This window comes from Dermacentor variabilis, chromosome 3 (assembly GCF_050947875.1).
Source record: "Dermacentor variabilis isolate Ectoservices chromosome 3, ASM5094787v1, whole genome shotgun sequence".
Taxonomy (NCBI): Eukaryota; Metazoa; Arthropoda; class Arachnida; order Ixodida; family Ixodidae; genus Dermacentor; species Dermacentor variabilis.
The window spans coordinates 178,718,324-178,862,502 of record NC_134570.1 but is presented as its reverse complement, the minus strand read 5'-3'; the positions used below and the strand labels follow the sequence as shown (position 1 = coordinate 178,862,502).

At 47.3% G+C, this 144,179-nt stretch overlaps 1 protein-coding gene and 1 non-coding gene across 2 annotated transcripts; both read left to right on the top strand.

Moving 5' to 3' along the window:
- The first annotated feature begins 68,132 nt into the window (after window positions 1–68,132).
- Window positions 68,133–128,438, top strand: LOC142574925 (uncharacterized). The gene is made up of 4 exons (XM_075683917.1): window positions 68,133–68,273; window positions 99,820–100,108; window positions 113,028–113,171; window positions 128,263–128,438. Exons 1-4 carry the CDS (start codon window positions 68,133–68,135, stop codon window positions 128,421–128,423), a joined length of 735 nt encoding a protein of 244 aa, XP_075540032.1. The 3' UTR covers window positions 128,424–128,438.
- TRNAL-UAA (transfer RNA leucine (anticodon UAA)) lies at window positions 119,629–119,701 on the top strand. The gene has a single exon. It is a non-coding gene; the product is annotated as a tRNA-Leu (tRNA).
- Window positions 128,439–144,179: the final 15,741 nt, after the last annotated feature.

The window sequence follows — 144,179 nt, the reverse complement described above, 5'->3', positions numbered from 1 at the left end:
GTCAAATCGTACCTTCCGGGTAAAAGTCGGCAATGCACTCTCACGTCCTTTTACGCAAGAAACGGGTGTACCCCAAGGAGGCGTGCTCAGCTGCACGCTATTTATCGTGAAGATGAACACACTTCGTGCTTCACTACCACCCGCCATCTTTTACTCTGTCTACGTGGACGACATTCAAATAGCTTTCAAATCTTGTAACCTCGCAGTCTGCGAGAGACAGGTACAGCATGGCCTGAACAAAGTGTCAATGTGGGCAGACAAGAATGGGTTTAAGATCAATCCTAACAAAAGCTCTTGTGTTCTTTTTACAAGAAAGAGAGGACTTATCCCAGATCCTTGCATAGAACTGCGTGGACAACAGATACCTGTAAACAAAGAACACAAATTTCTAGGTGTCATACTTGACTACAGACTCACTTTCGTCCCCCACATTAAACATCTTAAAGGAAAATGTCTGAAAACAATGAACATAATGAAACTTCTGTCCCAGACTACGTGGGGTAGTGACAGAAAGTGTTTAATGAATCTATATAAAAGCCTCATTCGATCGCGACTAGACTATGGTGCCGTGATTTATCACTCTGCCGCCCCGAGCGCACTAAAGATGCTAGACCCAGTCCACCATCTAGGAATCCGACTGGCCACTGGAGCTTTCAGAACGAGTCCCATACAAAGTTTATATGTAGAATCAAATGAGTGGTCACTTCATCTGCAGAGAACATACATCAGCCATACATATTTTCTGAAAGTCCACTCAAACCCCCAACATCCCTGTTTTAGTACCATTAATGACATGACATGTGCTACACTCTTTCGCAATCGTCCGTCCGTAAGACAGCCTTTCTCGCTGCGTGTGAGGGAGCTTAGCGAAGAAATGCACGTTCCACTCCTCGAGCTTCGCCTAATGCATCCAGCCAAGCTGCTACCTCCTTGGGAGTGGCAGCTCATACAATGTGATATATCGTTCATGGAAGTCACAAAGCATGCCCCAGAGATTGAAATCAAGATGCATTTCCGGGAACTCCAGCACAAATACTCCTGCACGGAGTTCTACACAGACGCATCAAAGTCACACAACGGGGTATCCTATGCAGCCGTCGGTCCATCCTTCTCGGAATCCGACGTACTGCACCCGGAAACTAGTATCTTTACGGCTGAGGCCTACGCACTTTTGTCGGCTGTGAAGCATATCAGGAAATCAAAACTCCAGAAATCAGTCATATATACGGACTCCCTTAGTGTTGTAAAGGCCTTGATATCATTCTCTAACCACAAAAATCCGGTAATTAACGAACTCTATTCTGCTCTGTGTAAAGCCCATATAGGTAATCAACATGTCACCATATGCTGGGTGCCAGGTCATGGGGCATCGAGGGAAACGTTCTAGTCGACCAGATGGCCACATCAATTTCATTGCATGCAGTTAATCCTACTGCTTTGGTCCCTGTCACAGACCTGAAGCCCTTCTTACGGAGGAAACTACGGAACCACTGGCAACGCCTATGGGACGCGGAAACAAATAATAAGCTCCACGGGATAAAGCCACAGTTAGGATTCTGGCCTTCCGTAACAAAATCACGCCGGACAGATGTCCTATTCTGTCGTCTAAGAATAGGACACACATTTGGCACACATAACTTTTTACTCACCGGAAACGAGCCTCCAACCTGCGGTAGATGCGGGGAGAGGCTGACCGTCCTCCACGTCCTTCTGGAGTGTCCGAAAGCCGAATACGAAAGAAAGAAACATTTTCCCATAGCATACCGGCAGCAGATCCCCCTTCATCCAGTAATGTTACTCGGCCCAGAACCGCTATTTGACACGAACGCGGTCCTAAGTTATCTGAAAGATGTTGTGTTTCATGTTTTTAGCCCCACATGTTCGTAGCGTCTCCTCTCTTCAGAGGTTGGCGCTGTGATAACTATTTTGAATAGCACATGCCTCTAGGCCCTTGTGGTTCAAGGGCTCTGGCGAGGCAGCAGTGCTCCAAGAAATTTTATCATCTTATATATTTTATATTTTGCATCATCCTTCTACGATGGATTTTAATGTTCATAGTACTCGTCATTAATCATCGCCATAATTTTATAGCACATAGATTTTACGCACTTTACAGCGACTGTTTTTAGGCCACTATACAGCCAAGTCACATCTTCGTCACAGAACTCATCATTCCACCGCGAAATCACTAACACTGTCTTGGCGCTCTTTGGCCATATCTGGCCCTTGCGCCACTAAACCACATACATTCATTCATTCATACACTGCAACGTTACAGGATTTAAAACCTATTGGTATGTCATCTACGTAGACGAAATAAAACATAGCTGGTGGTTGTGAAGCGCGGAGTGTGTTCATCTTAACTATAGAGAGGGTGCAGCTGAGCACACCTCCTTGGCGTACACCAGTTTCTTGTATAAATGGACGTGAAAGTACACTCCCGACTTTCACGCGGAATGTACGGTTGGACAAATAGCTTTCTATTAGGGCGAGCATATTGCCACGGATGCCCACTCCGGATAAGTCTCTCAAAATTCCGTAGGGCCACGTTGTGTCGTACGCCTTCTCCATATCCAGGAATACGGATAGGAAATATTATTTATGTAGAAAGGCGTCGCGAATGTTTCCCTCAATGCGCACAACGTGATCGGTTGTGGACCGCCCTTCTCTAAAGCCACACTGAAAGGGATCAAGCATTTGGTTCAATTCCAGGAAATGTATGAGTCGCCGATTAATCATTTCCTCAAACAGGTTACAAATGCAACTTGCGAGGGCTATTGGGCGGTAACTTGACGCCGCTGAAGGATCTTTACCTTGCTTCAGAATGGGAATCACAATCGCTTCTCTCCATGCAAGTGGAAGATATCCAGCAGCCCAAATAGTGTTGAAAAGTGCAAGTAAAGTCAGTTGTGTATCAGTGTGTACGTTCTTAATTATGTCGTACATAATTCTATCAGGTCCTGGTGCGGAGCTCTTGCACGTGATCAAGGCAGCTCTCAGCTCGGCAATACTAAAGGGACGGTTGTAAGGCTCATTCTCTCGACTTTTTCTTGTGAATGGCTTACGTTCTTCTGTTTGCTTATATTTAAGAAAAGATTGTGAATAATTGGTTGAACTTGACACGCTCTCAAAATGCTCCCCAAGTGAATATGCGTGGTCTTGCAGGGTTTCGCCTTGTGTGTTTACCAAAGCGAGGGAGTATGTTTGTCGCCCTCTTATCCTATTAACCCTGTTCCAGACTTTGGCCTCATCTGTATACGAGTTGATACCTGATAAAAACTGCCAACTCTCTCTTCTGGCCTGTCGGAGGATTCGCCTGCCTTGGGATTTTATTTTTTAAAGTTGATAAGATTGTACGCAGTGGGGGAGGCGTGTAGCAACCCCCACGCATTGTTTTGTTTCTTACGAGCGATCGTACAATCATCGCTCCACCACGGGAGACGCCTTTTAACGCGATAGCGTTAAGGAGCTCGTGTCGCAGAAAAGCCGGTGTCGTCGGCGTCGGTGTCGGTGTCGGCGTCCGCGGCGTTGGCCGTGAGCGATAAATCACGGCAGGCACTTCATAAATAAAAAGCAACTTCCAAGATGGGCTGGGTGGGAATCGAACCAGGGTCTCCGGAGTGTGAGACGGAAACGTTACCACTGAGCCATGAGTTCGATGCTTCGAAGCGGTACAAAAGCGCCTCTAGTGAACGCGGTGTTGCCTTAGAAACGAGCTCTTTCTAAGGCTCAGGCGTGCGTCGCTTGCTCAGGCGCACATTTCGTTGTCGCGCCGAACGCTGCGTTGCTCGACGCTCACCGCGTCCCATGCGGGGCGCGTAGTCGCTGCGCCGTAGCCCATTGTCTTACACCCCTTGGCGGGTCGACGGAAACGCTGTCGCGTTCCACTCTTGAAGGCGAAGCTTAAGCGTCCTCCAATTTTTACATGCCAAGCCATTTACTTTTGATATGCATTTAGATGCAGCATCTATAACGAAGGCTGTAAAATACTGCACAGCAGCATAAATTCCCAAAGAAGACACGTCATTGCATGAGATACTAGCGAGAGTTCGGAACTTCTCCCAGTCGGCTGTATCGATCTTTTACTTCGGAGGCTGTGGTAGATATTCGTTTTCTTTATATGTTCTCAGCAGTATGGGGAAGTGGTCTCTCCCGTAAAGATTGTTCATAACTTCCCATACGAGTTCAGGCAGTGTAGAGGGGGAGACTATGCTTAGGTAAATTGAGGAAGAAGTTTTGGGTTCCTTCTTATTCAGAAGGCCAGAAGAAAAAAGGAACTGATCAAGAAGACGACCTCGCGCATCTATACGAGAGTCGCCCAACAGGGAGCTGTGCGCATTGAAATCGCCAAGAACAACATAAGGTTCTGGCAATTGATCTATAAAGGACTGGAATTCATGTTTCGTTAATTTGTAATGGGGAGGGGGGGGTGCATGTAAAGAGAGCTAATGGTGATGAGTTTGTTTAGGAGAACAGCTCGAACCTCCACTGCTTCAAAAGGAGTTTGTAGCTGTAAAAGTTGACACGCAATGCTCTTATGGATAACAACGGCGACACCGCCCGATGGTGGGACAGCATCATCGCGATCTTTGCGAAAAGTTATATACTGTCGGAGAAAGTTTGTGTGTTTCTATTTTAAGTGTGTTTCCTGTAAACACAACACTTTTCCATTGCGTTTTTGGATGAGTTCCTGCACATCATTAAGGTTTCTAAGAAGACCTGTGACGTTCCATTGAATTATTTGTGTATCCATATTGGAAGTCAATAGGTGCTGTGTGTACGGAAACGGAAGTTATGCCTTAGATTACCGAGCTCTTTCGAGGCCCTGTAATCGGGGTGTTAGCCTTTCTGAAGCGTTCGAGGGAGCCTCGCCACTGCTTAGGCGCTTGGTGCGCCTTGAGGATAGGTGTAGTGTCCATTGCCTCTTGTGAGGCGCTGGGCACGTGCTCTTGCGAGCGAGAAGTTACCAGCGAGGGTCCCGCCTTGGAGGGCAAAACCCCTGCACCGACCAGCGGGGAGGTCGATGGGGCTCTCTGGGGGATGTGGCTGCGTCAGCTGTTGCCAGCGCTGGAAGGGGCCGGGGAGGTTGCCGCAGCCTCGGCTGCACCCACCTTCGGGGTCGGTGGCCCCTTCTTTTGGGTTGACGGAGCAGCGCAAGCTGCAACCGCCGCCGGGCCAGATGGCGTAACTGCCGACTCGCTGGTTGTGGGTCGGACAGCCGCCGGTGGCCGTTGTGACGCTGCCCCCTGACGCGTCACATCGGCAAAACTTTTCTTGGGCAGGTATGAAACCCGCCTGCGTGCCTCCTTGAATGAGATATTCTCTCTTACTTTGATCGTTACGATTTCTTTTTCTTTCTTCCAGGATGGACACGACCGCGAGTACGCGGCGTGCTCGCCATCACAGTTTACACAGTGGAGAGAATTCTCACAAGCTTCAGAGGTGTGTTCATGCGCGCTGCATTTCGCTCAAGTTTGGCGGCCTCGGCAGCTCTGCGAACTGTGGCCAAAACGCTGGCACTTGAAACATCGGAGGGGATTAGGCAGGTACGACCTAACACGCTGCTTTATGTACCCGGCCTCGATTGACTCGGGCAGGACACTCGAACCGAAGGTGATTATCAAGTGTTTGGTTTGGATTTCTTTGCCATCTCGCCTCATCTTAATCCTTTTGACATTTATAGCATTCTGTTCACTGAAGCCCTCCAAGAGCTCAGCCTCAGTGAGCTCCAGGAAATCATCGTCCGAGGCAACGCCGCCGGAGGTATTCATCGTGCGGTGCGGGGTTACTACTACTTGGGTCTCCACAAATGATACTAGTTTAGGCAGTTTCACAAATTGCTTCTGATTGCGGAGCTCCAAGAGGAGGTCACCGCTGGCCATCCTCGACGCCTTATATCCTGGACCAAAAACTTCGGTAAGAGACTTCGATACAAGGAACAGTGAGATTGTTCGCACTGGTTTAACTTGTTTTTCTGAGTGGATTACGTTGAAAACGAAGAAAATAGTGGACTTGGCGTCCGAAAAACTGAAAGACCTCTTCGGTGCGCCCTGGTTTCTGAGGGCGATGAGGGAGTTAAGGAAAAGCGTTTCCCATAAGTACAGTTGTGTTTTCGGCAGCGATGCGGACTACCCACCATGGCGCCCAACAGGGGGACGTGACAGAAGCTCCTGCTAGAGAAACCCTGCGAACGCCAGCCGTACATCGCTGCTATAACCAAATACAGCATAACCAAGGCTGGCTAGCCACACAAGGTTAACCCTTGCCGCCGGGAAACAAGGAAGTGAGGAGAAGTGATGAGAAGACAGGAAACATGAAAAAGGCGAGAGAGAAAGACGAAGATTAGAGAGGAGGACAGGAAAAGGCGACTGCCGATTTCCCCCGGGTGGGTCCAAAGAGGTGTGTTGCCTCCGCCGGGGGGTCTTAAAGGTCCGAACACCCGGAATCGGCTGAACCCCCAAGATCCCCCTTTCCCCGGACACGGCTAAGCCGCGCACGGCTACACGCGGGAGTGTCCAACCCTCGTGTGCTCCGGTACGTAGTGTCGGTCGTGGATGTGGGGGCTCTGGGACGGAAGATTAAGTTGAGTTTTATCTACATGTTTGCTGGCATTAGGCTAAGAGCCAAATAGAAAAGGAAACATGAATTGGTTTTGAGGGAGCTACGCCAGGCCGCAAGATGAGCACTGCACTCGAAATCCCGAGAATGGTCTCGGACATCTAGACAGCTGCTTCTAAGCACTTTTTCTACCACAAAGGGAAAAGGGGCTCGAAAAGGGTCCTCCCCGCATTTTGTCCACATCCACGCACGTCACAACCAGTTTTCCTTGTGGTCCTCAAACGATGAATTGTTCAGAGATTATTCAACATCTATGGAATGGAATCGATGAAATCACTCAAAATGACAGCGGTGTGGTGTCAACGTTCGGGCCCTTTATCAAACGGCACGCACACTTCCGGGGACGATAAGCTTCACTTTCTCTTTCAATTTTTTGCCCATGTGCACAGGTTGCTTGAAGCTCAAAACACGCAGTGCAACCTCGCTAGGTCAACAATTCCGCCATGTAGCACAAAACATTTGGATGTGTATGCGATGGCGAGTGATTTGTTTTATGTGACCCGCCGCAGCAGGCGCTTGGCAGTCCCTACCTAACAACGACACACACATGCACATAAAAACACAGACGCGCACACGCTCGTACGCGCACGTGACACGCTCTTCGGACCGGCGGTACGAAGTCCGGGTTGGTGCGCTTGATGAAAGGTGGTTACCTTCCCACTGAGCTTCTATGAAAGCGTTGTATTAGCCACGCGCGCGCCTTTAGTCACGTAATATTTGTTAAATTCTTCACAGGCTGTCTTCTATACTCAGAAAAAGAAAAGATCCACGCAGAAATCAACGCACTGGAAACAATTGGAATTGATGTTATCGAAGGCACTGTGGCAGCTATTGTGGACATATATGCCGTGATATTACTAAGAGATTTATTTATTTATTCATTAGAAACTAAGTAGGGAGGAAGAACACAAGATGTACGAGACGCTTCTGCTGGTTTCTGCTAAGAAGATACAATTGGTTTCAATACTATAGGAGGTGTAGGTAAGGGTGAAGCGAAGTAAACGCGGCCAGATAGTGTAGGTGAAGAAAAGAAAGACGAAAGAAAAGAACAGAAAAACAGCATCAAGCTAGAAATTCAGGGCGCCAAGGTATATACTGTGGTTTTTACCTGTGTAACAACGCGAGCTTTGCATCAACAAAAGAAAAGGAGGACGTCGGTATACGTAAGTCCTACGCAGTGGCTCCCGGTTACATTTTTCTAATCCGTTACCGTCTAAGCATTTATATTTGGTGCCGAAACTCCTTCGTGAGGACCTGAGTTCGTCCTAAGTGCGCCTGACCGTACTCTGCTCTTGACCGATCTTGGATGTGAAGACCGGCGCTGGTGCAAGGACATCAGCCAACGTCGATGTTATCCAGATGGATCGACTTACAGGTGATCTGCATGACGGGCTCGGAGCACTAAGGTCATTCAGGAAGCTTGATCCTCGCTCCAGCGCCTACGTGGCGAAACTCTCAGCTGTTCATGATCGTCTGTCCGCGGACAACGATGAGCCTTCGCGGATTAAGGCGCTGTTTGAGGAATATATTCCCAACGAACAGCTCGAACAGGAGTTTTCTGCCGCAGCGGAATACAGCGATCAAGCATTTAGCATACTTGTTGAGCTTCGTTGCCGAATCACCCAGGTATATCTAGCACAATGCATGCAATCCCAAGATTAGAGTGAAGAAGCCATTGCCGTATCGCCCACAAGAAAGGAGACTGCACCCAGTTTTTCGGGACCCCGATTGCCACAGCTGCATATCTCAACGTTCAAGGGGGACCTGAATAAGTGTACTGGCTTCTGGGAACAATTTCGACAGTGCATTAACTTCAACGATTTGACGCGTTCGACTAAATTTTTTACTTGAAAAGTTTCCTGGCTTGTGATGCAGCAGCAGTAATCGCTGGTTTGCCAACGTGAGACTCATGTGGGGCACAAGCATTTGCGCTCTTGAAGGATGCATTCGGCGATCGAACAAGGATCATTCAGATGCATTCGACGGCGCTGCGACAGCATCCGAACGTAAAATCCGCCGAAACTGCTTTTTGAAGGTTATATGACGTGACACATGTAAACATTCGCTTTCTGGCTGCACTTAACGTGCCATCTGTAACATTCGCAGCGATGCTTATCGACAGGCATCAACGAGCTCTATCGCACGACTGCATTCTCAGTTTTACACGGTAAAAATGGAGCCGCCTTTTAGGTCACAGTCATCTGACAGTCCCTTTGCATTAGCCTCTAAGTCACCTTCACCGGTAGTTACATCAGACACTGAACTAAACGAGCTGCTATAGTTTATGCGAGTGGAACTGGAAAGCAGAGAGCAATGCGCGTAACCCTCTCAGCGACCCGTAGTAGATGAATGTCATAAGAGGCCACTTAGCGGTACCCTTAGGCATACGTTTCGAACGCTACATGTGCTGCAAGACTGGAATGTTTCTTCTGTCAATCTCATCAACAATGGAACGTGCAGCGGCAACGCAGATATACCGCTTGCTGTCAATAAAGAGCAGCTACCAAAAGACAACCGATACTTCTGCTGCACGTCAACACGTCATGAAGTGAGCGGCTGCCGACTCCAGTTTACTTGTTATACTTGACGCGGAAGACATGAGTCAACTTTGTGTGATACCAATTACAAGAGGACAACAGCGGCTACAACGGCAACAGAAAGCTGCACGATGTGTGCTTGTTCTACCGCTTATCTTCCTGCCAAGATGTATGCCCCACCAACCAAAGTACGGCGGAGAACGCGGTGTATCCCCAGACGTTCTTCGCACTGATTGTAGACAACGACAAAATAGATGTAGGTAGCCAAATGTCTTTAAGAAGACGTGGCCTGGAAGCTCAAACTAAAGTAAGTTAGAAAGACACTGCCAGGCTTAAACACATTCCAAAGTACTTGCCCATCAGTAGCGGAAGAGCGCGAAGTGGTAGAAGTGCTGTTTGGAAATGGGTATATAAAAACCATTTTCAGCATAGAAGCTGTTATTCCTGCCATCTGCCATGATGTAGTTGTGCCGTCGGTGGAAAACAAATTTATGCAAGCTTTGAGATCGCAAGGGAAGCTACTGGCGAACGATAACTTAATTTTTGAAGATATCTCGGACTTTATGATTGACTTACTAATAGGTTCTGACTACCTATGGCAAGTCATCAAAAGTGAGGTCATCCGCTGCCGGATGTATCAGGCCTCGTCGCGACTGACACTAGAATCGGCTGGACAATTCAAGAACCTGTCTCTCAAAAAGTTATTTCGAACTGTGGCACCCATCTCATAATGAACATTTTACGATTGGATGCTACAAAAGAAGAATCTGCAGCAGAAATTATGCAGTCTTTCGGGATGATTGAGTATATGGTCATAAGTCATCAGAGCGAATTGCCTATAAAAGGAACCTCGTACGGTTCAGCTAGACGATCAAAGAGTCTAGCGGCAGACGTACGGTTGCACTGCCGTGGAAAGACGACCAGAAACCTCTTTTGGAAGATAAGCTTGATACAGCTGTCAACCGTCTTCAAAAGCTCGTCAAAAGAATTGCTCACCATGATGGTCTACTAAAGAAGTATGACAGCATGGTAAGGTAATACATACAGTGGGGAGGCGCTGACGTTTTGCCCAAAGTGGCGTGTGAGGATAACAGAGTATATTATACGCCCCATATCAAGTTTACACGAGCAGACTGTTGACAACGAAGCTGCGAGTTGTGTTCGATTCGTCATCGCACCCTAAAGTATACATGTCATTCATCGAATGTTTGAAAAGGAGACGAACCTTATTCCAAATTTTAATTGTTTTTTTTCGTCATGTTTTGCTTCGTTTGCGAGGGTGCCGAATATTCATAAATGCCAACATCGAGGAGGCGTCCCTGCGGAATCGGATCGCGATGCATTTCGTTTTCTGTAGCTTGATATTATGCACTGTGGTGAAAACAACATCGTGGGATGGCGAATGACACGCGTGCCATTTGGATCAACATAAGCCCTTTCCTCCTGATGGAAACACGTCACCACCATTTGGATAACGTAGGCGTGGAAAACAGAACGCTCGCCGGAAAATAAATAAAGAGGGTTGCTATGTGGATGATTTGCTGATAGGAGCCGAAAGTGTTGACGAAGGCTTGGATGTGTACAACATGTCAAAGTTAATTATAATTAAAGCCGCAATGAACCTTCGCAAGTGGAAGACAAACGAGAGTCAGCTGCAGGGCTTTTTTGAGGAAACTGAAATTTCTAGACGGATTTGACAGCAGCTCAATAGCAGTCCTGGGTATCCGTTAGGACACCAAAGACGACTACTTCTTCTCCTCTACAAAGTTAATCACATAGTTTTTACCTTCGGTCAACGTAGACACCAAGCGCACATTGTTAGTAACAGCGTCCAGGTTATTCGATCCCCTTGGTATTCTCTCACCCTTCTCTGTAACTTTCAAGCCGCTATTCTAAAGGTTATGATGCTTGAAAATGGAATCGATTGCTGAACTACCGAATGAAATTGAAGCAACATAGAAAAAGTGGAAGATCCCAAATTCGTCAGGAGTCAGCTAAAAGATACGCCAGGAGTGAACTGAAAGGAAAAATCACAATAGCGCAAGTTGATATATTCGTCGATGCGAGTCCCAGAAATTACGGAACATGCACGTACCTCAGAACAGTTGATTTTCGTAGCTGTTTTAACGCGACAGCGTTTAGGAGCTCATGTAGCAGAAAATCCGGTGTCTTCGGTGGCGTTGGCCATGAGCGAAAAATGACGGAAAGGAATTCACAAATAAAAACATCTTGCAAAATGGGAATCGAACCAGGGTCTCCGGAGTGTGAGACGGAGACGCTACTACTCAGCCATGAATTTTTTGTTTATTACATAAAAAAGAAAACTGAAGGTGTATTACATTGTGGACACAACTACACACTTAAAACTCAGGCAAACACACATGCATCCAACAAGTGCATCCAGTCTGCCGGAGGTTCCTGCGCAGCGTGAACACTTCCTACATAAGCAGCACTTTCGCGAAAGAAGGACTTTGTAGATCGCGGGCTTTCGGCATGGCGATCAAACAGTCTACTTCTCCATAGGCTATATGAAACAAGTACTATGAACCTGTCATAGGGAGGACCACCCGTAACCTTAAACGGTAGAAACCTAATTGTATATGGAGTCATGTCAATGTCCTTCTTAAGCGGCCGTTGTAGAATGTCCCAAAAATATACAGCGTCCCTACAGTCTATGAAGCAGTGATCTATGGTTTCGGCACGTGGAGAGAACCGACATTGTTGACCGCGGCACAAAGCAACCCCTCGAATTCAACCAAGTTTTAACACGGAGTGTTTCCGAATGTAATTTATAGAAAAATGTTTTTACTCCAGGAGGTACACACATTTTTCGGACGCGCTTAAGCACATCCTCATAAGGTCGGCTTAAGTAAGGTGCACGATACAAAGGATCTGGGAAAATAGAGTCCACCAGTGCCGCAGAAATTGCTTTTCGACTCGCAGTGAACACATACTCCCAGGCTGAATCTAACTTTCATAAAATAAATGCGTCAACGACGTCCTTGCGAAAGCCCCAGGGACACTGTCGGACATCTTTGGCTTTTGATGACACTACTATATTAGGAACATAATGAACTAAACGGAGCTGCAACATTTCACGCAAAAATGGATGGTAATTGTCTCGAAAGAAAAACAGGAGTGATCAATTTGCGTGACGAAGAGGTGGACTAATCCTAGACCACCACGTTCAAGGGGGAAAAACAGATTGTCGTGCCGCATCGATTCACAACTCGAACTCCAAATAAATGTAGCACATACGCGATGCATTGGCTGAAGGCGAAGTCGTGAGCAGTGCAGTACTTGGAGCACATACATAAGACAGGAAGCTAACGAAACGTTACACACTTCAGCACGACAGAACATTAATAAATTCCGCCCCCGCCATGAATTCACTACGCGTTGAATGTTGCCAACTTCCCCGACCAATGAGCGTTGCTATTTCTATACTGTGAGAGAGGCACACCTAAATAACGCAGTTCTTCTTTCCATTGAATGCCTGAGTAATGTGATGGCATTGTGGCCCATAATCCAAACCACAAATCTGAACTTTTTTCAAAGTTAACGTTTGCACCAGAAGCCGCACAAAATTCTTCTGTAATTGCAAGAACAGTCTTTACAATCTTTTTATCCGTATAAAAAAAGGCCACGTCGCCTGCATACGCAAGAACCCGAACCTCATTAGTCAGTAATTTAAACGCTTGGAAATTTTGTTCTTTAAGAACGCTCATGCAAAGTGGCTCTAAATACAAGCAGAACATAAGCGGTGACAAAGGGCATCCTTGTCGAACTGATGATGAAAGCCTAATCGGATCGGAGAGAGGGCCATTCATTATCAGTCTCGTTGAGCCATTAGCATAACATATCCTGACACCTCTAAGGAGCAGATATCCTATATTTATATGCTGTAGTACAGTAAACATGAATGAGTGATTCACCCTGTTAAACGCCTTAGCCAGATCTAGCTGTACCATTGCCACCTGTCCAATCCCCTCAGCTTCACACTCTAGCACCGATCTCGCAACACAAATGTTCGTCTGAATGGAGCAGCCCATGATGCCACGTTTGATGATCACCGACCACAGATCTTATTACAACTTGCCAACGGTTAGCTAATACCTTAGCAAAAATTTCATAATCAACATTGCGTAAGGAGATAGGTCGATATCCGTCAACTTTTTGCAATTTAGTCTCATCATCGCTTTTGGCTATAAGGACGTTGTGCCCTTCGTACATTGTGGCGGTTAGGTACCCTACTTCGAAGGCCTCACGGTACACCTGAAGTAATACAGGCGATAAGAGGGAACGAAAACACTGATAAAATCTGATAAAATTCGACAGTAATGCCATCCGCGCCGGGTGGCTTGCCCTTCGCTAACAACTCGATGCATGCGGTTAACTCATTAATATCAATGTTTTCATTTGTACAATCGTAATCATACTGATTTAACCTGGGCCGCAACGATAAAATTTTTTGGTAGCATCTGTATCCAATGGCTTATGGTCTCGAAATAGTTTTTGATAATGCTCGAAAAACTCCTTAGTTATTAGAGTAGGCTCATTAACAATGATTCCACCGTTCCCTATATCTAGTATTTCTTTCGATAGCGCGTGTCGGCGTTCATCGCCAAGGGTCCTACTCCAAGGCTGTTCGTCCAGGAAACGCTGCTCTCGCGCGTGCACTAGTGCACCTCTGTATTTTTCTGCGTTCAAAGTTTGTAGCTGTGCCTTGACCTTACAAATGTAATAAAAATATGGACCCGGATGTAGGCATTCAAGCTTATGCAATTCACTCAGAAGTCTATATATTGCTTTGTAATTATTCTTTTTTTCAAAGGCCAATATTGATTCTTCTATAGCTATCATTTTAACTTCCTTTTTGAATAATTCCCACACAGCGAAGATTGGCAAGTCCTTGCGGCATGACACATGAGCTATAAGCTCAGTAACACGATTTAAGAAACGCTCACGCGAAAGTAATTGGTTACTAAACTTCCACAGCTCGCAGCACATACGCCGACATTGATACCGACGGCTGCCAAACGATGATGAGACTAGTCACTAAAGAATGTAGGGTGCACAGTGTAACGATATGTAAGAGGTAGCGCGCTAAGTGAAACGTAAATTCGATCAAGCCTTGCATGCGAGGTACCTTGGAAGTGCGTATATCGACATCCGGCCTTTTCATTTCCCCCCAATATCCACAAGCTGATAATCACATATCAGGCGTTGCATTGCATGACTACTTGGATCATGTCTCAGCTTCAGTGACGTACGATCTTGCGCATTACATACACAATTAAAGTCTCCAAAGAGGAATAATGCACGATCAGTACAGAAATGATGTTCTAGAGATAAGAAGAAAAACTCGCGTTCACGTAACTTGTTCATAGCATAAACACGCGCAAATCTAAAGCTCATACCACTGATACCAATGTCGCAACAGAGTAAGCGCCCTTCCCTATCGGTAAACAAATGTAGCAAATCACATGGTAAATATTTTCTAACAAATACCATATAACATGCGGAAACACCTACTGCATGGCTGACACAAACATTATAGTCAGATAGGAATGGAGTTAGAGCTACTTCTGTGTTTTCGTCGGATTCAATCTTTTTTTCTTGGATAGCAGCAATACCTAATTTTCTATTGCGTAACAACTGAAGAATCTGTACTTGCCGTCACTTACTTCGTAAGCCACGTACATTGAAAGTGCCAAAATGGAATGGAAGAGCTCAATCCATGATTAGCTCTGTAGGTGCAGCGTCTAAACGCTGCTCCACAGGTACTCCGCTCCCTTCTTGATGAGGTGATGCACTGTGGACCTTTTGGTGCACGTTAACACAAGGGACATCTGCAGGAGTAGGTGTTCCCCGGAGCGGTTTTGTCAACTTTGACACTTTGGGAACGCGAGCCTCCTTTCCCGAGGGCGATGGATTGTCAGATGGCGCTGGACGCTTCTTAGCGGCCATAGCGCTCTTGTCCCGCTTTGAATCATCGAATTCATGGCTGAGATCCAGGCTGGCTGCTCTGGATCTCAGCCATGAATTCGATGATTCAAAGCGGGAGAAAAGCGCGTCTAGTGAATGCGGTGTTGCCTTCAAAACGTGCCGAAGAATCTTATACAGCGGTGCATATCGGTAATTATGAGCATGTAAATTACAGAAGTCGCAGTTAAACGCGTAGCGAAGTACGTTTCCGCTACATTTCTGCACTTGGCGCACACGCAGAGTCATCTTGCGGGAAATACAGAAGACCCCCTTCTCGCAATGTACGGTGCTGCCCCGACAGGTGGCGCGCCACTCGCCCTCTTCTTCCCTTTGTCTCGTTTGAGCGCATTGGGCCGTGTGGGGACCCGTGCGAGGATGCGCGAATACCTTTGCGTCTAATAAATTTTCTTGCTCTCTCCCCTTACAACTTCCAGCATGCGTCACTCGAACCCTCGTGTTCATTCGACGCGGCTCCTCTTTCCGCTCACAGCGCGATTCCTACGTGTAGCGTCCGATGCGGGACGCCTCTGACGTGATCGCTGTGCCGTAGTGCATCTGGTGTAAAAGCGTCCCATGCGATGTGCGCCGTGCTGCTGGCGAGGAGTCATGCATCTGCGTGGTGCTCCCAAGCGAGGTAGAGGACGATCCCATCGAGGCGTCAGCCCCCTGATCGCGTCCGCCATCATGGCGCGTCGCGGCCCGGCTGTCCGTGCGAATGACGACGTTTGGCACGCGTAGATCGTTTTCCCCTCCGAGTCGCCGAGTTCTTCCGTCCGTTCCGCTTGCTCAGGCGCACGTTTCATCTTTGTGTGACTCAGGAGCTCGCTAAGCGAATGAGTGGGTGGTGCGAGCGGGGTGCGATAACGCTATTGCGTTCCACTCTTGAAGGCGAAGCTTAAGTGTCCTCCAAGTTTTCTTACGGCACTCATATCGCGCTGCACCTACAAACGCCTTGACACTGCCGAAGGTGCCACTCATGGGTGCTATTGTAAAAGCGCGACTACAGAAGTACTTAAAAATATCACGGGACGCCGTGCATTACTAACCTGTCATGTAGTCGGACTCTAGAAGTGTGCTGAGTTGGATTCACGGGCAACGCGACAAACTGAGTCCTTTCTTCAGGAACAGGGCGACTGAGATAGCGGAAGGTACCGAGACTGATACGTGGCGTTATTCTATTGAGGAAAACAGATCTGACTTCATCACACGGGGATTATCTGCAACATCGCTGTGACAGAAACGCAGTTGGTGGCTCGGCCAGACTGGCCGCAGTCTGAAAGATGTGGCCGGTCGAACCAATTACCGTTTGCGTCGCTGAAGTTGAATGCGAAATTGAACTACAAATTGCATCAGAGAAAGTTCTGCAGATACAAGAACACCGCCCGCAGGCGTTCAACACACCGAACACCTGTTCGGTGTGTTGCGACACCACGTACATAAGGGTTGAACCCTCGCGCGTGTAGCCGCGCGCGCCATAGCCGTGTCCAGGGAAAGAGCGATCCCGGAGGTTGAGCCGATGACGGGCGTTTCTATTTTAAGGTCCCGCGCCGTGGAGGCAAGACACCTCTTTTGCCTCTGCTTCACATAGACGACACCTCGAGACTGACGCACCTGGAGAAAATCGGCAGTTGCTTTTTCCTATCCTAAACTTCGATCTTCATCTTTCTCTGCATCTTTCAGTCTTTCCTGTCTTCTCTTTATCTCTTCTTTTTTTCGAGCTTCGTAAACGTGTGTAATGTAACCAATCTAGTTTAAACCAAATTGGAATATAGCAGTTACGTACAACTGGCGTTTAGAGGGCTTGTTTTGCAGGTTTTTCGACGTCCCCTTCTTTGGCTTTCTCCATGGTGGGTGGCTGGTGTTATTGAGGAAAAGCGCACACTCACACATGGCTAGCAATTTTCCACCGCTCCTTGATCGCCCCCACAAGAGGGGGCGCATGGAAGAAGTTTTCAAATTTTTTTTTCTGACCAAAAAGAGATTTTCTCTTGCTATCATTAAATCCACAGTGAGAAATGGGAAAAGAACAGTCAGGGTTTTGCACCATTTCTTCAGGCGGAATGTCTCGCAGACGTCATTGGTCCAGATCATAAAGTTACAACACTGGCCACCGGTGACCTCCTCTTGGAACTCCGCGATAAGACGGAAGACGAAAAACTGCCAAATCTGGTCTCCTTTGGATACATTCCATTGACTACTACCGCTCACCGCACACTGACGACTACTCGTGGTTTAATTTCGAAGGATAACTTACTGGAACTCACCGAGGCGTAACTTCTAGAGGGTTGGAGAGACTAGGACCTAAGCAATGTCAAGAGAATCGAATTGAGGCTGAATGGCGAATAAATTGCAACAAACCGCCTTATACTAGCCTTAGGTTCAAGTGTATGTTCTGGAAGTATCGAAACAGGTTACATGAAGATACCTGTGAGGCCTTACGTGCCCAATCCCCGAGATACTTCAAATGTCAAAGATTTGGCCATAGTTCCACAACTGCCAAGGTCGAATGACGTGTGTTTAATGCAGCGCACATGAACATGCATCTAAAACTTGCAAAAATGATCTACAGTGCATAAACTGTGATGGAGAGCACGCGGCGTACTCACGGTCGTACCCTACCCGGAAAAGATAACATGAAACAGCAACAGTGAAGGTAAAAGGGAACATATCGTTCAAGGAAGCACGTAGGCGGCTATCATACTTACCCAAGAATAGCTTTGCCGAAGTGACTCAGGGAGTAGCGACACAACGGTTTACGGTGGCTGTCCGACTCGCACGCACTGAGCCGCCAGCGATGCCATCCGGCCCCTTGGGGGCTGCAGCTAAAATATGCAATAAATATACTGGATCCCGTCCACCATCTGGGTATTCACCTCCTTGCTGGTGGCCATAAAGGTCTCGTCTGACGTGTCGAGGCCTACAAGACAAACACAGCACTCATCAAAACAGCAAGTTAGGCCAGTTGGTTGGGATTTGTAGTGGTTCCTTACAGCGCAAAACAAAAATACAGCACTCACAAGAGCACGTCGCCAGCGCCGCACTTAGGCAATGGACGTAAGACCGATTCAGACACCGCAGCTAGCGCCTAAGGAGCGGCGGGATTCTCTCCAGCGCTCTACGAAAGACAAAGTTGGCGTGGTGGCATCTGGAAAGGGCCCGTCAGCCAATTATAGGCTCTTAAACACACAGCACAAAAACTTTTGTCATCATGGATACGCAAATACTACAATAGAATGTTGGAGGACTTCTTCGCAACGTAGATGACGTTACAGAACTCCTACAGAGTATAATCCGATGTTGCTGTGTGTTCAAGAGACACATCTGAAACTCATACGCAAGCTTTCTTCCTCAGTACACCATCTATCGTAACGACTGTGATGAGGGGAACGCCTCGTATGGCCGGGTTGCAATAGTTGTCGACAAATCTGTAGCTTATCAAGATGTCGCCCTTCAGACACCCGTTGAGGCTATGCCAGTTCGGGCAGTTATTTTTAATAAATTGATCACTGTATATTTCATATACAAATCCCGAAATTATTGTCTCGGAAAAAGCGATTTTATAGCCTTACTGATCAGTTTTCGGACACATACATACACTAAGATGATTTTAATGCCCACAGCACGATGTGGGGAGATTCGTGATGCAACGCGAGAGGTCGGTTCATTGAAAATTTCCTTGGTATTTACCCATGAAATCCCTTCCCATGGCACTGTTAAGTTTTTATATCTGTCTTTAGTTTTTGACAAAGAACTCGTATGTTCGCAATATAGCCCACGTGCCCAGATGGAATTGCTAACGTATGATTCGGCACACACGAAACTCGTTAAAGAGGAATATCCACTTTTTGCCTTGAATCTGCTCACATGAAGTCGTGCCACCACGCGATGCAGATTAGCTGTGATAGGCAATTGGCGAGGCTACACACAGCCGGCTGAGCTCGGTCGTTGGGGCGGTGCCTAAAACATTGCTCCGGAAGGTGAAGGGAAAAAGGCATAAGCCTAGGCCCGACCAAAAACGAGGCAAACCCGCAGTGTTGCCATACGTCTACAAGCTTTCCGACAACTTGAAGGAAGTCGCCGCTAGGTTTGGTGTGCCAGTTGTTTTGTCGGCACCACGCCATTTGGCTGGACTGTGTCCGCGCATAAGCCGCGTTGACAAAAAGTTAGGATGCCAGAAAAAGTACACCAGACAGTATGTGAAATGTGTTATATACGAAATACCGCTAATTTGTAGGAAATCCTACGTTGGACAAACGGGGAGATGTGTTAATGACCGGGACCGGGAGCATGAATGCTCTGTAATCAACAAAGGCCATGCGCATTTACCTGCGCATTGCACGCTTTGCCTGGAATGAACATGCCAGCCACTACTTCGTGAGATAAAGATACTTGGCAGGAGTGGTGATACGTTAGCAAGAGAACTTTTGGAGGCATATCAGATAAAGGAGAGGGGCAAGAGTTGTGTGAGTGACACGTCTGTTTTTCTGTTTGAAAAAGAGTTGCAACTGTTAAAAAGGCCAGTGTAATCGCTCTAGGCAACACTGATGTACGCATGTGCATTTGTTCATTCTCCCTGCCCTGCAGTAAGAATAACATCCGTTGAACTTCAGCGCTCAGTCTGTCGTTTCGTACTCTTCCTTCCCAAGTCTTTATTTTCCTTTTTTGGCACAACAATGTATTCATTACTTATCACATCTTATCACTGATGTTAGTACAGACGACCAGTAGCATATTTTACTGCTTTTATCATCAACGAAGAGACAAATTCTTTCAACAATCAAGCGGTACCTCATCGAAAAGACGAGTTCCGTGGTGGAAAAATTAGTGCAGAAAGGCTGATCGAATTCAAAAACATTAAATCACAGGGAAGGCGGACGCGACGGCAAGCTAGGAGGGTAAGCTGGGACATGCTCCTCTCCCGCATTAATTCCCACGCGAGGCAAAAGTATGGAACGGATGAAAGGGGCTTGAGGGGCAACAAATCTATCGTTTGCCCCTAAAGGATGAAGAAGGGAGCAAATTGGAAGACCAGGCTAATGCTCTTGGTGAATACTTCTTGCGCGTGCATAGCTCCACCTACTACTCAGGGAACTTTCTGAAATATAAAGGAATAACAGAGCTTAAGAGGAAGCTTTAGCTCGGGTGCTCCTATCTAAATACATGTAAAAAGAGAATTCGATTTTCTCGGCAACCACTGCACCAAATTTGACGAGGTTTGTTGCATTTAAAAAAAAAAAACTTAAAATCTAGTGACTGTTGGTTTCGAATTATTCAGTTCGGTCGTCAATTTTTTATTAAAAATTGGCAAAAACCCTAAATTTTCACAAAACGAAACTATCGAGTTTACAACTCTGTAACTCAACCACTAAAAATGATAATACAATTCTGTGAATTGCATCTAATAGTATATCCAAAGCGGACAAAATTGATATGTTAAATATGAATATTAAAAAAATTTAATCATAGGGAAATACAACTTTTGTAAAACCGTTGTAGCCAACGTAACAAATTCACGTAAGATGTAAAATGACATACTGAATTTGTCCGCTTTGAATGATCTAATGGATGCCGTTTACAGAACCGCGCTATCAGTCCTTGATGCAGAGCTATGAATTTGTAAACTTCGTGCTTCTATTTCTTTCAAACGGTCAAATATTTGAAAATTGTTTTAAGAAAATCCAAGTCCTAAATCGAAATTCCGCTTCCAACAGTCACTAGAATTTAACTTTCTCTTTCAAATGCAATCAATTTCATCAAAATCGGTCCAGGGGTTATCTCATAAAAACGTTTTTGCGTTTTACATGTATTTGAATAGGCCGCGTCGGAGTTGGGCCCGAGCTAAAGCTTCCTCTTAAGCCACTATACTGGTTATCCCCGCAGGGGCGTCTGCGTCAGCAGGCGTTTGGTGTGTGGCGACACCACGTACCCGAGCACACGAGGGTTGGACCCTCCCGCGTGTCGCCGTGCGCGGCTTAGCCGTGTCTGGGGAAAGGGGGATCCTGGAGGTTGAGCCGATGCCGGGTGTTTGGACCTTTAAGGCCCCCCGGCGGAGGCAACACGCCTCTTTGGCCTCTGCTTCACATAGACGGCACCTCCAGGCTGACCCACCTGGAGGAAATCGGCAGTCGCCTCTTCCTATCTCTTCCTCTCGAATCTTCGTCTTTATCTCCTACTTTTACATCTTTCCTGTCTTATCTTCACTTCTAATTACTTCCGTATTTCCTGGCGGCAAGGGTTAACCGTGTGTAATATATCCTGCCTTGGGTATATATATATTAGGTTATAGCGGTGATGCACGGCTGGCGTCTGCAGGTTCTCTTCTAACCTTGTAGCGTCCCCTTGTTGGGCTCGGTGGTGGGTGGCCACCATCGCCGCCGAATTTTCCAGTGTTTACATGGCAAACGCTTTTCCCCCCCTCCAAGGTCGCCCTCCAAAACGAGGGCGCACCGAAGCAACATTTCAGTTCCTATTAAAACCAAACTATGACACCTTCCCAAAGTTCCATGTCCTTCACAGTGAAGGCGACACAACTATTAGAAAACTATCACCTTTCATAGTATCCAAATGCCTATCAAACGCGATCGGATCAGGCTACAAAGCATCAAAGATAGCACGTGGAGACCTCCTCCTCGAACTGGCAAAGAAAGAACAAGTCGAAAAAATCAGTGAACTCAAAAGCATCGGTGACACTAATGTCACAATTTCCCCACATCGCTCGCTCAACACCAGCATAGGAGTAATATCAGAAGATTTCATGAACCTCAGTGACGAAGAGCTCCTTGAGGGATTCCAGGAGCAACATGTAATCAAGGTACAAAGGATAACACTTCGACGAAACGACCAACAGATCCCCACAAAATACGTAATACTTACATTTGGCTCCAGTACTGTGCCAAGTACACTCGACGCAGGGTACCTGAAAATCAACGTCCGACCATACATACCGAACCCGAGGCGGTGCTTCAAGTGCCAAAGTTTCGGACATGCATCACAATCATGCAGAGGAAAGGAGACATGTGCAAAGTGTAGCGCCAAGGACCATCCATCTGACGACTGCAATGCTCCCGCACAATGTGTCAATTGCAAGGGCGACCATCCAGCTTACTCGCGGAGCTGCCCTTGCTGGAAAAGAGAAAAAGAAATAATTGCAATAACTGTAAAAGAAAAGATTTCATTTTATGAAGCGAGGAAAAGGTTAGCGCACTTACCTCAAGTAAGCTATGCCAGTGTGACGCGGCAGGGGGCAGCGCCACACCGGTCTCAGGAATCTACAGGGTCCACTTCCGGTACCCCTGTAGAAACTCCAACCGCCCCCTTGGTGGCTGCAGCCAGTACTGCTCCACCAGCAACGAATACGGGCCCGCAGACAACAGTGCCGCAGGGCCCGAAGTTGAAGCGTACCCCACGGCCCGAGACGCGCGTCTCGGCGCCTGGCTCTCGATCGTCCAGTGCCTCGGAAAAGGCGATGGACGTCGATCCAAAAATCCCGGCGTCATTGACGCCGAAAGACCCGCCAAAAGACCCGCGCTCCTTGGAGCGCACACAGAAGGAGAAACATATTTTAACTTCTGTGAGAAAGGGAAAGGTAACCTGAGCGGTTACCGCCCTTCATAAGAGTAACCAGGTTTTAAATAGATGCCACCTACAATTTGTAAGCTCACACACATAAGTATTTTTTTTCCCGATTCCAATAAGATGGCTTTTATCATTCATTGGAACTGCAGAGGCCTAAATCACAATCTAGGTGACATCAAAGATATCATAAATAAGTTATCACCAGTGGCATACTGCCTTCAAGAAACGTATCTATTACCAAAGCATACAAATTTCCTTAAAGGCTTTACAGTTATAAGAAAGGACCGCGAACACTCCAGTCGGCTATCAGGAGGTGTCGCTATTGTCGTTCAAGGCGGCATCCCTACACGGAACGTTTCATTAAATACTCCGCACGAGGCAGTAGCTGTCACCGTTTTGTCATTTAAGACTGTAACCATCTGTTCATTATACATTCCTCCCCATAGCCATTTCACAACTCGAGATTTGGAAGATTTAATTGACCAGCTGCCGGAGCCTTTTGTTTTAGTTGGTGATTTTAATGCTCACTGCACTCTTTGGGGTAGCGATAAGAATGACCAAAGAGGACAACTTATCGAACATTTTATTTTGACTAATAACATCTGTCTTTTAAATTCAGGTGCGCCAACTCATTTTTCACCCAGTTCACGTAGTTTTAGCTACATTGATTTAGCATTCTGCTCTCCCGACATTTTTACCGATTTTAAATGGGATGTACTGAAGAAATCATATGGCAGTGATCATCTACCTGCTATAATCAACCTCACATCAACACTACCCATTATATCTCACAAACCGCGCCGTTGGAAACTACAAATGGCAGACTGGTCTGTTTTCACAGAAAGTGCCAGGCTGGAGGAGCTTACTTTAACAGATTTAAGCATTGACGAAATTAATGAACAATTTACTAACTGTATTATTTCTGCAGCCGAAAAGGCCATTCCGCAATCTTCTGGCGTTGTTCCGAAAAAGCTTAATCCTTGGTGGACACATGAATGCACCATAGCAAAAAAGCAGCAAAATAAGGCCTGGGGAATCTTACGCAGGTACCCAACACATAACAACCTTCTAAATTTTAAACAAGCCAAAGCGAAAGCTCGATATATCCGGAGACAGGCAGAAAAATGTTCTTGGAAAAAATATGTATCTACAATTAATAGCACCGTTACATCCAAAAGGATGTGGGACCAGGTCAGAAAGTTTAAGGGGGACTACTCACCATACACGATACCCATACTTACACCTTCAGGCACTCAGACAACACTAAAAGAACAAGCGAATATACTTGGGGAACATTTCTATAACATCTCTAGCTCGGCTAATTATTCAAACAGGTTCTTAAAATACAAACTGTCGGCAGAAAAAGAGAAGCTACCAACTGCGTGTATGTCAAGGGACGAAAACAACGCGCCATATACGCTACAAGAGCTTAACAGGGTTCTCTCTGCTGGCAAGAAAACTGCAGTAGGTCCTGACCGGATTCATTATTCCATGCTTGCACACCTGTCCCCAGCATCCGTAAATGCTCTCCTTAAACTTTTTAACAGAGTATTTGAATCGGGAAGCATGCCAACAAGTTGGAAAAACGCAATAGTTGTGCCTTTTTTAAAAAAAAATTACCGACGATTACGTTACTTCCTAATGCGAAATTTGAGCGCAGCAAATAAGCTGTTTCACCTTTTCGATAGATTGAGGCAAAGAAATCGAGCAACACATGTATGCGCTATCACAGAATTTTTTTTTTATTTTTCACACGTATTCCTTTAACAAAGACTCCACTAACAGTTCTTGACAGTCATGAAGGAAGCTTTGTGGTCGGAGAAATAGACTGATATATGTTCGACTTGGTGCACCAATGCTTGATTCTCAAAGACGAGATCTATACAAGTGCCTCGCGAGGTTGTCACAGCCGTGGGACGCGTTACGAGCGAGAGGAACGGGATGTTCTCCCGCATAAGTGTTAGGAAATTGCTGTTTGTCTTTATGTCAAGCCGCCACCGATCTGGCTCTCTGATTGCCACCGCACAGGGCGAACGGCAGCGGCAATTTCGGCTCGGGCGGTGCACATATACAGATCCGCCGCCACCGATCTGGCTCTCTGATTGCCACCGCACAGGGGTTGCATTGGAGGAGGAGCGAAGAAAGGAATTAAGTTCGAGCCGGCGCTTTGACAACCGGAGACTCGCAGGAAGAGGGGGGAGGGGGGCGGCGTGTACACCCAGCGGCAAACGATGGGGGCAGAAGCGCGCGCAGCAAGCGGACAACACGATAAAGGGAGGAGGGAAGAGATAGCAGCGACTGACTGATGCCGCTGACGCCGATAGTGAGTCAACCCCAGCTGCGGAGTTGGTTTCAGGGACAACGAATAACCGGCGCGTCGGCAACTGAAGAGCACCCTATCCGCCACACAAGAACAGGGGGGGGGGGACCCTTTCCTCCTCTTTCTGCATGGCGGCGACGGTGTTCTATGCAGTCACGTTATCTTGACTCTCTAGCGGCGTCAGCGGCATCCAGCGGTATCAGTCGGTCGCTGCTAGCGCTGGGGGGATGAAAGGGGGGCGGAGCTGGTTACGAGGCCGACGACGACGCGAAACCCAGGAACGGACGCCAAAGAGCTGCGCTCTAAAACAGGTAAATCCCCCACAGCCCCAAGCAGCTTTCGACCCATTGCCCTCACAAGCTGTTTGGCGAAATCATACGAAAGTGTCGTAAATGCGAGATTAACTTTTACGCTTGATACACGTAACTCCATCGATTTTCACCAGTGCGGCTATAAAAAAGGGTGTTCAACGACAGACCACCTCGTCCGACTTGAACACGAAATACGTGAAGCATTTCTACAAAAACAGCACTGCCTGGCAGTGTTCTTCGACCTTGAAAAAGCGTACGACACCACGTGGAGATTTGGTATCTTACGTGATCTCGCCGCGTTAGGAATCCGTGGCAAAATGCTAAACTGTCTCGCTGATTTTATGTCCAACAGAACTTTCCAAATCCGTCTAGGCACTGTGCTCTCGCGCACATTTATCCAAGAAAACGGCGTGCCACAAGGTTGCGTACTGAGCACAACACTCTTTATAGTAAAAATGAACTCTGTCAACAAAGTTATTCCCACCTCCGTTATGCACTCCATATATGTCGATGATCTGCAAATAGTATGCCGCGCCTCAAACTTACGAACATGTGAAAGACAGCTCCAGATAACAATAAATAAACTAATGGAATGGGCTGAGCAAAATGGCTTCCGCTTCTCTACTCAGAAAACTGTTACAGTGCTTTTTTCGCAAATATGAGGGTTGTACTTAGACCCGGATGTAAAATTGAATGATGTCGCGCTGCCGGTAAAACAAGAATATAAGCTCTTGGGAGTAATTTTTGACAAAAAACTAAACTTCCTATCCCACATTAAAACACTAAAGATTAAGGCTAATAAAGCATTGAATATCCTGAAAGTTTTATCTCATAAGCACTGGGGTTCCGACCGAACGTGTCTTTTACGTATTTACCGCTCTCTTGTTCGCAGCCTTTTAGACTACGGCTCTATTGTTTACGGCTCAGCCAGACAGTCCTACGTCCAACGACTTGATCCAGTACATAACCTTGGATTGCGACTGGCAAGTGGTGCCTACAAAACTTCACCTATTCAAAGTTTATATGTTGAGTGTAATGAACCCTCCTTACACCAGCGCAGAGCATTACTCACTTTTTCCTACGTACTAAGAATTCAGTCGTCACCACAACACATATGCTACAACATCCTCACACAATGCAACTCACGCCTACACTATACAAATAAACCGAACATGATCAAACCGCTTGTCCTGCAATATGAGGAATATGTCCGGGATTATGACATTCCTTGCGAAGTCCTCGAGGTTGCCAGAAAGCCACAGCGTTTGCCCCCATGGTACGATTTTGAACCGTTATGTGACTGGACATTGACACATTTAAAGAAGAAAGACACCCCACGCGAACACATTACACAAGAATTCCGTGAACTTCAGGACAAATATCAAAATAACGTGCAATATTACACTGATGGCTCCAAAACGAAAGAACACGTGGGTGTGGGGGTCATAACGGAAAATTGGGAAAAAAGTATCCGATTGCCACAACACGCCTCTGTTTTCACGGCCGAAGTTTTCGCTATATGGGTTGTTGTGAAAAAAATTATCGCTGATAAACACAAAAATGCAGTCATATACACAGATTCTTTAAGCACACTGAAGACACTACATCTGAAATCTGAGTGTGAACCCCTTATTGGAGACATTTTAAACATGGTGGCTTTTAACGAATACGGGAGGACAATTAGTTTCTGCTGGGTCCCAAGCCATGTTGGGATACCGGGTAACGAAGCAGCTGATACATATGCATTGATGGCAGCACACAAAGACATTACAAACACAACACTCCCATATAAAGATAGCATCCGCGCAATTAGAAAAGCCTTAACGGTAAAATGGCAACGCGAATGGGACCGCTGTTCCGACAACAAGCTACATCTCACGAAACCCATAGTTGGGGAGTGGAAGTCATGCTATCATCAGGAGCGGTTCATCGAAGTAGTTTTATGCCGACTACGCATTGGACACACACACATCACACACAATTACTTACTTAGGAAAGAAGACACACCAACATGCGAGAAATGTCAACAGCCACTAACAGTTATACACATATTACTCACATGTACGCAGATTGAAACACACAGACGAGCACTTTTGCACAAATTATATCAACTACACATACCGTTACACCCTGCTCTAATTTTAGGCGATGATCCACTAGTCCCATTAGGTGACGTGCGTAAATTTTTAGACGACACTGGATTTTTACATAAAATATAGATTATTAACATAGTCTTTCACTTTATAAACTGTTTTTAGAACACCTCGTGTTTGGCGCAGCATAGCCTTAGCCGCTTTTGCGCCATAAAACCCACATTTAACTAACTATACTGGTTATGTAGCCCAAATGATCCTTATAACCATCCTCCTAGCATTGCCGAACTGAAAGATTCCTTGACTGTATGTTAGAGCTCAGCACCAGGCCCGGATGGACTCATGTAAGATAGGATTCAGCACCTTCACTTCGACACCAAAATCACACTACTCACGCTTTTCAATACTATGTGGGCTACTGGGCTTCTTCAGTCTGAAAGGAATGAGGCTATTCTTATCCCAGTTTCAAAGCATGGTACGGATTCTTCATTGTTGTGTGTTCGGGAGTGCATGTGTTCGGAGCACCGGAGAGCAGCTACCATGTGGTCGCTCCTCAGATCTCGTTTCTGCTTTTTTGTGCAGCTTGTTGCTGTCGGCTCATGGTTGTCTCTTTCTGACACGTGTGCTACGTCTACATCTACATCGGATTTCCTGCTGGATCAACCACTGCCAGCAGCTGACTACTGCCTTTGTTATCGAGCATGGAAGACGTCATCATCTTCACGTCGATAACAAGTGAGACATCGACACTGCCGCCAGCGGCAGCACTGCACCGCTCAGATTGAAGCAATTGGCATCGGCAAGGCGCTTCCAGCGGGCATGGGACAGCAGCTACTATGCGATCGCTGCTAAGATCTTTCTGCTTTCTTGTGCAGGCTAGTCAGTCCGAATCACTATAGAATGTTTGCTTGCTGGTCTTCTCTTGCCCACAAGTGCTGTCTGCCACTCTGAGTGATTGTGTCTGTACCGATATGTTCGTGTTAATATCCTGGGCGACATACTGAACCTGACCATCAGCGCAATCAAGTTATAGCCACTAGAGCTGCTTTGTTGTCTAAATTTCTCACGCGACATGCCGAGATGATGAATGGCATAGCGGAGCTAAAGGCTAACCAAGAAAACCTTACTGAAACTGTTTCAGACCTTTCCGACAGAGTGACATGTAAGCTGCGGTTGAGTTTTTTGAAAATGCGCTTTCAGGAAGTAATATTGCTACAACAGTCCACGAAGCAGTTTCAAATGAAAGTGCTGCACTTGCGTCAAGACTACACGTTCTGGAGGACCAATCAAGACCAGACAACTTGATCTACTATGGAATTTTAGATAACTTATTACAAATACGTCCTCAATCAGAAGCCCAGATCCATCGCTTTCTTTCCAGATGTCTCAATCTGAATTCCTCGGCAGTCGCAATTCATAGGGCTCTAGGTTAAGCACATTCTTTGTCGGCAGAACACGGACTGGTATTGCTAAGTTTGTGTCTTCTAAGAGGACAGACTATATATTTTCGCAAAACAAAAACAAAGTTTAAAGCCGACGGTATTTCAATCGCCGACGATCTTTTGCAAAGCCATCTGTAAATCGCGGAAAGCACTGCATGAGTAAAAGTGAGAAAGGGGGGGAGCTTCTATGGAAACATGACTAAATTCATAGCGCGAACTACTGCGACACAAGTTAACGAACAAGAAAAGAAAGGACACTGCGTTTCTTGTTCCTTAGCTTGTGCCCCAGTAGTTCGCGCTCGGAATTTAGCCATGTTTCCATACCAAGTCCTCCATTTTGCACCTCTTGGTCAATTCAATCCCTACTTCTAGGGGCTCTGTTCCGTGTACTAAATGATTTCGGCAGGGCCAGCAGTCAGTCCTTTACGATAGAACAAACTATTCAAAAGTAAAAAGTGCTACGTGCATTGCGCAGCTACCAGGTGAAGTATGCGCGATCGCACCAGATAGGAGCGCGATCACCTCAAAAAAAAAAAAAGAACACAACAGGCCACCACGTTCACAATATTTACGTTTAAGTGCAGTATAGCTTTTTCATCTTCGAAAGCAAACTGATATGGCTCCTTTTCTCAAACATTCGAAGTATCAGCAACAATTGCACATCACTGTCTCCCATATCGACGCATGCTCACCTGATAGAGTTGTGCTGCCCTAAACAAGGCTTTCAGCAAAAATGAAAAGAATATTGAAATACTAGACTCTGAAAAAACATAACTTCTCCAGATACGATTGCGATTTCCCGACAGGCGGAGGTGTACTCATTGCCGGGAACTTTGCTATCAGTTCCTTCGCAATCGCGCTTGATTCACCACTGGAAATACTTTGCACTCTTGCAGCTTTTTCCACTGGCGACCGTATCTTTTGCACCTGTTCTAAGTCCCCATCCTCACGTATTCTTTTCTGCGCTTATCTCCATGATGTCCTTAACCAAGTAATTGCAGGATACCGAAATTCATATTTATTTTTACTAGGTGATTTCAATTTTCCAAACATAGTATGTCAAAACGGTGTTCCCTCTCTTAAGCACTGATCTTCCGGGTGCGCCGATTTTTTATACATCTGCGCCGATTTCAATCTAACCCAGCTGATTCACGAACCCGCACGCACTACCATCAAGTCGTCTAACACTTCAGATATATTTTTTACGATAGCTACCGGTTTCGTATCTCCTCCAACATACCCTAAATGAATCCATGACAACTTGCTCCTCCACTTGACACTTAAGAAGAAAGTTCACTCCAAGAAAGTCGGTAACAGAATATGTGATTATAATGACGCCGATACCACATTCATTACATCTGAACTAGAATAATTCATTACTGACTAGACACTAAACTTTTCGGAACGTACGGCTCAAGAGGTCTGATTATTGTACAAGAATAAACTGCTAACACTAACAGAACGCTATGTGCCTAAAGAAAAGAGTGTTTTCAGTGCTGCGTCACCATGGTTTACTGGAATTCTATGCCACCTACACAATAAAAACAAGTGTATTTTTCATGCCGCCAAAGTAACTAACTGTTCCGAACGCTGGGCAGCATATCATCGCATTCACGCTGAATACGTTATCGCTATTATAAATGCAACGAAGAATTTTTTTTCGATCACACCCTCATATCAATTCTGCAATCTCATCCGCTTATATTCTGGAATGTTATTGGTGGGAAACAAACCAGGGTAATCCAACTGGCAGGTTCTGACGATATCACGATCCCTCCGAGCTAGTGCAGTTCCGTTTTAAATGATATATTTGCTTCCGCTTTCCACAAAAGTGCTTCGACTACTCTACCTTCTGTATTTAATTTATCTTATTTTCCACTGAATTTCATTACTGTAGATTGGGTCGGCGTACAAAAGCTGATCGGAAACCTGAAAATATCTTCATCAGGTGAAGATTCAATGAAATCTAAAATGCAAAAAAGTACTGCAACCATAGTATTCCATCATACTTCCAATGCTCTCTTCCAAGTCCCTAGGTTCATCGGTACTTCTAAGCGATTGGAGGGTTGGCAAAGTTGTTCCGGTCCCGTAAATCAGGTAACACTCATTCCCCGATAACTACCGTCTTATATCACTCACAAGTATACCACGTAAAATATCGGAGCATATTACACCTATTCATCTGATCGATTTCCTTTTGTCTAATTTCTTCTTTTCAGCTAAACAACACGGTTTGAGGAAAACATTTTCGTGTGAAACACCACGGATATGTTTTACTAACGACCTATTTACCCGTACTGACATGGGCTTCGATGTAGACTACGTTTTCTTAGACTTTACGAAAGCTTTTGACACTGTTTCACATGATGTCCTCATTCTTAAACTTAGTATGCTTAACATTGACCCTAATGGTCTAAACTGGGTTAAAAGCTTTAGAACCCAGTGCGTTTCTGTTAACGACTGTTCATCCTCTCACACTTCCGTAACATAGGGTGTACCCCAGGGATTGGTACTGGGACCTCTCCTCTTCCTGATTTACATTAACGACTTTCCGAAATGCATTTAGCATTCAGCCAGCAGGCTTTTCGCAGATGACTGCGTCATTTATCACAAAATAACTAGCCACACTGAGTCGGATAAGCTTGAAGACTATCTCACAAGCATATCCCTTTTGTGTGGTAACTGGTTCATGCGACTAAACGTCAATAAATGTAAAACAATGCATGTGTCGCGTCGCAGAAACAACACTGACAACATGCAAGTATACGTACAGTATATGTATGCATATGCATGCATATGCGTACTGCATGCATGCATATGTACTTCACGACACTTCCCCTGAATCCGAGAACTCGTACAAAAAGCAAGGTGCTCATATTTCACGTCAACTTATGATGGCATCCGTATATCGAACACACCCGCCGTGGTTGCTCAGTGGCTATGGTGTTGGGCTGCTGAGCACGAGATCGCGGGATCGAATCCCGGCCACGGCGGCGGCATTTCGATGTTGGCGAAATGCGAAAACATCCGTGTGCTTAGATTTATGTGCACGTTAAAGAACCCCAGGTGGTCAAAATTTCCGGAGTCCTCCACTACGGCGTGCCTCATAATCAGAAAGTGGTTTTGGCACGTAAAACCCTAAATATTATTATTATATCGAACACGTCACTAAAAAGGCTAACTGGGTTCTTGGTTACTTGCGTCAAGATTTCTCTGCTGTGCCTCTGCCGATAAAACTAACCCTCCACAAAAGATTAGTGTGGCCAAAGCTAGAACATGCACCCACGCTGTGGGATCTTTATCAAGTCACACCAACACACTATAGTCCATCTAACATAGCGTAGCTCGTTTCATATTATCTAACTATCTTCGTTAGACCAGCATTACTTCCATGAAAAACACCCTTACCTTGCCGGACCTTTCAATGCGCCGTAAACGTTTCAGATTGTGCCTTTTCTGCAAAATGTATAACCATAACCCACTATTAAAGGATCATCTTATTGCTCGCCCTTCGTACACTTCATCCTGCTCCAATCGCAAGCTTAAAGTTGGTGTTCCATTTTTTAGAACGAAAACGAAAATGTGTCATCAATATTTCATTTCCAGGACCAGTGCGAATTGGAATGACCTTCCTCCCTCCATCGCTGCCAACTTTGACGTTAACAGCTTGAAGACTACTGTATTTTCGGCCATTTCTTTAAACCTTATTTTTGTATAATTGCGTAGTCTTTCTTTTTGTACTCAGCACTCCTTCCTGTGCTGCCTTCGGGCCAGGAAAGTATTCCAAATAAATAACTAAATAAATAAGTGATCAGTCGCAGTCTTGTACATTTCCTAGAGTCACTCAACGGGCTTGAGCCATTTCAACGTTGCATTACGGAAGGCCTATCTACGGTCGACTATCTCGTGCGCATTGAAGCAAACATCCGCAAACAAGCAGTACTTATTTGTATATCTAAATATGGCAGAAGCATAAGATACCAGATCGCGCTACGGGATATTGCGAGACCTGTTTGAGATGGGCATACGAGGAAATATGCTGAACATTATAGAAAGTTACCTGTCCAACCGTACTTACCATGTCAGAATTAGCAATATATTGTCCCGTTCATTTACACAAGATACTGTTGTGCCTCAAAGAGGCGTCCTCAGCTGCACACTCTTTATTGTTAAGATGACCTCGCTCCTTGCTTTGCTACCTCAAACAATTATCTTGTCAATGTAGACGATGTGCAATTAGCCTTCACATCTTGTAAATTTGCAGTTTGTGAGGGACAAGTACAGCAAGGTGTAAACAAAGTGTCCAGAGGGACAGAAAACGGATTCAAGCTTAAACATCAGAAAAGTTCCTGTATACGTTTTTCAAGAAACAGAGGGCTGGTTCCAGATCCCAGTATAGTACAGTGTGGGCAACAAATACCCGTCAACAAGGCGCACACGTTTTTAGACCTCTTTCTTGATGCAAAATTGACGTTCGTCCCACGCGTCACATATCTGAAGGCAAAACGCTTCAAAACAACGAACTTATTGAAAATTCTCTCATACAACATGGGAATGAGAAAGGAAGTGGCAGCTGAACCTCTACGAGAGCCTTGTTCGATCACGTTTGGACTATGGTGCTGTGCCGTATCACATCTGCCGCGCCTTCCGCGCTAAACATACTGGATCCCGTCCGCCATCTGCGCATCCCTCTGGCCACAGGCGCCTTCAGAACAAGCCTTATTGGGAGTCTGTACGTTGAATCGAATTACTGGTTTCTTAACCTACAGAGAACATACAGTAGTTTCATATATTTCCACAAGGTACAGTCTAACCCTCGACACTCTTCCTACACATCCGTTAACGATATGACATATGCTTCACTATTTCGTATTCGTCCCTTAATGAGGCAGCCTTTTTCATTGCGGGTCGGAAAACGCGGTGAGAAAATGGGTGTCTCAATCGTTGAACATTGCCTGATGGCTCCAGTGAAGCTGATGCCACCATGGCAATGGCAGCTTGTTGAATGTGACACATCACTTATCGAGGTAACAAAACACACTCCATAGTGCACATACAGGTGCCCTTTCTGGAGCTTCAGTCGAAGTACACCTGCCCTGAGTTTTACACAGATACTTCAAAGTCACAAGCGGGCGTCTCTTACGTGGCTGTCGGCCCATCGTTTTCGGAATCGTATGCTCTACACCCTGAAACAATCACGGCAGAGGTCAATGCAATACTGTCGGCGACTAAACACATGAAGAAAGCTAAGCTCCCTAACGTCATTACGTTCACAGATTCCTTAAGTGTCATCAAAGTTATAGCGACCTCTATTCGTGGGCTGCAAAACGTACGCATCCAACCAGCAAGTTGTAATATGTTAGGTGCCCGGACCAAGGTATACAGAGGGTAAAAAGCTGGGTCAGAATCGTTAAGTCACGAGTCTTGCGATTATGGAGGCACACTGCCGTTTTATATGTGGAAGATTATCGAGTATACTTTAGTAATGAGCGACATCAATGCAAAAGTGGGGAAAAAGTAAACTGGTGAACAAGCAATTGGGAACTACGGCGTCCATTCTAGGAACGGTAGCGGAGTGATGCTAGGCCCGCCGTGGTTTCTTACTGGCTATGATGCTGGGCTGCTAAGTACGAGGTCACGGGATTGAATCCTGGCCACCGCGGCCGCATTTCGATGAGGGCGATATGCAAAAACACATCTGTACTTAGCTTTAGGTGCACGTTAAAGATCCCCTAGGGGGTCACAAGTTCAGGAGTGCCCCACTACGCCGTGCCTCATAATCAGCAAGTGATTTCGGCACGTAAAACCCCAGAATTAAATTTTAGGAGTGGTGCTGGTAGAACTCGCGCAAAGGAATAAGCTGCGAATAATGAACACCTTCTTCAGGAAGAATAGCAACAAAGTGGACCTGGAAAATCCCTAATGGTGAAAAAAGAAATCAACTAGATTTCATACTTACTGCCGATACCATTGTAGTGAAGGATGTTCAACTGTTATGCACAGTAAAGCGCAGTTATAATAGGCTGGGGAAGTCTAGGATCCACCTCAATTTCCAGAGAGAAAGAGTAAAATTTGCGAGGAAGAAGCAGCCAACCTACACGCACTAAGCAGACCAATTCAGACTGCTACTTGCAAACTAATATGCAGCTTTAGAACAGAGAGATGGAGATGACATAGAGGTTATGAATGAAGTCGTAACTACGCTGGCTTCGGAGGTAGCACTTGAAGTGGGAGCAGGGGGTGGCAGAAAGTTAGGTGGGCGGATGAGATTAATGAGTTTGCATTGACTACATGTCCACAATTAGTACATGACCGGGGTTGTTGGAGAAGCATGGGAGAGGCCTTTGCCCTGCAGTGGGCGTAACCAAACTGATGATGATGATACATAACGATAAAAGACTTTTTGATTGTTGCCCCGCTAACGACTGGTAGTCTTTTTCTATCTGAAAGCGGACACCGCTCAGCATACGTAGAAGCGACGATTGTTAACAGACTAAAGATATCCAGACTCTCGAGCGATCCCAGCACGGGCGTGAAGTACTCACTATGAGGGGGTTGCGTGTTTTTCAAAGAACACTACAGTGGAGAGGATATCACTGATAACGGGAGCGGTTCAGAATATTTCGTCATATTGTTGTTACACAGTCGCGCATTTACTTCCGAACCGGTTGAATCCGCACTGCGCATACCAAGCCACGCGTGCTCAAATCGCCAGAGCTTTCGGCCTCGATAAGACGACTCCGTTGTGTCGTTTCGAACGGCAAGTGGAAGATCATCGCTTAGCGGAGAAGTACGAGTCTCTGTTACTGAATATCTGAATCGTGCCCAGACTTGGTTCGGGCGCTACCGAAAGAGGCGAAGAGATGAGAGTCGCGCCGATGAAACAGGAGATGCCCAGTATCTGCTTACGCTTACGTGTTCGAGAGAGGGAGCTTCCCACCAGACGGAGGGTCGGGAGGGGGATACAACTGCACGATGCGGAGAGCATGGAATGAGGCAGCAAGGCAGCTTGTCAGTCAAACTGTGATCGCCTCTACTCTGTGCAGTGCAGAAACACACGGGACGGCTGACGCAGGAACCTTCAAGAATGCGGACGAAAAGTTGGACTCTGGTAAGTGTCTCGCACTCACCGCATTCCTTTTGGCGTTGGCTTTCTCCAAGCACATTCTTGAATCAGGATGGCCGCGCTGTAGCTGAAAAGATTCCTGGTAGACTGGAAAATTATTATTAGGAAACTAATCCCACTTCCACATAAAATATTTCTGCAAAAGGCGTCGCCAAAGGAGCTGTGATGGAAGAGAGACATGTTTTCGTTTATGTACGGCAGTTTTTGTGAGAATGTAACATGCTACATATTTCCCTCATACGGCGTTTGGTTTCAGTATGAGTTTTAATATTCAAACATGTCTCTTTTGTTTTGGAATCCAGACATATTATACTCTTTGACAATGCAGGCACACAACAAAAGCGAGATTCACGCTTAGAAATATTCTAACAAAATCTCTATTCACAAAAATATACTTGTTTTACAACAGTTCCTTTTTCAGCAAAGGCAGTTGACCACTGGCGAACAACTCCTAGAACTGTAAAAAAAAAAGAAAATGTGTTATTAGTATCAGCATTTTGACCAGTTTGTGTGTTTTCTGTTCAACCGGTTCCAAATTCATTGACATTGGTTTTGGATACAGACCACTAAGGCGATGTTGTGCTCATTACATTTTGCATATTTCTTTGTCAATCTTATTTTGCTTCCTGGAATATTCATAGATAAAAAAAGCTTCAAAGAAATTGGCACAGTTAAAGAAGATTTAGGTTTTATCCGCTTCTGCCTGGCAAAGCTTCAGACACATTCTGCTTTTATGAATTTGTATCGATCGTATTACGGAAAGAAATTCTTGTCGCCGTACTCGTATATTCTTATGGTCAATTCGGTGATTCAAAGTTATCGCGGTTATTGCGCGAAACAGGCAGAAATCAGGCCAATGAATCACTTTATCTCTCAGCTGCGGAAAATTTCACAACCTTTTCTTTTTAACAGTTACTTCATGGAAATGTGTAAAGTGAATTTCGGTGTCGCCATCATTCAAAGCATTCTGGCATGGGACGCAGTTAGTACTCAGACAACTCTTCAATTTCCTATATGGCAGTGACAACTTACGAACAAATGGTTATCTGTATGCTGTGACACTGAAGAACAATTTGCATAGATGCGCCATTCAACTAGCGTTGCTTGCTTCCGTGACGTCAAGTGGTTTCTTCCGTTTAAATCTCGTCATTTCTCCAGGAAGATCTGCTTTGTGGCACTCGTTTTCGGATGAAACCTGAACATTTGAGCAAATGCGTTTTTCTAACGTAGCTTTGTGGCTTTGAATAACGAGGTTTCAGCTTCCAATCCGCCCAGCGTTTACATTAGCAGAGCAAAGTCATTAAGCTGTGAGCGAACTCCAGCTGGCTCGGCTCTCTTTCGGAAGGGAAGGTGCACAGGGTAGAAGGCTGAGCTCGTACTGCATTCTTAGGTTGTCACCGACTACATATCAACGCATCGCCATGACGGTGAGGAATAAAAACTGTGGAGATCCAACGCACAGGGTCCAATCGATGCGAAGCGAAGCTTTCATGAATGGGCAATTAAATGGCGTAAAAGTAAAAGCGACGCCTACAATTGTCTTTACTCGCATCCTATAGGGTATTTAATTTTGGGCAATGTTTACATTTATGCACCACGATTGCGCAGCTTTAATGTCATGCAGTGTTTATTTATACCGCGTGCTTGCAAGAAAAGTTTAACGAATATTTGAAAAATGAAACTTCAGAAAGCACGGTTGCAATACAGCTGTGGTGTGAGTGCTGGGAACCGTCGGTTGACGGGTGATACGAGGGGAATTGGTCGCGCATTAACAAAATAAAGTAATTTACTTTCGAACTTTTACTTTCGGCAGAGTCATCGTAAGAGCCATACATAAATTTTTGGATCTGAAAAATGCGACCGCCCGCGGAACTGTGGCAGGACGAACTTCGAATAACAGAACACCCGAAAGAGAAACTGCACAGTTGCAGCGCCCTCTTAGAACTCCACCCAGCGGCGAGAAGCCAGCGCTCTGCGACAGCGTGGAGCACGGAACCGGAACGTGCTCGCTGCCCGCCGCTGGGTGACGTAAGCAGAAAGTCGACTCGACGATAATGGCGAGGAACTCTATTAGACGTGCAGCGATTGGGCTTTTTGCGTCAGAGAAGTGGTGGGTACCTGCTAGCTATATTAAGGAATGCTCCTTTTTCGAGGCGATATGGTTAGATAAAGGTTGGATTCAACTTCTATAAGGTTTGCTTATGAAACGCGTTAAGGCACTGAAAAGGCAAGGAGGGCAAGAATATCAGTATTAGAGTGCTTTGTGAATACGTGCATAAGAAGACTGTGTCTTTAAAATGCATTTCTCGCGTTCACAACACATTCAGTAATAACCCAACTTAAAAAACGCTTATGTACATTAGCTTTCTTTATGCGTCAGCAAGATGACTTGCTCGACAACCGACGCAGCAATGTGAATACGAACAGAAGTGTACCGACTATACTGGGATTCGAACAAATGACCCTTGGGCACACGGCACTTGAGAGGTTGACGCGCTGGCCGCGGCAATATCGCGCAGATACGGTACCTGATAATTTATTTATTTATTTCTTTATTGCAGATACCCTCATGGCCCACAGGGCATTATTGAGGCGAGTGGTACACACATTGCAATAAATTTGTACAAAAGGAGACAACGCATATATATAAAACATATATATATGGGAACAAATATATAATTCACAACCCGGAACATGAAGCGAGTTCAAAATTATACAATTTCTAAGAAACGCTAAATCACGCACAATAAAGTTGAAAATTGCAAAACGCCACCATTAGCACAAACATGAACACAGCAAATCTGGGGGGAAAATACAGAAGGATGAGCATGATAACGAGAAAAATGGAAATCGAACCATAGCTATGGCAAGCAATAATGTGTTGATAATTTCTTCTTCAATTCATCAAAATCTTTTGAAAGTGCAATATCCCATGGTAGCTGGTTCCAGTCCAACGATGTTTTTGGAATGAAATAATTCCTGCAGGATGTTGTACGGCACTGTGAAACACCAACTTTGCATGGATGATCTAAGCGGGATGAAACATATGTTGGCGGCGTGAGTAATGTATCTTTAAGGGTGAAATTCATGTGGTAAATTTTAAAAAACAGACACAGGCGTTAAAAAACAGACACAGGCGGTATTGTGACGGTATTACCTGCAACTAATACAGTTCTAGTGGAGGCGTCTGTAAATGAACTTGAGGTGCCACAGCAAGAAATACTGTAGCGTAGAAGCATGACTGTGTGCGTATCCCACAGAGATGTTCGTGAGAAGATGGTGGTGCTGGCAGTCAGTCATTTGTATCGACTAAGCGGTAATTGTCGCTGAAGTCATCTGATCGCTTCTATTTTTTCCTTTCTCATGACACATGGCGTTCGATGCTTATGGTCGTTTCGCAAATAAACAGCCGGAAGCAGAGCGATGACCGTCGCTTTCAACCTGTAAACTTAACGAGGAGGGAATACTTGGAGGATGCCGTCCTTCAGTATTGCGTGATGTGTATGTACACTTCTTAGCCATCTAACACTGAAAACGCCGGTGCTTGAGTTCAAGTGAATCTGCTCATTCCAGGCCTGCATACAGTGAACTCCGGCTTAATGCGAAATACTTCTTTGTAATGAGGTAAATGTACAATTACGGGACCGTAGGGATGTGTGAGCATTCAAACTGACAATGTTTGCTAATAACGCACCTTAGGTAACGATGGCGCTATGACTTATCCCCAGAAAGACGCTCCAAGTATACACTTGTACTGAATGAACGTTGTAGCTGTGCCGCGTTTTTTCCCTCGTAGCGGGAACGCGTTGGTGCGATCAGCTGCGAGTAGTATAGCGCCTGAAAACACTGCTTACTAGAAGATAGAAGAAACACTGCTTACTAGAAGCATTGTGATCGAAAGGCTGGGAAGCTCGTGTCGTACCACCACTGCCTTCTTACCACTGCGGTTCCGGTACCGGCCGTCGCAGGTGAATGGCCGCCGCACGAACAAGTGATGTTATATGCACGTGATGTCACATCCATGCTATCTATGGCGGGTCAGAACTTTGATTCAAGCGCACCACCCAGTTGTTTTAACGCGATAGCGTTAAGGAGCTCGTGTCGCAGAAAACCCAGTGTCGGTTGCGTTGGTCGGGAGCGAAAAATGACGGAAGGCAATTTATAAATAAAAACAACTTGCAAGATGGGCTGGGTGGGAATCGAACCAGGGTCTCCGGAGTGTGCGACGGAGAGGTTACCACTCAGCTTTTTCTTTCATTTCCTTTGTTTCCTTACATACCAGGCACCATGCACTGAAGCGTTCTTTCTTTGCAGCTTTTCTAACACACACATAGGCACAGAGAATTCCACATCTATATAAGTATTCCTCCTTGCTGCAGACGCTTCCGCCACGCCTGCCATCGCTTGCAAAACTCATCTTCACCGACCAGCAGCGAACTTGTATGCGCAAAAGGATTACAAAAGTGCGTCCACGCAAATTTTGCGTTTTCTAGAGCTAGGACGTAATCAGTTCGTGATATCCAAATTGTGTACAAACCTAGCAATAATATGGTTTCAACACTGTTGTTATTTTTGTCATCTTCCAGTGTCAGAAATTTTACGTTATCCCAATTTGGGTATATCTGCACGTCAAACACAATTCGTATGTTCTGCCAAAATAGTACTGCGTTTGCACAAAACAAAAATACGTGCTGCAATGATTCTGGATAGGGTCAGAGCGGGCAGTCCGTTGACCACGGCACGAAAACACCCTTGTCATGTAGCCATGTTTTTACAGGTAGAACTTCGACATGTAACCTAACAAAGAAATCCTTCATCACAGTTTTTACAGGATATTTTGGTAGACGCGTGACAACGTCAGATTCCAGCTGGCTTCCAACTCGAGACCGATATAGTGGTGGTGGGAATAGCATATCTATAGTGTTCCAGTACAGACTGTTACGTTTTACAGTTTTTAGGTACTCTTGAGAAAAAGGCTGCTCGAAGAAGCGAGCTGTCTGCTCCACCTCCCTGTATAATTTTAGGGTGCGGGCTCGTGGGACTCCTTGGGCACCTTCGATCCACTCGCCTAGGTACCCCCCTCCTAATTGTTTGAAAGAATGACGTATAATATGTTGGGTTTGGTTTTTGAAAAAAAAGGTACCTGTGAACTTTGAGTTTTACCTCTACGTTTACCAGCCCTAAGCCTCTTTTTGCCTTACTTAAGAATAAATTACTGCGCCTTATGCGCTCAAACCGTGACTCCCAAATATATGTCGCGCAAAATCTATGCACTCGATTCACCTGAGCCGGCAAACAGGGCATCACCTGCGCTGAGTATCATATAGCTGGAAAGAACAAAGGCTCTGTTCATAAGCGGGACCGTTCTCCCGTGCCACTGTTGCACTTTTGCCGCGAGGGTAACACTTCGAATTGTATTTTGTCCATTCTGTAGGTTGGCACTATCAAAACACACACCGACGTAGCTGATGATTTCAGACGTCCACTTCATCTCTAGGAAGGTTGCTGGTTTTAAGTCCCATGCACCTAACCATGCACCGCGCACTTTTCTCGATTGACTTTAGCCCCAGAAACTTTACAGAAAGTCCATGACATGCTGCACTCCTTGGCGGATTTCCTCTCTAGAGGCACCCACAAGCGTTAGGTCGCCGGCGTAGGCGAGGACTTTCAGAGGAGTATCTGCGAAACTGAAGCCTGTTATGTCGCTGTCGTTCAGAATTGTTCGGCACAGGGGTTCTAAGTACAGAGCAAAAACAACTGGTGACATGGGGCATCCTTGCCTAACGGATCTGTAGAGCTGGATGGTGGGAGTTGTTTGCCCGTTGACTACCAGTCGCGTCGTCACTTGTCTGTAGCAGACACCTATACATTTTAGAAGTCGGTCCCCAATGTCGCAGGCCTTAAGCAAGTTGAAGAGAAAGTCATGTGTTACTCTATCGAAAGCCTTGCTCAGATCCACTTGCAAAACCGCTGCCCTGGATCCATCAACGGAGGTAGCTTCGCACAATCTGATGCGACGTCCTTCGATGCCATAACATTCATGGTTGCCTATAACTGATCCCCCGGCAAAGTCCAGCCGTCTAGCTATAATTTTGGCAAGTATTTTGTAATCGGTCATAAAAAGACTAATGGGGCGGAAATCGCTCACTGTCGTCACTTGCCTTGATTGCTTCTTTGGCAGTAAAACAGTAAGAACTCGTCGCATAGATGGCGGCAGCACTCCTCGTTTCAAAATGTCATCGTACACGTCGCGTAATATTGGGACTAATTCCGGTGAAAATTTCTTGTAAAAGGCAGTGCTGAGTCCATCTACTCCTGGCGACTTTCTTGGTTTTAGCTTTTGTATGGCCCATTCTATTTTGCTCTCTGATCTACACTCATCCGTTTGCTGTTTTGTCCCGTCATCTATGCAGTTTAACGTTGAAGCATACTTTTCCAAGAGTTCACGGTCGCATGTGTTACTTCCGTATTCGAAGAGGTCCTTGTATGCTTGAGTGAAAGCAGCCTCGATGTCATTTTGTGATTTGAGAGTACTGTCTCCGCTCTGTATTGCTTCTATTCTGTTTTTCATGCCGGGCTGTCTTTCTTTTGTCTTGAAAATCTTGAGCGGTTCCTCATTCTCTGCTGTGATTCCGTCCTAGACCGGATCATAGCGCCTTTATATTCCTTCTCCAAGATTGACAGCAGCTGGCCTTTGCACTCTTTGATATCTTCTGTGAGGGTATTCGGGTGACAGTTTTCGGCTTCAATTAGATTTTTGAGAGTTCGTATCAAGCTAAGCTTTTCGCTATTCTCCACTGCTGCTTTTTCCTGTCCTTTTGCAAGTAGAAACACTTTACATTCTTCCTTTATCTCTTCCCACAATATCGTGTCTACCTTTCGTCCTTTCATTTTTTCCTTGATTAGATTCCTAATGCTGCCGAACATTTCTTTGTCATCCAACAGACTCTCATTCAGCTTCCACAACTGCCACTCTTTGTGCCTCTTGTTGTTTCCTTTTCTTCAAATATGGCTTAGACAAATGCATGATCTGAGAATGCAACAGGTTGCACCTTATAACGCACCTTGTACGATGAGAGGTCACTAGACACGTAAAACCAATCGAGCCTTGAATGAGAGTCACCTTGCCAATGTGTAAAACCGTCCTTATCTCCTGGCGCAAGTTCGGTAACATCTTGAAAGTCATAGTCTCTCAAAAGCTTCCTGAGCTCTGCTAGGCTGGTATCTGGAGATCGCTTTTTCGAACAGTCAGAAGCACGTAAAACACAATTAAAATCTCCGGCAAATATGGTACGGCATGGTGAGTCATGATATTGCCTCAGGCCTGAAAAGAATGCTGTTCGTAGCGATGCGTCATTCGGAGCATGTATGGAAATAAGCTTGTATGGTTCATTCTGGTACACCAAATACACACTACATACACATCCCTGTCGGTCCTTGCCCACTCGGGGTACACCAGTACCGCTGAGTGTTTCTTTAGCAAAACTACCGTCCCTCCATTGTAACCACAAGCAGGAGAAAAATGAAACGAGTAATGGTTGCGAACAAAATGGTCCATCTCTTCCAGCTGCACACTCGATGAAAGTTTTGTCTCCTGAATAAACGCAATCTCAACATTTTCTTGCAGTAGCAGATTTAGAAACCACTGCTTTCTCCTGCGTGCGACCAAGCTAACGCAGTTAAAGGTTGCTATATTTAAGTGAGCCATAGTGATAAAACTGCCGATACACCGCCCAATGATGCATACCTTTGAGGCGTGATCTTTACAGGTCACAAGGAGCGCTTGTGACGTTTTTCCACGGGCGGTATCTGAGGAGCCGTGGTAACACGGTTCCTCTTCATGGCCGCTTTCGATTTTACTTGTTGCACCATGCTTCTCATATCTGTAATGCTCCCAGACGTGCCTTCATCTTCGTCCGAACCGAGCTCAGGCATACTTGTAGCCCTATTGCTTGCGTCCTCCTGCTAGAACTCCAGAGAATGGTACGCCTCTGGCGTCTCCGCTTCCATAGGAAGGTTCGGGGCTTCAGACGCCGCTGGCGTCTTGGGACGTTCTGCTCCTAAGTCCACAATCTCTGCTTCTATCGCAGATATTTCGTCGTCAGACGCCACGGGCGCCTCCGTGTGTTCTAGTTCTGCTGGGTAGATCACTTCAGACGCCGTCGGTGATGGTGGTGGTGGTGGTGAAAAGCATTTATTGGGCTATATATACTGGGAGGTGCTCGGGGAGAGACCTCTAGTTGGTCGCGCCCCTTGCAATACTGGGCGGAGTCTCTCATTCCGGGACCCCGTTGGTCTTGACCGCTACGCAGGTCCGCCGAACTAGGGCTTGTTGGGCCGATAGTTCCTGGCAGACGAGTAGGGCCGCCTCCCAGTCCTCTCGGGCAGGACAAGGGGTGATAGGGGGGAGAGAAGGATTTTGCATTTGCATACATGCCCAAACCATGTGGAAGGTGTCGGCCACCTCCGCACAGAATGAGCAGCGGCCGTCAAAAGAAGGGTCAAAGTGCTTGGCAACCGCCGGGCACAGCAAGGTGTTTGTAAAGAGCCTAAGAAGAATTCGTTCGGCAGCTTTACCCAGTCCCTTCATACGAACCGCGTAACGGCGGTGTTCGGCACGATAGTGCTCAGTAATGTCTTTAAAAGAAAGAAGAGGGCTGTGTTCTGGGTCAAGGTCCTCCCAAGTGATGCCTGGTGCCCCCCGGTAAGTGAGTGTGCGGGCTGCCTCATGGGCGGCTTCGTTACCTGGCATGCCTTGGTGGCCGGGCACCCATATTATTGCGCGATGAGTTGGATCGCAGTCGCGAATACAGCGGCGAAGAATTTTGTCAGCGAGAGGAGTGATCCATCCCAATTGAAAGTTACGACAGGCTCCACGGGAATCTGTGAGGATCAATTTAGAGTAGGGATGGGAGGCTGCGAGGGCGATCGCGACCTCCTCCGCATGCGTTGAGCTGGGTGCTTTGAACAAGAGGCCGTCCACTTGTCTTTCCTCGTGCACGGTTGCAGCCGTGTACCACCCCCCCCCCCCCCTGGAGTGGTTGGGGCCTGCAATATCGACGTAGAAGACGTGTTTCCTAGAGCCATAGTGGCGGTGCAGGGCATCCGCCCACGCCTGGCGCCTTCCATTATGGTCCTCCTTGTTCATCTTAGTTGGAAGGGGTCGAACGTAGAGGGCGCGTCTCCACAGTTCGGGCACTCGAACCCTTTCCATCGTATGGTGGTCATGTTTAATATGTAACCGGTCTAAGAGGCGCCGACCGGACACAATCTGGGCGAGACGCGTGTATTGGTTAACGAGATGCGCCTCGCGATGTTCCCGATAGGTGTTTACCATCCCCAACGCGAGAAGACGCGTGTTGAAAGCGGAGATCGGGAGGTCGAGGGCTCTCTTGAACATTTTGCGGAATACTACCTCCAAGCAATCTTCGTCATGTTTCCGTAAGCGTAGGTATGGGGTCTAGTACAGTACCCTACTAGTTACGAAGGCATGTGCGAGCCGCACCGCATCCTTATTTCGCGACCCTCCTCGCTTGTTGGAAACGCGGCGAACCATCCGGCCCACCTGGTCGCCGACCTTGAGGAGTTTGGCAAGAGTTGTGCCTGCCTTGTGGTGTTGATTAATGAAGAGACCGAGTATTCGAATCTCCTCCACTTCTTGGATGGGGCCACTGGCGAGAGAAAGCTGAACTGAGATTTTGCGTTTCGGGGAAGTTCGAATATGCACAAATTGAGACTTGGACGGGGAGTATTGGACTCCGCAGTACGTGGCATAGTGGTCTACTATGGTCGCCGCTGCTTGCAGACATTCCTCCATCTCTCGTATGCTTCCCGTAGTGTGCGACTCCATAGGCACTGAAGGGAACAGAACTTGAAACACTACAGTGCAATCTTCTTCGGGCTCCCCTGAGATTTTATCCGTTGTTACAGAGACAACAGGTGATACAACTACCACAGCCTTGACAGGAGAGTCGGCCTCCTTGGTTTCTTTTTGCGTGGTTGGTGTTGCAGGCTCAGTTACCCACGAGGAAAGATTAATGTTACGAGGCTGGAATGTTTCTGCAGCTTCATCATCGTCCATGAGCGCATCTGTGTCGTCGTTCTTGCCGTCTTCCCGCGTCGTGGTAGCGTACGTTTTCCTGCAGTCGTCAGCTTCATGACCAAATTTGTGGCATGCAGAACACCGCGGGATACGACAATCCTTTCTTATATGGCCCGATTTCTTACATCTCAGACACAGGGGTGGTCGTCCAGGCACAATTACAGGAGTGTTGCTGCCCTGAATACGAATCTGATGCGGGAGCGATTCGACAGTAAATCCGTGTTTCAGTGTCAAATTCACCGACCTAGATGAGGTTTGCGCTCCCTTGAATTTTCCGGTCAGCCACGTTTCTCTACTCAGTTCTTCAATTTTCCCATATGGTTCCAGCGCTTTGCGTACGGCGTCGTCACTGATATGGTAAGGAAGCCAATGAAGTTTGACTCTCACCTGACTGTCGTTGGGATCGATGACACGACATCTTTTACCTTTGATGCGCAGTTCCTGTGCATCTACGAGCACTTGTTTTGCGGCCATGGAATATGTCGTTAGCGCCGAGACATGATTCATCTGGTAGGCACCGATCGACACCACATCCTTGACTACTTGTAGGCGCTCAATTTCTTCTTCGAAATCGTTGATTCGGCAGGGCCTGGCAGACACATCACAATGAAGAAATGCAGTGTTCAGGGAAGCGTTTCAAGTTGGCAGGTGGGGCAGAATAACCTTGTAATCCTCAGCAGATACAGTAGAACCACGGCCTGAAGCCGCTGACACCGCTCGGAGAGAGCACATGACCCCAGCAACCGACGCGCACGAGAGCCGACGAAAGAATGAGACGCTACAACTCAGCCATGAGTTCGATGCTTCAAAGCGGGACAAAAACGCCTCTAGTGAATGCGGTGTTGCCTTAAAAACGTTCCGCAGAAAGTTATGCTGCCCCACAGGGGCGTCTGCGTCAGCAGGCGTTTGGTGTGTTGCGACACCACGTACCCGAGCACACGAGGGTTGGACCCTCCCGCGTGTAGCCGTGCGCGGCTTAGCCGTGTCCGGGGAAAGGGGGATCCTGGAGGTTGTGCCGATGCCGGGTGTTCGGACCTTTAAGGCCCCCCGGCGGAGGCAACACACCTCTTTGGCCTCTGCTTCATGTAGACGGCACCTCCAGGCTGACCCACCTGGTGGAAATCGGCAGTCGCCTTTTCCTGTCCCCCTCTCCATCTATAATCTTTCTTCTGCACCTTTCCTTCTCTCCACTTCCTTTCTTATCTTTTTTTTCCACTCTTAATTTCCTGGCGGCTAGGGTTAACCTTGTGTGGCTAACCAGCCTTGGTTACACCATGTACGGTTATAGTGGTGGCGTACAGCTGGCGTGCGCAAGTCTTGAAATACAGGCCTTGTGGCGTCCCCATGTTGGGCTCGGTGGTGGGCGGCTGACGCTGCTGCCGAAGACAAATACATTTTATGGCTACTCCTTCCATTTCCCAAACTGATAGTCCTCTAAAAAGGGGGCGCAACGGAGCAACCACTCGATTTTTCTTCAAGAGCTATGACAACTTTACAAAGTACCATGTGATCCACAGTGACGGCGATATAACAGCCAGAAAACTATCTCCTTTCAAAGTTTCGAAGTGCCTAAGAGACACATTAGGCCCAGGTTTCAAAGCTACAAAGATGGCTAGTGGCGACATCCTTCTGGAACTGAAAGACAAAGAGCAACTTAAAAAGCTTTCAGACCTGAAATTCATTGGTGACATAGCAGTAACTGTCATGGCGCACCGTTCGCCCGAGTGTGGGGAAATGGCGCTGCCGTGGTCCGGTTGCTGCACGTGGCTGCTGGCTGCCGTGTGCTGCTCCGGGCTGGGGGGAGAGCTCGACGGCTGCTTACGTCGCCCGGTTGGCTCCTCGTCCTCGCTCTCCGTCTCGCGGGCGCGTTTCCGGGAGCTGGACATATCCATGTCCTCGTCGTCGGAGGGGGGGAGCGGGACCGAAGCATGGGGCTCTTGTACTGGGTGGCCGTCCTGGAGAGGCTTCGAAGCGGTAGTAGGCAGGGGGGGGATCCACAGGGAGATCGAGGGTGGCGGCCCGTTGACTGAGCCACTGGCCCAGCATACGAGTGGCACGAAGTTCCAGGTCCTCCCTTGCCCGGAGTTCGTCGAGGGATGCAGGTCCGAGTGTCACCAGGCTCAAACTGGCATGGCGACGGTGGCGAACGCGTGGCGGGTGCTCTCCGGGCGAAGCGAAAACCAACCAGCCGCCACCTCCTCTCCGCCTGCCGCACAAGACCGAGGCCCTCCAAGAAGGGCAATCGCCACCTCTCGACATCCCGCCGAGTCTACAGCCGCCGCCTCCGCGCCCCCTCCGAGCAAGGGCGCGCCCGGAACCATCCTCGACGCGCCGTCTGCTCCTGATGGCGGCGCGTCCCCTGCAGCGTCTGCTAGCGAACCAGCTACAAACGAAAGCGCTGCCGACGAGATGGAGGTGACGGACGCAACACCCACTGTTTCGTCACATCAGGGCCCTGATCACCCCGGGGCGCGGTTCCTGAAGGACCCACCCTGCCAGCCTGCTTCGCGGCCGAAGCCAAAGGGGCAGAAGAAGAAGCAGAACAAGAGGAAGGAGCCTGCCCATGTTTCCCGTTCGTCTCCTGGGGCAACGGACGACTCGCGGCGCCCACCCGCTACCCTGGTCACCCCCAGTGTGCCTACAGCCGCAGTACAGAGAGTGACACCATCCGCCCGCGAGTCCACCACGTACGACTTCACGCTGGTGCAGTCAAAGAGGGACCGGCGCCGTGCACGAGCCCTGGAGACCGCTGCACTCCCGGTTGACCCCGCGGTCGTCGGTACGGTGCTCTTCCGTCCCGCGGCGCCTGGCGGAACCTTCCGAGGAGCACCGCGCCTCTCACTCGCTGCAACCCTCTCTTCGCGGCCCGGTGTTGCATTGGTTCGCGTTAACCATAAGCGCAACATCGTGGCCGCCGATACTACCACCCGGGAGTGCCTGGAGGAGCTGCTGGCAGTCACTGAGCTGCACGGAATTCCAGTGACTGCCCGACTACCAGCCGAGCGCGGCAAGAGCACCGGCTTCCTGCACGGGGTGGTCGGGTTACCCGCGGACGCAGACCTGCTGGGAGCCATCGAGTCGAGCGTTCCCGTGCTGTCCCCCGCAGGGGCGTCTGCGTCAGCAGGCGTTTGGTGTGTTGCGACACCACGTACCCGAGCACACGAGGGTTGGACCCTCCCGCGTGTAGCCGTGCGCGTGTTAGCCGTGTCCGGGGAAACGGGGATCCTGGAGGTTGAGCCGATGCCGGGTGTTCGGACCTTTAAGGCCCCCCGGCGGAGGCAACACACCTCTTTGGCCTCTGCTTCACGTAGACGGCACCCCCGGACTGACCCACCCGGGGGAAATCGGCAGTCGCCTTTTCCTGTCTCTCTCTCCTGAAACCTTCGTCTTTCCCTTCCACTTTTAGTACTTTCCTGTCTCCTTCTCTCTTCTATTTACTTCCTTCTTCTTGGTGGCAAGGGTTAACCCTGTGTGGCTATCCAACCTTGGGTACACCATATTTGGTTATAGTGACGGCGTACGACTGGCGTCGTGCAGACTTGTATGCAAGCTATGCCGCGTCCCCGCGTTGGGCTCCGTGGTGGGCGGTCGGCGCTGTTGCCGAATTTTTATATATCTCCATGGAAACTGGTTTCCCCAAAATTCCTGATCGCCCTCAGAAACGAGGGCGCACCGAAGATGTCTAAGTTTTTTGGCAATCATACACAGAACTTTCCCCGCTTTCATGTCATCCACTCCGATAAGCCTGAGAAGACTGTAAGAATGACCTCAACTTTCATTGTCTCGAAATCTCTGACAGAAGTTTTTGGTCCCGGATACAAAGCATCGAAAATGGCTGGCGGTGATCTTCTCCTAGAGCTCCGCGATCAGAAACAATTTGAAAAACTGTCCAAACTTGTATCTTTTGGGGGTGTTCCAGTCACAGTGACCCCACACCGTACCATGAATACTACCCGTGGCGTTGTATCGGATGCTGATCTGCTTGAATTGTCTGAAGCTGAACTTCTAGAGGGTTGGAATGATCAGAACGTGATCAATGTTAAGAGAATTAAAATAAGACGTGACGGAAAAGAAATCAATACCATGCACCTAATACTTACATTTGGCTCAAGCAACCTACCCGACACTATCGAGACAGGTTATGTGAAAATCCGAGTGAGACCGTACATTCCAAATCCCCTACGATGCTTTAAGTGCCAGCGATTCGGCCACAGCTCACAGAACTGCCGAGGCCGCCAGACATGTGCAAAATGTAGTTCCCGTGACCATGCCTCTGAAACGTGCGAAAACGCTCCACACTGCGTGAATTGTGATGGCGAGCATGCCGCATACTCGCGGTCATGCCCGTCTTGGAAAAAAGAAAAAGAAATAGTCACTATCAAAGTAAAAGAAAACATATCATTCAAAGAGGCACGCAGGCGGGTTGCATACCTTCCTAAGGCCAGCTTTGCCGAAGTGGCGCGTCAGGGGGCAGCGTCACAACGGCCTCCGGCGGCTGTCCGACCCACAAGCAGTGAGTCGGCAGTCACGCCATCTGCCCCCGCGGCGGTTGCAGCTAGCGCTGCTCCGTCAACCGAGGAGAAGGGACCATCCACCCCGAAGGTGGGTGCAGCCGAGGCTGCCCCAGCCTTCGAGGCCCCTTCCAGCGCTGGCAACGGCCAGCGCAGCCAAATCCCTCAGGGAGCCCCATCGACCTCCGGGCTGGTGGGCGCAGGGGTCTTGCCCTCCAAGGCGGGACTCCCTCTGAAAACCTCTCGCTCACAAGAGCTCTTGTCCGGCGTCTCACACGAGGCAATGGACACTACACCTGTCCCCAAGGCGCACCAAACGCCTAAGGAGCGTCGAGAATCGCTTGAACGCTTCAAAAAGAACAAAACACCTATTACAGGGCCTCGAAAGGGCTCTTTAATCTAAGGCATCTTTCCGTTTCCGTACACACAGCACTAATTTACATTAAATATGGATACACAAATCATACAATGGAACATCAGAGGTCTCGTTAGAAACCTTGATGATTTGCAAGAACTCATCCACACACATAATCCAAAAGTGCTGTGTTTACAGGAAACACACTTAAAATCAAAATACACAAACTTTCTTCGACAATATGTTACTTTTCGGAAAGATCGCGATGATGCTGTCGCATCATCGGGCGGTGTCGCAATTATAATTCAAAAAAGCGTAGCGTGCCAACGTATACAGCTACGAACGGCCCTTGAGGCAGTGGCGGTTCGAGCTGTTTTCCTTAATAAACTCGTCACCATTTGTTCGCTTTACGTACCCCCACACTACAAATTAAACAAACATGAATTTCAGTCACTTATAGACGAATTGCCAGAACCTTATGTTGTTCTTGGCGATTTCAATGCGCACAGCTGCCTGTGGGGCGACTCTCGTACAGATGCGCGAGGTCGTCTCGTTGAACAGTTCCTTTTTTCTTCCGGAGCGTGCCTTCTCAATAAGAAAGAACCCACATATTACTCTCTTGCAAACCGATCCTTTTCGTCAATAGATCTTACTATAGTCTCCCCGTCTGTACTGCCTGTACTTGAATGGGAAGTTACCGACAACCCTTACGGTAGCGACCACTTCCCTATACTGCTAAGATCACATAAAGAAAACGAATATCCACCACACGCTCCTAGGTGGAAGATTGAGACAGCTGATTGGGAGAAATTTCGATCTCTAACTAGTATCCCATGGGCTGACCTGTCTTCGTTAGGAATTCACGCTGCAGTCGAGGTTTTTACAGCATTCATAATAGATGTCGCATTTAAATGCATACCAGAAGTAAAAGGCTTGGCCTGCAAACGGCGTGTCCCATGGTGGAACGACGATTGTAGGATCGCTCGTAAAAAACAGAACAGGGCGTGGGGGTTGCTACGCGCTTCTCCCACTGCAGAGAATCTAGTTAACTTTAAAAAAGTAAAATCCGAAGGCAGGCGAACCCGCCGACAGGCCAGACCAGAAAGTTGGCAGAAGTTTCTATCGAGTATTAACTCGTTCAGAGATGAGGCGAAAGCCTGGAACAGAGTTAATAGGATTAGAGGGCGGCAAACACATTCACTCCCCCTGGTAAACACACAGGGTGATACACTACAAGACCAGGCAGACTCACTTGGGCAGTATTTTGAGAACGTGTCAAGTTCATCAAATTATTCACAATCCTTCCTCAAATACAAACAAATAGAAGAACGAAAGCCTTTCAACAGAAAATGTCGTCAAAATCAACCATACAACCGTCCTTTTAGTATTACAGAGTTCAGAGCTGCCTTGAGCGCATGCAAGAGCTCTGCACCGGGATCTGACAGAATCATGTATGAAATGCTGAAAAACTTACACAATGACACGCAAGTTACACTACTTACACTTTTCAACACTATCTGGGACGCAGGGTACCTTCCGACTGCATGGAAAGAAGCCATTGTGGTCCCTGTTTTAAAACAAGGCAAAGATCCTTCCTCAGTGGCAAGCAACCGCCCGATAGCCCTCACAAGTTGCATGTGTAAGGTATTTGAAAAAATGATAAATCGGCGCCTCATCCATTTCCTTGAACAGAACAAAATACTTGATCCTTATCAGTGTGGCTTCAGGGAAGGGCGCTCCACAACTGATCACCTTGTACGTATTGAAGCAAACATCCGTGACGCATTTGTACACAAACAGTTTTTCCTATCCATATTCCTCGATATGGAGAAGGCATACGACACAACGTGGCGATACGGAATCTTAAGAGACCTGTCAGAAATGGGCATTCATGGTAATATGCTAAACCTCGTAGAAAGCTATTTGTCCAATCGCACATTCCGTGTAAAAGTCGGCAATGTACTGTCACGTCCTTTTACACAAGAAACTGGTGTACCCCAGGGAGGCGTCCTTAGCTGCACGCTCTTTATAGTGAAGATGAACACGCTCCGTGCTTCATTACCTCCGGCCATTTTTTACTCTATCTATGTGGACGACATTCAAATAGCTTTTAAATCCTGTAACCTCGCAGTGTGCGAGAGACAGGTACAGCTTGGTTTAAACAAAGTATCAAAATGGGCAGGGAAAAACGGATTTAAAATCAATCCTCAGAAAAGTTCTTGTGTACTTTTTAAACGAAAGAGAGGCCTGGTCCCGGATCCTTGCTTAGAACTGTGTGGACAACAAATTCCTATCAACAAAGAGCACAAATTCCTAGGTATTATACTTGACGATAGACTCACTTTCATTCCACACATCAAATATCTCAAAGAAAAATGTCTAAAAACAATGAACATAATAAAACTTCTATCCAAGACTGCGTGGGGTAGTGACAGAAAGTGTCTAATGAATCTCTACAAGAGCCTAATACGGTCACGATTGGATTATGGGGCCGTGGTGTATAACTCTGCCGCCCCGAGCGCGCTAAGGATGCTGGATCCTGTCCATCATCTAGGTATCCGCCTAGCCACTGGTGCTTTCAGAACAAGCCCGATCGAAAGCCTATATGCCGAATCGAATGAGTGGCCGCTCCACTTACAGAGATCATACGTCAGCTTTACCTATTTCCTTAAAGTGCATTCCATTCCTGAACACCCATGTCTTAATACCATTACCGATATGACGTATGCTACACTTTTCCGCAACCGCCCGTCTATAAGACAGCCTTTCTCGCTGCGTGTGAAGGAGCTTAGCGATGAAATGCATGTCCCACTCCTGGAGCACCGCTTAATGCGCCCAACCAAGCTATTACCTCCTTGGGACTGGCAGGTCACAGAATGTGACGTATCCTTTCTAAAAGTTTCAAAGCATGCTCCAGATGTAGAAATTCGAATGCATTTCCTAGAACTTCAGTACAAACACTCGTGCACAGAGTTCTACACAGACGCTTCCAAGTCACATGCCGGAGTATCCTATGCAGCCGTCGGTCCTTCTTTTTCGGATTGCGATGTACTACATCCAGAAACAAGTATCTTTACGGCAGAGGCCTACGCTATATGGTCGGCTGTAAAGCATATAAAGAAAGCAAAACTTCAAAAAGCCGTAATATATACAGACTCCCTAAGTGTAGTGAAGGCCTTAATGTCACCCTACAAACATAAAAATCCTGTACTTATTGAGGTCTATTCCGACATGTGCAAAGCTTATCTAGCTAACCAGCAAATCATCATATGCTGGGTACCCGGCCACAGGGGAATCGAGGGTAACGTCTTGGCAGACCAGATGGCTACGTCAATTGCACTCCCTGCTGGTAATAATACTAATTTGGTGCCTCTCACAGATCTGAAACCTTACATACGAAAGAAACTGCGAAACCACTGGCAACGCATGTGGGACGCAGAGATAAATAATAAACTGCACGTTATAAAGCCGCAGTTAGGTTTTTGGCCCTCCCCAACAAAATCTCGGCGAACAGATGTCCTATTCTGTCGCCTCAGAATAGGACACACATTTGGCACCCATAATTATCTGCTTACTGGAAGTGAACCTCCAATCTGTGGTAGATGCGGTGAGATGCTTACTGTCCTCCACGTGCTCCTGGAGTGTCGGGAAGCCGAAACGGAGAGAAAGAAACATTTTTCGCTTGTTTACAAACATCACATCCCTCTACACCCGGTTATGTTTCTTGGTAAGGAACCGCTTTTTGACACCAAGACAGTCCTGAGCTTCTTAAATGATGTCGTACTACACGTTATATGCCCAAGAAATTCGTAGAGCATCCTCGCCCCAGAGGATGCCGCTGCGATAACAGTTTTGCCTAGCACAGGCCTCCAGGCCCTTGTTTTTTCAAGGGTTCTAAGGAGGCAGTAGTGCTCGAGCATATCTTATAACCTTAGATATTTTTACGCATCGTATCATTCTATTTAAATGCATCTTAATGTTCATAGTACACGTCATAAGCCATCGCCATAATCTTATTATACAGATTTTGCGCACTTTAGCGCGACCGTTTTTAAGGCCCCTCTACAGCCACGTCACACCAACTTCATCGAACTCATGATTTCATTGCAAACTCATTAACATGGACATGGCGCTCTTTGGCCATAACTGGCCCTTGCGCCATTAAAAACCACATATCATCATCATCATCATCATCGTTCCCGTGCTGTCGGCAACGAGGGAGGAGAGCACCATCACCATCCGATTCGCGGGACCGGTCCCCCCTGAACACGTGCGCCTTTTCAAGCTCGGATTCAGGGTGAGACCTGCCAGGCCCCGTCCAGTGCAATGTCAGCAGTGCGGTCGCTTCGGGCACGTGCTGGAGTCCTGCAGATGGCCGACCGACTGCATCTCCTGCGGCAAAAGCCACGTGGAGAGCGCCTCCTGCCAGAAAGTCCGCTGCAGGAACTGCGGGGGGCCCCATAGGGCCGACACTCCCGCCTGCCCCAAATGGCAGGAAGAACGGGAGGTGGCCACCATCATGGCTTCCTCCACCTCGGCATTGTCGAGGCGTGCTGTCAGTGCAGCAGTCCGGGAGGAGAAGCAGCCACAGCAGTCCTTCTCATCTCCGGCGCGGTCCTATGCGAGCGTGCTGAAGGGCCCCAGTCCTGCACCCAGGCGTCCGGTACCAGCCCCTCGTGCCTCTCAACGCCAGCAGACACAGGATACTGCTGCTCAACCCGCCCAAACTACTATGGATCAGCTGGTAGAAAACCTGCTGCTCACCATGCAAGCAGTCAGCACCATGCTTCCAGCTGACCATCCGCTCCGGGCCGTCTGCCTGCAGGCAGTGGCATGTCAACAGCAATATAATCACCATGGCTAGTCGCACAGCAAAACGTCGGCCGCGCATCCTGCAGTGGAACGTGCGCTCGCTGCGCCGACGACACGCCGAACTTTCCGAACACCTACTTCTGCACGAGTACGACGTGCTCGCGTTGCAAGAGACATACACGCGCGACGGGGAGTGCAACCTTTCGGGATTCGTGGGATACCACAGTGCGACCACCTGCGAGTTACGGACTTGCGCCAACGTGCAGTGCTGTGATCCGCTCCATCCACCCGGTCGCTCCCGCGCGTCTATTTACGTCCGTGCGCGTCTTGCCCAAGCCGTCGTTCGTGTGGCCGACATTGTTCCCACCTCCGTAGAGTGTGTGGCTGTGACCGTGCGCGTTGGGGGGGCTGACACTTGTGTTGCCAGCATGTACGTGCAACCCGTACGACGGTGGGACCTTCATCGAGAGCCTCACCGCGCGCATCGGTGGTGACTGTGTCGTGTGCGGTGATTTCAACTCCCACCACACGGCGTGGGGCAGCGCCCACAGTGAGCCGAACGGCAGGGACCTGCTAAGTTCCATCCATGCTTCGGGCCTGCTAATCATCAACACCGGAAGTCCCACTTTTGTGCGTCGGAGGGTACACGGGAGTGCGATAGACTTGTCGCTCGCGAGTGAGCGATGCCACTACGAGTGGGTTCGCAGCCCTGACACGCAGGGGTCGGATCACTATCCGATCTCTCTCGACCCGCTCGGCCGGAACCGCACGAGGACATGTACGTACCGCGTCACGGACTGGTCCCATTTTCGGTCCCTCTGTGCCATACCCCCTCCGGCAAATACAAACTTTCTTACGCATCTTACGAGGTGTTTGGATGCCGCTACAAAATCGTGCGCGGTGCCTGCTGGAACGCCGGTCCCCGATATCAAGCTTCTCAATCTGCGCGCTGTCCGTCGTCGCGCCGAACGCCGTGCCATCAAGAGCGACAAGGTGGAGCATTGGACTTTATACAACCGCCTGGACGCTGCGTGTCGCCGTCACGCCAGGCAGCGCCGCAATCAGAGCTGGCAAAGTCTCTGCGTGTCATTGGAGGACACTCGCGACAAGTCGCGCCCTTGGCGCATTCTCGCTTCCCTCCTCCGTCCCAAGATCCCTCGCCATCCTGCACTCTCCATCGCGGTGGCTACGGGATTGAGCACAGAGCAACTGGCCGAACTCTTCGCCGATGCCTTCGCTCCACCGCCACCGTCTGTGCGCCCAGTCAGTGCACCCTGCGAACTACCGCCGCACAACAAGGCTGAACTCCTCGCTCCCCTGCGCTACTTTCCTACGAGGGCAATCTTGGAGCACGTTGAGGTGCTTTGCTCGGCCGAGTTTACCCTTAGTGAGTTGCGCATTGTTTTGAACACGCGTAAACGACGCTCAGCGCCTGGTGCCGACGGACTAACTCATCAGGTCCTCAGGAACGTCGATGCCGCGCAGCTCCCTTGCCTACTCGAGGCCTTCAACGGCGTCTGGCGCAGTGGCATTATTCCTGCTGACTGGAAAGAGGCGATAGTCGTCCCTATTCTCAAGCGCGGCAAAGCTGCCACGAGCGTCAGCTCCTATCGCCCAGTGTCGCTTACTTCGGTAGCCGGCAAAACTCTGGAGGCCATGGCTTTGCGCCGCCTTGAGTGGATTGCCTCCGCCCTCGACGCTTTCGCCCCTGAACAGAGTGGTTTCCGGCGACTGCGCTCAGCAGCTGACTCGCTCGCGGACGTCGTGGCTACGCTCGAGCACGCAGCAAGTCGCCAAGAAGCCGGATATCTCGTGCTGCTCGATGTGCAACGCGCATTTGATGGTCTCCCTCACACCACCATCATTCAAGCCCTCCGTGAGCTACGTGTCACCGGCCGCCTCTTTGACTACATCGCGGCCTTCCTCAGTGACCGCACGCTCAGAGTGCGAGTTGGCGACACGCTCAGTGCCCCTCGCAGCGTGACCTCCGGGGTTCCCCAGGGCAGCGTGATCAGCCCATTTCTTTTTAACTTGGCTCTGGCAAGACTACCTGACTACATCCCCAAGATGACAGCCCACGAAGTGCGCGTGGCGATCTACGCCGATGACATTGCACTGTTTGCGTGCGGGCCCACGGACCTCGGCTTCCAAGTGCGAGAATCCCTGCAGTCGGCGATCAACGCCGTCGATGAATATCTCGCCAGCATAGGGCTCCAGCTCTCGGCGTCAAAAACTGAGGCGTTGTTAGTACACCCCCGTGCTCGTGCGCGCTTCGAAATGCCTTGTCTCACGCTGCGCGGAAGCCCCCTCCCGTGGCAGAAAAAAGTGCGCTATCTCGGACTTGACATCGACTGCCGGGTCAACTTTAACGCCGCCGTCTCCCAGCTCTGCAAGAATTCTAAGAAGGTGGCTGGCGCCGCACGCTCCCTGCTCGCCCGTGGTCGTGGTTGTACACCGCAACTTGCGCTTCGAGTTTAGAACTCGGTCGCAACAACGCGAGCACTCTATGCGATTCCCCTCACGAACGCCAGAGCCACCAACTGGAACGCCATCGACATGGAGCACCGTACTGTAATTCGCCAACTTTACGGGCTTCCTCGCAACTCGCAAGTAGGAGCAACTCTCGCCGAAGCGGGAGACTGGCCGCCCTCACTTCGCGCACGGAAGCAAGCGATGAACCACATCGAGCGCCTTCAACGTTCGCCACAGGGACAACGCCTCGTTTGTCGCCTCCACACCCTCGAGGGCTCGGGCATGGGCCAGCGTGCCAGCGAGTTCAGCGCACTCGTCGCGTCGACGCCGCAACTCCTACCTCTGCCGGTATCGCCGCACGCCTCCGCGCTACTCGATGTAAACACCACGGTGCCAGGCGTCAAGTCCAAGCATCAAACAGCTGTTTGTGCTATGCAGCAGGAAACGGCCGCACTGCTACACGAGCGCCTAGGGGGCCGGCTGCTCGTTTACACCGACGGCTCCGTGGCGAGTGATGGTTCCGGTGCTGCAGCGTGCACGGCGCCGGATATTTGCGCTGCACGGCAGTGCCGCCCTCGTGTTGTGTGGTCGTCGACGGTGGCCGAGCTTGCTGCGATCGACCTAGCAGCTGATCTCCTGCTTCAACAGCGCAGTGTTGTTTCTGCCGCGATCCTTTCGGACTCGCGCGCGGCACTGTGTATGCTGGCGAAGGATTACCTTGGACCACCGTTGGTGCAGCGCGTCGGCTCAAAGCTCCGCCATCTCGTCAGCCAGGGCTGCGATTTGGCGTTGCAATGGGTTCCAGCGCACATCGGCCTGCAAGGGAACGAAGCCGCCGACGCTCTCGCAAAGCAGGCTCACTCCCTGCGCTTCCCCCTCGCCACCTCGGTCACCGGCTTCGACGTGGCCAAAACAACCATTCTGCGAACGCTCCGTGCGCAGCACCCGGGCCAGCGCGTCGCCGCAGGTACGTCACTTCGACACCTCCCCCGCGTGGGCTTCTCCCGGGCGGACCGCTCTTTCCTGCTTCGCCTGCGCGTCGGCTGCTACAAGACGGCTGCTAGAACACACAGGCTGCAGGGAATTGGCGACTCCGCGTGCAGCAACTGCGCCGATTTGGAGACGCTCGACCACTTGCTACTTCGCTGCCCTGCCTTGTGTACGGACTTGTGTACAGTCTATCGGCGACTGGGACTGACTTGCGATACGGCGACCGCGCTGCTATTCCCTGCAGCCCACTCGTCCATCGTGAAGCACGCTTTTTCGGCACTGCTAGACTACTGCAATGCGACGCACTTGAGAGCGCGGCTCTGAGCCCCGCACTCACTTTTTTTCCCCTTGCCACGTTCGTCCCGTCTTTCTCTCCTTCATCTTTTTCTTCCAATTCGCCCCTTCCCCGTGCAGTGCTGTTGAGGTGTCCTCCTGTGAGAGACAGTTACGGCGCTGCACTTATCTCTTCCGTTTCCTTTTCTAAAATCACTTCACACATACGCACCGTTCGATGAACAGTGTTCTTGGGGTAATCTCTGATGAAGACATGCTTGATCTTAGTGAGGAAGAGTTGCTTGAAGGTTTTGCAGAACAGAATGTGACCAAAGTTCAAAGAATCATGATCCATCGTAATGACACCGAAATTCCCACAAAACATGTAATCCTAACATTTGGCTCCACCACACTACCAGACTCAGTCGAAGCAGGCTATGTGAAAATCCGTGTGAGGCCTTATATCCCCCATCCTAGACGTTGTTTCAAATGCCAGAGGTTCGGGCACAGCTCTCAGACATGCAGAGGAAAATTAACGTGTGCCAAATGCAGTTCTAACGATCATCCATCTGATAATTGCAATGCTGTATCACACTGCACGAACTGTGAAGGGGATCATCCTGCATTCTCATGGTCATGCCCAATCTGGAAAAAAGAGAAAGAAATTATTGCCCTGAAGATCAATGAAAACATTACCTTCTCTGAAGCGCGAAAGCGACTTACATTTCCTCGCAACGAAAGTTTTGCCGCTGTGACGAGGCAGGGGGCCCTCTTACAACGGCCTAAAGAGCCCGCCCTGGTCACACGCAGTGAACCACGGGGGACATCTTCTGCCCCCACAGATGCAGCACCCAGTACTGCCAAATCCAACAACTCGCAGACCTTGCTCTCGCAGGGCTGCATTAGTATGCAAAAACCGAGGCCCGAGACACGTCTCCCAGAGCCTCGTGACCCCGCCTCCACCGCCTCTGAGAAGGAGATGGAGGTTGACGCAAGTACATCGGTGCCAGCGGCACCAAAAGACAAGCGCAGCTAGCTTGAGGGTCGTAAAAAAGAAAAAAAAAACCTCGAATAATTCCACCAAAACCAAAATAATATTATCACTCTACACAGAACACTCCCAAAAACACCTTTGTCATAATGGGTGTTCAGATATTGCAATGGAATGCCAGAGGGCTTTTGCATAACCTAGATGACATCAAAGAATTGTTATCTACGTATAAGCCTATAGTGTTCTGTGTTCAGGAGACACACTTAAAATCAAGTGACTCGAACTTTCTAACTCAGTTTGGAATTTTTCGTAAAGATCGTGATGATGGACATGCTGCATCAGGTGGCGTGGCAATAATAATATCAAAGACTGTTGCATGCCAAAATCTCCAACTTAACACGCCTTATGAGGCAGTAGCCATACGAGCTATTTTGCTTAATAGTCTTGTTACTGTATGCTCTTTGTACATTCCACCAGACAAGCGGATCGACATTAATGAGTTTGAAAAACTAGTAGACCAGCTTCCTGAGCCGTATATTGTGGTTGGTGATTTTAATGCTCATAGTGGACTCTGGGGGGACTCACACTGTGATGCAAGAGGCCGCGTAATTGAAGAATTCCTTCTATCCTCTGCAGCAACCCTGTTCAACAAAAAGTACCCGATTTATTATAGCATTGCACATAACACCTACTCATCAATAGATCTGGCGGTTGGTTCTGCAACACTTCTGCCATTGTTTGAATGGAGAGCTCTCACAGACTCCTTTGGAAGCGACCATTTTCCAGTTCTCTTGGAGGCGATACATACGTATAACCCACCTGTCAATCCAAAAAAAATGGAAACTAAATGCTGCAAACTGGGCAGAATTCAAAGAGCTCGCATGTATATCCCTTGAATCCGTAAGGCAGCTTGACATTGAAGAAATGACCGCCTATATAACTGAACACATTATTCATGCCGCGAAACAATCGATACCACAAACCTCTGGTAAAATAGTGGACCCTAAGCTCTGGTGGAATGAAGAGTGCAAGCAAGCACGAAAAGAACAAAACAAAGCCTGGCGTGCATTTTCCAAATATCCAACAGAAGAAAACCTTATAAATTTCAAACTTGCAAAAGCAAACGGAAGACGTATTTGTTGGGAAGCCAAGAGAAATAGTTGGAGAAATTATATCGGCTCAATAAACTCATACAAAGATAGCCAGAAAGTGTACAGTAGGGTTCGAAGGCTGAAGGGGAATACCACACTACCCTTGCCCGTGGTAAATGACAGTGCTACTACATTAGAAGGGCAAGCAGATGGTTTGGGCAAACACTTTGAGCACATATCGAGTTGCGCGAACTACACAAAAGCATTCCTAATATATAAAAAATTAGATGAGTCAATACCCTTCTCCTTCCGAAAATTCCATAGCGATGGGTACAATTGCCCATTCACGATGCAAGAATTAAAATTAGCTTTGCGCAACTGCAAAAACACTGCGCCCGGGTTAGACAGTATTAATTATGAGATGGTAAAGCACCTACCCGAGAGAACACTTGAATGCCTCTTATACCTGTTCAATAAAATTTTCTGCAGTGGTCGATTGCCGTCCTGCTGGAAGGAAGCTATAGTAATGCCAATATTAAAGCATGGAAAAGACCCCTCCTATTTACAGAGCTACAGACCTATCGCTCTAACGAGCTGTGTATGTAAGGTGTTTGAAAAAACGACAAACCGCCGACTAATGTTCTTTTTGGATTACAATGGAATTCTGGATCCCCACCAAGCCGGTTTTAGGCCAGGAAGGTGTACAACAGATAGCCTAGTTCTACTTGAGTGTTATATACGAGACGCATTTGTTCATAATCAATACTGTCTATCAGTATTTTTTGATCTCGAAAAAGCTTATGACACTACCTGGAGGTATGGCATATTGCAAGACCTCGCGTCGTATGGCGTGTCAGGCAACATGTTTAATATAATGAAAAGCTACCTGTCCGAACGAAAGTACAGAGTAAGGGTGGGAACTGCAGTGTCGAGAGTCTTTGTGCAAGAAAACGGTGTACCACAAGGAGGAGTGCTCAGCTGCACACTATTCTTAGTTAAAATGAACACGCTACAAAAAACACTCCCGCCATTTATATCCTACTCAGTCTATGTAGATGATATACAGATAAGTTTTAAATCATGCAATCTGTCCATATGCGAGAGGCAGATTCAGCTGGGAGTGAACAGGCTTTCAATATGGGCCGACAAGAATGGCTTTCGCTTTAATGAAGAAAAGACGACATGCGTGTTATTTTCTCGGAAAGGAGGCATACATCCTGAACCGAATATTACGATGAACGGGTATGTGCTTAGTGTAAAAAAGGAGCAGAAATTTCTTGGCGTTTTATTGGATGATAAGCTCTTCTCGTTTGTGCAACATATAAAGAACATAAAAATGAAGTGCTTAAAAACTATGAATATCCTCAAAATTCTTTCGCACCAGTCGTGGGGAACTGACAAGAAATGCTTGCTCTCGCTGTATAACAGTTTGATTAGAACACTTATCGATTACGGGAACATTGTTTACCAATCAGCTTCACGTTCTGTTTTAAAAATTCTGGATCCTGTACATAACCTTGGCATGCGACTAGCCCTAGGTGCATTCCGTACTAGCCCTGTTTCAAGTTTGCACGTAGAAGCTAATCAGTGGAACCTAGACCGACAACGTAAGTATTGTAGTTTTGTGTACGCACTTAAGATTAGTTCCAACCGGGAACACCCGTGTTACAAAATGTTGAAGAGCACAGAAACGCAAACCCTCTTTGCAAAGCGGCCATCATTAGCAAAGCCATTTCCATTGAAAGCACTGTCGCTATGTCAAGAAAACAACATATTGCTGTCGGACGTTCACCTGCATAACACTAACGAGTTAGTAGCACCATGGGAATCAGTCACCATACATTGTGACTTCTCGTTCACAGAAACAAACAAATAAAAGCATACACCCCAAGAAGCTGTAAAACAACACTTCTTATCACTACAGAGTGAGTACAGGTGTCCAGAATTTTACACTGATGCTTCAAAAACTTCTGAAACAACATCATGTGCTGCAATTGGTCCAGATTTTGTAGCCCATTTAAGATTAAACAAATACACAAGTATCTTCACTGCTGAAGCTCACGCTATACTCCTCGCAGTTAAAGAAATAACAACAAAACAGATCAATCAATCGATAATATACACAGACGCCTTAAGTGTGGTCCGGTCAATACACCTTGAAAAACAAAGAAAGAGCCCGGTGATAAACACTCTCATCAGCAGCTTAACCTTAGCCTACAAGATAGGGCTACATATTATAATCTGCTGGGTACCTGGCCATACTAGTATATCTGGTAATGAAGCGGCAGACGCAAATGCGGCCTTAGCAGGTCTAAGGCCCCAAATAGACGTAAGTTATGTTCCATATACAGATATGAAACCTGTCGTTCGAGGAATACTGCGTCGCGCATGGCAAGAAGCATGGGGCACAGAAAATAATAACAAACTTCACATCATCCAACCCTACATTACCCAAACACCTGTACACCGGCATAGACAGGAGGAAGTAATCATGTCGAGACTGAGGATAGGGCACACACATGCAACACACTCATACTTGCTAACCGGTACTGATCCACCGGTCTGCACTAGATGCGGAAATCAACTCACAGTCATCCATGTTCTTATACAATGCCCTGGCATGGAAGCCACGCGAAAAAAATACTTTCCTGAACTTTACCGCACCAATTTACCTATGCATCCTGCATTTTTCCTATCAGCTGAGCCGATGTTCCCCCTCGACCGGCTGTTAACTTATCTTAATGATGTGAATTTTTTGAAGAATATATCTTACCGCTTTTAAACTCATCTTCCCTACGCTACCCGAAATCCGAATTAATCATCTTAAATTCTCCCAAGAAATGCAAGCCTTATGATTTTAATTCCTAGGCCTTTACAGTCACCGCAGTACATCACAGGCATTGCAACCTATTATACCCACTGACATGTTTATAACATTCTACCGCACTACTAAACACCGTTGCTGGCGCTCTTTGGCCGTTGTAGCCCTCGCGCCATAAAACACTAATTAATAATAGGCTGTTGCTGCTGATGATGATATCACGCTTGGACCAGTAGGGGGTCCAAACGTGAGATGTGCATTGATATTGCCCACTGTCTCACCAGAGGTACAGAAGTGTTAATGCATTCATTTATGTGCTGTATTTCACTCGGTCGTACACCTATCCTTACCTTTCTTCATTTGGCAAACGTCGAACGCCGCTTTCGTCACCGTGACATCGCTGCGCGGAAGTCTTGCAGCCTCCATCCGAATGAAGGGCTGTTCGCCTTTCGGCATAGCATGTGAACGATGCAGTGCATAAACATACACGCTGCGTTACAGTATTATTGTGGACTATGCGGTGCTAAACATAAACATCGCATGTGATTGCACGCTATATAACACCAAATAAAGGGAATGTACGTATCGCTTTTAGTGCTATATTACTCACAAAAGCCTCGCTTCTCGTACTCTGCGACATGCGTGTTGAATGTGGGTACTTTTGCTTTCTTCTCTGTATATTACCAACGTGTCCAGCGTTAATTGCATCGATGCACTCGACGCGCTCAAGGAAAACATCTGGTACACGCGCAATTATACGACGTGCATCGCGCTGTACATTCGAAGGCGTTTGGACGCTGCGGTTAGGAACTTTGCCAAATGGATCCGAATGCCATCACTCTCCCGTTGCGTATTAAACCATTAGAGCTTTCATGGCTTTTCTCCGCTATGGCGATTGAAAGCGTCACAAAGTGTCACAGAAGTCACTCCGTGGCCAACAAATATCAAGAAAAGCAGTAGTGATTACTTTTCCTCTCTTACTTTTTCGGGTGCTGCGAGTGTCCTTGAAAGCTTCAGAATCCGCGCATGCTGCAAGGAAGGTCAGCCGGCAAGTGTCTTTTTCCTAGCTTATCTGGCAGGCAGGCCTCCCTATACGGTAGCATGTAAACAGAAACGCGATCTAGTCGTGGTCCGCAACGGCCGGAACTTGAATAAGCCGTGTCGGCGCACACGGGCTTGGTGCTACGGAGTGGAAGATTTGTGGACGGTCATGCCCAGTGTGTGGGTGAGTGCCAACTGTTGTTGCATAGCGTTGTATATTAGGATTAGAAAACGAAATTTTGGGGCTACTGCCTTTGTGAGATATGCCCATGGCGGTTAAGGTAGCAGCGAACGATGAACGGTACAAGTTTTTGTATAAACTTTATGCTCATGACTACAAACACCCTCTTACAACATTAACCTTCAACTTTACTATATGAAAATAGTGAGCCTTCTTTTGAGCACAGCGGCTACAACTGGACATCATTTCGAATGTCACAAACAAAAAAGATCTCGGGAATGCTTCACACAGGGTGGGCGTCCACTGAAGTATTTATTTGCTCAGAGGGAACGGCATGACAATATGTATCAGATGCCAAAGTTCACGTCCCTAAAGAAAAGTCGCCAGCCAAGCGCACGATGTAGATGAGTTATTTGTTTATTTATTTTATTTATTTATTTTCAGTCTCAGGACCCGATTGCCGCAAACGAAGAAAGAAAGAATGTATCTGCAGTACATATATTGTGGCTGACCTTTGCCGGCACATTAATACCACTATGCCCGAAACTCAAAAGACAAAGAATGTCCTGAAAGGCATAGAGGATGACGCCTTAAAATGCTCTTGGCGAAAAATCCTCAAACGCTTGACAACGTCATTTTCTTAGACCTAGCTGCGTCGAATCGCACTACGAATAATTTCCCTGGTGTTGGAACAATTGCAGCACCGGAATTTTCAGGGAGGAAGTGTGTGGGTTGCGGGCAATAAGTTACTTGGAAGGCTGACTGTGCTGCACCTCCCTTGTGTCTCAAGGGCTCTAAGGAGGCAGTGGTGCTCTAGCATTTCTTATAATCTGATATATTTTACCTATCGTATCGTTCTTTTTAAATGCATCCAAATATTCATAGTACAAGTCATACGTCATCGCCATAATTTTATTATACAGATTTTACGCACTTTAGAGAGTATATTTTAAGGCCCCTTTACAGCCACGTCACACCAACTTCATAGTAATCATAATTACACTGCAAACTCATTACCACAGACATGGCGCTCTTTGGCCATACCTGGCCCTTGCGCCATAAAACCCCATACATCATCATGTGCTGCACCTCTATTAGCTCGATGCGTCCGCACTTTTCAGCCCGTATTATGGCTCAGAACGTGTTCGTTACTTTTGCACATGTTTGGATTAGTATGTTCGGCAGAGAGAGGGTGTATGAGCGGGGAATGCTTCGGACTGGGATATAAGTAGTAGTAGTTGCAGAAAACTTTATTTTTTTATTTTGTAATGAAGTCTCAGAGGGTGGAACACTCAGTCCAGAGCCCCATTTGCTGCTGATGTACGACTGGCCCGGTCAATCAGGTATCGCCGGTCGTTCAAGGCTGTGCTTGAAAGAGCGGCTTTCCACTTTGATGGCGAGGCGTTGGGTATTCTAGGAAGGCCGGGTCGTTTGGAGCATTGCCATGTAAAATGGTAGTAGTTTGGGTGTCCTCCACAGAAAGGACACATGTCAGGATACTGGGTAGGGTAAAAATTTCGGCGGTGAGCAAGGCTGGGGTACGTATTAGTTAGGAGCTGGCACCGAGTGGCTGCATCTGCACGGTTTAGTTTAATGGGACACTAAAGGCAAATATTTAGGCAAGCAAAAGTGATAGACTAATGCTCGATCATCACGAAGGCATTGATAATAAAGCGAATAGAGCCTTAATAAACGAGAAATTGAGGTAAGTGCAGGACAAGAATAGAGACTCCCCAGGGTCATTCAAGTACTTGCCCGATGATGAAAGCACTCCTCAGTTGAAATCTGTTTCTAGTACTCAACCACTCGTTGCAAAAAGCATCCTTGTATTGTATTATCAGACGAAATAAAGTACTAGTTGTCTAGTTCTATTTTATTTTCAGAAAAGTGAACTCATTGAAATTACCCTTGGTAACGACGCGAGCGGTAGAAAGTAGAAAGTAATAGTAGAAAGGTTTTGGGGGTTTTCACGCGATTCAGCGCCGCCCACGATTACGTGGGTGAGTAGTTTCGCTGTCGCGTAGGGCTGCGCTGGTTTTGCTGGCTCACTAAACTCGCAGAAACTGCAAGTAGCAGAGAATTCAACTTTCACGTGATGTGGCGGGATGCCCGAACGGTCCACGCCAATTGACCAAAAAGCAGCTGCAGCCGCGGTGAGTCCACCGCTCTGTCTTGGCTCGGTATCGCCGTGTGTCGGAGGCCGTTTCACATTCTAGTTTTACTCACCGACGGCAGCAAAGGTTGGTGATGGCGAATGCAACGTCACCACTCCCCCGGCTGGGTGGCGGGAGATTGAATTTCGAAAAAGGTATTCGCACCCTTCAGATGAAATTTTCTCGTAAACTAAGTCTCTGCTTGGCACGAAGCAAGCGTTGCATGGTTGCTGGAATGGTATTAAAACAGTAAACGTCGACTTAGTATTTGCCTTTAGTGTCCCTTTAACGTGTGGTGGAGAGAACGTTCTATTGGTGGTTCTCTAGTCATGTATTATATGCGTGTACGTAAGTGGTATCTTTTGCACCTCATCTGGGTTGGACTGGCCTTCCACCGGCGCCCAGAGGATGAAGCCTCGGGCTGTAGCATGAACGCGATCATGGCCCAGGTCTCCAAACTAGGTGAACTGGTGGGGATATGTTAATTATTGTCTAGCAAGTTATGAACCGTCGGAGAAATCCCGTCTTTCGCGTAGTTTCGACATGCTTGCTGCGAATCTGTAAGGATATATATTATGTGGTGGTTGAGCGCTGATGGCGAGAACTATGGCACATTCTTACGCTTGCGTGCAGTTGTCGCTGCGTATTCTGGCAGATAATACTGTTCCGCCCCTCTAGTCAGCCACCAGTACCACTGTAGCTGTAATTCCGAGGCAGCAGGCGGCGTCTGTCGCCTGGTATCGCGGTTTTTGCCGTATGCTCGTTGCAGTGCCATTACACGTGCAGCGCGCCTGACTTTATGGTCTTGGGCGACCAAATTGCGAGGTATGGGGGCCACTGTAATGTTTTCTCTTATGTTTGGTGCGATTGACAGGGGCATGCGTGGGGCAAACTGTGATGTTAGGTATCGCAATTGTCTGTACGTTTCTCTCGTTCGATCTGATTGACTTTCTGAGCTTCCATTAATTCGGCCATGGTGTTGTTCAAACTAAGCTGTTATAGTCTGACTGTTGAGGTGTAGATAGGCCATTCTGCGCCCTTATTGCCGCAGTGTGCGACCTAGCCAGTGGTATTGAAAGTAATCCGAACGTTCTTTTATCGATCTTACGTCGAGGTTTTTTAAAAGCCGGTAGTGTATTACGTCTGCCCCCGGGGTGGTGTTACGTACTATTTGGTGCAGTGCTGCTATAACTTCATGTTGTGTGATGTCGTTGTCTCATTACGAAGGCTGCGCATGCGGATGATCTATGTAAGTTGGTGTGGGGCATGTACCTTGTAAGTGTCTTTTAGCTATTCTATTTTGGCCGCATCGTCCCCAGGTGTCTGTCTCAAGATTTTTTTAAGGGTTTCGCTTCTCGTTGCTTTGGCTCGATTGGGGTCGATGAGATTTCTAAGCAGTACCCACGTTTTCGCGGTGCCTAAGTTACTCTGCATTGGATTGCATAGGTTCGTCCAATTATTTCGCGTTAGTTCGGCTGCGTGACTTTCCGCCTGGGTTGTTAAGGCGGCTATCAGTTGCCTGAGCTTGCCGATTATGTTTCTGCTTTTTCCACCTTTTTTGCAGGCAATGGCGAGCTTCCCAACTGTGTAATAGGTGTCTGTCGTCATTGGGATATTCTGGTGACAGGTCGATGATTTTCGCTGTCGCACCGAAGTCTGTCTGAAATAGTTGGATCCATCCCTGCAGAGTTTTTGGTTTCGAGTCGCCTTCGTTGGTTTCGTTGGTGCTCAGTTGCTTGCGCCGCTTTTGTAACTTGTCCCAATCAGTCATTCGTGTTTCACATTCTTCGATTGTTGCTCGCGGTGTTATAAGATACGTTTTTATTGTAGTCACTACCGAGGGTCTCATCAAGGTTGTGACATCCCTGGTACCTAATGTATTTGATCAGCGTAAGGTACGGGCAAGTGCCTCGAATGACACGGTTGCCTATTGTGGGGAGGGCGGCGCGTGTCAGAATTGTTAAGCCCATTTGTGCTATCGTCAGCGCTGGCTGTCGACCCTGCGGATTAATTGTCTCGTAACACCACGTTGGGTGTGCCGCAATAAAGTCCCCTACGATAGGTAACGGTCGCTTCCCTTCCTTTAGTGCGTGCTTGAAGAGTTCATCGAAGCAGTCTGCCCGCTCTTTAGGGGTGCGTAGATGTTGAGTACAAGGAAACTGGGCTCACTCCTGTCTACGGGAATGATTTCGGTGAGTACGTGCGGTGTGTGTTCGGAGCTGAGTGTATGGTTGATTGCGGCTAATCTCTTCGACACTAATGGTGCAGTTTTAATTAGCCCATTCTGGTGTTCTTTGTCCGTAAAATATGTTGTATCCAGTCGCTTTATGTTCAGTGTATGTTTCTTGTAATGCCAATATGTATGGTGCGTGTGTATGTCCGTGTATTAACTGTGCCAGATTTCCCCGTTTACGCCTGAAACTGCGGCAGTTCTATTGCTAAATTTTGATCGGTTGTGCTTGCGCTACATTTTGTTGTCTAGCCATGATTTATTGTGAGTTGGCCTGAAATGAAGGGCGTGGGTGTGGATGTGTCCGGATATCGTTTCTTGCCTCAGCGGGCTAACACGGCTGCGTTTGGTGGTGGCGTTGTGGGTGACCGTTTGAGTAACTTCGTGGCGAATTTGTTGTCAAATTTACGGTTTATGTCAATGAACATGTGTTGCAGGCTGGTTTTGATTTCTTCCTTCAGTTCCTGCCTACCTTGCGCGAAACTTTCCTTGAGTTCCTGTCTGTCCCGTTGCATTTCGTTGCTCAGGCGCTCTCTATCTTGTTGTAGCTCGTGCTTTAACTGGTGAAATTCCTGTCGAAGGCTGTAGCCATTTCGTTTACTAATGTTCGCACATCTTGCCAAAGCGTTCGGGCTATGTCATTATTAGTTTCCTGCACCTTGGCGTTGGTTGAGAAGTTATTTGTGAGAGGTACCTGCCCTCCATGAGTACTGCGTGTGAATGTTGTAAAGGGTAAAAAGTTGGTGGTACTAGAAGGTAAGGGGGAAGGAGCTTGAAGGCCGCTCAGCCCAGCTCACCTTTGTTGGATTTGTTCCAGGGCCCTTCGTGACCGCTTTCCTCTCGATCCTCTCAGTCGATGGTTGACTGTGATTCCGCCCCTTGGTCGTTTGCAGCTGCTTCATGCCGTTCATGTCGGGGTGTTCTTGCGCGCCGTAGGCTTTGTGATCTGGGTATGGACGTCTGCCTGGATTTATCCCGTTTCTTTGAGCCTGTTGATCATCGGGGTGATCGGCCTCTGTCTACGTTCATCTCCGTGGAAGCTGGCGGGTATTTTGACCCATGAGATTGCGGCTAGTTGGTGCTATAGTGCCAGGGTTGCTGGTGGCGGGAATGTTGTTGGCGCCATTGGTGCAGCCGGCTTTAAGTAGGAAGTGTAATTTGTCGAAGGACTTGCGCTACCTGGATGGGCAGCTTGGGTCCCTAAAGGGGTGATCGCATTCCCGCAGCACGCACTTCGGTTGGCATTGGTGGTCCTCCGATGCGTTTTTGTGTCCACAGGTCTTGCACCGGGCGCCCTCCGGCGTGGGACAAATGTCCGCCCTGTGCCCGGTTTTGAGGCGTATGCTGCATATTTGAGATAGCGGTCGGTAGGGTCGACATAGAAGTTCTCCTGTATAATAATAAATTATTCTTGGCATTTCCAGCCAGTCGAAGGTGCTGAGAGCAGCCGTCGACTTTCCGAGTATGCGTGCAAGGAGAATCGGTGCTTGTGGGCAGCGTAAATTTGCCATTAGTTCGTCCGGGTGAGTTTCACTGTTGATCCCAGTGGCATGTTGGGGGCGACCAGGTATGCGTATACTTGGTACTCCTTCCCTCCAAGTTTGAAGGAAGTGATCTGTCTAAAGCGTTCCGCCAGCTCCTCCTTTGTCATACTGGCCACTTCCAGGTTCTGTTGGTTGCGTATTCTCACTGTGTGTCAGATTGGGTTGCACTGATGTGGGCAGCCTGACCCACCGCTCAGGCGAGACGATGAGATTGCCATTTGCTGAAGTCGAAGCCGTCTCGTGGAGGGAAGACGATCTTGTAATCGGACGGTGGAAGTGGCGGGAGTCGTGGTTTCTGGTTTTGTGCCTGGTTCGCCGTGCGGTCTGGTTTGGGTTCTCCAGTGGTAGTGGTCGGAAGGCTGGCGTCGCGTCGCCGTTTACGGGCCCCAGTAACCTCCGTTGTCGTCGGTATCGTTGTTTTCACCTTCTGAGGTGCCTGCAGCGTCGATTTCTGTTTTATCGGAGGTTCGGATGCCTTCGAGGTCCGCGTCGCCCATTGCGGCTTTGTCGGAGTCCATTTTAGCCTTGCCAATGATTATCTTCCAAAAGATATCTCTCGACTGTAGCTGGTGGCCAGCCGCCGACGCCGTAGTATACCTCTCGTTCGATTAGGCTTTGCTGGGCAGCCTTCACCTTGGATCTTCAAGAGGCGGTAGTCTAGCGTATAATCGTAACACTGATGTTTCGGAGTTCTTGCTGAGATCCTTCGCAAGCGTAATGGGACAGTATGATACGAATATCTCTGCTGTCTTTGGATTGTGCAGTGTACTTGCTGCACGTGCTCATGACATGTGCAGACGGATGTCCAGGCATCATCTGTTACGTAGTGACTTCAAATCACAGACATGGCTATTATCTTACGATCAACTTCCGCACTCATATGCGATATGAGTTAACAAATGTCGCTTACAGGCGTCTTAACTGTTGTCACCAATTACAAATTATCAGCTGGCTACGCCAGAGCCGTGTAGAGTGTTTCTTGACTGCGACTCTGCAGGCTTAAGCAGCCACATTTACACGCAAAAATATGCTTGAGCATGTTTCCTTATATGACACCCACTTTCTGTTTAATTAACGTGTCCAATGCAACTTCATTAACCCTACATGAGGCATCAGGATTCGTTTTAATCTTGGTTGCTGTTAGCCTTAACTACTGAAAGAAAGTGATTCAACTCAAAAAGATCGTGCAGTTAGACTCATTTCTGCCCGTGAAAAAACAAAGTCGCTGTGTAGCACTACATGCTGGAAAATCCAATGTTATTTTTCGTGTATGTACAAAGCTTGTTTAGTAGGACGATATCACCCCATCCAAGACGAACTATACTGAGCAGGAGGTGAAACTATGGAGGCTACTGGGTCACATTCATAAGTTACTTCAAAATGTAGTGCTGATGTTATCCGTCCACGGACAGCGAAATAGCATATACATAGAAATAAAATGACGTCACCCGTCACTTGATTATGGCACAAAGTGACATACATGTTTTCACACTATGGGACACGGAGTTTAACCATGTCGCATTTCCTCAAGATTGTAAAACAACCTTTGAGTTTATGAAGTAGTGTTTAGCTTCTATTCGCATCCTTAGGGTTGCGTTTTCCCTTATCTTCACGTCATATTCACTGCATGGGCTGCAGTTAGACACGGAACAGAATAGAGCAAAGAACATAAATGATTTCTGATACTATCAATGGAAATACGCCGGCAAAATAAAAAAATAAAATAAAGTGAAGCTGCCTGACTTGCAAAGGAGACGTAGAGATGCCGTAAAAGTATAGCGCAGCATCCTTTTAAGAAGTGAGTCGTTAATTGTGTGTTGTCAATAATAGCCGTAGCAAGCAGCTTCCTTCACAACGGTATCAAGGTCCACCTAGAAGCCACTGAGAAAAAAGGGTCATATGAGACGCAAAGATTTATTACAGGTGTAAGACGAGATAAATAGCTCTTCCTGGGGAAATTGTTAAATTGAATTGTATTCCTAATGTACCGGACTCCCTGTGTCATCTACATGATCATTCATTGCCTGAGCTCATCATTATTCTTAGGGAGCATATGAATTAGGTGCAGGGAATTTACGCGCCAAAACCACGATCTGGTTAAGTGGCAGGCCGTAGTGGGGACCCCGTAATAATTTTCCCCACCTGGGGTTCCTTAACGTGCGCCCGAAGCACTGCACACGGGAGTTTCTGCACACCTTTCCTGCTTCGAAAGGGAGAATTTAAGAAAGCGCTTATGAAAGCCGTCTTGAGGCATTGCTTATCGGCAAGTAATTGTAAGTTGCAGTAAACACGGCATAAAAGAAAAGAAAGGCGACGAGACAGTCTGGACGAATGGCACTCACAATTCTCAATGTATATTCAAAAACTATCGTCCACGACAGGACATAGCACGCAATCAGCCGAGATTTCTCGATAAACGAAAAACGCAGATAGCACATGGGCAACGCTACCACGAAAATTCATGATCAAGCAGCGTATGTCCACCGTCAACAACGCACTACCGGAACTGATATGCTTGATGGCATACAACCGTCAAGATATGATTGACAAAACTCCTGTGACAGCAGCGACAACGAAACACTAAAGACCCTTAGCAGAGCGTTGCTTACCCTTCGCTTAGATTTCACGCGCTAAGGCACTGCAGGAAACAGCTGATTTCGAGTTTTCGTAAGCACGTATGCTCGAAACTCGAGTGACGTGCTATCAGTTTTGCTGCGAAACAACCCAGAAGCCTAGTGAAGCCACCGACACGCTCTGCTCAATCAGCTCTCCGTCTACATTCTTGCCACACAACGATAATCGTCATCTGTCTTGCTTGCGTGTCCTTCCTCGAAAACGCTGCGCTCCCTACTTTCCTGTCGGGAATGCTCTGTCATACTGATAACCGGCATTCCGTTCGTGACCTGGAAGTGCCGGGCTCGCTGCGTTAAAGCAAGGAAATACGGACAAGACAGATGACGATTATAGTTGTGTGGCAAAAGGGTGTAACTTTGCTTAAAAGTGTAGTCGAGCAAGGAAAGCGTACTGCGTTACACTGCCAGCATGAGCGTTGAGCTCATACACACTAGCGTTTGCGCTAACCGGCCCAGTGCTAACAGCTCAAATACACCTGTGGAGCTCAAATAGCAGCTGTGTGCATAGCGCGCCATAGACGCTTAGATTAGGTTCTCAGTTATTTCAGAATGCCACCATTCGCAAAATCTCGCCCAAACTCGATGCATTCATATAGCCTGGCGGCTTCAGTGGCCCACTAAAACAATCACCGCCACCTGCTCTGTCACCACACCTTGGACACTGCGTTGGGTGTTCAGTTTTATATCGAACTGAATTTCCACCAGCGCCACTGCAGCGTCGAAAATGTGATTCTAGTTGCGTGTGCCCGCAGAGCTCGCCCAAAGGTCTGCACATGCTTTGCGTGCACGTTGTGCAGTGGTTTTAGCTCCAGGATGTTTCGCACCACTACTTTTTTTTTCAAGACTTCCCTGCTACCTCTGAAAGCAAGCGATCTGTCCGCGCTGTCAAGCTATCAGTCATCGCGTAGTGGACCAGCACTGCCCCCCGTTGGTCTGCTCCATACGCTACAATCGCGGGCACTACTGCAAGCTTAGCATTCATATTTTCCGCGAAAGTATAGGTCTCATTGTTTCGTGCTGCTGCAGATTTACTGTGCGTCGACAAAATAAACGGAACTCAGTCAGACTAAGTCACAAAATATATTTTTTGCTCATGGCTCACTCGGGCTCGCTTTTGCCAAAATTCTACTCTGCCGGGCTCATCGGGGCTCACTCACCAGAATCATACTCAGGCAGGTGAACAGGGTCTATTGACTTACAGACTCGGCCGCTCTCGTGAATCGAACACATCGCCGACGAAAATAGCTTCATACCAGGCTACTACCGGGTGTCTCAGTGAACGGTTTCACAATTTTTAAGAAGCTGCTCTGTGGCAGGTAGCACAATTCTGGCACATGAGGGGGTCTACTCGACGTGGCGGACACTACTTGCATAAAAATTGAAATTCATAATTGAAAAAATAAAAAAATTAACTCATTCACTCTTTAACTAATTACCTTATGGTCCATAGTGCAATTTACAAATTATAGCCATGGAGCTCACAAGGTGAATCCAGTTGGAACGAATTCTAAGGATAACACCACTTTCGAGATATTAATTCGCGAACGTTGCGGAGAAATGCATTGGCATGCCAGATACTTTCTTAAGAAAACGGCGTTTTATGCATTAAAAAACAAAAGTAACTGGAACGCCAATGCATTTCCCCGCAAATTTCGGGTATTAATGTCTCGAAAGTGGTGTCATTTTGAGAATTCGTTCCAAGTGGATCGGCCCTGCGAACATCACGGCTAGAAATTGTAAATTGCTATATGGCCCATAAAGTAATGAGTTAGAAACTTAATGTTTCTTGCTAATTAGTCGATTCTGCGTTTCAGTTTTTGTGCAACTAGTGTCTGGTGCTTCGAGTAGACCAGCTCATGAACTAGATTTGTGCTGTCTGCCACAGGAAACCTTTATTAATTTGTTAATTAATAAACAAACCCTGTATACGGCCCTGTAATTAATAAACCCTGTATATCGCAATTACAGAGGGATCACAAACGCTAAACATTTAGGAAAAAAATGCGCACAAAGCGGTATTGACGGCGGCGTAGCAGCAGATGGGAATGGACTGGCATGCTTACCGGGAAATTGTGCCTGATTTTCTCATATGTGTAAATGTACGAGAAAGTTACTTATGTCCATTACGTTACAATGTCTCATAAGAAAACAAATATGTATGATGTGCGATGTTGGCAATGACGGAAGTGTTTCTCCTAAGGATGAATTGTGCTAAAGGGGCTCTTAAAACTCTAAAATTCCTCATTTGTGTGTTTATTCATGCGTGCAGCGCGCGCGTTTTTGGCAGCTCAGGGTAATAATCGGTCCTTTGTTTCGAACAAGGTCCGGCATGAAAGCCTGCCTCGTAAACAACAGTGGGCACTTGTAAAACTGTGTGAAAACATCTTGGTTTTAGGTAACGCCACTTTTTAACTGTCGCCCACGAAGACACCACAGGAAGTCCGGCTCATTGTTTTGCTTTTTGAGTCATCAGAAATGGCGCTATGCGCTGACCATTCCGTAAGTCGTGGCCCGTCCATAGAATCAACTGTAATTTTGTCTAGGACATTGAGCCGTCATAGTTGTACATGCAGATGCGCATCTAGTACAGTGACTCTGCAGACATGCACATTTACTCTGAACCGCGCTGAACGCCAGCACTAAAGACGGAAACATGGAAAAGGACTAGGAGCGCACCTCACGCGACCGCGTTGAAGTGTAGTCATCAAATATGAAAGAAACACTCATGGGAAATAGGCCCTCGCCAGGTGATGCGTAGCTGGTAATTTCAAGCCACTGAGCGCGCAGAGTGTTCATGAGAGAAAAAAACCGGAGAGCGGTGTGACGAGGGCCGATTGTGACGAGGGCCCCACTGAGCGCTAACGCGTGCGAAACAATGCCTTTAATAGGTCAGGCAGCCATGGAGAGTCTCCTCCCCAAGAGTTATGCCAGAGTGGTGCGCGCTGTCAGAGGAGGCTGCATTGTTTAGGCCAGCTACTGGGAGTCGCGCTCGAGTCCCTCTAAGCTCTTTCTTTCCGTCCTTCATTTTTTCCGTCCTACATTGCAGACGTTCAGTCGAACTATGACTTTCGCAGGCACTGCTGAAAATCTAGCTCGCCTCGTTGTTCTCCAAGGTTGCGCTGGACACTAAGCACTTAGAACGTCCGGTCGCTCCACAGAAGCAGCAAGAGTATCACTCACTATAGAAATTGGCGCGCCACAAGCGTAGATGTGCGGCACGACCAGCTCTTGGCACTGATAGGATGAGTCGTCGCGAAACGATTAGAGCCACGCCGGCGCTACGGTCTCTGCTAAAGAAATTGGAAGAACTGCCAGGAGCCATTATAAATAACGGCACAGTTCACTGCAGGAGTCCGGCCATTGAACCCATGGTTATTGTCCCGCTAACCGCTGTGCGAAAGTGTCGCCGGCTCTAAATGAGCACTAGTGGTCTGACCTGGTGTTTGAGTACTTTCACATGCAGTTCTGACGTGACAGATATGACGAAGTGCCTCAACGGTCCGTCTCCCAACTCGCTCATCAGTCTGACTTCTACGTGTCTGCACATTTCTACCCTTCCAGGATTACAACCACATATCTTGCGCGCCGCGGTACAAATGAAGAAGCCTCGTCTTCCAAGGTTATAAAACAACTAGCCAACTACTCCTGAGGTGTAGGAAAGGAGGTTACGCTCGCCGTCGTCACGCAATGCCTGCTGCTTTACCATCATTCGCGGCAACGCCAAACAACTTAGAGGTCTCGATAGGGACGTACATCATTCCTCGTCGCCAGCTGGATGTTCCCGGACGACTAGTCGCGTTTGCAATGTCACGATAAGTGGTTTTCCCCCATTTAGCTGCTGGTCTGCTTGCCCACGTTGCCATGTGATGTCGCCGCCGGTTCAGCAATGGTGGTATTCACCGCTGGTTCTCCCGCAGTCGGCGACGCTTTACTTGGAATCAGACTGGTGTCACGTTAAAGGAAAAAGAAAGCAAGCGGTTGCGCTTACAGTTATTTCTTGCGCAAATATATTTGACTAGTTACAAATTTATACTCCGCGGGTAGTAATGAATCACTGACTAAAAATAATCGAATACTTTCACATTACTTTGGTCCCACCATTTATTAACATTGGACAACCACATAAATCAAGCGAGCTGGCCTGGCCCTTTCAGTGCGTCCTCTGCAGCCCTTCATACGTTGTTTACCTTTACCTACAATTTCTTTTCGAGTTTTTATTCGGTCATCTTCCCTCGTTTCAAATCTAATAGCTTTATTTGGATATCTTGCTCTTTTCCGTAACACTCAAACTTTCACTACACATAGAAAGGCGTCGCATAGGGAACGGGCTCGCACGAGACCAGGTTGAAAGATAATTTACTTTCCCGCAGGCACACGTTCAGTACTGTTACGCATCTATGCAGGTGCTTACAATGACTACAAGGTATCGTGCACGCATTGCAACAGAGTCGATATAAGCAAAGCGGATTGAACAAACAGAACAATCAATGGGATTTAGTGAACACTGGCAACTGCTACTTCAGGAAAGCTATTATAGGGTACGTGCGAAAAAAAAAATTGCTTCTTTGCTCAAATTCATTGACGTCCAGGATGCACACGAGTACGAAATCGTTACTAAGACAGACGTTTGGCGGCATCACTCCGGGGCATGCCTCCGGCCATAGAACTTTGCCTCGAGCAGACTCGCACACGTTACAAAAAAAAAAAAAAAAAAAAGAAAGAAAAAAGTAACCGATTACAATCACTTCTTTCAACAATGTAATGAATTGCTATTGTTGATTACTGCCCCAACCGATTAATTGTCCAATCAATAAAAAAGTAAACGATTACATTAGCCTTACTTTCGTCTCTGCATTGATTAGCATTATACAAATAGATTAAGTAGAACGAAGTGTCCGGGCTCTTTCGAAGCATCATCTGCAGCCCTTCAGACGTTTATCTTCACAATTGCCTTTTGAGCATTCCATTCGGTAATCATCCCTCGTTCTCTTGGGAGCACATCTGGCAGTGGTGACACAGGAGACTGGTTCGATTTGTGAGCTGGAAAGAAGGGCTGCGTAATAACGTACGAACTTCTTCCTCAAAAGATTGTGGTACACTCAATGCGGCTATGCTAGGGTCTGGGTTCTGGGTGAGGCGCGGCGATTATCTGTAAGGGAAGCCGCTCCAGAAAGGGCCAGTGCAAAACGGAATTATTGAATTAGGCGATTTCCTCGCGTCAACGTCCAGAGCGGCTATTGCTATGGGGCCATAGAATTACCGTTTCAATTTGTCGGCCAAAATCCGGTGGCCATCCTCTCGGGGCCTTCGCTGGTTAGCCGTTTAGACTTAAAATACTAAATGTAATAGACAGCAACAAGCGTTCGCGTTCCTCGAAATGGTCGCCATATGTGCAGTGCAATAGCCTTAATAGCTGTATAATATTAAGCTCATGGAATACTGTTTGTGTGTTACAACCCAAAGTACATGTGCATTTGAGTCATGTAATATACTAATAATAATGTTTATTTTTCATCATCACACTAATGAAGGGAAGCCGTAGGTAAAAAATGGTCTTCGAAAAGGTGGGAAGATATGCGTTTAACGGTAAAAAAATTGTATATATCGGAGAAGTCACACACTACAGCAAGCGAAGAATAATTGAGCAGCAGCTCCCGTCGCCTACGATGGCCGCCTATAACACTTTCAGGATGGAAGGAGCCAACTTTATTATTTGAGAAAAGCTCAGAGGTCGAGCTTCCAAGAGAAATGTGCTAATCTGCAAGACTGCCATGTATAGGTGATCGAGGAGTAGCCACGCCACAGTGTTTGGGGATAGGAGGTAACTCTTGGATATGCTTTGGCCCTTTTCGACCCTGTCGTTCCAGCGGAGTGTTTGTTCTAAGCTGTGTCACCTGTCAGCACTTGTTTCGTCAAAAGTGTAACTGGTTACACGCAATAGGTTACCGAAATTTAAAAAAAAAATTGCAGTCAGCGTTACGGAGGAATCAAAGTAATTGCTAAATTACAAAGTTGCCAAAAAGAATAGCTGATTATATGTAATTAATCACATGCAATTCGCTGCGTACAAGTCGCCTCAAGAGGCGTTAGGTACGGCATTTTGGCAGTCCCTCGCGTAAAAATGAAATGAAAAATAAATGAGAGTAAAAGTTTACGCCACCAAGGCATCGCAGGCGTAAAGCCAATTAAAAATAATATAATAAGTGGGGTAAACATCCAAAAGTATTTTTTTCAGACATAACAGTGGATTACAAAAAGAAAGAAGGAAATGTTAGGGAAAGTATCAAAGTAGGTCTAATATGAGCGGTAATAAATTTTGAGCAAACTTTGTCATATTAGCATGCGTTTATATGTCTGCGAGGTAGCTGACATGTCCGCACGCTCTCTTACTCTATTGATACACATAACGAAAAAAAGAACGGTGTGTTCCATAATGTCTGGGCGGGAAAATATCGCCGTCCCTTGCAGTCAGTGAAGATGGCAGAAAAGCGAAAGCGTGCTAGTTACACCGAGTGTTACACCACGCATGTCAAACTTCGCAAGCAGTCTATAGCGTAAATCTTTTCTATAGCGTAAATCTTTTTTTCAGCAATCTTTCACCTCATTTTTGCTTTCGCGGTAGGCAGCTTCTTCCTCAGGAGTACGCACTACTCGTCATCTTCAAATAGTTTCAGCTGGGTTTCAATATGCGCAACCACTAATACAAAGCTCCGTATATTGGGCTCAAGGCCCACCACTAGAGATGCAGGCGCTGCCATCGTTTTGAGGATTGGTTGGATTGGTTTGACGATTGACGTGGCTGCCGGCACTTCTTGATACTAATGCCGGCAGCCACGCGCTCCTACACTCCGTTTCACAAGCTGTTTGCAGCGCTGTGGAAGGTAGGGGCCTCTTAGCCAATCGGGGCTGCAGGAGCACAGCAAATAGTCCCTCAGATATTTGAGCAGATGAGGACTAGATTTAAAACATTAAACACAAAAATTTAAAACAATATGGAGGGACGATCCTAAACTATAGACAGCGCTTTCAATCAGTCGCGAAACTGATAGCAATGACCCGCAGGAACACAGCTGCTCGGAGGCCTGTTACAAGGTGGTGATGCGCAGTCTTTGGGCAACATGGTGTCGCCTGATTCGGTTGTGACCCCTGTGTGCCGTCCGTCTAATTTGCTCTGTTTCCCCAAGCTGGCAGAGGAGATAGCTTTAAACGTTCTTGAAGGGCTTCGCGTCGAGTGCGGAGGCAGTTCGAGCTTGAGTTCGCTTATCAAGAGGACTGCAAAACTCACCCAGATCAGTGAGCGAACGCTCTACCAGTCGACAACGGAGACGGAGAAGGTGGGCAGAGTGTTGTCATCGAAGAAGCGTTGTGGTGGAAAAGGAGGTGAGCGGACGAGGAAGCTGGACGATTTTGACTTGAGCGTGTTGCGAATGGTGGTGCAGGACTGCTTTCAGAGAGGGGAGATTCCGACTCTCGCCAAAGTGGTGCAGCGTTTCAAAAAGGACGACACGCTACCAACTGTGTCCACAGCAACGATGCAAACGATGCTGAAGAAGTTCGGCTTCCGATACAAGAAACGGTCTCGGAATGTACTGCTGATCGAAGCGACGCACATCGTGCAGTGTCGCCGCCGGTACCTGCGCCACAACCCGCTGGGGTTGATCAGTGGCTATGGTGTTGGGCTGCTGAGCACGAGGTCGTGGGATTGAATCCCGGCGGCCGCTTTTCGATGGGGGCGAAATGCGAAAACACCGGTGTACGTTAGATTTAGGTGCACCTTAAAGAACCGCAGGTGGTCGAAATTTCTGGAGTCCCCTCTTCGGCGTGCCTCATAATTAGACAGTGGTTATGGCACGTAAAACCCCATAATTTGTTTTTTTTTACCTGCGCCAGATAGCGGAGCTGCGACGCCAGGGTAGGTCAATTTTTTTTAACCGATGAAACGTGAGTCAACACCGGCCACACACGTAGTCGTGTGTGGATTTACGGTACCATCCAGTCTGCGCACGAAGCACGTCGATTCTGACTCTCGACTGGTCTTCAGAAACCCAGTGCCAAAGGCGGCAGACTGATTGTGACGCAGTGCGGCAACTAACGCCGTTTTGTCGAAGGAGCTGCGGAAGTCTTCCGAGCTAAGAACAGCTCGGGCGATTGCCACGAAGAAATGAACGGTGTGACCACTACGAAAAGTGGTTCACACAGAAACTGCTTCCACAACCGCCACCACGTAGAGTTATCGTCATGGTTAAGACGCCATATAAAAAAAAAGAAAAAGAAATGTAGAAATATAGAAAAAGAAGTGGGGGCCAGTGCCTTTGGAATAGGCCTCGCCCATCCGAAATGAAAAAAAAATTATATGAAAAAGACACCAGCGCCACTTGCTGCAAAAAGAAATAACCTAAACATTTTTACACTTCTTTAAACATAGCTGGAGGCACCTGTCATTATTATCACGGGGCGACAGGCGCGTAAGAACCCAATCTTCTGATGCGCTCTATCCTGATTGGCCAACCAGCCCCTACCTTCCACAGCGCTGCAAACAGCTTGTGAAGCGTAGTATCGCGTTTCAATCACTGGGCACTGTCCGTTTGTGGCAAACCGCCAGCATAATTTTAGTTCGTTTTTTTTTTCGCGGCAGGGTGGAATCAATCGTCGCTAAATTAGATGCCAATCTAGCTCGATCACCGAAAATGCACCGCGCGACAACCGTGTAAGATTAGCGTATAAGGTAGCATTTTCACAGGGGGAAAGGGTGATTTAAACCTCTTTCCCCTTGTTTAGCTCTTCCCTTCCTCTCCTGCTAGGTCACGTGGCCCCCTTTTTGAGCGAAATCAGACAACGACGGCACAGGGTCCGCATCAACAGCTTCGATGTAAAACAGACGTGAGAAGAAACTCCGGCTTCATCCACTACGAACAGCTTTTCATCAAGGTGACCCGGTACTGTCACCTATAGTTTGCGTAGTTTGCACATCGCTTTATTTTGTTGCTGATGCCGCTCTGGGGGTGTTGTGTAAGCACCACTAAACGTTTCTCCATCGCACAAACTGGCTGCAGTACTGGCGAAGGTACGAGGCGCACACAGGCAATATCCCTGCCCAGCGGTATATAGTTCAGCGCGTAACTGGCTCATTATTGGCTGCACTAGACTCTTTTATTTTTGCGAACTACGTGACACGGTACAACGATACGTGAGATGTTACGACCTTTGCGCATGCTCGTCGTATACCGAGAATTACTGTGGCAGTTACCGGCGGCACCTGTAATAGTCACCCTAACCGTGGCAACACGGCAGCGCCCATACAGCGCTGGCCAACCGCTTCGATCCGAATTAGCGCTTGTTACTGGCTTTCCACCCTGTGAGCAAGAAACAAGAAGCGAAATTCATCATTGTTAGAAGCTGAAGGTAAATCATTAGGTATGTTTTGTCGCATTTATTCAGGTCGGCTGTATGATTTCACATTGCTACGACTACAAAGACGGCACCGAGCAGTAAAACCGGTTTGATTTCTAGTTAGCAGATGGCGCCACAGCATTAGCATTGGGGTTGCGTTGACGATGCCGAAAGCTACAAAAGCCTAATTGTTCACTGCATCAAATATTTGTTACCACGCTCTAGCATGATACGTGATGACGGTAGCGAGCAAACGCCAAGTATACGCCGAGGAGATGTTGTGGCGCAGGTGAACATTTGTAAGGGCATTCGCTCGTACTACTTGCTACGGAGGCTGCAAGGTAGCTGCAGGGAAAGCGCACAGGTGAAGCGAATCCCTCCTGTCGCACGCATGTAAACGCAGCTTATGGTTACGGAATCCAATCATGCTTTGCCCCAATCTACCAGTCATGGAGAACGTAACGAGGTGGCAAGCAGACGCTAAACAGACGACGTCGCGTGGATAAGCACATCTCTAGGGGCCTTCGGCCTTCCTATTGGCCAAGAATTTGTGTAGATTCCACAGTGCTGCAACCATCTTTTGAGATGGAGTATAGCGCTGTAGTACACGAGAAACGCAAAGCGATTTCGTCGCGGTGGTGGGCGCACGATGGATATTCGAAACACTCTTGCAACCAGCGTCCAGAATGTGCGTGCTACAAAGCACTCCCTTACTACATCCTTGTTGGTTTCTTGTCGGAACCCATGCGTCACCAACCTGCGGAACGCCAACTTGAGACGCACCTATATTGCCGACAGAGATATGGTGGTTGAAGGGTCTGCTGTCTATGCGGAATTACTCAATCATACAACAAACGCTTCCCAAGTATTCTCATTGGAACCAGCGTACGCCTCCTAGCGAATCACTCCTTTAATAATGCGAATAGCTTTGAAAATGTGTTCGGCTATTCCTTTACATTCACAGTCGTTGTCAATGGTTTCTGTGCAATTGTGCCTACGTAGATATCTGCTGCGACAGAAAACTCGCGCGATGGTACGCTGGCGAGTAAGACGGTGCTACTTACAAACACCTTGCGCACAAGGCTGTGGTTACCCAGTGCTGCGATGCTCGCGTCTTTGTCCTCATTGAAGCTCTGCGCTTCAAAGAGCGGATGGGGGCTCGTATAAGGTGCTCCCCATGGAGCCACCACAAAGCAAAAACTTCGACAATAATTTAACTGGTTATATGTAATTCGTTAATTAATAAACAATTCAATTAAGCGAGCACTACTGAGTAAGAAAAAGTAGTCAATTTGAAATGCACCATACAATGTAATTGATTACAAGTCATAGTACCTTGCTGGTGAAGCAGCGCACAAACACGGACACAGTGGAGACAAGCAGGAATAGACGACACTCGCTGCGAGTGTCGTCTATTCCTGCTTGTCTCCACTGTGTCCGTGTTTGTGCGCTGCTTCACCAGCAAGGTACTATGATCACTCACCAACTAGCCCAACTTTCCACGTTACTGATTACAAGTCGTTAACCAAAAAAAATTATGGGGTCTTACGCGCCAAAAACACGTTCTCATTATGAGGCACGCTGTCGTGAGGGACTCCGGAAATTTCGACTACCTGGGGTTCTTTGACATGCACCCAAATCTAAGTACACGGGTGTTTTCACATTTCGCCCCCATAGAAATGCTGCCGCCGTGGCCGGGATTCGACCCCGCTACCTCGTGCTTAGCAGCCCAACGGCGAGTAAGTCGTTAACTCCATGTAATTCATTACGCATAAGTCTGCCTGGAATGTAGGGCGTTCCCCGTTGTTGGCTGTTCAAATGCTTCTTGACTGCCCAGCAGAAGTTTCATGTTTGTTAACTTTCCACTAGCCTCTACAATCTGACATCCTTGGTGAAACACTGCTCCATGGAAGGGGCCTACAATTTTTTTCGCATCCGCCGTTCCCTCTTTCCATCAGAAATGCGGTGCCAGAGTGGCCTTTATCCTAAAGATAACGAACCTTTGAGTATAGATAACTGTAGGCGATTATGCAAAGGTATCATATTATGAATCCTATCCGACGTACTCGACGCAGCCGAATGTGCTGCTGAGGAACCTACTCACGTCCAGAACACCCCCGTCACTCCTCCGAAACCACCTGGCAACAGATATCAAGCGAATAGTCTGATTAGGTACATTGCGATCTCACATGTACGTACGTGTTTCTCTCTCCACATTATCAAGAACCGTGCCACAAAAAAAAAAGAAAAAAAATCAAAACGCGAGAGACGTCTGCAAAAGAAGGCTTCCCCCCCCCCCCCCCCACCACCCACTCCGGTCTTCGCTTTCTCGAACTTTTTAAGGCGTACGAACTTATGAACAAAGAACCTAAAAACGCGTCCAGTTTCCGCTACTCACGATCGTCCGCCGAAACGTCCATAGGCAAAGTGGCAAGCAGCGCCGGGCAATCGGAACTTTTATAAGCAGTTTCATTGATACGACGATTAAGGAATTTGCGTAACCGGCGTCTGAGTGACGCTCGGGCTACTTGACCCGTACTGGGTGACATTATTGAGCGCCAAGGAAAATGGCTGCGCAGCATTCCGGCGAGAGCTCCTCCTCTTTGTCTGATGTTGCGAAACCCGTGGAATCTCGTGTAGACGACACGACAGGCGACGATTCCTTTAACTACGGGGAGGTAACGGCTTCAACGCGCACCCTCGAGACCGTTCCCTGGATCAAAGGTAGTCGGTTCGTGGATCAAAGAGACTCGTCATGCCTGTAAGCAAATCAGCGCGCAAAAGAACAAAAGAACAAAACTGGTAATTTACAAGGCAGGCGTTGAAGATAGCATATAAATCAGAGGACAGATATATACTAATTTTTGTTGCAATGTTCTGGCAGTGAAATAAATTGGAAAAATGTGTAAAAAAATTTTTGTTGTATTTTTCAGCAAAGAGAGCGGGAAAAAACATTAAAGCTTTCACATACAGTAATTCTTTCTATTATGTGCTCTGTAGGATAGAATATAAGTACCACTACGATGACATCAAAATCACAGCACAGTTTGGAAACGTCTTTAGCAGATACCTTAAGTTTCGTTTCGAAAAGGGAGCGCAGCTATCAAACGTAGCGGAATACAGGACACCCTCGAGGTTTTGGTCCAGGACTAGGGTTTTGGACTCCGCCAAGCACGTGAACCCATCAGCCCAAGTGGCGTAGAAACACGACACAACGCCTACCAGAAAGCACATCCCATCTAAGCACAGAGTTTCGTACATTGAGTACTAGAGGGAACTCCATCGCGCAACAATCATTCAGCCACAAAGGGAATGATAGGGTAGTACATGGATTTGTCTGATCCTTGTAATTTTGGATTGAGACGTTCTTGTGCCTTTAATCTGCGTTCGTTGTCCAAATCTCAGAACAGTCTATCTTTTGATAAGCGAAGACTCTGCCAATACGCACAATAGCTTTAATAATTGCAGCGGTTCAGCTTGTCGAGGTGGCACAATGTAAACGCGGCAAGCGTCTCAAGGTACTGGCTTTCCCATAAGCAATTCGAAAGAGGATGGAAAACTAGACGAGTTGGTACTGACCCATACCATAGAAGCGAGAGCGCTCTGAACAAAGTTTGTTTATTTAGTTGATCTTTTAGCATCGCCTGTTTCTAACCACGAATGGATGTCACCAATTATTCACTGTCTTGCAGGCACATGCGCAGTTCAAGTGCATATTAACTCGTTAATTCAATAAATTTTCCAGTTGAAAGTGAGCGCTTGTGTTCTGTCTGCGACTTCCTCTGCCTTCGTTTTCAGTACGCTGTTGCTTATTTGGCTTTGAAGCACATTGGTATTCTGTGCCGCTGGTCGGTGCATGCGTGCGTAGCGTAAGGGTTTCACTATCGCGGATGGCTTTTGTGCTGGAGGCGTCGTGTTCAAATCCTGCTGTCGGAAGATTTGATCAGTGCTTACTTAATTACTCATTACACAGTACTGTGTCGAAAATGACGAGTTTACGAAGTCATGCAGCCGCTTGAAGCCAGAAGGTGCTCATCTCCTGCACATCCTTTCCATGCTGGCCGAACCACCCCGCTTGAAGCTGCCGTAGGTGCTGGCGCCAGGGTTCTCTCTAGTAAATATTCCGCGAAACTCTGCGCATCCAAGCCACAAAACTTTCTCACGACAACGCGTGCGCATAAAAGAGCTGGGGCGCAGTCGGCGATGAATGGCGATGAACGCGCCCTCGAACTCGATTGCGCGAGGTGAAGTGCCCTTAGCGGAGAAAGTCAGAGTACGGAAATGGTGATAGAGCGAAGGAAAACTAATAATCGCTTTAAAACTAGTGAAATGGTCAAATAAACCAATTAGGTTTAGTAGAAGAATTATGCGCGCTTGACGGCGTACGTTTGTCGCAGTGAGGCTATTTTGCGACCGTTTGCTCCTTCGTTGCCCAATTTCGCAGAGAAAACAACAATGAACTCGCGCGTGTGGAGTGGGTAGCACGTATAAGTCGACACGTTATGCGCGTGCTGTGCTGATTTGAGCCACGTCGGGCGATGACGTAGTTTTCTTCAAACATAGGTCTTGTGGAGGCCAAGAAAAACTGCTTGTGCGGTGCAAAAAATCCGCTGTGACCTTGTCCTAGGGGGGAGGGGGTGGGGGTGGGAGGAGTCTCACATCTTTAGCACGACTCTGCGAATGCCGACGGCCGCTCAAGGGTGCGTGCGAAGGGTGAGCAGCACTGCCTATCTTTCCTTCGTGCAATTGAGCCTAACGAAGGCGGCCAAGGGTTATCAGGCCGTACTAAGCGCACATGGAAGTGAGAAAATGGCGAAAAGATAACGGGGCTATTGCACGCGGCGTTGGGCTCCCGCTTCGAGGCGTGCAACTCCAGCAGATGTCCGATGAGCATAGCCGATGGTAGTATTTGTTCTCTTGTCACTTAGAAAGAACTCCTTTACCAGCCTGGCGAGAGTATTAAGAAATAGGACATTTCAAAGGCTGTTTTCGAGTAGGCGTTCTCAAAATATATTCGTAGAGACCGCATTCGTAATAATTTTTTGCTTAGGATGGAAGGTTCAGTGATACTGTGCGATGTACGCTAATTCATAACATTTGTCGCAGAAGCATGAATTATGCTTTGAGAGTAGGAGATCATCGATGAGTAGATTTTATAACCGTCTGCCAGTCTGCGTCTTCCCATAAAACAAAAGCGTGTTATTCCGAATCGCATATCTTCCTTACTTTCGCTCGGTTGTTTATTTTTGAAGTAAATATTTGGCCACTATAGTTTGAATATGTGTGTGCATCGTTAAATATAATGTTAAGCATGCACTTATAAAGTGTAAGCTCGCCTCAGGCGTTTGTCTTTTTTCGTTTCTGTATGAGTTTCCGTGGATGCTTTGTGATTATATCCATCGAGACGTTCACCCGAGAACAAAAGTACGCGGACTTCGGTAGCGCGTGGGAAACTACATCTACGCATTTTGTGGCGGCGCGGCGCCTACTGTCGAGAACCTGGCCAAACCAGTGGCATTTCCTGCTTTGGGGAAACATGCGCCTGCCACATGTAAGCGCCTGTTTGCACGTGTGGATCTAGTTTCCGTTTTTCTCAGCCCTGCTGTAAATGGAGAGCAAAATCGCCTATCTGCTGCCTCCCTGTAACACCAAACACCGCGCCACCTCTCCTATTGTTTTTATTCCTGCCGTATTTGTTAGAAATATTTTTTGAAGCGATAGTGATTATATGGGCACTGCAAGCGCATAGTGTTTGAGCACTTGAGTGCTCAGAGTATTAAACATGGAGTTAGCGTCCCCCCTCCTCCCATCTCCCTCATCGTGCACGCTGCCCTGTATCCGCCTCTGACTGCAGTGCCCTAAAGTTAGAAGGGCACAGCGCAGGCGCTCAAGAACATCAGTTCACTTTTGCTTTATGCTCCAATTTTACCTAAAACAACTAGAATTTTATTGAAGTGACAGTCGTGAATGTAGCAGGCTGCACACTGCGAAGGGGGGGGGGGGTTCACAAATCACCTCATTGAATTATTTAGAGCCCACCAGCACCATCGCAAGGAAATATGCTGGTACTGCTCCGTTCATACAGTGGGCCGTTATCGTGTTTGTCTACGCTAGTGCAACTACGATAGTTAACTTCGGCGATACAATACTTCTTCACCCTTAGGCGAGCGGAGGCAGAGACCACGGTGGAATACTCGGCACCTTTTACCGCTATTATTCTACAGTGCCGCACAGATAAGTGCCGCAAGGTACCGTTGGTCGTCGGCGCTGGTGGCTCTTGTCAGCAAGCCGACATTGGGTTTAAGCGAAATGTTTTGGGAGGATTCTTTAAGGGGTGCCGATGAAGGAATGTAGCTTCAACCAATAGGTTTAAAAAGAAACCTCCTTTGCCAGTTTCATTGAGATTTGCCGTGGGTCGTAAGTTTTTTCGCACAATAAGCACGCTAGTCACGCTTTAAGACCGGCACTGAAATGGCAGTGAGCTCACCATTATTCTGCGTGTAATATGAGGATTTATTACAACATATATAGGGAGAGTCTAGTTGCACCGGCAGTACACGAACGCTGATAGCGCGCACAGTCGACACAAGAGGGTCTTCTTCGTCCTCCTCTTCACTACAATGGCCCCCGCGAGAGAAGAGGAGCCATCTTGGCGACTTGCGGCGTAGGTAGGATGAGGGGGTCATAGTACGGCTTAAGTCGGTTTACATGAACCGTATCCCGCCCGCGATGCCTAAGGTCGGGTGATGGCGTCAGAGGTTCTACAACGTAGGTGACAGCGGCGGTACGGTTAATGATGCGGTAGGGGCCATCATAGCGTGAAAGGAGTTTGGTTGAAAGGCCAGGGCTGTGAGGCGGGATCCACAACCAAACAAGGGAACCAGTCGGGAAAAGTGGTGTAAGCGCGCCACTGTCACGCTGCGGCTTTTGACGACCTTCAGCAGCGGTCGTAAGGGTTCGCGCGAGCTGCCTAGAGTCCTCGGCGTATTTGGCGGCTTCAGACACAGGCGTGCATTTGGAAGCGCAGGGTCGGTATTGGAGCAGTGTGTCCATAGTACACGAGGGCTCTCGTCCATAAAGCAGAAAAAAGGGCGAAAAGCCAGTGGTAGCTTGTGTGGCCGTATTATAGGCATACGTGACGAACGGCAAAACAGTGTCCCAGTTACTGTTGTCCGAGGCTACGTACATAGTCGACATGTCACCGAGTGTGCGGTTGAACCTCTCTGTCAAGCCGTTTGTTTGTGGGTGGTAGGCTGTAGATTTGCGGTGAGCGATGCTGCATGCAACGAGAAGGGCTTGGATTACTTCGGACGCGAAGACACGTCCCCTGTCTCTGAGCAGTTCACGTGGCCCGCCATGTCGAAGAACTAAGTTTCGCAAGATGAAAAACGCAAGTTCGCGCGCAGAGGCTGCCGAGAGTGCGGCAGTCTCGGCGTAGCGCGTGCAGTGGTCGACACCTACAATTTTCCATCGATTAACCGAGGAGCTGCAGGGACGTGGCCCTCGGTAGGTCTACACCGACGCGATCGAAAGACCGAGCCGGACAGGGCAGCGGGTGTAGCTCACCAGGAGGGCGCTGTGGAATTTTACGCCGTTGGCACGCCGTGCAAGCGCGTACGTAACTGGCGCACGAAGTGATACATGCCGTGCCAGTAGAATTGCTGCCTTAGTCGAGTATACGTTTTCAGAACGCCAGCGCCACCATTATGAGGAGCAGCATGAAAAAATCTTGGAGGACGCTTAAGCTTCGCCTTCAAGAGTGGAACGCGATAGCGTTATCGCACCTCGTTCGCACCACCCATTCATTCGCTCGGCATGCTCTTGAGTTACACAAAGACGATACGTGCGCCTGAGCAAGCGGAACGAACCAAAGAACTCGGTGTCTCGGAGGGAGAAACGATCTACGCGAGCCAAGCGTCGTGATCGCCACGTACAGCCGGGCCGCGACGCGCCATGAAGGCGGACGCGATCATGGGGCTGATGCCTCGATGGGACCGTCCTCTATCTCGCTTGGGAGCACCACGCAGATGCATGACTCCTCGGCAGCAGCACGGCACACATCGCAGGGGACGCTTTCCCGCCAGATGCGCTACGGTACAGCGATCACGTCAGAGTGTCCTGCATCGGACGCTGCACCTAGGAATCGCGCTGTGAGCGGAAAGAGGAGCCGCATCGCCTAAACACGAAGGTTCGAGTGACGCACTCTGGAAGTTGGAAGGGGAGAGAGCGAGAAAACGTATTAAACGCAAAGGTATTGGGGCATACTCGCACCGGTCCCCGCACGGCCCCAATGCGCTGAAGCGAGACGAAGGGGATTAGCGGGCGAGTGGTGCGCCACCTGTCGGGGCAGCGCCGTACGTTGCGAGGAGGGGGTCTTATGTGTTCGCAGCAAGATGTCTCCGCGTGTGCGCCAAGCGCAGAAGAAATGTAGCGGAAACTGCGACTTCTGTAATTTAGATGCTCATAATTACCGATATACAGTGCAATATAACTTTCTACGGCACGTTTCTAAGGCAACACCGCATTCACTAGAGGAGCTTTTGTCCCGCTTTGAACCATCGAACTCATGGCTGAGGGGTAGCGTCTCCGTCTCGCACTCCAGAGACCCTGGTTCGATTCCCACCCAGCCCACCTTGCAAGTTGTTTTTAGTTATTAATTGCCTCCCGCCATCTTTCGCTCACGGCCAACGCCGCCGACGCTGACGACACTGGCTTTCTGCAACACGAGCTCCTTAACGCTGTCGCGTTAATATGCGCATATGTCAGAACGCATGTGTCGTGGTATCACAAGGACCCATTTGCAACAATCAGACAACTAATTTATGCGGTAAAGCACGTTGTCGCGTACAGCAAAGTGAGCGGTTTGGCGACGAACTGTTGGAGAAGAGGGTGTGACGGATGGGTCATAAAGGAAATTCAGCATAGTTGAAAGCAGGGGATCCTTACGCTGCTCGTCGGGCATATCAGCGACGTTTGAAGGCTGAAATGTATGCGAAGAGCGGAGACACTGAGGCCACATCAGAAGGTAGCGGTGATCGGGGCAAGCGCATCGGCGTCAGAGTGCTTTCTGCCCGATCAGTAGACAACGCGGATGTCATATTCTTGTTAGCGAAGTGCCCATCGGCCTAGGCGACCTCACGGATCCTTCCACGAGGACAGCCAGCAAAGGGAATGGTGGTCGGTGACAATGTCAAAAGGGCGAACATGTAGGTATGGACGAAATTTGATGAGAGCCCAAATAATGTCCAAGCACTCCTTTTCTGTTACAGACTACTTGGGTTCTGCCTTCTTTAAGTTGCTGTTCACATACGCGACGAGGTACTGAGGATTGTGAGCAAGTGCGAGGACTTGCTGGGGATGCGGAGGCGGCAGATCGGCGTCTGCGACAGATTAAAGAACGTCTGACGACGACTGTGATTATGATGATGTGCATAGCACGGGAGAAGTGAGGGCGTGGAGCTCATAACAAGACGTGTCGTCGGAAGCATCGAGAATGTGAAGCGGGTGAAGGGGCTGAATACGACCTAGTGACAGGGTAGTCAGACGGGTATGCACAAGCATAGAGGATAATCCAGATACAGTGGTGAGGAGAGCAAAACGGGAGAGGTAGGGCCTTGCGACGCAGTAAAATAGGCGACGGTGTAAAAATTAGTGTAGCGTTTGGCGCGGTAGAGGAGGAGATGGGCACAAGTACAGACATTTCGGGTGGTATGTCCGTATCGGACACAACGGGTGAGTTGGAGGCTTTGTCTTCACAAGAGTCAGTCAGCGGGACATGGGTAAGCAGGGAAAGCGCCACTTCGGCCCTCGCACAGTCGATGATGGCAGGATGGTGAGACAAGAAGTCCCAGCCGAGAATGATGTCATGTGAATATGAAGGCAACACGAAAAATTCAACGACATAGAAAGTGCCGTTGATGACCACCCTTGGAGTACATTAAGCAAGCGGGGCTATATGTTGCGCAGTCGTGGCGCGTAGAAGTATACCAGACAACGGCGTTGTGACCTTGTGGAGGCTACGACAAAGCTTTTCGTCGATAACACAAACTGCAGCCCCAGTATCAATAAGCGTAATCACGGTGGTTCCTTCGACCAAAACGTCCAATAATTTGCGTGGCGACTGTGCAGGCCTTGTAGAAGTCGCGAAGCTTGCAGTTCGTGCCTGCGGAACTGCAGCAACCGGTCTCCCTCGCTAGGTGACTGGCGGCGACGTAAGGGGGAAAGCGAGCGACGACGCGGTGATGGCGAACGATGGGTGCCGACAGGGCGTCGAGGAGGTGGCGAGAACTCCGGGTCGGGAAGCATCGCATGCCCGGTAGTATCGTGGGAATAGCCCTATCCAGGCGTTGCGACAGCAGCGTTAGCAAGTGGCATGCGACGATGGCACTAGCGCGCGAAATGGCCGGCAACACCGCAAGCGAAGCATATGGGCCGGTTGTCAAGTGTGTGCCACGGGGTCTGAAGTAGGCGTCGAGAGGGAATAGGAGGTGACGCGGGAGGAAGTGCAGCTTGAAGTCGCACTGGCGCAGGAAACGCGAACGTCGGCGGAGCAGGTCGCACGGCGACTTCGTCATAAGTCAAAGGAGCGGCCACGGGAGGGCAGGGTTGAACTAAAGGTACCGACCCAGCAAGTTCCTCGCGAATGGCCAGCCTAACGGGAGCAGCCAGAGATGTGTCAGGCTGGGGAGGTCGATCGTTGAGAGGCAACAGTTGGTGCGCCACCTCCTCACGAATGAAATCCTTAATCTCAACAGACAGCGATGATGCTGGCGTGGAGTTGCAGCGAAGCGTGAGGCCCGAGAGAGAGTCGCCAGGTGCAACATCGCTACGCGCAAGTACCCTCTGTCTACGCAGCTCATCGAAGCAGCGACAGGTTTCGCGCCAGGAGCAATTGAACTGCGTCGTCCTCGATGCCCTTGAAGATGTGCTTCACCTTGTCCTCTTCACTCATGGTTGAATCGCCAGGCCAGATGGTCGCCAGGCTGCTGAGCGCGCTGGCGTAGCTGCACGGAGTTTTCGCAAGGCCAGGTGATCGAAGACTTCCACGAATGCTGTTTTGAATGCGGACCAGGTTTGTAGTTCCCGTTCATGATTATAGAACCAGAGGTTCGCAAGGTCAGCAAGATAGAAGATGATCGTACGCAACTTCGTCGGGTCATCCCACTTGTGATCACTGACGCGCTCGTAGGTAGAGAGCCAATCTTCAACGTCAGTCTCACCTGATCCGCTGAAAACAGGAGGGTCCGGCTGCCGAGGAGAGGCGGATGCTCCAAGTGGATTGTTAGCAGCCCAGTTCATGGTAGCGGCTGAAGCAGCTGTCAAAGTTCGCCTGCGAAGTTCCAGTACCTTCCACCAAATGTAATATGGGGATTTATTATAATACACTAGGCAGAATCTAGTTGCACCGGCAGTAGACAAACGCTCATCACGCGTACAGCCGACACCAGAGCGTCTTCTTCATCCTCCTCTTCACTACATACGTAATAAAAGAAGAGTCTCGGTGTAAGATCTATACGTAACATTCCTGCACATAGGTATCTCTATGCAGACGGACCTCTTAATGGAATAGTGCATGATATTAAACAGCCTCATTTGATATTATTACATTTATCATGGGCTGCTACTATTTAGTATGGCTACTTAATTTCGAAATTCTGTAGCAGTTGAATATCGTCGTATTCTGCGTCCAATACAGCACCGAGCTTTTACCGATAAAATAGGGCCAGCGAGCCACAGACCCGGTGTGCCGTACGGGTCGTACATCACGACATAAAACTTGTAGACGTTGTGTTTCCTTAGAGGCATCCGTAAAGCACAGAGACCGATTAGTGGAATCGCGTATATTATTCAGCAACTTGAAAGATTTTGATAATATTGTTATATTTGGGCTACCGCCTTCTTGACCCATTCGGAATACGGTACTGATAACATGTCCATTCCTGAATTATCCTCCAGAATGGGCATGCGCCGCTCTGTCAGAAAGGACAGTGAAGCGCCAAGTGTCTCTAGGTATTTCTCAAACTCAGACGTCCATGTACTATACAACTCTCATCGCAATTCTACCCTCGACAAGCATCCTAGATAGCTGTCGTCCTCGCCAGATCGTTGCGTCGACGACTCGCACTGCAACCGCCTGATTTCGTATTGAGGTTTCGGCACAAATTTTGAGACTGGTCGCGGAGAATCACAAACATTGCACGACATTGCACGTTGCGAAGGATGATAAACACAGTTCTACGCAACGCATCTAGATGTACAGCATTCATTTCAACCACGTTGCTAAAACTTCTCTTTACCTACGTGTACGCGCGCTGGATCGGCATGGTATTTCACCCCCGACAGCTGCAGAATCCCCTGCAGCACAAAGTGCTCAAAGCCGCACGAGGTCGTCTGTCACAGCCAACCAGCTGTTAAACGCCAGTGCTCGCTCGACATACAGCAGCTTTGCTGTGTGGATGGACGTTGTGTACACGCTGGCCTGAGAGGAACGCTACGCTTTTCTCCAGGTAACAAGATCTCTTCATCGATTGACTTTTCCATTGCCGCTAACGTAGAACAGTAAGCTCAGACCCACACTCTCTTGTGGCCAGATAAAGGAAGAAGTGTCGAAAATTTACAAAATGTTCATGTAGAATAAGGTCACCAGGAGTGTTGCCAAGCTGCCGCAGGTGGTTTGTGATTTAGGCATGTCAATCCAATGGTTGCAGCCATGGCATGTTTATATGTGTTTAAGGTTCCCTTAAGCTTTTGTATACAGACAAACTACAGAGGCGAAGTGGTCGTTCTTTCCTGAAATGGTAATGGTCGGCACTGTGCGAACGTATATGCGTGTGTATGCCTGCGTGCGCGCGCGCGAGTGTGTGTGTGCATGTGCATGCGTGACGTCGGGAAATGGCTGCTGGGAACGTCGCGAACTGTGGTCGTGCTTTAGTTTTGGCGCTTATACCAGCTGCCCTTTGTCGTGTACTATATATTCCGCACTCCTTAAGGCTCCTGAGGCCAAAGTGGGAAGTTGCGAGCCTTCAGTACGCCGATCGCTGCAATTGCCGAGCAACGGAAGAGGAAAGAAATATTGCACCCGATGAAAGTACGTTCAGTGCGTGGATTCTTATGATCAAGTTGCTCTGTGGTGCCCGTGGACATGAGGCGTTTAATGGTGCAACAGCGAGATGTGGCCAATTAGCGCTATGAACTTGGCGTATTGCGAAAACGCGTTATTAGGCATTGTTCTGGACAATGTAAATTGGTTAAGAGGCAAAATACTGCTGCCACGGAGACGCGTTCATATTATACAGGTGCCGTTGATCTTCGATGCAGTGAGGTTGCGTAGAATATTTACGTGGATACTTCAAATTCCAATTCTAGCCAACTCCGTTGTTTATATTTCCTTCCCGGTCGTAGCTCATCCATACGTTCCGTCCATCCATACAACGTTCATATGCGCTTCGTGCTTGCGATCCAATTCATTTTTATTTAAATAACCGCAAACATGTCTGACTGTACATAATTACGCTGATTCTACCGCTTTAAATTTCTCCCAATAGGCTCTGCAGCGCCTAGGAATAAAATTACGTAACTTTACTAGACAAACAAAATGGATAAACTAACCCTACGAAAGGTCTCTAGAGAGTTACCTCTCCGCGTCACTTCGTAGGTTAAGGATTCGTGGAAAAATAACGAGGGTCAGGTGAGCTTCCCAAGGGAAGAGGAATCTATATTGCAACTTTACAGAATAAATACATTTCGTCGTGATACTTTCGATGTCAATATAGTTCTCTGCCACTGGAAATGTTCAGGCGTGTCCTTGACGCAGGGGAGGCGTTCATACAGAGGCACCGATTGTAGCGGTAGGCAGCCGAATAGAGACTGGCTTCACTTCCGGCAAGTTGCTTGCTTCAGTGCCGTGCGCTTAGTCGGAAATGTCATTTGCCCTAGCTCTTGTGTGTTCCTATAAAGAGCAAAATGCATGACATTTCTAGCAGATCGATACTGAACATTTCAAGGACATGTTCTCTTGCACAATGTTTGTTACGACTCACAAGTCACCCACCAGTCACCCCTGTCACCTACCTGTAGACTAACCTGCAGACACCATACGGACGGCAGGTAGACTTAGCAGTAATGTGCTTGCTGTGTATATATATATATATATATATATATATATATATATATATATATATATATATTCTGAGCTATGACAAGTTTTATAATTGCGATTAAATTGACTACACCTTTCAGTCACCCACTGGTCACCTCCCTGTAGACTCGAGCTTCCTGTATACCTAGTCCACAGATTGTCTGCGGACACGGTACAGACGGCAAGTGGACTTGTCTGTATAATGTGCGCGCCTGCCCAGTAATATATATACACATATATATAAATTTTTCATGTGGTTGCATGTGGTAGATAGCTCAACTGTAGTTTACGACCTGGTCTACTCGAAGTGGCCGACACTACTTGCACAAAAAATTGAAATGCAAAAACTACTAATTAACAAGAATTCACTATTTAATTATTTTCTAATTTCCTTATGAGTCATAATGCAGTTTACAAATTGTAGCAGTGAACTTCACAAGGCGGATCCACTTGGAACGAATTCTCAGGGCGACAAGAGTTTCGAGATATAAATTCCCGAACACTGCGGAGAAAAGCATTCGCGTTCCAGGTACTCGTGTGCTTCAGTGCATGAAACGACGTTTTGTTAACAAATTAACTAAAACGCCAGTGCATTTCTCCGCAAAGTTCTAGGATTTATATCTGGAAACTGGTGTCATCTTGAAAATTCGTTCCAAGTGGATCCGCCTTCCCAACCCCACGGCTAGAATTTGTAAATTGCAATATGGGACACCATGTAATTAGTTAAAAACTTATTTAGTGAATGTTTATGAATTAGTCGATTTTGCATCTCAGTTTTTTCTGCAAGTATTGTCCGCCGCTTCGAGTAGACCAGCTCATGAACTAAAATTGTGATATCTGGCACAGGCGACATTTAAAGATTTCTGAAAGTGTACGTGTACGATTTATGTAGGTACGTACGTACGTACATACATACATACATACATTCTCAACTATGACAAATTTGATCATTACGGTCAGTATAGCCATTTTAACTTTTAGAAAACTTTGCCACTGATTGTTACAAGGACAGTCTAATAATGACAGCTTCCTAAATCAGTTAATTAATATTAATTGAAATATGGTAATGGTTACATAACCTGCAAATTAAATGCAATAGTTGTACTATGGGTGTATTCAAAGCCTGGATGTAAGGACTTAAATATTACGCTACGCCGTCAACCTCCATCCGACCACAGAAAGCATGGCTGCTTTCGGTGCCGGCCCCCAGGATGCGCTGCCCCAGCGGCATCGGCGCCGGTAAAATTACGGGTCAGATTATTTTCTCTTCTTCAGCTGTCACGGCTGTCACTGTGCGTGCACGCCGCACTGACGCCGACCGATGTGGTAGTTAAATCGTGCATTACGCTGTGCCGAGAGGGATCGTGCTGCTTTTTGTGTGTATCAATGATGCAAAACACCCGGGACCGCGTTAACGCAGCTCGCAGCATCTTTCGTATAGTGCGCCGATGTCAGTTATCATAGTTAGGGCCCGTTCGCGCTTTCTTTGTCCCCGGATCACAGCGCATGGAAAAATTTCTTGAAATTTGTGCTATCACGTGCTGTAGTTCGTCCGCAATTCTACGGTGTTTGCGCCGGAAGCACTGTACACATTCTGTCCTTGCCGCGCTACTTGTAAGATGCCGCGGCACCTGTGACGGTGCGCTGTGAAAGCCGTGAGGTGGTGCTAATTTCCCACGGTGCGTGTGTCCTTTACTGGCGACCTCTTTTTTTGCATTCCTTTGTGTGGTAAGCGCCAAATCTGCGGGCTCCCTTTTTTTTTTGTGAAAGGGAAACGCGCGTTATGGTATGCGTGCGCTAGTGATCAACTGGAGGATTAGAAACGGAAATTGCGCTATCATCGTGAAGTAATTATCACGTCGTTACACTGTGCCAATGTCACCTGGCCATCGTGTCAGAGGGCGTGAGTGCGCAGCGGGATCACTGTCCTGCTCTTATCACTACAGTCCACACCACTGTCTATCTTTGCGCCTGTCGTGCATTCAGATAACGTTCCCGCACATTGCCAGAAAAAATTCCTGAGGTGCTCTTCTGCTGACTGCTATAGCACCAGTGTGCATGCTACGCCGGTGCTCCTCGCAGGAACCTTGCGATGAGCCGTTACCACTCACCGCCTGGTGCGATGATGCGGAAGAGAACAAAGTTGCTGCAATGACGCCGTCCGTCCAGCTGCCAAGCGCCAGGAAAGGCGGGCCTGACGGTTGCCGGAGCTGGTTCATCGCCTCGTTATGCTTCCTGGTGAACCTGCTGTTTTCCTCGTTTTTCCGCTGCGGTGGACTTTTCTTCACTTCTATGATGAGCACGTACCAAGCGACAAGGGCACAAGCAGCCATGCCGCTGGGTGCCTACTGCGGCTTCGTCAATCTTTCGGGTGAGCACCTTGAGCAGTGATAACTCGCGTCAACGGCTCACGCCATTTCTCCCGTGTATGTTGCTTAGTCGGTATTTACTCTTAGTTTCATTATCATGTTTTAGTTCTGCGAAGCCTTGCACGGGGACTGTTATCGCTTTTTGCCGTAAGTCATATTTCTTGTTTAATGAAAAGGACCTTCATAAGATGCAAAAGCGGCGCCTTGAGCGGCGCCATTGATCAGTGTAATAATATTATTGTTGTGCTCCCTGTTGTTGGAGTTTTTATGCTGTTACTTCGGCAACATAACTTGATATACAATTAAAGAGATAACGCCTCAGCTGACTTTTACCTCTGCAATGCTCAAGGTATAAGTGTGTCTCGTTTATCATTTCCCTTGTGCGTTCCGATAAGTTTCATCCGCCACTAAACGGCCTCTCTTTCATCTCTGAGGCAGAGCTCCTCCAATGGCATTAATGAATTCCATCGCTTTTCTTTCAAGCGTGGCGATTATATCGCTCTATATAATTTCTTGTCCACGTCCGATTGGTTACTGGTTACAGACAAAACCAATGTTCATGACCGAGTAGATCAATTTACGAAGCTTGTTTTGAGTATTATGCGGAAATGCGTACCCCAGTAAAGCCCCAGCGTTCTAAATATCATCACCGGTTCTTGTCTGAGCGTAGAAATGTCCCAAAGTACAAAGATCGCGCGCACCGTAAACCAAGAAGTATTGTGCCGAATGAGTGGAGGGAATAATTCCAGTTTTTTGGGGCTCTCTGCAAACGCCTCGATGAGCGGGATTACGACTCACATATTGCATTCTTGCACACGAGCGCCTCGGGCTGGCTTACAGAATTTTGGAAGTACATGTGCACGCGCTCTAGTAAACGCGGAGAGCGTCTTCGCGTGCACGACTCTAGAGAAGTAGAAGTCGAAGCGGCCGCCGATTGTTTTGCTACCCTTATATCCTTATATAAATCTTCATGTTTCAACGCTGGTTACAGTCAGCAGCAGGCGACCGTTCCTAGATGTAGTGCTGTTTTGCTTGATGAAAAGCTAATCAGTGAATGCCTTATGCCTTCCCTATCCAGCCACCCTGGTGGCATTCCCCTGCGCAATTATAAAAGCTTACGGCAATATATTTGCCTCAGTATTGACATCCATATTTAATGACTCTCTGAATACTTCCACTTTCCCTCAAATGTGGAAAACTGCTCTTGTTTTTTCTCCATTTGAGTTTGGTTGTAAAACCGATGTCTCGAATTATTGCCCGATTTCTCTTCTCTGCGCCATATTTAAGATTTCTCAGCTTGCCCTTAAAAGCATATTATATTTTCTTGTAACGAACTCATTGATTCAGAATCAGCATGGATTTCTACCACAAATACCACAAATCTCGCAATTTTCATCACACAGATCTCCACGCGGGTACTTCGAAGGGGGCAAGCTGACACCATTTATTGTTTCCATATCGGGGTAGTATCACGTGATTAGGAAGGCCTTGACGGCCAAATGGCAACAGACATGGGACCATTGCTTAAGCAACAAGCTACATCTTACTAAACCCGTAATTGATGAGTGGAAGTCGTGCACTCACCAGCAACGGTTCTATGAGGTGATCCTGTGCCGACTTCGGATTGGACATACACATTTAACACACAACTTTCTCCTCCGGAAAGAAAACCCGCCGACTTGCGAAAAATGCAATCAACCCCTTACATTAATACATATCCTTATAACATGTCCACAGTTTGAAACCCAGCGGCGGAAGCTTTTATACAACCTATATAATTTAAACACACCTTTACACCCTGCCCTATCGCTGGCAGATGACCCACTAGTGCCATTTACTAACCTGTATCACTATTTAGAGACAACTGGTTATTTACACGAACTATAATTCAATGCAGGTTTGCCTGCTCTAACCTTGCGTTTCCTTTTGTCTTGTGACTGGCGCAGCATGGCCTTAGTTGCCTTTGTGCCATTAAACCCCAACTAACCAACCAACCATTTATTTTGACCTCAGAAAAGCTTTTTATGTAGTTAGCCTTTCACTTCTTATGATCGAGCTTACGCACTTTATTTGTGACTCGCCATTTCTAAATCTCTTGCGCTGTCATCTTCTTCATAGATCATGTTATGTTAACGTCAATGGCCAAACCTCTTTTTCCGCTAAAACGAGCGGAACCCCTCATGGATTAGAACCACTGCTTTTTTTTATTTTTATGTATGACGTCTTTTCCTCCATTCTATATTCCTCATTCCTAATATATGCCGATGACATGAAAATTTTATAGGAAATTGAAGACGGTGGCATGCTGCAGTCTGACCTATTTTCTTTTTCCAAATCTTGCAAAATGCTGATGAGACCAAGCTCATGACTGTCACACGCAAAACAGCAAGCATTTCTTTTTCTTATTCTGCACATTCTATTCCATTGCGTGAGGTTTATGAGATCAACGATCTCGGTGTTATTTCTTATACAACTTTACACTTTTCAGCTAACGCTAAACGCGTTCCAATGCTGGGTATGCGCTCTCTTGGCTCAGTTTGTAGACTGTCGAAAGAATTCAATTCTTCTTCACCGTTCCGCAAGTTGTGCACAACAATAGGTCTTCCTCAACTTGAATACGCCCCCGCAGGGGCGACTGCGTAAGCAGACGCTTGGTGTGTTGCGGCACCACGTACCCGATCACACGAGGGTTGGACCCACCCGCGTGTAGCCGTGCGTGGCTTAGCCGTGTCCGGTGAAAAGGGGATCCTGGGGGTGGAGCCAATGCCGGGTGTTTGGACTTTTACGGCCCCTCGGCGGCGGCAACACACCTCTTTGGCCTCGGCTTCACGTAGACGGCACCCTCGGACTGACCCACCCGGGGGAAATCAGTAGTTGCCTTTTCCTGTCTCTCTGTCCCTATTACCTTCGTCTTTCCTTTACTTTCCACCTTTCCTGTCTTCTGGTTTGCTTTTACTTCCAATTTTTCCAGGCAGCAAGGGTTAGCCTTGTGTGGATAGCCAACCTTGGTTATTTCATATTTGGTTATAGTGGTAATGTCCAGCTGGCGTTTGCAGGACCTGTTTTTACAGTCCCTGTAACGTCCCCTTGTAGGGCTCCACGGTGGGTGGCTGGTGTTGTTGCCGAAAATTCAATTACTTTATGGCAACCTCCTTCCCTCCGCTTCCTGATCGCCCTCAAAAAAGGGGGCGCACAGATGAAGTATTCCAGTATTTTGGTCGGCAAAAAGAATCTTTCCCTCGTTTTCACGTGAACCACTCTGAAAAACCAGCTAAACCAGTGCGAAAAATCTCACCATTCCTTGTTTCTAAGACACTGACTGAAGTCTTTCGTCCAGGTTATAAGGCGTCAAGGATGGCAAGCGGTGATCTCCTATGAAAGCTCCGCGATCAGAAACATTATGAGAAATTGACAAAACTAGTGTCATCTGGGGAAACCCAAGTAATTGTAACCCCGCACCGTACGATGAACACAAGGCGCGGTGTTGTCTCGGAAGATGACTTGGTGGAGCTCACTGATGATGAACTCTTGGAGGGCTTCAGTGACCAGAATGTTATCAATGTTAAAAGAATAAAGATCAGGCGTGACAGCAAGGAAATCAAGACCAAACACCTTATATTGACTTTCGGCTCAAGTATTCTGCCCGAGTCTGTAGAGGCCGGGTACATCAAGCTCCGTGTTAGGACATATGTGCCAAATCCCCTCAGATGTTTCAAATGCCAACGTTTCGGCCACAGTGCGCAGAACTGCCGAGGCCGCCAAACCTGTGCGAAGTGCAGGGCCCACGAACATACTTCTGAAGCTTGCAAGAAAACTCTCCACTGTGTAAACTATGAGGGGGAGCACGCCGCGTACTCGCGGTCGTGCCCGTCTTGGAAAAAAGAAAAGGAAATTGTCACGATCAAAGTGAAAGAAAATATATCGTTCAACGAGGCACGCAGGCGGGTGACATACCTGCCTAAGATCAGCTTTGCCGAAGTGGCGCGTCAGGGGGCAGCGCCACAACGGTCTGCGGCGGCTGTCCGGCCGACATGCAGTGAGTCGGCAGTTACGCCATCTGGGCCCACGGTGGTTGCAGCTAGCGCTGCTCCGCCAACTGAGCAGATGGGACCATCGACCCCGAAGGTGGGCGCAGCCGAGGCTGCCCCAACCTCCCAGGTCCCTTCCAGCGCTGGCAACGGCCGGCGCAGCCGAATCCCTCAGGGAGCCCCATCGACCTCCGGGCTGGTGGGCGCAGGGGTCTCGCCCTTCAAGGCGGGACTCTCTCTGGTAACCTCTCGCTCGCAAGAGCACGTGTCCGGAACCTCACTAGAGGCAATGGACACTATACCTGTCCTGAAGGCGCACCAAACGCCTAAGGAGCGGCGAGGCTCCCTCGAACGCTTTAGAAAGAGCAAAACCCAGATTACAGGGCTTCAAATTATTCAATGGAACGTCAGAGGTCTCCTTAGAAACTTGGATGATGTTCAAGAACTCATCCACAAACAGAATCCAAAAGTGCTGTGTTTACAGGAAACACACTTAAAACCAAAATACACAAACTTTCTTCGACAGTATGTTACTTTTCGCAAAGATCGCGATGGTGCAATCGCATCATCGGGCGGTGTAGCCATTATACTCGACAAAGGTATAGCGTGTCCACATCTACAACTACAAACGCCCCTAGAGGCAGTGGCTGTTCGAACCATACTTCTGAACAAACTTATTACCGTCTGCTCTCTGTACATACCCCCGCATTATCAGCTCCATAAACATGAATTCCATACATTAATAGATCAATTACCCCAACCCTATTTCGTTCAAGGAGATTTAAATGCACACAGCAACCTATGGGGTGACTCTCATTGCGATGTGCCAGGTCGACTGATTGATCAGTTTCTCTTTTCATCTGGGCCATTCCTCTTGAATAGAAAGGCACCTACATATTATAATACTGCGCATAAGACCTATTCCTCTATAGACCTCAGTATTGCATCTCCCACCCTTTTACCTGATCTTAAATGGAATGTTATTAGAAATCCATACGGGAGCGACCATTTCCAGATAGTTCTGTCTACACCGAAGATGAATGAATGTCCCCCACAGTTTTCTCGGAGGAAAACTGATTGAGCCGACTGGGAACCGTTCCGAAAAATTACTCTCATATCGTGGGCTGACGTTTCTGCTCTAAGCCTGGAAGCTGCGGTTGAATACTTCACCTTTTTTCTGATTGATGCCGTGACCAAATGTATCCCAGAAACAAAGGGATCATCTAATAAGCGCCTTGTTCCGTGGTGGAACGAGGAGTGTCGTAACGCGCGTAAAAAACAGACCAAAGCATGGAGGTTCTCTGACTGCAGAAAACCTTGTTAATTTCAAGCATGTCAAATCTCAGGGAAGGAGAACGCGCCGACAAGCTAGAAGAGAGAGTTGGCAAAAATATATATCAGGAATTAACTCTTACACGGATGGGACAAAGGTCTGGAATAGAGTGCACAGAATAAAAGGTCGACAACCTTACTCGCTACCCTTAGTAATTACATCGTGAGATAGCATGGAAGACTAGGCGAACTATCTAGGCGCACATTTTGAAGGCATATCCAGTTCGTCGCACTATTCTGACACATCTCAAAGACAAAAAACAAGAGTGGAAAGGCAACCATTACTACGAAAAAGTGCAACATCTGAGGCATACCGTAGACCATTTGGTATAGCAGAGCTTCAAGCAGCACTAAACCGCTGCAACAAATCTACCCCAGGCTCTGACCGCATGATATATGAAATGTTAAAGCACCTGCCATCTGAAACAGAAAAAAACCCTTCTTTTTGTTTATAATGGTATATGGTCTTCCGGCCAGATTCCCTCTGACTGAAAAGAGGCCATTATAATTCCCATTCTGAAACAGGGTTAGGACCCTTCCTTGGAAAACAGTTATAGGCCGATAGCGTTGACAAGCTGCCTGTGCAAACTCTTTGAAAAGATGGTGAATAAACGCTTGCTGCAATATCTTGAAACCAACAAAATATTAGACCCATACCAATGTGGTTTCAGGGAAGGTAGGTCGACGACAGACCAGCTTGTCCGCATGGAAATGTACATCAGTGAAGCGTTTATCCACAAACAGCTTGTTGTATCTGTATTCCTTAATATGGAAACGGCATATGACACTACGTGGCGCTTTGGGATCCTTCGGTATCTTTCTGGAATGGGCATACGCGGCAACTTGCTGACCATTATTGAGAGCTACCTGTATGACAGAACATTTCGCGTTAGAGTTGGCAATGTGCAGTCTCGATCATTCTCACAGGAGACAGGCGTGCCGCAGGGTGGAGTGCTGTGCTGTACGTTCTTTGTTGTGAAAATGAACTCCTTACATACCATCATACCTCGCACAGTCTTTTACTCGGTATATGTGGACGATGTACAGATAGCTTTTAGGCCGTTCATTCTAAGCATCTGCGGGAGACAGCGACAGCTTGGCCTAAACAAACTCTCAAAGTGGTCCGAAGAAAATGGTTTTAAATTTAACCCCCAAAAAGGCACATGTGTTCCCTTCTCAAACCAGAGAGGCATGTCACCGGAACCCGCCATTGACTTTAATGGAGAACAACTATCGGTCAGCCTTGAACATAATTTTGAGGTATTATTTTGGACACAAAACTTAATTTCATTACCCATTTGAAATATCTTAAAGCGAAGTGCCTGAAGACTATGAACCTGCTGAAGCTACTTTCTCGAACAAGCTGGGGCAGTGACAGGAGGTGTTTGCTTAGCCTGTATAAGAGCCTTGTACGATCACGCGTCGACTACGGAGCCGTGGTGTACCAATCCGCATCGGGCAGTGCTCTCAAAATTCTCGACCCAGTCCACAATCTAGGTATACGGCTGGCAACAGGCGCATTTAGGACAAGCCCTGTGGAAAGTCTGTACGTCGAAGCGAACGAATGGTCTTTACGCCTACGCAAAACATATCTAAGCTTCTGCTACGTTTTAAAATGTAAATCGAAAAACGAGAATCCGTGTTACTCAACTGTACTTGACTTCTGCAAGACTTCACCGTAACCGCCCATCTGTTCGAGTTCCTTTGTCTGTGCGCTTAGAACCATTGGCTAAAGAAACCGGTATTCAACATTGACAAACAGTCCTAATGACTCCCACTAACCTTGCACCACCTCGGGAATGGCAGACTATCCAGTGTGATATGTCCTTCGTCGCAATAACAAAACATGCGCCTGAGGTGCATATACATTCACACTTTCTCGAACACCAGGCGAAGTACTCTTGTGCGGAGTTTTATACAGACGCTTCAAAGTCTACTTATGGTGTAGCTTATGCAGCGCTCGGACCTTCATTTTCAACGTCGGGTGCATGAAATCCAAACACCAGCATTTTCACTGCGGAGGCATACGCGGTCCTCTATGCTGTGAAACATATAAAACAAACAGGTATAACAAAGGCTGTCTTATTAACAGACTCATTAAGCGTTGTTAGTTGCATATAAAGTCTACGAAAACACAACAACTCTATCCTTAATGAAGTCTACAACCTTCTATGTTCAGCATACATGTCTAACCAAATGATTCTTCTTTGTTGGGTGCCTGGCCATATATAGAGGCCTAGAGCGTAACGAAACTGTTGACGAAAGGGCTAAAGCCGTACCTTTTTGTGATGCAAACATTAATATACCTGTACCCTACACAGACCTTAAGCCATTTTTACAGCATAAACTACGGAAATATTGGCAACGGCAATGGGACACTCAGGTATCAAACAAACTGCACCTAATCAAACCGAAGATAGGAAAGTGGATCTCCGAGAAAACGACATCAGGGAGTACTGCTGTGTAGGTTAAGAAGTGGGCACACCTATAGCACTCACTCGTATATTCTAACTGGAACTAACCCTCCGACATGCACTAGGTGTGGAAGTAGACTAACAGTCCTTCATGTTCTCGTTCAGTGCCCATTATTAGAAGCGGAGAGAAAAAAAAGTTGTTCCCTTCCTTATACTATCATAATATACCTCTGCACCCAGTCTTCTTTTAAGGCAATGACCCTCTATGTAATTTTAAATCAGTACTCAAGTTCTTAGAAGAAATTAATACCATAGAAATCATTTGGCCAGGCTATTTGTAGCACAGCCTCTGCTTAGAGGCTGTAGCTGCAATGAAATCACGTACAGAGCACATGCCTCGCACCCCTTGCACAGAAGGGCTCTGCAGAGGCACTGGTGCTGCTATAAACTAACATGTTTTAGTATCGAATCCTTCACAACGTACTTTTACAACCATAAGACTCACTTTTCATTGACCTAATTTTAATATACATATTTTACACCGTATACCGCGAATATTTTAGGCCAATATACAGCCACTCGATTACCGCCGTATTCAACGATACTAATTGCCATTCATCACCAAATGTCATGGCGCTCTTTGGCCATTTCTGGCCCTTGCGCCAAGAAACAATATCCATCAATCAACTCGAATACGCGTCCTTCGTTTGGAATGGCATTTCTAGATCCAACAGTGCCATCATAGTTGGGTCCACCGCTTCGCTAGCAGCGACACTGGACCTTCCTCTAGCACTGTTGCATTATTGTCACTACCTTTACTTCGCTGCGACGTAATCGCGCTGACCATCTATTTCCTTCCAAACTCTTTCGCGGATCCTTACCTAGCCAAAACGCCTCAGCTGTATCCTGTTTCGTATACTGCGCAAGATCACTGGTGAACATGGGCCTTTCCATGTTCCCGCCCTTCATAACCAACACTCAACCGTGCATACAATACAGAGTCCTTGTAAATTTTATTTTCCTGATCTTGATATTTTTTCATAACTCGCTGACATAGTTCTTCGCTGAGCTTTGCGTTGTTGTGTCATAGTTTGACAGATTGTTCAATTGACCTTTTTTTTTTGCACTCTCCTTGCGCCTTGTTATATGTACGCACTTGTTTTCAAGATTGTTCTTTTCATTCATTGTTTCTTTCTTTACTTATGTTCCCGTGCTGTTTTCTTCTTTTTTTTATGTATGCGTGCGCCAACACTTAGACATCATGGTTGTTCCTGGGCATGATAAATAACTTATTGATTGAATAATTATGCTTTTATGTGTACACAAACAAAATAGATGGTCACTCACACACTTGGCAGCATAAGAACTCACACCGTGTATCTGTCGGTCACTGTTCAGAAGACCGAAATTTGGCACAAGCACCGCAAACACTTGACACGTCAAATTTTGATCACTTTCGTCACCACCAGTATGGGCTCGTTGCTCATGTGTTCACCAGCAGTGAGACATTAATTTAGAGAACCACACGCCCTTTGACTACATCGCGCGCACATAAATCCGGATGGACAGCGAAATATTTGTTTTTTAGGCTGTTATAGGAATGGCTTGTGCGGCGTGGTGGTCGTCATCAGCTTCTTCTGTCCGGCCTGGCCGAAATGCCTCGCCAGCATTATCGTATTTCGTTTACCGTACATATGGGGCGCTATAACATATAACGTTATTGTAGTTTTGACATCATTCCAATGTTTTTACGCCATATTTACGCAACTGCCGACGCCAGCTCTTGCGGCGAGCCGCTAGGTTTCTTCAGCAGCGCAGTCAACAGCTATCCTTGTTTACAGACGAGCGTTTTCAGCGCCTGAAGCCGGTTTTCATGTTTCTATTATTGTGGTCACGATAGTGCGAATATTGCCTGGGGACTACGTGAATGGCGCGGGCGACAACAGGCTACAGCGTGTTTGCGGTTCTCATTCGGCTGCGATGGCGAGTTCGGAAAGCAGTGCAGCGGTCTCGGCGTCTGCCGAGGTCGGTAAATCTGTCTTGCTTAACGCGATCGCATTTCGGATGACAGAAATAGGCAACGAAGGCAATTTAGCAAGAGCACCCTTCAAGGTCGTCTGCGTCACTGGAGATGCAGCGTCACCTGCTTCACGCGTATTTTGAGTGCCGTATCGTTAGCCAAGCTTTTTTCTGCGAGATCTGCGTATTTGTACGCGTTTCGGTGGCCTGAGGCAGTGTCGGAAAGGGACTAGATGGCTTCTAGAACGAGGTACTGCGTTTCTTAAAAGGCGAGCAGCATCTTTGTGCCGTGCGCTCCTGCTACATATATGCTGCATTTTTTTTATCTTGCTTTGTCAATACAATACACAAAAGAATTTATTGGTGATAATTTATTCCGATGAGGACAATAAAAGGATTTCGTATGTTATGCCACGCTGCACGCGTCACGCAGAACGGTATAGCACTTACGTGTGTGCGTATGTTACGCAAGTTTAAGTGTTAGACACTAAGTAGGAGAAATGTGGTCTGTCTACGCTCTATCAACACTAACAACCGACGCACTCCGGAAAAAAAAAAACATTTAGGAGGTCGTGCACTATGCACGAGATAGAAGAATTAGATGTTAAATAGCGTGCACTGCCTTTACTACAAGTGCTCTACTTTCCTCCCGTTTTTTTTACGTCCCAGTCCAATAGACAATTCACAATAATTTACGTCTCCATCTATGACATCACTGAAGGGGCACCAGATCTGTTAGGAACACTTGAGCTCGCTCTTCGCCTAGCTAAGTGTGCGTATCGCACAATCATAGCAGCTCAACAACCCGCACTAACGCGCGAAAAAAAATAGGAAAAGCTAGTGAGGCATTGACGCGTGCGCATAGCCCTGTTTCTGTGAATGCTAGTCGTATACTGTTCTCTTCTTTCGCGGTCGTGAGTATTTAAACGCGGCTGATTCATGGGCATGACAAACACAGGACACGAAAACCGTCACGTTCCGAGCAGTCTTGTTCCACTCGCCGTAGGGAAACAACTGCTGCGCAGGTTTCGAAGTCGACATGCGCATTCGGTCGCTTCCTGCTCACCTTTGTTTCGTAATAAAAACGCAGTTTTATATACGGGGTGGCCTTGGTTAGCTCTCCGTTCGGAAAGGGATCCGAGCAGATCCAAAAATTTAGGCTGAGTCACTTCAGATTCCTTACCTGTGGGAATGCGAAAGCAATTATGCTGTTTATAGGCCTAGCAACGTCATGAATGCCCTCATGTTATATGGCGTCACCTCCTCCCCATTGGTTGCGCGGTCAGGTGCCCAATGACGCACGCACAAGGCACTACTTTAGTCAGCCAGAGCCGCGGAGCCGCCGTGCCGTCGGGGAAGCGTGCTCGTCTCGCATTCCAGTGACTCGACTTCGATTCGCATCCTGACCTAAATTTACCAAATTTCTGTTTTGTAACCATTAATCTACTTTGTTTACAGGAACATCACTGAGAAATATGGCGCCAGCCTGAGCATTTTTTTTTGCGTGCTTTTACTCTTTGCGCCTTCGGCCATTTTCCGTACCATCGTTCAGTCACGCCGACGGATTTTAGCCCAATTTGGCATATGTTGCGTCTGCATGAATAAGGGCGTCGAACTGCCATAAACGGCACTGATATGCAAAGCACGCACCGTAGGAAGCCGGCACGGCATGCGCGATAGCGCGTGTGGTTTACGCTTCTCGAAACGATTGCTTATCCGCGCACAAATGTTGGGCGCGAAGCCTTTTTGCGCGTAACACCGATACCGAATGGCGTTTCGCGGGCGCCGCGGAAAACTCGTACGACGAGTACGCACCACACATACACAAGCTTCTCGTGTCTCCGTGTGCATCGTAGGGCTAGTGCATGAGCATGGTTCCTCTTTGGCTGGTTGTTGGTCAAGTGAACTGCAGCACAATGCCGTGGGACGAACGCCTTTTGCCCGTACCACTTCTCAAAGTATGCCGAAAACTTGCAGCTCAGCAGATGCGGTAAGAAAGGGTCTAAAAACACCACAGCAAGTGTACGCGCACAGCAAGTACAACCATTTGCTCCCGTCTCCCGCAGGATGGAGTTCCCTACTATTGCATGGAACTCAGTGTCCAGTAGTTCCCGCCGGGAGGCAGCACCTGGTGTCGAGATTAGCGCCTCGGCTGACACTCGCGCCACCAGTCTATAAAGATGTGGTCTATATGAAGTGACCTTTCTTTCTCGGTTTTAATGCGAATAGCGCTGTCCACCGCGTCACGTTTTTCTTATCTAATTGGCTGACGAGAGGTTAGGAGAGAGCGTAAGGGTAGAGTATTTTTGTGGGGCCCATATAGCACAGTGAAAGTAGAGAAACGGATTAGAAGAGTGGTGCCGGATTCCCTGATTGGTCTGCTTCCCCTTGATTGCTTTGCGGTGGTTTGTCGACAATTGCATCAGCGCGCGCGGGATGTTAAAAATGCCGCCAGAACTAATGCCCGCTGAAGAATATTTGGCAGAGGGACGTCACGTACGTTCGAAAACAATCGGCAACGTTATACTAACGTATACAAATTTTTTACATACGCTAAGAAATCAATTCTCTCAGGCCGCTGCAAGTAAACAGTACCATAGTGATCAGGAGACATCTGTTCCTTTCTGAAGGCGCCTCCTTGCTCCTACACTCTGTCTCTGCCTATACCAAAAAATAGTTTAGTTTGGTTCAGCATAATAATGCATAATTAGTGATTACACGTCACCTTGACCTTGTCAGATTCCCCATTTTTGTGACGTCGCATAAGAGACAGACTAACTAGGCGGGGCCAGAAACAGTTTTCACCAATCGCGTAAGGCTAGTAATGAGAAAGGCATGATCGGAAAGCAATATATTTTTTTTGCCAATTCACGGCGTGATTACTGTGTGCACATGATCGTGAGATGGGTAGTTATCGCAGTTTTCACGACGTCTCGTGACAGACAGCCGAATTGGGCGTGGGTCCAGATATGTTTGACAAACGGCGGAGGGCTAACAAAGGAAATGGAATAAGAACAAATAAGAACGCTAATTGCAAAAGTTCTAATCGAGAACGTCTGATTTTTGAAATAATAATCAACCGGATGTATCCATATAGATTCTGTTTCCTGTTGCCGTCGTTCTTGTAGGTCTAGTGGCTGGAGCTCTCATACACTCATGCGGTATGAGGATCAGCGCGCTACTAGGTGGACTGCTTATGTCAGCGGGATGTCTTGCGTCAGCGTTTGCTACCGGAATACCATTCCTGGTTGTATCAATCGGGGTAATCACAGGTAAGATTCAATTCACCCTTTAAGATTGTGAGAACTTAGCGAGATGTTCTCTGGCTCACAAGGACAGGGTCTGATCGTCCACTGTAAGCACGAATTCTGGTGACAGTGGCTTACACATCACTTATATGATTTGCACAATTCTTATAACGTGCGCCTATATGCAAATGACGTGGCCATATCTTCTTCCGATAATTTGTTAAGCTACTGATCTTAATGCCGTGAAATGCTGTTTGCCACATTCTTCAAAAAGCTACTGAGCCTGTGTAAGGTGCCTGTACTTCACATAAAGTGAATCTCCGCAGTACTAAAAAACCCCAAAATTACTTAGTAATTGAAAATGGACACCCAAGGAAAACGTCTTTAACCCACTAGTCAGTGCGCTATTGGCGCTGGTTGAACTCACGCGCACGTGTCATAAGTTCTTCCTGGCCCCTTCTATACAAATTTTTAGGGTGGCCCATCCGCGACTCACAGGCGAAAAAGCAAAACATTGTGCACCTCTCAACATCAACAGAGCGACCTTTTTTATTTGACTCCATATGGCCGCATACGTAACTCCCTTACGTAACCCTATTAGTCAGTGAAAGAGCACGTACCATGTTACCACCTGACTGAAAGTGCTCTTTTATAGAATGTTTTCAAGGCTAACATGGCTCGCACGTGCTCACATGACGCAAACCGCGTGTAGGAATCCTAAATATTGCCTCTATTCTCGTACAGTTTTAAATTCCACTTCGGCGTAAACTGCAGGCTCCGGGCACGGAATCCTGCTCTCCTGTGTCATCGTGGCTGTGAACGAGTACTTTGATAGGAGACGTGGCACGGCCCTCGGAATCAACATGGCTGGTGCACCTGCAGCCTCCTTCATTTTTCCTAAAGTTTTCGATTTCTGTCTGGACGAGTACGGCTTGCAAGGAACTTTCGCGCTCGTGGGAGCACTGTTGCTGAACATTGGGCCGATCAGCGTGCTTTTTCGTAAGCCGCCCTGGATGAGGGAAAGGTACTCGAAAAGACATAAAGTGACCAGCAACAGAGCGAGTGAAGCAGACGAGCAGCAGGAGAAGAACGCAACCCGTTCTATCAGCTGCTTAAAATCGGGTTTGCAACCTCTAGTTAGCAGCAGCGACGAACTCGGATGCTGCGATCCGGGTAGCGACGACGATATAATCATTACTTATATGAAGCAGTCGACAAGCTCCAGATTCGCAAAGTTTCCGCTCTCGATTAGCCTTAATGCTGATAAGCGTTCTGTGATGAACACTCATTGGACAGGGGACATGGTAGAGACCTTAGGTACCAGCGATGCGAACGGCGAAAAGCGAAAAGCACCGTCTTCGAAGGAGGACGAACAAAGCAACGCCCGCATTACAGACGCGAGAAAAGATCACGAAGTGTGGTGTGCCTGTGTGGCCTGCGTATCTAACGGTGAATGCTTTCAGAGAACTTCGCCACATCCTATAAATTCATCAAAGTTTATTCAGGTACCCAGTACTATTGCACAGGAAAATGTGTCGGTGAGGTGTACGGAGCGCACCAGAACATCGGGAACTAACATGGAAACAAAATTAATAAAAAACACAATGCTCGCTTTTACGGACGCTCTTGTGCCAGGGGAAGATTTGAAAGGTCAAGGGGAAGATGAGACATATACTTTGAAGAAAAATTATTGCGGTGTTACGCTCCGATCAACAGAGCAAGTGTCATTGCATTTGCGGTATTCAGCGAAGGAACGTCGCAAACGATCTGTTTTGCATAGCGCTAAGGATGTTCTGTCTATGCCGCGGTTTTACGCGCACATGTTAAGCTACTTCTCTTTCTCGTTCTTTTTGGATACATTCCTGGCTGTCGCGGTTGACTGTGCAGTGGACACTGGAATTAGCAGAGTAGATGCTGCTCACGTTCTAACTTTCTTCTCTGTGACCGACACAGCTGGACGACTCTTGATACCCCAACTCACCGATTACAACATTGCATCTCCACTTGGCGTCATGACTCTTTCTTACTTCCTCATGGCCGTTATCGGCTCTGCGATGCCTCATGCCCAAACTACTGTTGTGTTTTGGATTCTTGTTGTAACGCTTGGACTTCCTGTTGGCTACGTAATGGTCGCCATGTCTCAAACTATTGCAAGTGACGTCGGCTTACACAACCTTCCCATGGCTTATGGCTTCGTAGCAGCAGTGACAGCTGCGGGAGCGTTCATGAGGCCGCTGGTAATAGGTGAGTACTCTAGCCTCAAGAACACGATGTTAAGCAAATATTCTTCACAGTGCCAATGTGTTGATTGAGTGTCTGATTGACAGAGTAATTGATTAGCCTTATGGCTCCGAAGAAGCAACAGCAATGCGAGAGCCGATGTAGTAGCAGGCTGTGTATTATTTTTCACCACTTTGTGCTAATAACGTGAAAGCAATGCTTAGTGAACAAGAGACCTTTCGTTTCGCCCTCTTCTGATTGTGCCCACACATCTAGAGATCGATTTCGCGATCTCCTGCTCAGCAGCAGGCTTCGCTATTCCCTTAGTCACCACTGTGGCTACCACATGTTAATATGTCAGTATTACCAGACGAATGCATGAGGAAGTGTAGGAGGAAGAAATAGGGGAGATCGGTAATGAAACTGCAAGGATGCGTACGAGGGATGTCACAGCTAGGCAGTGTTGATAACGTGACAAGTTTTTAGTCATCTTAAGGACTTCTTGGCATTTCTTAGAGTCCTGGGGACCTTTAAATGGCTGTTCATTAACGTAAACAGCCAGTAAATTGCCTTGGTAAAATTTTTCAAGACAGTATTATTCACTTCCATGCCTCGCTCCCGTAATAACCAAAGGGGGATGTATGCGCTTCCATTTATTTCTACTTCTCAAGAGTGGGAGTTAGAGAAGGTCTTTATTGGAAGGGAGAGCTTTTTGCCGCCATGCATATGGTCGCAGAAATTTTAACCTTCATAGGGACGGAGAAGCGGATAATATATTAGTTTACACAGTAGGATGAAAAATAAGACAAACTGAAATCAGCGTGTAAACTTGAGTCAGACGATGGCGGCAAATTTAGCCTTCTCTATCTCATGTTGGGCACATCTTTAAATCTTACCGAATAGGACAACTTTTGAAACTTATAGGAACAACGAATCGAAGGATCCGCCTTTGCTTCGCAGGGCAGGGCACAGGATCTAAGATACCACATATCAAGACGCTGATTTCTTAGGTAAAGCACTATCACCACATATTAATACCGTTTAAGGAAACCTGGAGCTTTTGTCCTTTTTCACATTCCGACTGTTGATTCGCCATTGCTACAGGTAATTTAAAGCTATGGTTTAATAATGCGAAACATGTCTAGAAGCATTTGACACATCATAAAGAGAAAATTCCAAGCAATTCGTCATAGTTATCACAATTATTGTCATTTACCGACCTTCCGCTGAAAGTGAACAGGTCTGGGCCACAACCTGGCGACTTTGACAAAGATCCCAAAGGATGCAGTGAGGCAGTCTAGAGTGCATGCAGCTAGGCCGTTAAAAATAAAAGAAAAATTGTGATGACGTTACTTGAGTTGACTTTGTAGATATCATGGAAGTGCGAAGATGGAGTTGTTAGAGCCATTTAACGCGCTTGTTCCATCATAACACATGCGTTATTAAATTGTACTGACGCATGTAAGGTACGGAGTGATTGCGATCACCATGGTTTGACATGGAACGTTTAGTGACATACATAAATATTAGTTGAGAACACAATGGCAGAATGAGAAGTTTTATGCCTAAACACAATGTGTATCACTGCTAAATGTTCGATTTCTTCTGTCAAGACAGCTTGCTTCATATATTCTGCCAAGTTTCAACTGTATGCAAAGTGCCTCGCCATGTCGACGTCTGGACTGTTAAAGATGTCAATTTGCAGCATTGATTAGCATATCAATGACTTCTATCTTGTTGATGAAAGGTTTATTTCGGGGCAAATGCCTGCTGTTTCTAGGTTAGGTAAAGTCCACTGAATGACTTTCAACTTTTTAACAGGAAACTCATAATGGCACATGTAAGGTTAATGTTAGATCCAAAATTGAGCGCACTACTCAGTATTGAATGCTTCCCCGAGAAAAAAAAATACGCAGTGAAAAGATCGGCAGAAATGTAGTCGTTACAGACATAGGTAACTGTACAATATCGAGATAGAGCCAATAACAAATAAAGAAACATCAAGGCGAGATACGCAATACCCTAGGCTGCGATAGATGTATTAATAGCTGATAAGGTCAAGCAGGCTGAGTGACTTCATGGCCGTCTCCTTTCGAAGGGAATGCCAATAAAACCATCATCATCATGCTGCTGCGATTATCATTTAGGTGCGCTGGGCGGCCACTATCACCGCCTAAAATGTGATGACAGCGTGGTAGTATAGCAGACGACCAAGCGAGCCAGGAGAGCGCCCCCCCCCCCCGCCCCCCATAACGTCACCTTATTCTCTTCTTACGTGACCTGCTTCAGAAGAAACGCAGACGCTACGAAGTTGGCCCGAGCTCAGCTCGGCGCAGGAAACGCTGTCACCGATTTACTAATAACATCGACAAGTTGCATACTCTCGCTGTCGACAGCGTTATTACAATTCACGTCAGGCGCTGCCAAAACTATCGAACATGGCGCACAAGTAGGCTTGTGCTCGAATGAACGCAGAGCTCCCGTTTCTGATAGTCTTTTTGCCATTCATGTTCATGTTTTCTGCCTTTCGGAAGTTTGGCATTATTAAAACGCGACTAACGCTCTAACAAACGGCATCGAAAATTGCGTTATTTTTACCATGAACTTCGTTATTGTCCGTGGCGTCGCTTGGTATCGCTAATCGTCATGGGCTGTTTCCACAGTATTGTCGTTGCACAGAAACGGCACTGTGAATCTAGACGCCTATGGCAATATTTCCCCGTGTAATCGACGCTGTGTAATGTTAGTAATTGGTCGGCAGTTTATTGATTGTAACGGTGAGTGCCTGAGCTTGCGTAGAGTTCAATTTTTGGCGATTGTCTCTCATTGTGGCCTGTGCAGACACGAGCAAGTACGCAAGTAGCACTTTCAATTTCCATATTCTTGGTGTGCCACTATACAAAACAAAAATGGTCTCGTCTCCACGCAACCGTACCAATGAAATACAGCGTAATTCTACAGTTATCATTTTTCGACGTAGTCCGCTTGACGTGCAATGTACGTTTTTCAGCGCTTCAGAAATTCGTGGATTTGTCGTGAGAATTATTTTGGTTTTGGCTAGCGATTTGTTCACCCAGGTTTTTGATTATTTACCACTCTGAAAATGCTTCCCTCCCATCGATTTTTTGAGCCTTCCGATACATAAAAGTTCCTGGGTGCAAGACTAGGTGATGAAACTGGGTGTTCAAGACATTCAGATTTTATATCTTGCATTGTATCAACTACTGAACTAGAAACATCGGAAGTGGCGTTTTGACAACTACTCATCGTTTATTGCTTACTGCTGGGGGAAATTGTACAATTGTACAATTGTACCATGGGCGGAAAACATTATTCCGGGGGGAGGGGGTGGCTGGGGCTCGACCATCTTTACAAACCTCACACACAGACATACACACGTGTGTGTGTGTTAGGTGTAAGGTTTTGTAACTACTCATAAAAGGCCCAGTTCTTCGAGGTCACACGAAGTTTCTTCCAGTGCAACTGTTATTAAATGTTATTGAACTTATATATATGTAGTCATATCATAACACAACAAACACTGACACCAGGGACACCATAGGGGAGGAGGAGGAGGAAAAACATTTATTTAAAAAAAAGGACAAGCAGGTGTCTTTCTGCTTGTGCGGGAGGCGTCCTTAGTCCAGGGCTCCTGCGGCTCTTGCTGTCTCCCGGGCCCGCCGCACCAGTTGCTGCTGGTTACGAGGGTCCGAACTAGTGAGCACGGCCTCCCACTGCTCGGGTGTGGGGTTAGGTAGTTGCGGGGCCGCCTTCACGTTGGGACACGCCCATGTGGTGTGATATAGGAAGGCGTAATTATTACAAAGGGGACATTTGTATGACTATAGTGTAGGGTAAACGAGAAGAAAGGGGGTTAACCGAGGGGCCCGATTATTATTAGTCATATCATGAGAAGCCAACAAACACTGACACCAAGGACAACATAGGAGAAATTACTTGTGCTTAATAAATGTTATGATATGACATGATATGACTAATAATAATCGGGCCCCTCGGTTTACCCCCTTCTCGTTTATTACATAACGAGGGTCTGCAATCCGGCAACATTGATGCCTTCAGGTAGCATATGTAGGTTTATTAACCAGTTGCCTTCACCCAAAAAGATCACGTTCTCGTGACGCCTGCGGCAACAAGGACGGTCCACGCCCGCCGCCAAGGTCTGTGAGTGATGGCGCTGGCTAACACTGGAAGGGTTCTACTAGTACACATAAATACCCAAGAAAGTGGATGGGGAAACAGCGCCGCGGTAGCTCAATTGGTAGAGCGTCGCACGTAAAATGTGAAGGTTGTGGGTTCGGTTCCCACCTTCGGCAAGTTGTTTTTTCATTCCCTTTAATTTCCATTAATTTATCGTTTCTTCATTACATTTATTAAGCACAAGTAATTTCCCCTATGTTGTCCTTGGTGTCAATGTTGGCTTCTCATGATATAGTGCAGGGTGTATTGCGTGTGGTCTGCTTAAATGAGGGTATGTGTTTGTTTGTAGTTGTCGCCATGTTACGGCGTCTTCACGTGAGAGGGTCTTGTGTGGAGGTGGGTATTGTCGTCTGTTCAATCTGTGGTGTCGTGGAGTTGTATTGTAAAGGTACGGGCTCCATGGATGCGGCCGTATTCCTCTCTTGTGGCGCCCGGGAGGCGTGAGCTCGGGCTACAGTGTGCGCACGCTGATTTCCACGGAGGGACTCGTGTCCTGGAGTCCACACTATTTCAGCGTCCGGGAATCGGGAGGCTTGTTTGAGGAGTCGATGGGCGATTGAAGATATTCTGCCTCTCGCGTAGCTACGGCAAGCTGCCTGGGAGTCAGTGATAATTGTGACGTACTCGTTGGTCGGACTAGAGGTGATGGCCAAGGCGATAGCTGTCTCCTCCGCTACGAGGCCGCTGGCAGTGCGGACCGTCATCGAGACCACCTGTTGTAAGTTATAGTCGACAACGCTGGCCTTCATGGCTGCTTTTTGGGGGCACTGCGCGGCATCTGTGTATGGTGTGGTGGGGAGACTGCCATATTTTGTCTGTAAAGTTTTTGTGCGAGCTTGGCGACGATCGGCATGATGTTCTGGGCGCATGCTTCTAGGGATAGGGGCTACCTTGATGTGCTCCCGGAAGTTGGGGGCCAGATGAATTGCTTGTTCGTGGCCTTTGCCGTGTGTGGGGTAGCCTAGGCGCGCTAGGACTGTTCTTCCTGTTGGTGTGATGGCTAGTCGTTCTCTTTGGCTTGTGAGGTGGGCGTCTATAATATCTCTTATAGTATCATGGATTCCTAGGGCTTCAAGCGTGAGTGTCGCTGTTCCCGGTGGTAGGCCGAGCGCTTGCTTGTAGGCTTTCCGAAGAAGTACGTCTAATTGATCTAGCTCCTGGGGAATCAGGGGCAAGTACGGGGCAGCGTAGGCAATGCGGCTGATTATCAGGGCCTGCACGAGCTGTATTACGTCTTCTTTCAGTCCGTATTGTTTGGTGGCGATACGGCTGACCATTCGCATGATTTGGAAGGTGGTCTGCTTGAGACGTTGGATGGTGTATGCGCCTCCGCCGTCCTGTTGTATGTGGAGTCCGAGAATGCGGACGCGGTTTACTGTAGGTATTTGTTTGTCGTCGAGGGTGAGTGTGATGTGGGGTAGTTCATTGAGTTTTCTTCGTGATTTCTGTCGAACGACTAATAGTTCTGACTTCTCCGGAGAGCACCGGAGACCACTTGTTTCTGCATATTGCTGGACGACGTCGGTCGCTTGTGGAAGGACGTCTTGTTTCTCTCCTTCGGAACCAGTGGTGGTCCAGATAGTGATGTCACCGGCGTATATTACATGCCTGATTCCTGGTATTGTGTTGAGTTTGTCAGGTAATTTCATCATAGCAATATTGAATAGGGGAAATTACTCGTGCTTAATACATGAAATAAAGAAACGATAACATAATGGAAATGAAAGTCGATGAAAGAACAACTTGCCGCAGGTGGGGAACGGTCCCACAACCTTCGCATTACGCATGCGATGCTCTGCCAATTGAGCTACCACGGCGCCGTTTCACCTTCTACTTTCTTGGGCATTTATGTTTCCTAGTAGAACCCTGAGAGCGTTAGCCAGCGCCGCCACTCACAAACCTTGGCGGCGGATGTGGTTACGCAGGGGTTACGAGAATGTGACCTTTTCAGGCGAAGACATCCGGTCAATAAACCCACACATGCTACCTTCAGGAAGCATACGTGAGTATGTGTGTAGAAGGAACACTCGGTAAAACTGGTGCCCTGGTACAGAACGGGTCAGAGCTATGAGATATCTCCCACCTTTTCAAGACTTACCGCCACGGAACCATCATGAAGGCGCGCAACCCTCCATTAAAACGAAAACGGAGAACTTTCCGGATCATTTACGCCGAATCAGATTCGGCCAGTTTCGCTGAACAACTTAGTTAAAGTCGCGTTTTCTCCTAGTTTTAGTGACTGCGTTTGGCTGTCCATTCGCTTGAGGAGTACTACATACGTGGGTGGCGCGCATTATTTATGAGGTGATCTGCGCCACATTTAAGCTTGCAGTCCGAGATGGCTGCAGTCCCTCCACGTGCGCTGTCTCCCAGCACGCCTAGCGTTATGTTTGCACTGGCGCTTATACGGTTGAAAATGCGCTCCCTTCTTAGCGGGAGACTGGTTGTGGCGAACTAACGATAAGGGACGTGCCCACAGTTTCTTTTGTCGTTGGTCTCGTGCTTTTTTTGTAGCCGGTGCGCATGGCGATGGCTACAGCCGTGGTGGAAGCGAGCTCAACGAATGTTTTCTGTTTATCGTTGTATCTTTCGTCGTGGCCATGATTGTTCCGTATAATGTCGAACAGTTCTAATTCTCCTGTAGTATAATACACCTCCACACTTGGAGTGGCGCCTAAGACCTTAAAAAAAATGCCGAGAGCCAGTGGGGCTATACTAGTCCAGGTGCGACCGAATTAGGAAGGCCCACTAATCTTCAACAAGAGACACTTTCTCACCAGAACAGTTGAACTCCCTGGTGCAATATTCGGCCACTGCCTCTCTCATGACACCTACAATTAGCCTATGGCCCTGATTCCTCAGCAGCTGCAGAGCACCTAAACAAGGCGGCGCTCAGACCTGCAACGCAGCAGAGAGTGATAAATCTCGGGACCCGGACACGCCGCCAATGGAAACTGAACCTGGCAACGTTAAACGCACGAACCCTCTTGAGTGAAGCCAGCTTAGCAGGACTCTTTGAGGCATTGTGTATCATATTATTGGCTTTAGTGCGGTTAGAAGAATTGCGAGGCTCATACAGTGCTGACTAACGACTAGACCCTCTTCTACAGAGGACTCCCAGATTCGAAGCGATACAGTGTAGGATTCCTAATACATAAGGACAAAGCGAGCAATATTGCCGAATTCTACAGCATTCACGAGATGGTCGCAGTAGTGATAAAGCTAAATAGTAGGCATAAAATAAAGGTAGTACCGTCCTACACTCCGAACTCCATTCACGATGATGAAGTAGGTCAATTTTATGAAGATGGTACTTTAGCGATGAGAAAAGTGCAACCTCGGTACACTGTAGTCAAGGGCGACTTCAATGCAAAAGCGGGGGAAACGCAGCCTGGTATACAAGCAATTGGCAACTACGGCATTGATTCTAGGAACACTAGAGGAGAGATGTTCGTTGAATTCGCGGAAATGAATAAACTCAGAATAATAAATACCTTCTTCAGGGCGCGTAGCAACATAAAGTGGAACTAGAAACGCCCTAATAGAAAAACAAGAAATGAAAGAGATTTCATACTTTCTGGCGATCCTAGCCTAGTGCAGGATGTAGAAGCGTTCGGTAGGGTGAAGAGAAGTGATCATAGGTTACTGAGGTCTAGGGTTTACCTCAATATGAAGAGAGAAATAAAAGTAGTGAAGAAACAGGCCAACCTAGATGCAGTAAGGGCAAAAGCAGACCAATTCAGGGTGGTACGTGCAAGCAAATTTGCAACCTTACAACAGAGAGATGAAGATGGCATAAAGATAATGAATGAAGCAGGAACTAGGCTGACTTGGGAAGCAGCATTTGAAGTGGGAGGTAAGGCACCGAGGCAACCAATAGGTAAGCTCTCCCAAGTAACGAAGGACCTAATAAAGAAACGACAAAGAATGAAAGTGTCCAACTCAAGAGATCAGAGACAATTCGCTGAACTATCAAAACCGATCAACAAGGAGAAGCTTCCCGTAGCATATTGGCAGCACATCCCCCTTCATCCTGTAATGTGACTCGGAGCAGAGCCGCTCTCTGACACCAACGCAGTCCTAGGTTTCCTGAAAGATGCTGTGTTACATGTTATTAGCCCCATAGGTTCGTAGCGCCTCCTCTCTTCAGAGGATGCCGCTGTGAGAATTGTTTCGTATAGCACATGCCTCTAAGCCCTTGTGTTTAAATGGCTCTTGCGAGGCAGTAGTGCTCGAGGCAATTTTAGCGTCTCTCATATTTTATATATTGCATCATCCTTTCCTAATGCATTTTAGTGATCATAGTACCACGTCATTAGTCATTGCGATAATTTTATTACGTGTAGATTTTATGCAATTTAAACCAACTCTTTTAGGCCCCTTTACAGCCACGTGACATTAAATTTACAGACGCTATCAGATCAGTACGAACTCATTAACACAAGCATGGCGCCCTTTGGCCATACCTGGCCCTCGCGCCACTAAATATTAAACATCATCATCAACAAGGAGAAGCTATATTCGAAATTATAACCAGAAAAAGCCTGGGGAAGCAGAAAAAAATGTACATAGCATGAAATCAGTCAGAAGAAAACGTGGCATAGGATAAGCCACGATATATGCACTGAAGGATAAGCAGGTTAATATCATCAGCAATTTCGAATATATAGTAAAAACAGTGGAATAATTCTATACTAGCCTGTACAGTATTAAAAGCAGCCACGGTACCTCCATTCGAAGCAGTAATGCACAGGATAGAGAGGCTCCTGTAACTAGCGATGAAGTTAGAAGCGCCTTGCGATACCTGAGGCGGGGAAAAGTGGCAAGAAAATATGGACTAACAGACGATTTAATCAAAGATGGAGGAGATATTCATTAAACGTTTGCGGCTGAAATGTCTCGCGACTTGAAGTGTCCCAGAGGACTATGAGAATGCCAGCGTTATACTAATCCACAAAAAAGGGGTGAGTGGATGGATGGATGAACTTTATTGTGGTTCTTTAGGGCGTGTGTTAGCGCGGCGGGCCGCTCCCACGTAGGAACAGAGAGGCCGAGCCTCTCTGCCACGTCACGAGTCGTACGTTGGACAGCCCATTACTGTTCTTAGAGGTTGGGGCTGCGTAGAACTGCATGCCAGCGTGAAGAAATGTTGCTTTCATCGCCGCGTAAGGCGTCACACCGGCACAGCATGTGATCTAAGTTGACTAAGCCAATACATAGTGCACGTGCACTTGTCTGAGTATCGGGGTAAATCCTGTGAAGAAGCAGGGTATTCGGATATGCCCCGGTCTGTAGAAGCCTTAGTGTTAGAACCTGAGGCCCATTCAGTTTAAAGTGTGGGTGGGGCTAGACCCTCTGAGCCAAGTAAAAGTGCTCGGTAAGTTCGTTGTTCGAGGAAGGGCAGTCCCGATTCTCTGTACCCCTAACGTCATGCTGCCCGTTAAAGAATTGAAAAATTATCGGCCCGTTGGCTTGCTTTTAGTGTTGTATAAAACATTCAGTAAGATTATTTTCAGTAGAATAAGGGCAACAATCGACTTCAGTCAACTAAGAGAACAGGCTGGCTTCAGGAAAGGATACTCTATAATGGATCGCATTCATAACATCAATCAGGTAATCGAGAAATATGCTGAGCACAGTCAACCTCTTTATATGGCTTCCATAGATTATGAAAAGACGTTTGATTCAGTAGAGGTACCAGCAGTCATAGAGGGATTACCTAATCAAGGAGTACAAGAGGCATACGTAATTGTCTTGGAAAATATCCACAAAGATGCCACAGCTACCTTGGTTCCCCACAAGTATAAAACTACCTATAAAGAAAGAGGCCAGGCAAGGCTATTCCAATGCTATTCATAGCATGCTTGCAAGAACTATTGAAGCAAATTAACTGGGGAGGCTTAGGAGTGAGGATCAACGGCGAATATCGCAACCTTCGGTTTACAGATGACATTGTCCTGTTCAGCAGCACACGGGACGAATTCTAACAAATAATTGAGCACCTTAACAGAGAAAGGGTAACAGTGGAATTGAAGATTAATGCAAAGAAGTCAAAGACAATGATCAGTAGCCTGGCAAGGGAACAAAAGATCGGGATCGCCAGTCAGCCTCTAGAGTCGGTGGAGTACGCTTAGCTAGGTCACTAACTCACAGGGGACCTGATCAAGAGAAAGAAATGTACAGAAGGATACAGAGGGAAATGTACAGAAATGTGTTGCAGTGCATACCGCACTCATTGCTAGGTCTTGACCGGGAGCTTACCACTATCGCTGAAAAGAAATGTGTAAAATCAGTGTATTTTACCAGTGCTGACATATGGGGCAGAAGCTTTGAGACTGGCAGAGAAGCTTGATAACAAGTTAAGGACCGCGCAATGAGCGGAGAAACGCAGAATGTTAGGCGTAAAGTTAAAAGACAGGAAGGTAGCGGTGTAGATCAGAGAGCAAACGGGGATAGCAGATATTCTAATTGACTATAAGAGAACAAAATTAAGCTGTGCAGGCCATGCTGTGCGTAAGGTAGATAAGTGGTGGGCCACTAGAGTTAGAGAATGGGTGCCAAAAGAAGGGAAGTGCAGTCGAGGAAGTGCAGTCGGCAGAAAACTAGGTGGGGTGATGAGATTAGGAAATTCGTAGGCGTAGCAGGAATTCGTAGTTGGAATCAGTTGGCGCAGGACGCCTAAGAAATGTTATCGCTGAGCGCACGACGCGTCTACATGTATCGGAAATTTCTAGAATGTTATCGATGCTTCTAACTGCTGTCTGTTTTCACCGAACCTTGTCTAATCTGATTGCTTGTATGCGCGACGCGAATGATGTAGAACTTTGTGGAAGGAACGCGGGTCCCAGCGGTTACTCTGGAACATTCGACGACTGATCTATAAAAGCCGACGCGCTGGACCCGCTGATCAGATTTTGACGACCGCCGACTGGGTTCGCCGTTGTCGCCGTTCTTTAGGTGTAGCCTGTTTTTGTGGGCACAGGTTCGCCCGATAAAAGATAGTGTTGTCTTTCACAGTATTGCTGCTGTGTTCTTCATACGTTACTCCACGTGATATATATATATATTTGCAGGGACAACATAGCCACAATTAGTACATGACCGGGGTAGTTGCAGAAGTATGGGAGAGGCCTTTGCCTTGCAGTGGGCGTAACCAGGCTGATATATATATATATATATATATATATGTGTGTGTGTGACGTCTCCATGCAAGTGGCTAAGTTTCAATTCCTAATAAACGTTGTAAATTGAAATTATTTATTATTAGATTTTTTAGTGAATCCTTAGCATTGCCTATTGGAAAGAAAAGCAATACTGAGACGCATACCATTCCCGTGCATTTGACACGCTTTTGCTAGAATACTCTGTCCAAAGGGTCACTGAAGTCTGAGGGTTCTTTTTTTCAGAATCAAAAGAGCACGCAAAGCAATTTGAAGCGAGGTTACCATAAAGTAACATATTCCTTGTGTAGGCACAGGCTATCTGAACCATTACAAATAATGTTTACTTCGCTACCTCTTCTCTTGAAAAAAAATATAGTAAACTTTTTCCTGCGTCTGTATATAAATATATTGTGTTTGGGCATGGTGTTCAGAGTGGAAATTCAAAAAAAATGTGAGAAAATATGGAAGGCAGCCACCTCTGGTGCTTCTAATGCGCTTGTCCTCCTATTGTCAAGATTGGCAGAAATAAAGCGAAACTATGAATTAAAAGCTGTGCACCCTCGCACCGACATTGAAGCAGTAAGCTTTAACCACAATAAAACTCAAAGTAATAATTACAGTAGAGGCAACTCAAAATGAACCTCAAATGATGTGGGTGACAGAACTCTGGTGATGGCACTTGACGGGGGGGGGGGCAATCTAGGGTTCGGTATCATGGGGAGGCTCTGCCCCCCCCCCCCCCCCGACCTCGTCGCGGAAGATTTCGGAGAGGGCTTGTGCTCCGGAGCCTCCCCATAGCCGGCGCCTGTGAACTGCACGTCGTTCCTTATACCGTGTATTCTCTCAAAGTACCATCCCAAAATACAGTCAGCACGTTTATTTTTTCCTGAGAATTGAGTGAATAGAACAGCGCGGGGTGTGCTTGGCCTTACCGCGGGGCGTCTTGAACCGATTTTCTGCCGCTTTTAACATTTCTATAACAATATGATGCTTGCTGCACGGATACGCACAAAATACTGTCACATTCATCCTGCGATGAATGTGAATAACTTAAGCACCTTCGCTACTCAGAAAAGGGACCACAAACTGCTGCGCTAACGCTTTGCACGTCGACAATGTCAAGATCTACGCACTGACGCTGCTTCCTTGTGCTCTGTTGCAGCAGCGCGGTACCATCTATTGGTAATTCACTGAATCACAATGATAACTTCTACCTAATAGAAAATAAATTTAAATAATTCTTCAAAATTTCATTTGTCCTTTACAGTTTTCATTAGAATCACTCGTAGACTTTGCAAAGTAACTCACAATCATTTTAACCCCACAATACCGGCAACAGTGCACGCTTCTTTGAATTCTTCTTTGGCTATCGTGGTTCACGTGACATTAGAGCCGACTTTTGTTTCTGAAGGATTGAAAGCCCCTGTGATAAAATGCGGCTAGAATCATCGCAAGACAATTGCGGTAAATATGGAAGCCTAATAAACTGGATTTTTCGGTTCCCTTCTGTGCAGGGCATTTCCGGGACGCAAATGGATCATACAGCGGACTCTTCCACTTCATGGGTGGAATGGTTTTCACATCTGTTGTTCTCACTGGTTGGCTGTGGGTTTCAAGTACAAGAAAAAATAAACTCAAGCGCAACGCTTTGTCGGTCAAAGCAACGGCGGAGTAAATGTATGGCAGCCAATTGCGTGGTCGGGCTTCAGTATTTTATGAATTTTTCTGACTTTCTTGCGAATGCAAGCCAATTCAATCAGGCTTGATTGAGTCTATTCGAATTCGACATACCACGCTAGTGTGAAAGAGCAGACGGCAGTTGCAAATCGGAACAAAACAGCAGTAGCCTGAACAATGGCTTTTAAATATTAAAGGGTGCTTAATGGTGAGCGGTTGAGCTGCGCGCAGCATATCAGTTTGGCAATTAAATGGTCTAAGCAGTAAGAAATCATGCAGATCCTGCTCACCTTGGGGATCCATATGTTATGAAAATTACTTTGTAAGTTGCCGGCGGTCCAGCATCGTTTTGGCTTTCCCAAAGTGTTACCAGGTGGACCAACGTGTCTTTGCAAGGCCAGTAGTGGCGTGTGTGACACGAGCGTGTGTGTCAAGATAGCAGCAAGACGACGACTGCAGTGAGAACAATCGCGTGACGTCGAAGGCGTGATTTCTACTCCAGCTATTCGACTCAAGTTTGCGACACGCAGGCTGCTGGGATTACACGGGTAGCTGACGGGCGTAAGCGAAAGAAACACTGATCGTGACGCCATCTGCGACTAAGTATTGTACTATGGTACGCCCCTGTCTTTTCATGTGGTCTATGCGCAAACAACGATGGCGTTTTTACTCAATGAAAGGTACATTAAACCTGTTCAGCGTGTGCCTATCATGAAAGTAGCACAAGGTCGCCCTAATTTAGGCAGCGTTAACTCCAACGAGGAAAGTACTGGGGAGAGTAGGCCATCCCGAAGGCGGTGTGCAGCCTAGGAAGGCATCTCATAGCTAACTGTCGCGATGGAGCAATGCTAGAAGCTGACATGTGATTCACACGGTATGTCTCAAAAAGCTAGTAGGCTTTGGAAGGAGAGAATTATGCGTGTTAGAGCATGCAGTTGCTGTGCGGGAGCACAGACGTTCGATCCCGCCTTTTGAGACTTACTAGTACATTGAAAAGACCCGTAACGAGACTAGATAGGAATCTAATTATCGAAAGTGTCTAGAATCAGGCAGGTAATGCTTCGCAATAAATGTTCAGAATATTAGGCTACGTTCTTCTATTCCATTTAGAAGGCTTTTATCTTGTTGCATCAAGACGTTTGAGTATGCATGTCTAACGTCACTCTTGACGTGAATCTTAATTGTTCTGTGCATAACATCCTTTCCCTTTATGACTTTAGTAGAGCTGGTAACCCGACTCTGAGTTGAAGCTTAATGTAACATTTTCCTTGCTTTAGAAATTGCGCTTAACATTTATCCCAAGGATGAAAAAACGGTATGAAGGCATTCGGAGGGTTATGACACGGTTGCTTTAGAGCCAATAGTGGAATGTTCCACCATATGCAGATGTTTGCGCGCATCGCCTCTTTCCTCAGGTACACACGTCATTCGAAGTTGAGCCAGCACACTTATCATAGCATCTGCAATTTATTCGTTATTACGCAGCCATGTTATTTTAGAATGTTTGCTGGTTCACCGGAAGCTGACATGTAAAACGTGTTCGCCACGCCTTGTGGTGATTCCTTATAAGGTTTCTACCTCGGCTCACATTTCAGCATGGCTGGGCCCACACATGGTGATTATGACGATGATGTGCACATATAGCCTTTGCATTGGGCAGGCAAACGGGGGATCGTTTTAACCTAGGAAATTACAAAAAATATAAGATACACTGCAGCACCAATCCAGCGATGGTGCACATGTTCACCCCCTCGCCGACCAACCCTAAGACATGCTGGCAACGCCAGCTGTTCAGTTACCCGAAAAATGATCAGTGGGAACGCTCGCGCTATTGTCTAGGGTTACAGATGCTACCTCAGTCGTTCTATAGACATTTGCAGGAAGTAATTCAGCCAGGATAGGTAATGTTAAAAAAAAATTCGAGCAGAACGTGGGAGGCAATGTTATAGGTACAGAGCCTGGAGGATCAGCGAAGTCTGGCGGACTAGGACCGGGCTGTGGCATTAGCCAACGGCTTTCTGGACTAAGAGAGCCGCCCACCTAGGGCGAAGAAAGAACACTTTCTCGCTGTTTCACACAATAAACGTTCATTCCTCCTCCTCGCGCGGAAACTCCCCTGTCAGTTGTCTAAGTATGCGTATGTAGTTGGGCAGAATATTAAGCTGCGTGAAAAAGACAGGACATAAGGAGAAGCATAGACGCACACACAAAGCTCTTTATGTGTGCGTGTATGTTTCTCTTCAAAGCCTGTCTTCTTCGGGCAGTTAAAATTTTGCTGACTCTACGTGCCGACTAGCCCAGCAACGTCCTCAATTGTAGGCGCCAGGCAAAGATTCTGTTGTGCCGAAGATAAGGGAAATTAAAAAAAATATCTTTTCGTTGACGAAGTGTGGCACATATCCATTGGCGATTGCTTAACTACCGATGTTCTCGTCGAGGACCTCTATTAAATTACAGCGGTTCACGTCTACTGGCTCGTACCCAGTTACTCAAGTTCGTATGAGATTGATTCATGATGAGATGCAGAGACCTAGTGACACGTGCCCAGCACGCCAAGTCGCCTTGAAAGAGATTCGTTGAAGAGTTTTACATACCCATGCTACATACACAGTCCTTAATCACATACAGAGTGACTTATTTCGGCGTTACACAGCTTCCTTGAAGACTAGCACATTGGTACGCTATGCCACACACTCAGCGGCCCAAGTTGGCCCGACGGTTGATTTCGAATCCTGTCCTCTTTACACAGCAGCCCGACGCACTACCCATTCTACCATACACTACCCAGAAACAAGTTTGCGGGAAAATGTTTAGACACATAAGTAGATAGATATACACACAGTTAACCCGCGGAAGGTAGTCAAGTACAACTAGAATTCTCTTGGAAATCCTTCGACTTGACAGAGCTCTTCAGAGAACTGTTCCTCCGAGCGGCAGCAACGGCAATATTCGAGGCATCGGCGTCGTCTTATAAGGCGGCTAGCCATGCCACATAAGCGCCACAAGGAACGGCTGTTCACGAAGTAAAATGCCTGTCGAGAGAAGCCCCATCTTCATCGGGGCTCGGCGACAGCTCGTCTACAGAAATGGCACCCGATGATTACCTGCACACCGCCAAGATGGCTGGCCGGTCTCGTTTGAGTGGCATGAAATTTAGTACCCGAGTGCGCCTTCTGGCTACCTGGTACAAGCACTTGGAACGCATCGCGTAGGAAGCGCGTGTGTAGGTACGGGAAGCCAGCTGGGCTCGGGAGATTAGGCCCACTGGATTGCCTTGGCGGCTAGGACACTGCCTGCGCTGCCGCATCGACGATGGGCGCTCCGCTAAGTATGGTTGTGGTCGTCGTAGCGGCGCCGTTCCTTCGCTCGTGGCCACCACGCGGGCGCCATGGCCTTTGCATACGAAGGGGCTGTGTGGGAACAGCCGCCGTGATCCTTGCAGAGGACACACTCGTCGACGTCGCGGATATTAGCAGAAGGTGGAGGGACGGTTCAACCGTAGCTGTTGGCCGGCTGGCCAGGACTCTGGCGCTGAGCTTTCGCTGGAATCCACAAGAAAGGAGGCGATAAGAAACCGAAAGTCATGCTCCCACCAGCGTGTTTTGGTGTTTGATGCAAAGTATTTACTCAGATAGTATTGAGCATAATTCCGACAATACTTCACAATATTAACCCAAGGAAGAAGTTTGATCTAAAAAAAGAAAGACATGTTCAGCTATGCGTCGTACACATGCGAAAAATAAGGTAAGTTTGTACCAAAGGTTCTGTACCAGGCACCGAAACGTCACACAATTTCTTAACCGAATTTTTGAACTTGTGTGCGACAGCGCAGTACTACTTATGGAGCTCGAATGCTCCATGAGGCGGACATTCTATGCACTAGTAATCAAAATGCATTTTTCACTATTCGTTGAAATTTAAGTACTTAACATTGGAATAAATGATTGCGGGGCACGTAGCTACAAATTGGAGGCAGGCCCGTTATCGAGGCATGTTCAAATAAAAGCGATTCTGATGGTGTCACTTAGTTCGAAGATGTGTTCCGAAACCGTACGACTAAATCCGTTGTACTTCTAGCTAAAGAGACCGACGCAGGAAAGACAGTCAATTCTATATAAATTTTTGCTGCGCTGCATAAGAAGGTGCTTTGTGAAGTAAGCGTTGGATAAAAGGAACTAGAGTGGGTCTTGCGGCAAATGTGATGGTGCTTTTCTGAAATCTAATGCTTGTTTCAATATTTGTCTTATGCGGAAGTGCCTTGGAAAGTAGCTGGCTGAATTTCATCAGTTGCAGTAGGACTGCTATAGTGATTAGCTTGAAAATTACTTACTGGTGTTCTATTACTTATCTAAACATTTGCTCTAACTATTCATAGCAGTTTGCGTCCAGATGCTCGAGTAATCTAGCTAAGGTAATTTAAGTTTGCTGTCAGCATCAGAAGCTTTTTTAAATGTTTTAAGGATAAGGTGGTAAACACTTGGTATTTGTGTAAGGTTCAACGTTTTTGGCTTAAACCAAAGAGGGCAAAGAGGTACTTGGAATTTTTTAGGAAAGAAATTTTAAGTGTAAAAGCGCCGGTGAATCAAACCTACCAGAGCGCTAAGCCTGGTAACGGAAACAGCCTGGTAAGTTCAAGACGGCCGCCAAAGCAATACTAACCGTTGTTTTAAGCTAAGCTTTTGTTGCCTCTTGCCGCAGCTTGCGGGCTCAGGCTTCTGCTGTATCTCCTAACGTACAACTTGGGTCTCTGGCTACGTGCACTTGGGCGTGTTGCGCTATGTAAACGAACATTCCTTGCCGATTTCCCAAAATTTCCATTAACGATTCAACGACAGCGCACTCCTTGAGGCATAGATGAACATTAAGTCACGTCGCCTGTCTCGCTGCAAGTGCGCTGCGGTTGAATCGGTAATAGCCAACCAACTAGCCCACCAATACCTGCTGAGAAGGGGACTGGGCAGGTGCCCGAATATACATGCGGAAATAGATTGAAAGGGCTATTAAGTAGGCAATAGCAAATTGAGGTCAGTTACGGAGGAATCCAGAAGTCGGCATCAGAAGCCGCCGCGTGTGAAGCCTAAGTTAGGTGAACGAAATCAGCAAAGGTAAGCCAAACACACATCCAACCATAGGATGCACTGAGAGAGGAGCCTTGAGCTGCGTAGATGAGAAGTAACGGGACGTTTCAGTAAACGTCAACGAAACCTTCGAATAAAAGTGATTCCCACAAATGCGTGGGCGTCGAATATCTTTCTTTTTTTTTTCGCGTCCATTGTGCCCACCCCTGTTTCAGAAGCAAGAAGTGGGGAGAGAGTGCGCACAAGCATTCGGGGGTACCCTTGCCCAAGTTCTTACAATCCTCACGCTGTGACTACGGAGGTGCACCAGGGGAGAATGACAGAAACAAACACGACGTTACAGGTTTTTGTGATTTTCTGAACATTTTCTTAATGAACACGTTTTAATCCCCAGACATTTAGTAAAGGTACTGCGCATTCATTATCTCCTACAATGTTTATTTCAGCATTTTGTGAAATGTTGTAGTTGTACGCTTTCATATCTACGTGTCTTCGTCCCCGCAGGGGCGTCTGCGTCAGCAGGCGTTTGGTGTGGTGCGACACCACGTACCCGGGCACACGAGGGTTGGCCCCTCCCGCGTGTAGCCGTGCGCGGCTTAGCCATGTCTCGGCAAAGGGGGATCCTGGGGGTCGAGCCGATGCTGGGTGTTCGGACCTTTAAGGTGGAGGCAACACACCTCTTCGGCCTCGGCCTCACATAGACGGCACCTCCAAACTGACCCACCTGGAGGAAATCGGCAGTCGCCTTTTCCTGTCCTCTCCAATTTTCGTCTTTCTCTCCCACATTTCCATCTTTCCTGTCTTCACTTCTTATTACTTCCGTATTTCCTGGCGGCAAGGGTTAACCGTGTGTGATATATCCAGTCTTGGGTATATATATATTAGGTTATAGCGGCGATGCATGGATGGCGTCTGCAGGTATCATTCCCAACCTAGTAGCGTCCCCTAGTTGGGCTCGGTGGTGGGTGGCTACCATCGCCGCCGAATTTTCCGATGTTTAATGGCAAACGCTTTTCCCCGCCTCCAAGATCGCCCTCAAAAACGAGGGCGCACCGAAGCAACATTTCAGTTCGTATTGAAACCAAATCATGACACCTTCCCAAAGTTCCATGTCCTTCATAGTGAAGGCAACACAATTATGAGAAAACTATCGCCTTCCTTAGTATCGAAATGCCTATCAAACACGATTGGATCAGGCTACAAAGCATCAAAGATGGCAAGCGGAGACCTCCTCCTCGAACTAACGAAGAAAGAACAAATCGAAAGTACCAGTGAACTGACAAGTATCGGTGACATTAATGTCACAATTTCCCCACATCGCTCGCTCAATACTAGCAGAGGAGTAACATCAGAAGATTTTTTGAACCTCAGTAACGAAGAGCTCCTTGAGGGATTCCAGGAACAAAATTTAATCAAGGTACAAAGGATAACACTTCGACGAAACGACCAACAGATCCCCACAAAACACGTAGTACTCACATTTGGTTCCAGTACTGTGCCAAGGTCACTCGACGCAGGCTACCTCAATATCAATGTCCGACTATACATACCGAACCGAGGCGGTGCTTCAAGTGCCAGAGGTTCGGACATGCATCACAATCATGCCGAGGAAACATGCGCGAATGTAGTGCTAACGACCATCCATCTGACAACTGCAATGCTCCCGCACAATTTGTCAATTGCAAGGGCGGTCATCCAGCTTTCTGGCGGAGCTGCCCTTGCTGGAAAAGAGAAAAAGAAATAATTTCCATAACTGTAAAAGAAAAAGATTTCGTTCTATGAAGCGAGGAAAAGGCTAGGGCACTTATTTCAAGTAAGCTATGCCAGTCTGACGCGGTAGGGGGCAGCGCCACACCGGTCTCAGGAATCTACAGGGTCCACGTCCGGTACTCCTGTAGAAACCCCAACCGCGCCCTTGGTGGCTGCAGCCAGTGCTGCTCCATCAGCAACGAAGACGGGCCCGCAGATAACCGTGCCGCAGGGGCCGAAGTTGAAGCGTACCCCACGGCCCGAGACGCGCGTCTCGGCGCCTGGCTCTCGATCGTCCAGTGCTTTGGAAAAGGCGATCGAGGTCGATCCTAAAACCCCGGCGTCATTGACGCCAAAAGATCCGCGGTCCTTGGAGCGAAGCAGAAGCAGAAGCATATTATACATTCGCTGAGAAAGGAAAAGGTAACCTGAACGGTTACCGCCCTTCATAAGAGTAATCAGCTTTTAAATACATGTCACCTACAATTTGTAAGCTCACACACATAAGTAATTTTTTTTTCAATTCCAAAAGGTGGTTTTCACCATTCATTGGAATTGCAGAGGACTAATGCACAATCTAGGTGACATCAAAGACGTCATAAATAAGTTCTCACCAGTTGCATTCTGCTTTCAAGAAACGAACCTGGGACCCAAACATGCACATTTTCTTAAAGGTTGTACTGTCCTAAGAAAGGACCGCGAGCACTCCAGCCGTCTATCAGGAGGTGTCGCTATTGTCGTCAAAGGCGGCATCCCTACACGGAACGTTTCATTAAATACTGCGTTTGAGGCAGTAGCTGTCACCGTTTTAACTTTTAAGACTGTCACTATCTGTTCGTTGTACATCCCTCTCCATACCCATTTCACAACTCGAGACATGGAAAATTTAATCGGTCAGCTGCCGGAGCCTTTTGATTTAGCTGGACATTTTATTGCTCATTGCACTCTTTGGGGCAGCGATAAGAATGACCAAAGAGGACAACTTGTCGAAAATCTTATTTTGACAAACAACATCATTCTTTTGAATTCAGGTGCGCCAACACATTTTTACCGAGTTCACGTAATTTTAGCTGCCTTGATTTAGCATTTCGCTTTCCGGATATCTTTACCGATTTTAAATGGGACGTGTTAGAGAATTCATATCGCATTGATCATCTACCTGCCTTAATCCACCTTACATCAACACTACCCATTATATTCCACAAACCACGCCAATGGAAGTTACAAATGGCAGACTGGGCTGTGTTTACAGAAAGTGCCTGGCTGGAGGAGCTTACTTTCACAGATTTAAACATTGACGAAATTAATGAAAAATTTACTAACTGTATTGTTTCTGCAGCCGAAAAGGCCAATCCGCAATCTTCTGGCGTTGTTCAGAAAAAGCTTAACCCTTGGTGGACCCCCCCAGGGGCGTCTGCGTCAGCAGGCGTTTGGCGTGTTGCGACAACACATTGCGGCATCGTCGCTGAATACTCAACATATTTCATGGGAACTTCCAACCCCTGCTCAACTGATTGTCCCTCTAGGGAGCGCACCGATGCTACATTTCAATTTTCTCTCAAAGCCACTCAGACTTTCCCGAAATTTCACGTTGTTCACAGTGAAAAACCTCACAAGAAGGCAAGAACGATTTCACCATTCGTTGTGACGAAGTATCTCACAGAGACCATTGGAGGCGGCTATAATATCACCAAGCTGGCCAGTGGCGACTTATAACTCCAATTGAAAGACAAAGCACAACATGACAAGCTAACAAACCTTGTAGAACTTGGAGACATCCCCGTCCGTGTAACAGCACATCGAACCATGAATACGTCCAAAGGCGCAATTTCTGACGTTGACTTGATGGACTTGACCGAAGAACTCCTGGAAGGATGGAAGAGTGAAAACGTAATAAGCGTACAAAGATAAAGATCAGACGGGACAACAAGGAGCTGCCAACTAAGCACCTGATAGTTATTTTTGGCTCTAGCACATTACCAGAGATATTACAAACTGGATGTATCAACATCAGAGTACGACCGTACATACCCAAACCACGACGTTGTTTTAAATGCCAGAGGTTTGGCCACGCTTCGCAGAGCTGGCGACGGCGGCTAACATGTGCGAATTGAGGCATCAACGATCATTCTGATGATGACTGTAAGGCTGAGGCCCGTTGTAGGAATTGTAATGGTGGCCCCCCTGCATATTCTCGATCATGCGAAGTCTGGAAAAAAGAAAAAGAAATAATTGCGATAAAGGTAAAAGAAAACATAACTTTCAGAGAAGCAGGACGACGCATCTCACCAACATTTGCACAGACAGCATCTTTCGCCGAAGTGGTACGTCGGGGGGCAGTACCACAACGGCACTTGGCGGACGCCAGCACCACGCGTAGCGAGCGTCCGGCAACGCCACCCGCCCCCATGGTGGGAGCAGCGAAGGCTGCCCTACCTCTCCCGAATTTGACCACAGTGGAGGCCTCTGCTAGTGCTGGCACCAGTCAGCCCAGCTGAGAGGTCAAGAAAAACCTACCAACCACCAGGATGGCGGGCTCCAAGGCCTTGTCTTCCGAGACAAGGCTTTCACGGAAAACACACCGCTCGCAAGAGCGCGTGTCTAGTGCCTCCCAAGAGGCCATGGACACAACACCCAGTCAGAAGGCGCAGTTGACGCCTAAGGAGCGGCGCGATTTTGTCGACCGCTCTAGAAAAGGCAAAACTCCCCCAAAAGGGCACTGTAAGCTAAACCAAGTTAATTCTCTTTGACACATAGCAGAACATTTATTTTAATATGGATACACTGATTATTCAGTGGAATATCAGAGGCCTGCTTTGCAACCGCGATGATGTCCAAGAAATCCTTAATGAACTAACTCCAAAAGTGCTCTGTGTCCAAGAGACTCATTTGAAATCCAATCATAAACACTTCCTTCGTCACTATGTTACTTTTCGGAAGGATCGCGATGATGCCCTCGCATCATCAGGCGGCGTAGCCATCATAGCTGCCAAATCTATAGCCTGTCAACACTTACAGCTACAAACGCCCCTTGAGGCAGTGGCCGTTCGAGCTGTACTTTTAAATAAACTGATAACCATCTGCTCCCTATATATACCGCCGCATTTTCAGCTTCACAAACAAGAACTCCAAACATTAATAGATCAGTTACCTGAACCATATCTTATGCTTGGAGATTTGAATGCGCACAGCAACCTATGGGGCGACCCGCGCTGCGACGCGAGAGGTCGCTTGATTGAACAGTTTCTTTTTCCTTCAGGTACATGTATTTTGAATGGTAAGGAGCCCACGTATTATAATGTGGCAAACAAAACATACTCAATAGATCTTCGCATTGCCCCCCCCCCATCTCCTACTCTACTACAATACTTTAAATGGAAATTTATTAAAACCCCTTACCATTTCCCTGTAGCTCTATGCACACCAATGTCTAATGAATGTCCCCCGCAATTACCTCGCTGGAAAACTGACTCAGCTAACTGGGTAAAGTTAAAAAATCTTGCTTCTTTATCCTGGGACGACATGTGCGCTTTAAGCATAGACGCCGCGGTTAAATATTTTACTGTTTTTTTCCTTGACACCTCCTCCAAATGTATCCCTGTAACAAGTGGATTGTCCACAAAACGCGGTCTCCCGTGGTGGAACGATGACTGTCGAATAGCGCGTAAGAAGCTGAACAAGGCGTGGGGTTTACTTCGGGATTCTCCGACAACAGAAAATCTAGTCAATCTCAAGCAGGTCAAATCCCAGGGTCGGAGAACGCGGCGACAACCTAGAAGAGAGTAGGAGAAATTATATATCTGGCATTAACTCTTACACTGATGAAACAAAGGTTTGGAATAGAGTGAAGAGAATAAACGGTCGACAGCCTTACTTGCTGTCTTTGGTGAATACTCAAGGCGACAGCATGGAAGATCAGGCGAACATGATTGGCGCACATTTCTAACAGATATCCAGCTCGTCGAACTACTCTGAAACATTCCAAAGGTACAAAAGGCAAATAGAAAGACAACCATTAGAACGGAAAAGCACAAAATGCGAGGCAGAAAATAGACATTTTTGCATGGCGGAGTTTCAGGCAGCACTAAATAGCTGCAACAAATCTGCCCCAGGTTCTGACCGGATCCTATACGAAATGCTAAAACACCTACCGTCTGAATCACAAAAAACCCTTCTTTGTCTCTACAATGCAATATGGTATTCCGGCCAAAATCCTTCTACTTGGAAAGAGGCCATCGTAATTCCCATTTTGAAACAGGGTAGGGATCCTTCTTTGGCAAATAGTTATAGGCCTATAGCACTGACGAGCTGCTTATGCAAAGTTTTGAGATGTGAAACAGCCGGTTGGTCCACTATCTAGAAATAAACAAGAAATTAGACCCATATCAATGTAGTTTCAGAGAAGGCAGATCGACGACAGATCAGCTTGTGCGCATGGAAATGTACATCAGAGATGCCTTTGTCCACAAACAGCTTGTGTTATCAGTATTTCTTGACACGGAGAAGGCGTATGATACTACGTGGCGCTTCGGGATCCTTCGGGATCTTTCTGCAATGGGTATTCGCGGCAACTTGCTGAGAATAAGTGAAAGCTATCTCTCTGACAGCACATTTCGTGTTAGAGTTGGCAACGTGCAGTCTCGACCATTCATACAGGAGACAGGTGTACCGCAGGGTGGAGTACTGAGCTGTACGTTATTTATTGTTAACATGAACTCCCTACACACCGTATTACCCCGCGCACTCTTCTACTCAGTCTATGTAGATGATGTACAGATAGGGTTCAGGTCATGCAATCTCAGCATTTGCGAGAGACAGCTACAGCTTGGCTTGAATAGATTCTCAAGGTGGGCGGACGAGAATGGTTTTCAACGCCCAAAAAAGCACATGTGTCCTATTTTCAAACAGGAGAGGTGTACTACCACAACCAGATATTAACCTTAATGGAGAAATACAAACTGTCAGCCCTGAATACAAATTCTAAGGTATTATCCTGGACACAAAGCTTAACTTTATTCCCCACCTAAATTATCTTAAAGAAAAGTGCCTGCAGACCATGAAACTCCTCAAGCTGCTCTATCGAACAACCTGGGGCAGTGACAGGAAGTGTCTGCTTAGCCTGTATAAGAGTCTCGTACAATCACGCCTCGACTACGAAGCAGTGGTGTACCACTCCGCAACAGAGAGTGCGCTAAAGATTCTCGACCCAGTCTACAACCTCGGCATACGAGTGGCAACAGGCGCCTTTAGAACGAGCCCCGTTAAAAGTCTCTACGTTGAGTCCAATGAATGGTCCTTACATCTACGAAGAACATACTTAAGTTTATCATACTGCACTAAGGTAAAATCAGACACCGAACATCCACGCCATTCCATCGTTAGCGAGCTGTCCACTCGCCGGCTTTACCGTAACCGCCCACGTATTAGAACTCCTTTGAGCCTACGCTTGGAAGCAATGGCAGATGAAACAAACATCCATCTCCCAGAAAATATCCTAATGCCTCCCACTGGCCTTCCACCGCCTTGGGAATGGCAGACTATGGAGTGCGATATCTCTTTTGTCGAAATAACAAAACATGCACCTGAGGCACACATACGGTCACACTTCTTCAAACTGCAAGCGAAGTACTGCTGTGCCGAGTTTTATACAGATGCTTCCAAATCATCTGCTGGTGTCGCGTATGCAGCTCTTGAGCCAGTTTTTTTTTTCCACTTCCGGTACTCTAAATACTAACAGAAGTATTTTTACGGCTGAACCGTACGCTGTAAGGCACATCAGACAAAGAAATCTGAATAAGGCCATCATCTTCACAGACTCATTAAGAGTAGTAAGGGCCTTAATGAGTTTTCGAAAACATAAGAACCCTGTTTTTAATAACCTATACACACAACTATGCCTAGCCTTAATGTACAACCAAAACATCGTCCTATGTTGGGTACCTCCCCGCAGGGGCGTCTGCGTCAGCAGGCGTTTGGTGTGTTGCGACACCACGTACCCGAGCACGCGAGGGTTGGACCCTCCCGCGTGTAGCCGTGCGCGGCTTAGCCGTGTCTGGGGAAAAGGGGATCATGGGGGTTGAGCCGATGCTGGGTGTTCGGACCTTTAAGGCCCCCCGGCGGAGGCAACACACCTCTTCGGCCTCGGCTTCACATAGACGGCACCTCCAGACTGACCCACCTGGAGGACATCGGCAGTCGCCTTTTCCTGTCTTTCCCTCTTCGAATCTTCGTCTTTATCTCCCACTTTTTGACCTTTCCTGTCTCCTTCTCTCTTCTTACTTCTTTTCTCCTGGCGGCAAGGGTTAACCCTGTGTGGCTATCCAACCTTGGGTACACCATATTCGGTTATAGTGACGGCGTACGACTGGCGTCGTGCAGACTTGCATGCAAGCTCTGCTGCGTCCCCTTGTTGGGCTCCGTGGTGGGCGGTCGGCGCTGTTGCCGAATGTATACATTTTTCCATGGAAACTTCTTTCCCTTCCCTTGCTGATCGCCCTCAGAAACGAGGGCGCACCGAAGATGTCTTCAAGCTTTTTGGACGCCAAACCCAGAATTTTCCCCGCTTCCACGTTATTCATTCCGAAAAGCCAAACAAAGCAGTGCGAAACATTTCTCCATTCCTTGTTTCAAAGTCCTCAATGATCTTTTTGGTCCAGGATACAAGGTGTCGAGGATGGTAAGCGGCGACCTCCTCTTGGAGCTCCGCGATGTAAAACAATATGAGAAACTACCGCAACTAGTGTCATTTGGGGAGACCCCCATAACAGTAAGCCCTCACCGTACAATGAACACCACCCGTGGTGTTGTCTCAGATGATGATTTGCTTGAGCTGACTGAAGCGGAACTCCTGGAGGGCTTCAGCGAACAAAATGTGATCAACGTCAGAAGAATTAAGATGAGGCGGGATGGTAAAGAGATTCAGACGAAGCACCTAATAATTACTTTTGGATCAAGTATCTTGCCCGAGTCAATCGAGGCTGGGTACATCAAGCTCCACGTTAGGCCGTACGTGCCAAACTCACTGCGTTGTTTCAAATGCCAACGCTTCGGTCACAGCTCGCAGAGCTGCCGAGGTCGCCAAACTTGTGCTAAATGTAGTGCCCAAGAACACACCTCTGAAACATGCGAAAACGCTCCACACTGTGTGAACTGTGATGGCGAGCACGCCGCGTACTCGCGGTCGTGCCCGTCTTGGAAAAAAGAAAAAGAAATGGTTACAATCAAGGTTAAAGAAAACATATCTTTCAAAGAGGCACGCAGGCGGGTTGCATACCTACCTAAGGCTAGCTTTGCCGAAGTGGCGCGTCAGGGGGCAGCGTCACAACGGCCTCCGGCGGCTGTCCGACCCACAAGCCGTGAGTCGGCAGCAACGCCATCTGCCCCCGCGGCGGTTGCAGCTAGCGCTGCTCCGTCAACACAGCAGACGGGGCCACCGACCCCGAAGGTGGGCGCAGCCGAGGCTGCCCCAACCTCCCCGGCCCCTTCCAGCGCTGGCAACGGCCGGCGCAGCCAAATCCCCCAGGGAGCCCCATCGACCTCCGGGCTGGTGGGCGCAGGGGTCTTGCCCTCCAAGGCGGGACCCTCGCTGGTAATTTCCCGCTCGCAAGAGCATGTGTCCGGCGCCTCACAAGGGGCAATGGACACTACACCTATCCCCAAGGCGCACCAAGCGCCGAAGGAGCGGCGAGGCTCACTCGAACGCTCCAGAAAGGGCAGAACCCCTGTTACAGGGCCTCGAAAGAGCTCTGTAACCTAAGGCATCACCTGTTTCCATACACACAGCACTTTTAACCTTCAATATGGATACACAAATTATTCAATGGAACGTTAGAGGTCTTCTTAGGAACCTTGATGACGTGCAAGAGCTTATCCAAAAACACAATCCAAAAGTGCTGTGTCTACGGGAAACACACTTAAAACCACAACACACTAACTTTCTCCGACCTTATGTTAAGTTCCGCAAAGACCGCGATGATGCTGTCGTATCATCAGGAGGTGTTGCCATTTTTATTCATAAAAGTATTTCCTGTCAACTTTTACAGCTACAAACGCCTCTCGAAGCAGTGGCGGTTCGAGCTGTACTCCTAAACAAACTCATTACTATTAGCTCTCTTTACATACCCCCACATTACAAATTAACGAAGCATGAGTTCCAATCCTTTATAGATCAATTGCCAGAACCTTATGTTGTTCTTGGCGATTTCAATGCGCACAGCTCTCTATGGGGCGACTCTCGTGTAGATGCGCGAGGTCGTCTTATTGAACAGTTCCTTTTTTCTTCTGGTGCGTGCCTTCTGAATAAGAAGAATCCCACATATTACTCTCTTGCAAACAACACCTTTTCTTCAATTGATCTGAGCATAGTTTCCCCGTCCATACTGCCTGAACTCGAATGGGAAGTTACGAATAATCCTTACGGAAGCGACCATTTCCCCATACTATTAAGAACACTTAAAGAAGCCGAATATCCACCACAGGCTCCTAGGTGGAAGATTGAGACAGCAGACTGGGAGAAATTCCGAAACTTAACTAGTATATCATGGGATGACATGTCCTCGTTAGGAATTGATGCTGCTGTGGAGTATGTTACAGCGTTCATAATAGATGCCGCATCTAAATGCATATCTGAAGGAAGTGGTTTGGCATGCAGACGGCGTGTCCCGTGGTGGAACAACGAATGTAGGATTGCTCGTAAGAAACAGAACAAAGCGTGGGGGTTGCTACGCGCCTCCCCCACTGCAGAGAACCTTATCAACTTTAAGAAAGTAAAATCTCAAGGCAGCAGAACCCGCAGGCAGGCCAGAAGAGAAAGTTGGCAGAACTTTTTATCAAGTATTAACTCGTTTACAGATGAGGCGAAAGTCTGGAACCGCGTAAATAGAATTAGAGGGCGACAAACATATTCACTCCCTCTGCTAAACACACAG

Excerpts from the sequence above, each read along its gene's own strand:
- LOC142574925 (XM_075683917.1), top strand. The coding sequence starts at position 68,133 with ATGTATTATATGCGTGTACGTAAGTGGTATCTTTTGCACCTCATCTGG. Across the intron at positions 100,109-113,027 it reads CGGCTTCGTCAATCTTTCGG|GTCTAGTGGCTGGAGCTCTC; the intron begins GTGAGCACCTTG and ends TCGTTCTTGTAG. Across the intron at positions 113,172-128,262 it reads ATCAATCGGGGTAATCACAG|GGCATTTCCGGGACGCAAAT; the intron begins GTAAGATTCAAT and ends CCTTCTGTGCAG.